This window comes from Manihot esculenta, chromosome 16 (assembly GCF_001659605.2).
Source record: "Manihot esculenta cultivar AM560-2 chromosome 16, M.esculenta_v8, whole genome shotgun sequence".
Taxonomy (NCBI): Eukaryota; Viridiplantae; Streptophyta; class Magnoliopsida; order Malpighiales; family Euphorbiaceae; genus Manihot; species Manihot esculenta.
Genome location: NC_035176.2, coordinates 5,738,689 through 5,882,867, shown reverse-complemented (window position 1 = coordinate 5,882,867; position 144,179 = coordinate 5,738,689). Strand labels below are relative to the sequence as shown.

The 144,179-nt window shown below is 37.6% G+C and overlaps 8 protein-coding genes, 1 long non-coding RNA gene and 2 other non-coding genes across 19 annotated transcripts in view; 4 read left to right on the top strand and 7 right to left on the bottom strand.

The window, feature by feature from the left end:
- LOC110603088 (SAP-like protein BP-73) overlaps positions 1 to 1,832 on the top strand; it is a 2,144-nt gene extending 312 nt beyond the window's left edge. Inside the window, exons 2-3 of the mRNA XM_021740763.2 lie at positions 839 to 1,171; positions 1,288 to 1,832. Of these exons, the coding sequence (XP_021596455.1) occupies positions 839 to 1,171; positions 1,288 to 1,613 (659 nt within the window). The 3' untranslated portion in view covers positions 1,614 to 1,832. The remainder of the gene's footprint in view (positions 1 to 838; positions 1,172 to 1,287) is intronic.
- A 678-nt stretch (positions 1,833 to 2,510) lies between these two features.
- On the bottom strand, positions 2,511 to 7,925 carry LOC110602921. Its single transcript, XR_002486066.2, has 3 exons — positions 7,585 to 7,925; positions 7,416 to 7,503; positions 2,511 to 3,595 (listed from the first exon to the last, which is right to left on the bottom strand). It is a non-coding gene; the product is annotated as an uncharacterized LOC110602921 (long non-coding RNA).
- Positions 7,926 to 46,377: 38,452 nt separating this feature from the next.
- Positions 46,378 to 48,368, bottom strand: LOC110602994 (60S ribosomal protein L11). Its single transcript, XM_021740630.2, has 5 exons — positions 48,242 to 48,368; positions 48,039 to 48,146; positions 47,879 to 47,921; positions 47,586 to 47,781; positions 46,378 to 46,711 (listed from the first exon to the last, which is right to left on the bottom strand). Exons 1-5 carry the CDS (start codon positions 48,242 to 48,244, stop codon positions 46,513 to 46,515), a joined length of 549 nt encoding a protein of 182 aa, XP_021596322.1. The 5' UTR covers positions 48,245 to 48,368; the 3' UTR covers positions 46,378 to 46,512.
- A 54-nt stretch (positions 48,369 to 48,422) lies between these two features.
- TRNAE-CUC lies at positions 48,423 to 48,495 on the bottom strand. Its single transcript has one exon. It is a non-coding gene; the product is annotated as a tRNA-Glu (tRNA).
- A 618-nt stretch (positions 48,496 to 49,113) lies between these two features.
- On the bottom strand, positions 49,114 to 52,372 carry LOC110603391. Its single transcript, XM_021741104.2, has 2 exons — positions 50,647 to 52,372; positions 49,114 to 49,761 (listed from the first exon to the last, which is right to left on the bottom strand). The coding sequence occupies exons 1-2, from the start codon at positions 51,552 to 51,554 to the stop codon at positions 49,542 to 49,544; spliced, it is 1,128 nt and encodes a 375-aa protein (XP_021596796.1). The 5' UTR covers positions 51,555 to 52,372; the 3' UTR covers positions 49,114 to 49,541.
- Positions 52,373 to 55,068: 2,696 nt separating this feature from the next.
- LOC110604070 (probable LRR receptor-like serine/threonine-protein kinase At5g45780) lies at positions 55,069 to 59,130 on the bottom strand. Its single transcript, XM_021742141.2, has 11 exons — positions 58,815 to 59,130; positions 58,563 to 58,695; positions 58,399 to 58,470; positions 58,075 to 58,218; positions 57,900 to 57,971; positions 57,759 to 57,818; positions 57,193 to 57,266; positions 56,965 to 57,111; positions 56,531 to 56,869; positions 55,720 to 56,111; positions 55,069 to 55,558 (listed from the first exon to the last, which is right to left on the bottom strand). The coding sequence occupies exons 1-11, from the start codon at positions 58,906 to 58,908 to the stop codon at positions 55,241 to 55,243; spliced, it is 1,845 nt and encodes a 614-aa protein (XP_021597833.1). The 5' UTR covers positions 58,909 to 59,130; the 3' UTR covers positions 55,069 to 55,240.
- Positions 59,131 to 66,768: 7,638 nt separating this feature from the next.
- On the top strand, positions 66,769 to 72,312 carry LOC110604069 (O-fucosyltransferase 8). Of its 5 annotated transcripts, none has more exons than XM_043951883.1 (12): positions 66,772 to 66,931; positions 67,140 to 67,828; positions 68,427 to 68,516; positions 68,605 to 68,704; positions 68,849 to 68,919; positions 69,316 to 69,404; positions 69,917 to 70,037; positions 70,127 to 70,270; positions 70,678 to 71,012; positions 71,089 to 71,329; positions 71,430 to 71,707; positions 72,177 to 72,312. In XM_043951883.1, exons 2-12 carry the CDS (start codon positions 67,457 to 67,459, stop codon positions 72,205 to 72,207), a joined length of 1,872 nt encoding a protein of 623 aa, XP_043807818.1. In that variant the 5' UTR covers positions 66,772 to 66,931; positions 67,140 to 67,456; the 3' UTR covers positions 72,208 to 72,312. The 5 variants fall into 5 exon arrangements, with proteins under 5 accessions (XP_021597830.1, XP_043807819.1, XP_043807818.1 ...); XM_021742137.2 differs by having other exon boundaries at positions 68,418 to 68,516; XM_021742138.2 differs by having other exon boundaries at positions 66,769 to 67,828; positions 68,418 to 68,516.
- LOC110604071 (nucleobase-ascorbate transporter 2) lies at positions 71,968 to 75,635 on the bottom strand. The gene is made up of 13 exons (XM_021742142.2): positions 75,186 to 75,635; positions 74,979 to 75,076; positions 74,682 to 74,858; positions 74,198 to 74,298; positions 74,040 to 74,115; positions 73,864 to 73,923; positions 73,590 to 73,774; positions 73,399 to 73,495; positions 73,173 to 73,318; positions 72,997 to 73,088; positions 72,835 to 72,912; positions 72,569 to 72,729; positions 71,968 to 72,394 (listed from the first exon to the last, which is right to left on the bottom strand). Exons 1-13 carry the CDS (start codon positions 75,274 to 75,276, stop codon positions 72,182 to 72,184), a joined length of 1,575 nt encoding a protein of 524 aa, XP_021597834.1. The 5' UTR covers positions 75,277 to 75,635; the 3' UTR covers positions 71,968 to 72,181.
- A 4,220-nt stretch (positions 75,636 to 79,855) lies between these two features.
- Positions 79,856 to 79,936, top strand: TRNAL-AAG. The gene has a single exon. It is a non-coding gene; the product is annotated as a tRNA-Leu (tRNA).
- A 1,319-nt stretch (positions 79,937 to 81,255) lies between these two features.
- LOC110604081 (SAP30-binding protein) lies at positions 81,256 to 86,794 on the bottom strand. Of its 4 annotated transcripts, none has more exons than XM_021742158.2 (8): positions 86,097 to 86,792; positions 85,966 to 86,002; positions 85,076 to 85,317; positions 84,457 to 84,658; positions 82,828 to 82,959; positions 82,608 to 82,699; positions 82,223 to 82,341; positions 81,256 to 81,648 (listed from the first exon to the last, which is right to left on the bottom strand). In XM_021742158.2, the coding sequence occupies exons 1-8, from the start codon at positions 86,526 to 86,528 to the stop codon at positions 81,582 to 81,584; spliced, it is 1,323 nt and encodes a 440-aa protein (XP_021597850.1). In that variant the 5' UTR covers positions 86,529 to 86,792; the 3' UTR covers positions 81,256 to 81,581. The 4 variants fall into 4 exon arrangements, with proteins under 4 accessions (XP_021597850.1, XP_021597851.1, XP_043808016.1 ...); XM_021742159.2 differs by having other exon boundaries at positions 85,076 to 85,314; positions 86,097 to 86,791; XM_043952081.1 differs by lacking the exon at positions 82,828 to 82,959 and having other exon boundaries at positions 86,097 to 86,794.
- Positions 86,795 to 141,913: 55,119 nt separating this feature from the next.
- Positions 141,914 to 144,179, top strand: part of LOC110603819 (CBL-interacting serine/threonine-protein kinase 12) — a 6,699-nt gene continuing 4,433 nt past the window's right edge. Inside the window, exons 1-2 of one of the 2 annotated variants that reach the window (XM_021741746.2) lie at positions 141,914 to 143,622; positions 143,729 to 143,947. In XM_021741746.2, the coding sequence (XP_021597438.1) occupies positions 142,107 to 143,606 (1,500 nt within the window). In that variant the 5' untranslated portion in view covers positions 141,914 to 142,106 and the 3' untranslated portion in view covers positions 143,607 to 143,622; positions 143,729 to 143,947. Of the gene's footprint in view, positions 143,623 to 143,728; positions 143,948 to 144,179 lie in introns of those variants that run through there. The other variant, XM_021741747.2, reaches the window with a different exon arrangement.

The following is a 144,179-nucleotide window of genomic DNA, read 5'->3' as shown; positions in this document are numbered from 1 at the left end:
TGAAAATTGGAATTTCTCTCTCTCTTTTCATCATATATCTCCTTTTTATGTATAGTAAATTTGCTCTGTTATACATGGAATTCTTCAGCAAATGTGTAGTTGTTCTTGTTGTGAGGCACCATTTAGTTGAGATTTACCCAAGCTTGTTGCAAATCTTGATTTTTCTCTCAAGGAAATGTGATTTAGAGTGATATGCAGCTCTCACAGGCATATTTTTGAGATTTCCAATGGAACTGAAGTGTTTTAGTGAACCTATGAATCCCCACCACCAGACTTTAGATCTGCAGTTGACTTACAATCATTGCATCAGATTTTGATAGCCCTGTTGAATTATCCATGAAATTGCTTAGAAGAAGTCAGTTGTTGAACTTTAAGTGATGCAGTTAATAGAGTTTTATCTTCAACATTAATGATTATGTTTGAATTTGTCCTTAATGATTGTCAAAATAATATGCTGCATAAATGCTACTATGTCAATGATAATGGCATTTCCCAAATTTTTATTGTTCATTCTGCATTTGTAAACTTTCAGATTGTGTCTGACATTTGGAAGAAGTTGAGAGTCCACCATTTCCCTTTTATGAGTGAATAAAGGATGAAATAGCTGTCATCTAAGAGTTTATTGGATTACAGATCATTGGTTTTGCTCCACTATTTTTGTGTGGAAGTTATATTTTTCAATTTTTAGATTTTTATCTGCTCAATTTCTCATTTCATATACTTATAATGAATATTGTAAGTCGTTGCATTGATGTGAGGATGCTATTTATGGATATTGTGAACTTCAACTGAGAGCTCAACTTTTGATGCAGCTTGTTAAATTTGGCTGAGATTGCAGATGGACCAATAGCTTTTGCTTCACAAAAGGATAAGATTCAATTAAGTGTTTCAAACACCAAATCTAATGGAAGTAGAAGCGGCAGACCACCCCGGAAAAGTTCTGCATCAAGAAGATCAAAAGATGATGAGAGTGAAAAATCTCAATCCTTTGATAGCAAACTTCCCATGTCCCCAAAACAAGAAGAGATAATTTCCCTATTCAGAAGGATACAGTCTTCAATCTCAAAGGGAGAGAACCAAAGGACTAAGAGTACCAAGCCGAGTAATCCCAACTCGTCTCCAACTGAATCAATTTTGGAAATTCTTCATCAATCAAAGAAGCCGATAAAAGGTAATCTAGACAGACTATGCTTCTTCCAGCTGCAGATAATTTCTTAATATTGATTTTACAAGCAATTCAAGGAGGAATCTTCTTCATACCATGGCTTATCTCTCCTTGTTTTGCAGATGGAACTGGAAGAAGAGGAGATAAGGCATTGACTCGGAAGCGTGGGGTGAAGAAGGATGATAAGATACAAGATGATACACAACTGCCAGTGGCAAACTTCAACTTAACTCGTCCGCCCTCTAATTTTGTTAAGAGATCTCCAATACCATCTCCATCAATCCCAAGAGGAAATGCTATTGAGACTACAGACAATAACAAGATGTTGATGTTGCCAAAAATAGAGGAAATGAAACTTTCGGAGTTGAAGGAACTAGCAAAGTCAAGAGGACTTAAAGGTTACTCTAAGTTGAAGAAGGGTGAGCTTTTGGAATTGTTAAGATCCTAAAAGCCACAAGAAAAATAAAAGAACATAAACAAACTAGCAGCTGGAAGTTAATGGGTTGCAGAAGCAACAAAGTGGTGTTTGAATTATTATTCTTTTTTTTAACCTTTTCATTGGATTGCATCTCCATTTTTGTTACAGATGTTGTCTTGTTTCCACTTTGTTTCTTGATTTCAGTTCCATTGAATTCCTTTTTGGATCCTTTGTGTTAGGTGGTATTGGAATAACATAATTCTACATGGTGTTGGTGTGCAATGGATTTGGAAATACTAAAAAATAATAAACTTAGGCATGTATTTCAAAATTATATTGTGCTATGCTTTTAATGAATTTGCTAAATTGTTCTTATTAAATTATTTAGATTAAATTCTGGTGGAATTGATTAAATAGAAGCCTACTAATTGAAAAATCTTTGTTTCCTCCCCATCTGGCCTTTCCCCATTCTCTCTTCCCCTTCCCCTCCCTCCTTTTCCCACCCCCTCTCTCTCCGTTCAATTCCTCCGTTTACAAGCTTGCCATTTTTTTTTTTTCAACTTGTAACTGCAATTACAAGCAAGAAGTACCCTTTTGGCCAAGGAAAGGGACATGATAGCTTAGGCCATGTTAGTCAATATTTATAATAGCCGATAGTGGTTTTAGTGGCAGATAATTGTTAGTGATTTTAGTGGCAGATAATTGTTCAGATAATAATTGATCAAACGTAATGGTTAATTAAACATTATAAAAAAAAATAGTTTTTCACTATTCATTTTCTTAATTTCTAAATATTAGTATTTTGAATAAAATTAAAATATTAAATATTAATTTCAAAATTATTGTACAATAAAACTTTAAAAGTTCACTTTTAATTGATTTACTGAGATAACATAATTGCCACATCAGCCTTCTATAATCCCAATTAAGACCTAATTCTGTTAAATGAAAAAATAACAAATAATATACTGATTTTTTAATCTCCAATAGACAATATACAGGCAAGTGCCTACGTGTAACTTGTTACCAAAATGTTTCATGGAGCTTTACAAATGGGTTTCATTATTCACCACCAAGCATTGAATTGCAAGAATAATGCAAGTAGTCCTAAAGTTCTCACCGATGACCACACGTATATATATATATATATATATATAAATTGAGATTTGATGAGATCACCAAATACAGACACCTAGACTGTAGTCTGATTCAATGAGTATATCAATGAACTTTGCATGATTTTATGGAGAGTGAATATCTTAGATTCTTCACATAAGTCCCTCAATGCCCGATTTTAAGAGAAAAAGGTGGAGCCTGCAAAATAAGAAAAAGTGATCAAGGGTTTACTGGATATATTCCAGTAGAAACCTTCCGATGTTCAAGTCAGATCTAGAACTTTTAAAATGATGCAATAATGGAAAGAGATGCAAAGAGAAATAAAAATAAAGTAGTCAAGAGAAAAGAGAGATGATATATCTGAGGGTATGTGCGAGGGTGTGAGAGAGAGATAGAGTTTGCCCTCTTTTGGGTTATATCAGTGGTATATATACCTCTGATTATTCTGACCCCTTATGTCATATCCTATCGGACTGGACGGAGATGTTCTCTTGCAAGTGTGTCAGGCGCTCATTAATAATAGGCGGTTGGCTAATAAATATGAGTTACTAGTCCATACCCTGTTTATAATGAGTGTCACATCAGTCTTTTTTTTTTTTTGCACGCGCATTTAAGACCTCGGAGATATACCAAGGGGACGACCAATACATAAGAAGCCGATATCCTACTCTAGTCTCATTAGGTCATACTTGGCTCATCTGATTTATATCGCGGTGAGTTCCTCTGGTCACTCAGATCGATAGTGTTTATATTTAACTCTCGTTTATGGCACAAGCTTTGAAGAGGTCTGCTGTCACGATCCAACTTCGTGGACCGAACCGACACTATGACTTGGGCCGGCATAAGGCGCCCAAAGCTCGTAGTAAGTCTCCAATTACATCAACTCAAAATTTAACCTAAAAAAAAAGTCAAAAAATTAAGAAATTAAACGGACAAAGTTCCACTATAAACTGAACATGCCAATGGGGAGAAAACTCACTCCACCTACATAGGAATAAAACTCAACAATTTGGGGAGTTCAGCTCACCCTCACAATCCACAACATTCTCAAATAATCAAAATAATAATAGTAATATCATAGGGAGCTCAGCTCTCCAAGAGAAATCCAATATCACAAGAAAATATTAGTTGAAATAAGATTTCTAAAACCTAGAGATACTCTCAATAGTCACTACGGAATTTTAAAGTTAAAATTTCAAATATCAAATATAATAAAAATGTAGATAGCTCTACGAGAAAGAATTTGCAGGTCGACTCTCAAAAAAATACACTTGTCATCTGAAAAAAAAAAGTTGAACAAAGATAAGCGTTCTACTCAATGAGTATGGACATTAATTATAATCATAAACTCTATAACTATCTAATACTAATACAATCGTATTGATTGAAATGCATCAATCAAATAGTCACATAATTTTCGTACAAGAGAATAAATTGGAGCTACTCACGTGCTCATCTAAAAATAAATATTAGGAGTTGACCCAATATCTTGACTCTCTCAATCCAATACGTTGACTTAAACTATTCTGCAGGAGTCAGCGAAATATAGCACCATACTTACCCCGCCTATGTAACGACCCGGAAATCAGACCGCTACCGGCGCTAGGATCCAGATCGGCTTAAGGCCGCCGGGACCCGTAGCAAGCCTGACATGTAACCTGTAAACCTGTTTAATCCCATACATGATCAACAATTAAACATAAAAATTTAAAACTTTTCTTTCATACATTCTATCAATCACCAAACTCAACTTGTGCATGCACTGAACATATACATAATCATAAACTTGACCCCTCTGTGGGATCTCATCAAAACCCCCAATGGGTGGCATAACAAGAGTTGAGTTGGCTAAATATGGACATCAATAACATTAAGATCATGTTTCAAAAAGGGATTACATTATACTATGGTCAAGCACACTTCTAACCTCAATATCCTTACGTTACATATCTATACATCATTATACAATCTGTCATGTCCACATTCTAACTATTACATACATATGACTTCATTACTCTTCTTGACCTCTTTGTCTAACCCGTACCTGCAAACCTGGGGAATTTGGGAGAGGGGTGAGCTACTAGAGCCCAGTGAGCAGAATCATAAAGCATTTAAAACACATGATAACATGAAATGCATCACATCACAACTGATCATATCAAGGATGAACTTGTCACCAATTAGCCCTCTACATAATCCAATCATGCCAGGGGCGTAGTGCAGGCCACACCTGGTCTTTCTCTTATACATAACATAACATAACATACATAATCCATGATGCCGGGGGCGTAGTGCAGGCCACATCCGGTCTTTCTCTTACATAGTGCCAGGGGCGTAGTGCAGGCCACATCTGGACTTCCATATCATATCATCATGTCATAACATATGAGGGCTAACGGATCATTCAACATTCATCCACATCAACAACATATTATGCAATGCAACATATTCGTGATTTCTAATGCATACAACCTAAAATATCACATGGCATCCGTGATGCATGAACATGCTCAAAACTGATTTGTTTATTTAAAAGCATAAGAGTCATTCCACTCACCTCAGGCTAGCTCTGACACTGACTGAAGCAGCTGACTCACTGCTGAGGTCCTCGGTTCCTCGGGTCCGAACCTACACAGGTGAACTCAAATGAGGGACCAACATACTATAACATAACTCTAAAACATCCCCCAAAAACCCCCTAAAACATCTCAAAACATCCATGCAAAACATGCAAAGAAAGGCTGGACAGGGCACTTTCGGCGGCAGGTTCGGCGGCCGAAAGTCCCTCCAGAGTCAAAAGTCAGGCAGGTTCGGCGGCACCTTCGGCGGCCGCAACTCCCAGACAGAGGCGAAACTCATGCATGTTCAGCGGCACTTTCGGCGGCCAAAACTCCCAGACAGAGACGAAAGTCTCCTTTCGGGGGCAAGCTTCGGCAGCCGAAGGCTGCCTCCACAAGAGGGTTCGGCTGCCGAAAGTCCCTTCGGCTGCCGAACCTGGTTTCTCCCAAAGGGCAGAAACTTGGTTCAAACATGCACAAATGCCTCCAAACTCAAACCAACATGCATCTAGCTCAACCAAAACATGCATACAAGCTCCTAGGGGTCTCAAACTACCTTAAACCCCAACTACAACACATCAAACACACATTACAAGCCACATTGTTCATGAACATACATTTATACCCATAAACATAACTATAACCTAAACATGCATTCTACCCCCATGAACTTCATGAAACTTACTTAAAACATAATGTAGGCTAGAGATCGACTCTTACCTCTTGAAGATCGAGAGTAGAGGCGACCAAACTTGGAGTTGGGAGAGATTTGAGTTCTTGAACCTCAAAACTCCAAAACTTTGCTCAAAAGCTCAAATCTTCAAAACAAAGTTAAAACAAATGAAAAACTTGAAAGATCTAGAGGAAAAACATCAAAGATCGGTGAGGGGCGGCGAAAAGCTCACCTTGGCCGAAAATGGGGAAAAGCTCGCCCGTTTTCGGCTAAGGGACCCTTTTATAGTGGCTGTCCAGGCCACGTTCGGGGGCCGAATGTGCCTCCGCATGCATGCCATGTTCGGCGGCCGAACTTGAGGTTCGGCGGCCGAACCTGGACTTCCCTCACTTATGCCTTCGGGGGCCTAAGGCTCACCTGAAATGCATGCATGTTCGGCGGCCGAACTTTGAGTTTCGGCGGCCGAACCTGAGCTTTCCTCCAAGGTTGTTTTTATGCAAAAACTCATTCTCTTTTTACTTAAAATCATCATAAGCATTAAAACATTTCATGAAAACATGGTTTTTACCCATCTAGAGGTCTCCGACATCCGAGATTCCACCGGACGGTAGGAATTCCGATACCGGAGTCTAGCCGGGTATTACAGCCTATTCATATCCTTGGGAGTTAGCAAGATAATGCTTCGTACCTACTCCGAGAATCCATATCCATCCATTTATGTACAAATATATAAAAGCTCAAACTTATCCCCAAGGCAGCACAACACAAAAAAAATACTAATAATAATAATAATACAAAGAGTAGAAAATGCTCCTAATATATCAATTAAGTATATAATATAAGTGATGCATGAGCATGTTAGATAAATATAAATATTATTGAATTTATAAAAATAATTAATATCCAACTCATAAAATTAGGTGACTCGTTATCTAACGGTCTTGCTGGAAAGAAGATGGTTGATTCAGATTACCTATATAAAGCCATCACAAGATTATCAAAGACAGACTACAAGTAAATAAATAAAGTGACAAAGACATTCTAAGTTTATGATGAAATTTCGGTAAAGTTTTCCCTATATCTAGGATTTAACCTCCCTACAAATAAAGTCAATTCGTCCATCTCTACAAACACAATGGCCTTAGACCTGCAATACAAAAATATATTATTATCTAGTAGTTACCAAAACTATCCAATTATTGCGTCTTATAAACTTTTGCTCACGTGCTTTAATATTTCTATAGTTCGATAAAATACTAAAAGCCCTTTGAAAGCTCTACCAATATTCTCTAGAGTTCTCAATAATGATACATTGTTATAACAATTGATTTTACTCGATTATATCTTACCTAAGATATTTAATAATGTATCAACCTAAACATTGACATTATGGTAAGATGATAATTTTAAGTTTGGACTCATCAAACCCAATTCATCAATGCGTCCAGGACGTCTGAAAATAGTGGAAAGGACTATAATATTGACCTCTTTTGGAGGTCAGTTCCAGAGCAAACACGTTTGGACTAAAATTGCAATCTCGAGCGCCGAAAGAATTCCTCCAAAACGAAGGTACCTATATGAAATTCATAACACCACAAATAAGAATATAATTTTATTTTATGAAAAGCGCGACTTTGAAGGCCTAAAAACTCACCATTAAGTTTTTGGGTCTCTAAATTTTTTGATGTCGAAAAATTATGAGATTGGTGTCTACACGAAGCTCTCAACGAGTATAACATGTTAGTGGCTTCAGATTTTCAATAGGATGTCTGGTATGGGATAAATCTTAGAGAGAAGGTTAAAGGGTCAAAAACTTTGGATATTTGATTCGTGCAAACTGAGTGATGATAGCAGAAAATCTTGGTATCTATGTGAAGCTCGTAAGGAGAAGAATTTAAAGAGACCAATCTTGCTTGAAATGGTGGTTGGGAGAGGGAGAAATCGAAGAGAGAGAGAAATGGGTAAAAGAGAAGAAAGGGAAAGAAAAGAAGAAAAAAAAAGAAAAATGAAGAAGTGTAGCATGCAGAGGAAAAGGGCTGGGATCGGTTCAATTCAATTGATTCAATCTGATCGGTTCGATTTAATTGATCCTATCTTTTTTTTTTATTTCAAAATTTTAGTTCTGGTATTTTAGCTTTATCCTAGTACCGTAAATAAATTTTAAAAAATCCGCAAAAATTTGTGGAAGTCTAAAAAAATTTTTAGAACATTAAAATAATTTAAAAACTTTAAAATTTTTACCAATAATAAAATAAAATAAGTAAAGAAAATTCGAGTTGTTATATTTGTCCGTCCATTCAGGGCTTTGGTAAGATCAGGGGGTGTTGGTGGTATGATCCTCATATCCCATAGGTTGGGCTTTCTACTGCCCAATCGGACCATATGGTAAGTCTCACATGACCCTTCTGAATTTTATATACACATGTGATTCTAATGGCCATGTTATTTACATATCATCAGATGCCCTTTCGCTTCTCCGAGGGTTATTTATGACGGCTGAAAGAGTAAATTTAATCTTATGAGCCGTTACAGACGATTTTTGATGCATTTCCCTCCAATAACACGCCTTCATTGTCATCGGTTCTCGAACAGATGCCATTAAATGAAGGTAATGATTATCGTGGGGTTTTTGAAGAATCGCCACCCAAGATCTTTTTAGGAAATTTGAATTTTTAATTATTCGACCTATAAAAGCCTTCTCATGTATGCTTTAGTATACTTTGGCATTTTGAAATTTGTCTTTCTGCTTTAAACTCTCTCCTTCTTTCATTTTATTTATAATTGGGATTCTCTACTATAGGTATGTCTCTTTCTGCCATGACTCCTATTGAGTTTCTTCTAGTCGAGAGACTTCCTTCTAATGTTACCTCTAACAACCTTCGTCGGGCTCCTTGTTCTACCGAGCGGATCACACTTTTTTCTTCTCCTCCTCCTACTGGCCTTAAGGATACTCAAATCGGGAAGAAGTTAGTTTTCTTCCTGAAATAATTTGAGTACGAACTGTCTTTTCCTCCTTCCAATTTTTTCATTGGGGTTTTTAGATTTTATAAGGTCTCTCCTAGGATGCTAACTCTTAATCCTATCTTGTTCATGAGAGCCTTTGAGGCAGTGTGTTGGGGTTGGGGCTTCAGGCCATCTGTTAACCTTTTTAGGTCTTTCTTTAGGATCACCAAATCCAATAATGGGTTTTAGAGTTTCAGTGGTCGGATGAGTCTATCTCTTTTTGTTGGTCATAAAGACTCCATCTGTCACTGGATAGAAGTTTCGCCATCATCCGTTTAAGTGGAGAGAAGGAGTGGGGTTTTAATACTGGTTGGATGGATGTTGATCCCCCTTGTTATGCTTTTCCTCATTTGTTAGAGTGGAAGCAGCTCTACTTTGCTCGACTAGCCTCTCTTCCATTCAAATATGATGTTGTCAAGTGTCTCGAGCTCCCTTCTAGGAGTGATTGTTGTGCTGCTGGTACTTATTGCTTTGATTTTTATGTTTCTAGTTCTCTTTTTCTTGGTTAAAACTTAGTTTTGTGTTCTTGCAGCTTCTACCATTCCCACGGGAGAGACTTTAGTGCTTAGGAATTTCACCTTGTCCAAGGATTTTATCAAGCAGGCAGTCGAGCAATTCACTCATCGGAAGACCATGGAGGTCATTCACGAGGTGCTGGGACCTAACCCTCATCGGAAGGAAGACATGCTTCCTTTGCTGATTGTGGGACCGCATTCTGAGGGGGTCGCTAAGGAGGGAGCTACTGGGTCTGTGGACGAAAGAGGTGCCCTAGAGACTGCTCAAGGCAACCCTTATAATTCTGTTGGGACCCCTACTGTCTATGTGCTCCCATCTGATGGCTCCTCGAAGGAGGAGGAGGAAGGGGCAGGAAAAACTCATGGGCCTTATCTCAGAGATTTGACCTTTCCCCTCAAAAGAAAAAGAAAAGGTTAGTCAAGGAAAGTCAGCTGCATGAGCCTTAAGGCGAGGAGGTCACCTTGAGTGATCACAAGAGAGGTGCTCTTAATGCAATAAGGGGAGGCAATAAGGGCTTGTCTGCTAGTGTAAGAATAAAGCTGCCTCAAGCTATTGTTCCTCACAAGTTGGGTGTCGTGTATACCCTAAATCAGGAGTAAACCCCTAATTCTATTGCGGAGTTTCTCCATAATCATATTTTTTAGTCTTCTCCTAATATCTCTGATTTCTCCATAATCATATTTTTTAGTCTTCTCCTGATATCTCCGACCCTCGACTCATGGGGACCTTTTGCCATCTGGTCAAGTCTAGTGCTCAATTAGAGGCCAACAACTCAAAGTCGGTGGAAGAGCTTTTTGCTGACTCCAAAAGGCAAGTCTCATGGTACCTTCTTTATTTGCCTGTTTTCTTAACCTCTACTTTCATTATCGTGCTAACTTTCTGTTTATATTTGCATGTCCTCAGTGCCCTTGTCGAGTTGGAAGAGAAGATGAGGGGTGCTCAGGAGATTGCTCATGCTGAAGTTGAGAGGGTTAGACAAGAGGAAGATGCTCGTGTTGCTGCCTTGTTGAAAGGGGAACATGAGGCTGAGGTGAGGAGGTTGAATGAGTTACTTGAGTAGAGTCGCCTTCAGAATGACCGGGGGTGCTCAGGAGATTGTTCATGTTGAAGTTGAGAGGGTTAGACAAGAGGAAGTTGCTCGTGTTGCTGCCTTGTTGAAAGGGGAACATGAGGCTGAGGTGAGGAGGTTGAATGATTTACTTGAGTAAAGCCGCCTTCAGAATGACCGGGGTGCTCATCTGGAGAGCCAATTGGCCAAAGAGCAGTCTGAGGCGATAGATTGGTTGTCCCAAGTTCTAGCTGATACGGAGCTGAAAATTGAGGGCTTGCTCTCACGGACGACCCATCTTGAGGGTGAGCTTGTGAAGATATCCGAAGGTTTAAAATAGACTCATCATCACTTGAAAAAGTCTCGAGAGGATGCTCGCACTAGTGAGGCTATGAAGAATCAGTATAAGCTGGAGGTGACTGAGCTCTCTACTCATTGTAAAGAGTATGAGGTAGCCATTGTAACGACTCGAAAATCGGACCGCTACCGGCGCTAGGATCCAGGTGGGCTTAAGGCCGCCGGGACCCGTAGCAAGCCTAACATGCTTCCTGAAAATCTGATTAATCCCATACATGATCAACAACATACATAAAATTTAAAACTTTTCTTTCGTATACATCAACCAAACTCAACCTGTGCATATACATAAACATAACATTGATCCCTCAGTGGGATCTCATCAGTGTCTCCAATGGGTGACATAACATATCCTGAGTTGGTTTACATAAACATCATAAAAATCTCTAAGATCATGTATTAAAAGGGATAACAACAATCTATGGTCAAGCACACCTCTAACATCCATATACACCCTCTCATTACATATCCATATTGATTAAGACATTACAATTACAATTTGATCATGTCCATTGCTAGCTATTACATAACCAAGACTTCTTTACTCTATCCGGACTCCTGCTCTATACTGTACCTGCAAGCCTGGGGGTAAAGGGAGAGGGGTGAGCTAAAAGCCCAGTGAGTAGAACTATAAAACATATTAACACTATGCTTCAATGAAATGCATCATAACACAGACAATTCACATAAGGGTTGGGTGAACTTGTCACCAATTAGTCCAAGCTAACTCTGTGCCAGGCCATAGTATGGGGTCCTGGTCTTCCTGTCATAACATACATTACTTACCATTGCCCCAGGGCCTCCTCTGGGCTCCTGGTCTTCGAGTTCCATAACCGTGCCAGGCCGTAGAATAGGGTCCTGGTCTTTCCTTACTCTGTGCCAGGCCGTAGAATGGGGTCCTGGTCTTCCTGTCATGGACTAATTGGGTCATCCAATATTCACCCACATCAACAACAATCGATGCAATGCGGCATATTCGTGAAAACTAATGCAATCATCCTATTGCATAATCATGATGCATGAAACATGATAAAACATTTAATTTCTCAATTTAAAAGATTAAGTTTAGTTCCACTCACCTCTGGCTGACTCTGACAACACCGAAGCAGCTGAACTCACTGCTGGGGTCCCCGGTTCCTCGGGTCCGAACCTACACAGGTGGACTCAAATGAGGGACCAAACATACCTGAACATAACTATAAACTACTCCCCAAAGACCCCCCTAAAACATCATGAAACAACCATAGAAAAACATGCAAAGGAGGCCTGGACAGGGCACTTTCGGTGGCAGGTTCGGCGGCCGAAAGTCCCTCCAGAGCCGAAAGTCAGGCAGGTTTGGCGGCACCTTCGGCGGCCGAAACTCCCAGACAGAGACGAAACTCATGCATGTTCGGCGGCACTTTCGGCGGCCGAAACTGCCAGACAGAGACGAAAGTCTCCTTTCGAGGGCAAGCTTCGGCAGCCGAAAGGCTGCCTCCCTAGCCATGTTCGGCGGCCGAAAGTCCTTCGGCTGCCGAACCTGGTTTCTGCAAAAGGGCAGAAACTTGGCTCCTTTTGCACATTTCGCCTCCAAACCTTCCAAACATGCATCAAACCTATTCTACAACACACAAACACAAGCATACATGTTCCTAGGGGCCTCAAACCATCATAAACCCCATCTACAACACATCAAGCATCCACATTGATCATGAACATATATTTATACCCATAAACATAACCATAACCTAAACATGCATTCTAACCCATAGATCTACTGAAAACTTACTTAAAACATGCAATGAGCTTAAGATCGGCTCTTACCTCTTGAAGACCGAGAGAGAGACGACCTAAACTCGAAGTTGGGAGAGATTGGGTTCTTGAACCTCCAAGCTCCAAAACTTTGCTCAAAAGCTCAAATCTTCAAAACAAAGTTAAAACAAATGAAAATCTTGAAAGATCTAGAGGAAAAACATCAAAGATTGGTGAGGGACGGTGGAGAGCTCACCTTGGCAGAAAATGGGGAAAAAGCTCGCCCGTTTTCGGCTAAGGGACCCTTTTATAGTGGCTGGCCAGGCCACGCTCGGGGGCCGAATGTGCCTCCGCATGCATGCCATGTTCGGCGGCCGAACTTGAGGTTCGGTGGCCGAACCTGGACTTCCCTCACTTATGCCCTTCGGGGGCCTAAAGCACTCCCGAAGTGCATGCATGTTCGACGGCCGAACTTGGGGTTCGGCGGCCGAACCTGAGTTTTCCTCCAATGCTATTTTCATGCAAAAACTCATTTTCTTTCATGCTCAAAACATAAAATACGTTAAAACATTTTATAAAAACATGGTTCTTACCCTTCTAGAGGCCTCCGACATTCAAAATTCCATCGGACGGTAGGAATCCCGATACCGGAGTCTAGCCGGGTATTACATTCTCCCCCCCTTAAGAACATTCGTCCCCGAATGTTCCTCAACTAGCATATGCAAGCCATACAACATAACATACACATAAAACCCATAAGAAACTAACCTTAGAAAAGATAAGGGTACTGCTGGAGCATGGACTCCCGTGTCTCCCAGGTGCATTCCTCCATATTGTGGTGGTTCCACAGGACTTTCACCATCGGGATTTTCTTGTTTCTTAGCTTCCTGATTTGAGTGTCTAGAATCCGTACCGGCTGCTCAACATAGGTGAGATCCTCTTGGATCTCCACATCAGGCTCACTAAGAACCTTGCCCGGATCTGACACGAACTTTCTCAACATAGAAACATGGAAAACCAGATGGATTCTCTCCATTGAAGCAGGTAAATCCAGCTTGTACGATACATTCCCAATCTTTTGCAAGACTTCAAAGGGTCTGATGTACCGCGGAGCCAGCTTACCTTTCTTCCCAAATCGAACCACTCCTTTCATTGGAGACACCTTGAGCAATACCAGATCCCCCTCCTGGAATTCTACTTGCCTTCTGCGGATGTCTGCATAACTCTTCTGTCTGCTTGCAGCCTTCTTGATTCTTTCTCTGATTAAGGGTACCACCCTGCTGGTGATCTCTACTAACTCAGGCCCTGCCAAGGCCTTTTCTCCAACTTCTTCCCAGCAAACAGGTGACCTGCACTTCCTTCCATATAAAGCTTCATATGGAGCCATCCCGATGCTAGCATGATGGCTGTTATTGTAGGCAAACTCCACCAAAGGTAGATGCTGCCTCCAAGAACCGCCAAAGTCCAGCACACACATTCTTAGCATATCTTCTATGGTCTGGATGGTCCTCTCTGACAGTCCGTCTGTCTGTGGATGGAAGGCAGTGCTAAAATCCAACCTGGTACCCATGGCATCCTGCAGACTCCGCCAAAACCTGGAGGTGAACTGGGGTCCTCTATCTGACACTATAGAAACAGGAACCCCATGCAGTCTGACTATCTCATCAACATACACCTGCGCCAACTTGTCCACAGAATAGCCACTCCTGACAGGGATGAAGTGAGCAGATTTGGTGAGTCTGTCCACAATCACCCATATGGAGTCTAATCTGTTGGACGTCGCCGGTAACCCCACTACGAAGTCCATAGCTATATTCTCCCATTTCCATTCTGGAATAGGTAGCGGGTTAAGCATTCCAGCCGGCTTCTGATGTTCCAGCTTCACCCTCTGACATACTTCGCAGGCTGACACAAACTGTGCCACTTCTCTCTTCATAGCTGGTCACCAATAAACCTTTTTCAGATCTTGATACATCTTGGTGGCTCCAGGGTGAATGCTGTATCTTGCATTATGAGCCTCTCTCATAATGTCTCCTTTTAGCCCTATGTCATCTGGTACACATAAACGACTCCCATAGCGGAGGATCCCCTTGTTGTCGAATCTGAACTCGCTGTCTTTGCCTGACTGAAAAGTCCTAGCAATCTTCACTAACTCTGGGTCCTCATGCTGTTTCTGAGCCACTTGCTCCAGAAACACAGGTGTCACTCTCATCTGGGCCACTAAAGCACCTGTACCAGACAACTCCAACTGTAGACCTTCTTCAATGAGCTTGTAAAACTCCTTCACCACTGGTCTCCTCTCTGCCGTGATGTGGGATAGACTGCCTAGTGACTTCCGGCTTAGGGCGTCTGCCACGACATTCGCCTTACTCGGATGATACTGAATCTTGCAATCATAGTCACTCAGCAGCTCTACTCATCTCCTCTGTCTCAAGTTCAAATCTCTTTGACTCAGGATGTACTGCAGGCTTTTATGATCTGTAAAGATCTCACATTTTACCCCATAGAGGTAGTGCCTCCACATCTTGAGTGCAAAGATTACTGCTGCCATCTCAAGGTCATGTGTGGGGTAATTCAACTCATGCTTCTTTAGCTGCCTAGAAGCATAAGCAATCACCCTCTCATTCTACATTAGTACACAACCCAGTCCCACACGGGACGCATCACAAAAGACTGTAAAGTCTGCATCACTAGATGGCAGAGCTAACACTGGTGCTGAAGTCAACCTCTTCTTAAGCTCTTCAAAACTCTCTTCGCACTGGTCGGTCCACACAAACTTCTGATTCTTCCTGGTTAACCTGCTCAGAGGAGCTGCAATTTTTGACAAGTCCTGAACGAACCTCCTGTAGTAACCTGCCAAACCCAAGAAACTTCTAATCTCTGTCACTGAAGTGGGTCTAGGCCAGTTAGCCACAGCTTCTACCTTCTTGGGGTCTACCTCTATACCATTTTCTGACACCACATGCCCCAAGAATGAAATGCTATGTAATACCCGGCTAGACTCCGGTATCGGGATTCCTACCGTCCGGTGGAATCTCGGATGTCGGAAGCCTCTAGTAGGGTAGAAACATGTTTTCATAAAATGTTTTAAGGTATTTCATGGTTTTAAGTATGAAAATTTAATGAGTTTTTGCATGAAAAGTCTTTGGAGAAAAACCTAGGTTCGGCCGCCGAAAGTCAAGTTCGGCCGCCGAACATGCATGCGTTTTGGAGGCACGTTAGGCCCCCGAAAGCATGAGTGAGGGAAGTCCAGGTTCGACCGCCGAAAGTCAAGTTCGGCCGCCGAACATGGCATGCATGCGGAGGCACTTTCGGCCCCCAAACGTGGCCTGGCCAGCCACCTATAAAAGGGTCACTTAGCCGGAATGGGCGAGCTTTCTCCCATTTTCGGCCATAGCTAGCTTCCGACCTCCCTCTCCCCAGATCTTGTGATCTTTCTCCAAATCTCCTCCATTTTTCTTGAGTTTTCACCTCTCATTGCAAGTTTTGAGCATTTAAGACAAGTTTTGGAGCTTTGGGAACTCAGGAGCTCATTTGCTTGGATCTCCGAGTTTAGGTCGTCTCTCTCTCGATCTTCAAGAGGTAAGAGCCGATCTTAAGCTCATTGTATGTTTTAAGTAAGTTTTAAGTTGTTTTATGGGGTAGAATGGCATGTATAGAGTTGTATGAGTTTTTAAGCAAATGTTATGTTTTTGAACAATGTGGCATGTTTGAAGTGTTGTAATTGGGGTATTTGATAGTTTGAGACCCCTAGGTGTGATTTATGATGAGTATGCATGTTTTAGAACAAGTTTATGCATGATTGGTTAGTTTTGGAGGCATAAATGCATTAGGGAGCCGAGTTTCTGCCCTTTGGCAGAAACCAGGTTCGGCAGCCGAAGGAGCTTTCGGCCGCCGAACATGGCTGGGGAGGCAGGCCTTTCGGCTGCCGAAGTTGCCCCCGAAAAGAGACTTTTGTCTCTGTCTGGGACTTTCGGCCGCCGAAGGTGCCGCCGAACATGCATGAGTTTCACCTCTGTCTGGGAGTTTCGGCCGCCGAAGGTGCCGCCGAACCTGCCTGACTTTCGGCTCTGGAGGGACTTTCGGCCGCCGAATCTGCCGCCGAAAGTGCCCTGTCCAGCCATTTCTTGCATGTTTTTATGTAATTGTTTCATGATGTTTTAGGGGGCTTTTGGGGAGGATATTAGAGTTATGTTTATGTATGTTTGGTCCCTCATTGGAGTCCACCTGTGTAGGTTCGGACCCGAGGAACCGAGGACCCCAGCAGTGAGCCAGCTGCTACGGAGTTTGTCAGAGCTAGCCAGAGGTGAGTGGAATAAACCTTAAGTTTTAAAATAAATGAAATATGAATTTTGAGCATGATCCATGCATCATGAATGCCATGAGATATAGTAGGTTGTTTGCATTAGTATCCACGAATATGTTGCATTGCATTTATGATGTTGATGTGGATTGGCTATTGGATGATCCTTTAATCCTCATATGATATGATGATGTTACGGCATGATATGGTATGGAAGTCCAGGTTGTACCCATTCTACGTCCCTGGCACGATGTAAGAGAAAGTCCAGGTTGTACCCATTCTACGTCCCTGGCACATTGGTATGTTATGATATGTTATGATAAGAGAAAGACCGGTTGTACCCATTCTACGTCCCGGCACAGTTGGACTATGTAGAGGACTATTGGTGACAATACCATCCGAGATGTGATTAGTTGTGATGTGTTGCATTACATAATGGCATGAGATTTTAAATATTGTTTTCCACTATTCTGCTCACTGGGCTTTGTAGCTCACCCCTCTCCCCTAACCCCAGATGTGCAGGTACAGGGTAGACCAGGAGGTTAGCCAGAGTTCTGAAGTATGTTTATGTAATAGTTAGATTGTGGACATGACAATTGTACTAATGTAATGTTAGAGATAACAGTATGTTATGTAATGAGGTATATTGAGGTTATAGATGTGCTTGACCCTATGAGTATTGTAATCCCTTGTTGATGCATGATCTTAGATATTTGATAATACAGATGTTAGCCAACTCAACACATGTCTATCGCCCATTGGGGCATTGATGAGATCCCACTGAGGGGTCAAGTTTATGATTATGTTTTAGTGCATGCACAGGTTGAGTTTGGTGTATAAGGAATGAATGTAAGGAAAGTTTTAATTTTTATGCATGTTGTTGATCATGTATGGGATTATACAGGTTTACAGGTTATGTGTCAGGCTTGCTACGGGTCCCGGCGGCCTTAAGCCGATCTGGATCCTAGCGCCGGTAGCGGTCCGATTTTCGGATCGTTACAGAATGGTATCAGAGCCCTAGGTTCATAGGATCGGACCTAGAGTGTCGGGCTCATAGATGTTATAGAAGGTCAAGCACAATAGGAAAGATCATGTCCACTAGGATAGGATGTGGAGTCCTGTCTTGTTTGATGATGTGAAATGCCATGATTCTATACATGTGCATTGATGCTATGATATGAATGTGATGTATGTGATGATGGTTCATGTGTGCCCGCATGAACCATATGATGCTAATGCTTGCTTGATGTGTACTATTTTTCAGAAAACAGGATGAGAGGAACTCGTCGATCTGCACGATTGACTGGAGTGCCACCTGAGGATGAGGGCACGAGCGCCTGTCCTCCTACATTGCCTAGGGCAATGTCTTGTAGAGACAACAGAGAAAGAGTGTCAAGGGACCCTAGAAGGTCTTTTGATGCTAGCAGAAGAGGGACAGATAGAGGAGGAAGTTCCTCAGATGTGAGGGAGGTTATGGAAGAGGAGTAGAGGAGGGATGGGAACCTGGATGTGAGCATGGAGGAAGAAGGGACAGGGGAATCTCAGGGAGGCGTTCAGGCCTCGGGGTTTGGTTTTCCACCCCATTATCCACCCTTCCCACAAGGTTCAGGGTATCCGATGGGAGGTACATCGGATTACTCCAGTTTTAACCCCTACCCTACCTACATGCCTTATCCACCTTTCTATCCACCTTACACACAGTACCTAGCTTATCCACCCTCACCCTTCTATCCTAACCCGGCAAACCCCACCTCGGGGAATGCTGCACCTCCACCTTCACCACCTACGGAACCAGCAGCCCCAGTTACTCAACCTCCTAGACCTAGCTCGGCTGATGGGAGCAAGGTAAAGATGACAGATTACCTCAAGCTAGATGCTCCCAAATACAAGTCGGGGGATGACCCCTTTGAGTATCTGAGAGTAGTAAAGACAATAACTGATGAGCTAGGGGCAAATGACAGCAGGGCCATTCAGATGGCAGGGTTCACTTTAAAGTGCAAGAAGGCACGGGAATGGTTCAAGTGTTATGTGGACCCGAGACTAGACGATATGACATGGGAAGAATTTGCCAATGAGTTCGCTGGATGGACTTTTCCAGACAGTTCCAGAGAACTGAAGATGATTGAGTTTGAGCAACTGAGGCAGTCAGAGCACATGGGTGTAGAGGAGTTCACGGATAAATTCTTAGAGCTATTGCCTTTTTCAGGGCAAGCTCTGGATACAGATACGAAGAAAGCCAAGAGGTATGTTATGAAGCTGCATTCTAGGTACTCCTCGTTGATTCAGTCAGCTGAGAGAGAAAGTTTCCACACTGTGGTGGATATGGCTCGAAGAATGGAAGCAAGTGCTATAGTTGAGGGGTCAATGAAGCAGTCAGTGACCCAGTCTTCAGGGGTGAAGACCCCAAGCAGAGGAGGGCCAGGTCTCTCTTCTCAGAGCTCAGGTAAGAAGAGGTGGGATAACACCACCAGGAAGTCGAAGAAGAATAAGTTTTGGAACAAGTTGAAATCCGGTCTGGGATTTGGCGGTGGCTCGAGCTCAGGCTCAGATGGTACAGAATGCCAGAGATGTGGGAGACCGCACAGGGGAGTGTGTCGAGCTGGGACTAATACATGTTTCAGATGTGGACAGGAGGGACACATAGCTCGGGAGTGTCCTAGAGCGCCTTTTATGGGCCAGCCCCAGCAGACAGCTTCTGGTAGTGTGGCACAGCCAGCAGTTCCAGCCATAACTCAGGGCAGTGGCAGAGGTAGAGGGAGAGGGACAGCCTCTTCTTCTGGTTCCCGAGGTGAAGGTCCATCAGCTCCAGCCAGGATCTTCACCATGACTCAGCAGGAGGCTAACATATCCAACACCGTGGTGTCAGGTAATCTCGTCATTGGGTGTTCTGATGTGTATGCATTAATGGACCCGGGTGCATCTCATTCATTTATTGCTCCGAGAGCCGTTGAGAGGTTGGGTCTGATAGTCTCTGGGTTAGAGTGTCCCCTATGGGTCAGTGGACCCAAGTGTGACCCGTCAGTGGCAGTGTCAGTCTGCCAGTACAGTCCAGTTTTTGTTGAGGGAAGATGCCTCTCCGCCGACCTTGTGGTTCTAGATTTGACAGACTTTGACGTCATTCTAGGGATGGATTGGCTATCTACCCATGGTGCTACCTTGGACTGCAGGGACAAGGTAGTCAAGTTCAGAGATCAGGACGGGTCAGAGGTCGTCTTCAGAGGAGACAAGAGGGGCACGCCTAGAGGTCTGATATCAGCTCTTCAGGCTCGTAGGTTGCTTAGGAAGGGATGTCAGGGGTACTTAGCTCATGTGAGAGAGCTAGACAGTCAGGTCAGGGAGCCGGCCTCGGTGCCAGTTGTCAGAGAGTTTCAGGATGTTTTTCCGGATGAGCTTCCAGGTTTACCACCTGCTAGGGAGATAGAGTTCGAGATAGAGTTGGTGTCTGGAGCTAGACCGATCTCTATCCCTCCCTACAGGATGGCCCCAGCCGAGTTAAAGGAGTTGAAAGAACAATTGCAAGAGTTGGTAGGAAAGGGCTTCATCCGACCGAGCACTTCACCTTGGGGTGCACCAGTTTTATTCGTAAGAAAGAAGGATGGATCCCTTAGACTTTGTATCGACTACAGACAGTTGAACAAAGTCACTACCAAGAATAAGTACCCATTGCCAAGGATCGATGATCTATTCGACCAGCTAGCAGGAGCGGGTTGTTTCTCCAAAATAGATCTGAGATCGGGGTACCATCAGCTGAGGATCAGGGAAGAAGATGTGCCAAAGACAGCTTTCAGGACCAGATATGGGCATTTTGAGTTCCTTGTAATGCCGTTCGGGTTAACAAACGCCCCTGCAGCATTCATGGATCTCATGAACAGAGTGTTTAGCCAGTACCTGGATCACTTCGTTATTGTCTTCATAGATGATATTTTGGTGTATTCCAGGAATGCAGAGGAGCATGCCCATCATCTGCGGTTGGTCTTGCAGACCTTGAGGGAACATGGCTTGTATGCCAAGTTCTCTAAATGTGAGTTCTGGCTGAGGAGCATTTCGTTCTTGGGGCATGTAGTGTCAGAGAATGGGATAGAGGTGGACCCCAAGAAGACCGAAACTGTGGCTAACTGGCCTAGACCCACTTCAGTGACAGAGATTAGAAGTTTCTTGGGTTTGGCAGGTTACTACAGGAGGTTCATTCAGGACTTCTCGAAAATAGCAGCTCCTCTGACCAGACTAACCAGGAAGAATCAGAAATTTCTGTGGACCGACCAGTGCGAAGAGAGTTTTGAAGAGCTTAAGAAGAGGTTGACTTCAGCACCAGTTTTAGCTCTGCCATCTAGTGATGAGGACTTTACGGTCTTTTGTGATGCATCCCGTGTGGGACTAGGTTGTGTACTAATACAGAAAGAGAGGGTGATCGCTTATGCTTCTAGGCAGCTGAAGAAGCACGAGTTGAATTACCCCACACATGACCTGGAGATGGCAGCAGTAATCTTTGCACTCAAGATGTGGAGGCACTACCTCTATGGGGTAAAATGTGAGATCTTCACAGATCATAAAAGCCTGCAGTACATCCTGAGTCAAAGAGATCTGAATTTGAGACAGAGGAGATGGGTGGAGCTGCTGAGTGACTATGATTGCAAGATTCAGTATCATCCGGGTAAGGCGAATGTCGTGGCAGACGCCCTAAGCCGGAAGTCACTAGGCAGTTTATCCCACATATCGGCAGAGAGGAGGCCAGTGGTGAAGGAGTTCTACAAGCTTATTGAGGAAGGTCTACAGATGGAGTTGTCTGGTACAGGTGCCTTGGTGGCCCAGATGAGAGTAGCACCCGTGTTTCTGGAGCAGGTGGCTCAGAAACAGCATGAGGACCCGGAGTTAGTGAAGATTGCCAGGACTGTTCAGTAAGGCAATGATAGTGAGTTCAGATTCGACAGCAAGGGGATCCTCCGCTATGGGAGTAGACTATGTGTACCAGATGACCTAAGGCTAAAAGGAGACATTATGAGAGAGGCTCATAATGCAAGATACAGCGTTCACCCCGGGGCCACCAAGATGTATCAAGATCTAAAGAAGGTTTATTGGTGGCCAGCTATGAAGAAAGAAGTGGCACAGTTCGTGTCAGCCTGCGAAGTGTGTCAGAGGGTGAAGCTGGAACATCAGAAGCCGGCTGGAATGCTTAACCCGCTACCTATTCCAGAATGGAAATGGGAAAATATATCTATGGACTTCGTAGTGGGGTTACCGGCGGCGTCCAACAGAGTGGACTCCATATGGGTGATTGTGGACAGACTCACCAAATCTGCTCACTTCATTCCTGTCAGGAGTGGCTACTCTGTGGACAAGTTGGCGCAGGTATATGTGGATGAGATCGTCAGGCTGCATGGGGTTCCTGTTTCGATAGTGTCTGATAGAGGGCCCCAGTTCACCTCCAGGTTTTGGCGGAGTCTGCAGAATGCCATGGGTACTAGGTTGGATTTCAGTACTGCCTTCCACCCCCAGACTGATGGACAGTCAGAAAGGACCATCCAGACTATCGAAGATATGCTCAGAATGTGTGTGCTGGACTTTGGCGGTTCTTGGAGGAAGCATCTACCTTTGGTGGAGTTTGCCTACAACAACAGCCATCATGCTAGCATCGGGATGGCTCCATATGAAGCTTTGTACGGAAGGAAGTGCAGATCACCTGTTTGCTGGGAGGAAGTTGGAGAAAAGGCCTTGGCAGGGCCTGAGCTAGTAGAGATCACCAGCAGGGTGGTACCCATAATCAGAGAGAGAATCAAGACTGCTGCCAGCAGACAGAAGAGCTATGCAGACGTCCGCAGGAGACAGTTAGAGTTTCAGGAGGGGGATCTGGTATTGCTCAAGGTGTCTCCAATGAAGGGAGTGGTTCGCTTTGGGAAGAAAGGTAAACTAGCCCCACGATACATCGGACCCTTTGAAATCTTGCAAAAGATTGGGAATGTGTCGTACAAGCTGGATTTACCTGCTTCAATGGAAAGAATCCATCCGGTTTTCCATGTTTCAATGTTGAGGAAGTTTGTGTCAGATCCGAGCAAGGTTCTTAGTGAGCCTGATGTGGAGGTCCAAGAGGATCTCACCTATGTTGAACAGCCAGTACGGATCCTAGACACCCAGATCAGAAAGTTAAGGAACAAGGAAATCCCGATGGTGAAAGTCCTGTGGAACCACCACAATTTGGAGGAATGCACTTGGGAGACACGGGAGTCTATGCTCCAGCAGTACCCTCATCTCTTTTAAGGTTAGATCTCTTTGTGTTCATGTGCTATGTATGTATGTTATGTTTTATGCCATGCTATGTGTGTTAGTTGAGGTACATTCGGGGACGAATGTTCTTAAGGGGGGGAGAATGTAATACCCGGCTAGACTACGGTATCGGAATTCCTACCGTCCGGTGGAATCTCGGATGTCGGAAGCCTCTAGTAGGGTAGAAACATGTTTTCATAAAATGTTTTAAGGTATTTCATGGTTTTAAGTATGAAAATTTAATGAGTTTTTGCATGAAAAGTCTTTGGAGGAAAACCCAGGTTCGGCCGCCGAAAGTCAAGTTCGGCCGCCGAACATGCATGCGTTTTGGAGGCACGTTAGGCCCCCGAAAGCATGAGTGAGGGAAGTCCAGGTTCGGCCGCCGAAAGTCAAGTTCGGCCGCCGAAAGTCAAGTTCGGCCGCCGAACATGGCATGCATGCGGAGGCACTTTCGGCCCCCGAACGTGGCCTGGCCAGCCACCTATAAAAGGGTCACTTAGCCGAAATGGGCGAGCTTTCTCCCATTTTCGGCCATAGCTAGCTTCCGACCTCCCTCTCCCCAGATCTTGTGTTCTTTCTCCAAATCTCCTCCATTTTTCTTGAGTTTTCACCTCTCATTGCAAGTTTTGAGCATTTAAGACAAGTTTTGGAGATTTGGGAACTCAGGAGCTCATTTGCTTGGATCTCCGAGTTTAGGTCGTCTCTCTCTCGATCTTCAAGAGGTAAGAGCCGATCTTAAGCTCATTGTATGTTTTAAGTAAGTTTTAAGTTGTTTTATGGGGTAGAATGGCATGTATAGGGTTGTATGAGTTTTTAAGCAAATGTTATGTTTTTGAATAATGTGGCATGTTTGAAGTGTTGTAGTTGAAGTATTTGATAGTTTGAGACCCCTAGGTGTGATGTATGATGAGTATGCATGTTTTAGAACAAGTTTATGCATGATTGGTTAGTTTTGGAGGCATAAATGCATTAGGGAGCCGAGTTTCTGCCCTTTGGCAGAAACCAGGTTCGGCAGCCGAAGGAGCTTTCGGCCGTCGAACATGGCTGGGGAGGCAGGCCTTTCGGCTGCCGAAGTTGCCCCCGAAAAGAGACTTTTGTCTCTGTCTGGGACTTTCGGCCGCCGAAGGTGCCGCCGAACATGCATGAGTTTCGCCTCTGTCTGGGAGTTTCGGTCGCCGAAGGTGCCGCCGAACCTGCCTGACTTTCGGCTCTGGAGGGACTTTCGGCCGCCGAATCTGCCGCCGAAAGTGCCCTGTCCAGCCATTTCTTGCATGTTTTTATGTAATTGTTTCATGATGTTTTAGGGGGCTTTTGGGGAGGATATTAGAGTTATGTTTATGTATGTTTGGTCCCTCATTGGAGTCCACCTGTGTAGGTTCGAACCCGAGGAACCGAGGACCCCAGCAGTGAGCCAGCTGCTACGGAGTTTGTCAGAGCTAGCCAGAGGTGAGTGGAATAAACCTTAAGTTTTAAAATAAATGAAATATGAATTTTGAGCATGATCCATGCATCATGAATGCCATGAGATATAGTAGGTTGTTTGCATTAGTATCCACGAATATGTTGCATTGCATTTATGATGTTGATGTGGATTGGCTATTGGATGATCCTTTAGTCCTCATATGATATGATGATGTTATGGCATGATATGGTATGGAAGTCCAGGTTGTACCCATTCTACGTCCCTGGCACGATGTAAGAGAAAGTCCAGGTTGTACCCATTCTACGTCCCTGGCACATTGGTATGTTATGATATGTTATGATAAGAGAAAGACCGGTTGTACCCATTCTACGTCCCGGCATAGTTGGACTATGTAGAGGACTATTGGTGACAATACCATCCGAGATGTGATTAGTTGTGATGTGTTGCATTACATAATGGCATGAGATTTTAAATATTGTTTTCTACTATTCTGCTCACTGGGCTTTGTAGCTCACCCCTCTCCCCTAACCCCAGATGTGCAGGTACAGGGTAGACCAGGAGGTTAGCCAGAGTTCTGAAGTATGTTTATGTAATAGTTAGATTGTGGACATGACAATTGTACTAATGTAATGTTAGAGATAACAGTATGTTATGTAATGACGTATATTGAGGTTATAGATGTCCTTGACCCTATGAGTATTGTAATCCCTTGTTGATGCATGATCTTAGATATTTGATAATATAGATGTTAGCCAACTCAACACATGTCTATCGCCCATTGGGGCATTGATGAGATCCCACTGAGGGGTCAAGTTTATGATTATGTTTTAGTGCATGCACAGGTTGAGTTTGGTGTATGAGGAATGAATGTAAGGAAAGTTTTAATTTTTATGCATATTGTTGATCATGTATGGGATTATACAGTTTACAGGTTATGTGTCAGGCTTGCTACGGGTCCCGGCGGCCTTAAGCCGATCTGGATCCTAGCACCGGTAGCGGTCCGATTTTCGGGTCGTTACATCCTCAGCCAGAACTCACACTTGGAGAACTTGGCATACAAGCCATGTTCCCTCAAGGTCTGTAGAACTATCCTCAGATGATGGGCATGCTCCTCTGCATTCCCTGAATACACTAAGATATCATCTATGAAGACAATAACGAAGTGATCCAGGTACTGACTAAACACTCTGTTCATGAGGTCCATGAATGCTGCAGGGGCGTTGGTTAACCCGAACGGCATCACAAGGAACTCAAAATGCCCATATCTAGTCCTGAAAGCTGTCTTTGGCACATCTTCTTCTCTGTTTCTCAGCTGATGGTACCCCGATCTCAGTTCTATTTTGGAGAAACAACCCGCTTCTGCTAGCTGGTCGAATAGATCGTCGATCCTTGGCAATGGGTACTTGTTCTTGGTAGTGACTTTATTCAACTGCCTGTAGTCGATACAAAGTCTAAGGGATCCATCCTTCTTTCTGACAAACAAGACTGGAGCACCCCAGGGTGAGGTACTCGGTCGGATGAAGCCCTTGTCTACCAGTTCCTGTAACTGCTCCTTCAACTCTTTCAATTCTGCTGGCGCCATCCTGTAGGGAGGGATAGAGATCGGTGGGGTTCCAGGCATCAGTTCTATCTCGAACTCTATCTCTCTAGCAGGTGGTAAACCTGGTAGCTCGTCTGGGAACACATCTAAGAACTCTCTAACCACTGGCACCGAGGCGGGCTCTCTGACCTGATTGCTAAGCTCTCTCACATGAGCCAAATACCCCTGACATCCCCTCCTAAGCAACCTGCGAGCCTGAAGAGCTGATATCAGACCTCTAGGTGTACCCCTCCTGTCTCCTCTGAAGACAACCTCAGACCCATCCTGACCTCTGAACCTGACTATCTTGTCCCTGCAGTCCAAGGTAGCACCATGGGTAGATAACCAGTCCATCCCTAGAATGACGTCAAAATCTGTCAAATCTAGAACCACTAGGTCGGCGGACAGACATCTTCCCTCAACAAACACAGGACTACACTGGCAGACTGACTCTGCCACTGATGGATCACACTTGGGTCCACTGACCCAGAGAGGACACTCTAACCCAGAAGTCATCAGACCCAACCTCCCCACGGCTCTCGGGGCAATAAAAGAATGAGATGCACCAGGGTCCATCAAGGCATACACATCTGAACAACCAATGACTAAGTTACCTGCCACCACGGTGTTAGATGCATCTGCCTCCTGCTGTGTCATTGTGAAGATCCGTGCTGGAGCCGATGGACCTTCACCTCTGAAACCCGCTGAAGAAGAGGCTGCCCCTCTCCCTCTGCCTCTGCCACTGGCCTGAGTCATGGCTGGAGCTGCTGGCTGCGCTACACTGCCTGAAGCTGTCTGCTGGGACTGAGCCATCGGGACTGCTCTTGGACATTCTCGAGCCATATGCCCCTCCTGACCACATCTAAAACAGGCGTTCGTCCCAAACCGACATACTCCCTTGTGTGGCCTACCATACCTCGCACAAACTGTATTATCTGCACCAGAGCTTGAGCCACTCCCAAATCCCAGACTAGACTTGACTTTGCTCCAAAACTTATTCTTCTTACCCTTGGCTTTACTCCATCTCTTACTGCCTGAAGCTGCTGCACTCAGGGTAGAGGGATCTAATCTTCCCCCACCCGGAGTTTTAGGACCAGAAGACTGTGCCACTGTCTGCTTAACTGTCCCCTGAATGATGGCACTGGCCTCCATTTTCCTGGCCATATCTACTATGGCATGAAAGCTCTCCCTGTCCACGGACTGAATCAAGGAGGAATACCTGGAATGAAGTTTCATGACATACCTCCTTGACTTCTTCGAATCTGTATCCAGACTCTGCCCAGCAAAAGGCAACAGCTCCAAGAATCTGTCGGTGTACTCCTCTACACTCATATCATCTGTCTGCCTCAGCTGCTCAAACTCTATCATCTTCAGCTCCCTTGAACTATCGGGAAAAGCCCATCCTGCAAACTCGTTTGCAAACTCTTCCCAAGACATGCTGTCCACTCTCGGGTTCACATAATTCTTGAACCACTCTCGTGCCTTCTTGCACTTAAGCGTGAACCCGGCCATCTGAATGGCTCTACTGTCATCCGCCCCTAACTCCTCTGTAATAGTCTTGACCCTCTCGAGATACACAAACGGGTCATCACCGGACTCAAACTAGGGAGCACCCAGTTCATGTATTCAGTCATCTTGACCTTGCTCCCACTGGTTGAGCTAGGTCTCGAAGGTTGAGTAACTGAGGCTGCTGGTTCTGTAGGTGGTGGAGGTGGTGCAACATTTTCTGAGGTAGGATTTGCTGGATTTGGATAGTAAGGTTGTAACGACCCGAAAATCCGGACCGCTACCGGCGCTAGGATCCAGATCGGCATAAGGCCGCCGGGACCCGTAGCAAGCCTACTATGCATCCTGTACAGCTGGTATAATCCCAAACATGATCAAACATAACCATAAAACATTTAAAACTTTACCTTTAATCAGTTCGACCTGTGTATGCACTATGACTGAACTCATAGAACCCCTAGGGTCAGCATACCCTATGTCAAACTCTGTCCAACACATACATCGACATGAAATAAAACTCATGTATAAAGGGATTAACCAACTCGGGCCAAGCACAATACTATAACTCTGAACATATAACATAATATCATGTTACAACATAACTCGTTTACATCCTTTCATAACTTTACATTACATCATGTCCACTACTATTCTATTACATAAACATGACCATGGACGTAACCTGCTGATCTCCTGACTATCTCTGACCCTGCAAACCTGGGGTTAGGGGAGAGGGGTGAGCTAAAAAGCCCAGTGAGCAGAAACCATAAAAGAAAACAGTTCATTTTAACATATGCTATCATGGAATGCGTCACATCACAAATATATCACTTCAAGGATGAATCTGTCACCAATAGCCCTCTACACATCAATCTCGTACCATAACAAGTCAACAACACTCTATGCCAGGGGCGATACGGCCACGCCTGGACTTCACATACTCTATGCCAGGGGCGATACGGCCACACCTGGACCTCTCATGCTCTATGCCAGGGGCGATACGGCCACACCTAGACTTCTCATCTCATATCATATTGTACATGCCATATCATATCATTTCATATCATGTCATAACATACTGAGGGCTAGAGGATTATCCAGTATCCATCCACATCCTTATCATCGTATTATGCAATGCACCATATTCGTGAATTCTAATGCAAACAACCTACTGCGTAACATGGTATTCATGATGCATGAACATGCTTGAACATGCTAAAAACATTTGATTTAAAACATAAGGGTTAGTTCCACTCACCTCTGGCTAGCTCTGGACTAAATCTGAAGCAGCTAACACTGCTAAGCACCTCGGTTCCTCGGGTCCGATCCTACATAGATGGACTCCAGTGAGGTGCCAAACATACTCTAAACAATACAATAACAACTCCCCGAAAAACCCCCTAAACATCCTCAAAACAAACATAGAAAACACCCATGAAAAGGGCTGGACAGGGCACTTTCGGCGGCACCTTCGGCGGCCGAAAGTCCCAGACAGAGACGAAAGTCAGACAGGTTCGGCGGCACCTTCGGCGGCCGAACCCTCTCTCCAGAGACGAAAGTCAGGCACTTTCGGCGGCCGAACATTACCTTCGGTGGCCGAAAGTCTGCTTTCAAGCCAAAACTCAACTTTCGGGGGCAAGGTTAGGCGGCCAATCCCTACATCCTCAGGCAGGTTCGGCGGCCGAAACCATCTTCGGCGGCCGAAACCATCTTCGGCGGCCGAACCTGAGTTCATCCAGAACTCAGCCTTTGTGCATTTCAAGCCTCCCAAACCTTCCATACACCCCAAAACAAGCACTCAACTTCTCAAACACATCCATACATCATTAACCATGCACAATGGAGCTTAAACAAGCTTAAACTCCCAAAAACAACATTTAAAGCATACATAGATAGCTTATGACCCACATAGGCCAAAACCATCAAAACAATCCAAACCTCACATACTCTTTCCCAATCATGCATACTCTCTCCCATATGTTCAAGGGGCTTGAAAACTAACTTAAACCCCAACACAAACATCACAAGAACATACATTGGGCATAAAACCCACATAAACCCTAACATGCATATCTACCCATACTCAACCATCAAAACCTCTTAAAACTCGCTTAAAGCTTCATGGAACGTAAAGAAAAGCATAGATCCACACTTACCTCTTGAAGATCGAGGGTTTGTGCGAGCTCTAACTTGGAGATGGGAGGAAACTACTCCTTGGGTCTCCAAGCTCCCAAAACTTTGATCTAAGCTTGAAAACTCCTCAAAACAACCATGGAACTCATAAAAATATGAAGGAGATGAAGAGAAAACATGAAAATGACCAAAGGAGGACATGAACACACCTGAGCTCGAGAATGGGGAGAAATCTCGTCCATTTTCGGTCTGAGGGGCTTTTATAGGTGGCCAGCCAAACCTCCTTCGGCGGCCTAACGTGCATGCGAAACACCCCCATGTTCGGCGGCCGAACCTGGTTTGTTCAAACATAGCTTTCGGAGGCCAAAAGCACTTCCGAAACCCTCCCATGTTCGGCGGCCGAACTTGACTTTCGGCAGCCGAACCTGGCAAAAAACCTCCTTGGTCTTTTCTTTCAAAACTCAAATCTTTTCATTTAAAACCATGAAATCACTAAAAATCATTTTAGAAATCACATTTTTACCCCTCTAGAAGACTCTGGCATCATCAAAATTCCATATTCCAACGGAGATTCCGCCGGAAGGTAGGGATTTCGATGCCGGAATCTAGTCGGGTATTACATTCTTCCCCCCTTTAAGAACATTCGTCCTCGAATGTTCAAACAAACAAACAGGCAACTCAAAGCATAGCATCTAACATACTTAAGCAAGCAAAACCTAAAAACCTCTCTTCTAAAAGAGAGACATGGTCATTGCTGGAGTATAAACTCTCGGTCTCCCTGGTGCACTTTTCATCTTAAGGTGATTCTAAGGGGCTTTCACCATCGGGATTTCCTTGTTTCCACACTTTCTAACTTGTGTGTCCGCGGTCCGTACTAGCTGCTCAACATAGGTGAGATTCTCTACGGTCTCCACCTCTGATTCCTTTAAGAACTTCACTCGGATCCGACACGAACTCATATACCGTGGAAACATGGAAAAACGAATGGATCTCTTCCATACAAGTGGGTAAATCTAACTCGTAGGATACATTCCCAAATCCTTTGCAGGATTTCAAAGGGTCCAATGTATTTGAGAGTAAATTTACCTTTTTGCCCGTAACGAATCACCCTCTCTTTAGCAGACACCTCTAGCAAACCTCGACTTCCTCGAGAACCTCAACACGCTTCCGCTGCGCACTCTGACAAAACTCTTCTTCTCTTCTGAAACTCTACATGCCTCTTGCGGACGACTTCATACTCTTCTGCTGACTCACAGCAGTTCTGATTCTTCTCATCTTCTGACCCTTGGCCTTCTTGTTACTGTACTAAGGGATGGGATAAGCTGTGAAGTGGTTTCCGGTTGAGGGCATCTATCAAAAATATCTGCCTCAGCCGAATGATGCTAAACCTTGAAGTCATAACCACTACGCAGTTTTTACCCATCTCTTATACCTCATGCCCTTCTCCCTTGACTCAAGATGTATTGTGAGCCCTTTCGATCCGTAAGGATCTGTCATCATACCTTATACAGGTATCACCTCCACATCTTGAGTGCAAGTATTACCATTGCCATCTCTGGATCGTGTGTAAGATGATTCAACTCATGCTTCTTCAGCTACCTAGAAGCATAAGCAATCATCCTGCCACTTTACATTAATACACAACCTAGTCCCACACGGGACGCATCACAGGACACTGTGAAATCTCCATCACTGGCGGACAGAGCTACCACTGGTGCTGACATTAACCTTTCCTTTGGCTTTTCAAAGCCCTCTTCAATCTGAGTAGACCACACAACCCTCTGGTTCTTCTTGATCCATCTGGCCATAGGAGCGGCAACTATAGAGAAGTTCTAGATGAACCTCCATTAGGTAACCTGCCCAACCCAAAAGTTCTTAATCTTTGTCATTACCATGGGCCTGGGCTAGTCGGCTACAACTTCAACTTTCTCAGGTCTACTTCACTTTTCTTTCTCCGACACACATGACCCAAGAAGGATATGCTCCTCGACCAGAACTCACATTGGAGAACTAGGCATCCAAGCCATGTTCTCTCAAGATCTGCAATCCTAATATCAGATGATGGGCATACTCTTCTATATTTCTGGAATTCGCCGAGATACCGTCAATGAAGACAATAACGGAGTGATCCAGAAATCGACTAAAACTCTGCTTATAAGGTCCATGAATGATGTAGGGGCGTTCATTAACCCGAACGACATTCCTAGGAACTCATAGTGCCCATATCTGGTTCTAAACACTGCTCTCTATACATCTTCTTCCTTGATCTTAACTGATGGTACCTGGACTTCAGATCTATCTTGGAAAGGCAACCAGCTCCTGCTAGCTGATTTCAACTAGATCGTCGATCCACGGTAACAACTACTTGTTCTGGGTAGTGACTTTGTTCAACGACTTGTAGTCGATACAAAGTCCTAGGGATCCATCCTTCATCCTCATAACAACACTGGAACACCCCAAGGTGAAGTGCTCAGTCAGATGGGAACCCTTAACTACCAACTCTTACAACTGATCCTTACAACTCTTTAACCTTTGTTGATACCATCCTGTGGGGAGGAATAGAGATTGGTCCAATTCCATGCATTACTTCTATTTTGAACTCTATCTCCTTGACAAGGGATAGTCCTGGGAACTCGTCTGGGGAAACATCTAAAACTTTCTAACAATGGGCACTGAGGCGGGCTCCCTGACCTGACTGCTATACTCTCTCTGAAGAGCTAGAACCCCTGACAACTTTTCCTGAACAACCTACGAGCCTATAGGGTTGATACTGAACCTCTAGGTATCCCTATTCTGTCCCCTCTAAGGACTACCTCTGATCCATCCTGACCTCTGAACCTGACTACCTTGTCTCTGCAGACTAGGTAGTACCACTAGTAGAAGAACCAATCCAACCCTAGAATGACGTCAAACAGTCAAATCTAGAACCGTTAGGTCAGCTGGAAGGCATCTACTCACAACACATACTCTGACTATACCGGCAGACTGACTCTGCCACAGATGGATCACACTTGGGTGCACTGACCCCAAGGGGATACTCTAACCCATAAGCTATCAACCCAACCTCACAAGGGCTCACAAGCAAACAAAGAAAAGAGAAACATCAGGGTTCATAAAAGCATACACATCGAACATAAAAGAGTGAGATTACCTGTCACCATCATGTCCGATGTGTTAGCTTCTTGCTGCGTCATGGAGAAGATCCGAGCTGGAACTGATGGACCTTCACCACGGGAACCTGCTGAAGAAGGGGCTGTCCCCCTGTCTCCGCCTCTACCACTGCCCTGAAGCATGACTGGAGCTGATGGCTGTGCCATACTGCCTGGAGTTGTCTGATGGGACGGTGTCATAAAAGCTGCCTTAGGGCACTCTCGAGCTATGTGCCCCTCCTGGCCGCATCTGTAACATGCTGTAGTCCCAAACCGACAGACTCCCTTGTGCGGCCTACCGCACCTCGTACACTCTGCAACCTCTGTGCCTGAGCTCGAGCCACCTCCTAATCCCATACCAGACTTTATCCGATTCCAGAACTTGTTCTTCTTTGATTTCCTGAGACCTCTGTCTCCCTTCTTACTTTTTGTGACAGCCTCGCTCAGAGGGGAGAGGTTAACATCACTTGTCCCCGGGAGTTTGGAACCCGAAGACTGTGCCACGTACTGTTTAACTGTTCCTTGGATAATGGCACTAGCCTCCATTCTCCGTGCCATATCCACTATAGCATGGAAGCTCTCCCTTTCTGCTGATTGAACCAACGAGGAATACCTGGAGTGAAGCTTCATAACATATCTCCTAGACTTCTTCAGGTCTGTGTCAAGACCTTGTCCTGCAAACGACAATAGCTCCAGGAACCTGTCTGTAAACTCATCTACACTCATCTCTTCTGTCTGCCTTAGCTGCTCAAACTCAATCATCTTCAGTTCTCTGGAACTATCTGGAAAAGCCCATCCTGCAAACTCATTGGCAAACTGCTCCCAGGATAAGCTCTCCAACCTTGGGTCCACATAGTTTTTGAACCATTCCCTTGCCTTCTTGCATTTCAATGTGAACCCTGCCATCTGAATGGCTCTACTGTCACTTGCTCCTAGCTCATCTGTTATCATCTTTACCGTTCTGAGGTACTCAAAAGGGTCATCGCCTGCTTCGAACTTGGGGGCATCCAACTTGAGGTAATCCGTCATCTTTACTTTACCCCCAACTGATGAACCAGGTTTGGGTATCCGGACATCATGGACTATTGGTTCTGCTGGTGGAGGAGGAGGTGCAACATCCCCTGGGTTAGGGTTTGCTGGACCTGGGAAAAAGGGTGAGGATGGAAACATGGGGTACTGTGGGTAAAAGGGAGGATAGGGCATAAAGGTGGGATATGGGTTATGGCTAAAGAAATCCGATGTACCTCCCATCGGATACCCTGGCCCTTGCGGGTAGGGTGGACACTGTGGTGGAACAAAACCCGAGGCCTAAGTGCCTCCTTGGGATTCTCCCATATCCTCTACTGACATACTCATGCCCAAACTACTATCTCTTCTCTGGTTATCCTCCTCTGTTTCCATCACATCCGCTGACATACCTTCATGAACTAATCTCCTCCGACCTGCATCAAAAGACCTTCTAGGGTCCCTTGATGTACCTTCTCTGCTTGTCCTACAAGATCTTGCCCTCTGCAGAGCAGGGGAATGGGCATCCATGCCCTCATTCTCTGGCGGAGCTCCAGTCAATCTAGCAGATCGACGAGTTCCTCTCATCTTGACTTCTGAAAGCATAACATAGCACATAAACATAAGCATCATACGGTTCATGTGGAAACACATGAACCTGCATCACATACATATCATAGCATTAATGCACATACTCATCATCATGGTATTTCACATCATCATACAAGACAGGACTCCATATCCTATCCTAGTGGACATGATCTTCCTATTGTGCTTGCCCTACTATAACCTCTATGAGCCCGACACACTATAGGTCCGACCATGTGAACCTAGGGCTCTGATACCATTCTGTAACGACCCGAAAATCCGGACCGCTACCGGCGCTAGGATCCAGATCGGCATAAGGCCGCCGGGACCCGTAGCAAGCCTACTATGCATCTTGTACAGCTGTTATAATCCCAAACATGATCAAACATAACCATAAAACATTTAAAACTTTACCTTTAATCAGTTCGACCTGTGTATGCACTATGACTGAACTCATAGAACCCCTAGGGTCAGCATACCCTATGTCAAACTCTGTCCAACACATACATCGACATGAAATAAAACTCATGTATAAAGGGATTAACCAACTCGGGCCAAGCACAATACTATAACTCTGAACATATAACATAATATCATGTTACAACATAACTCGTTTACATCCTTTCATAACTTTACATTACATCATGTCCACTACTATTCTATTACATAAACATGACCATGGACGTAACCTGCTGATCTCCTGACTATCTCTGACCCTGCAAACCTGGGGTTAGGGGAGAGGGGTGAGCTAAAAAGCCCAGTGAGCAGAAACCATAAAAGAAAACAGTTCATTTTAACATATGCTATCATGGAATGCGTCACATCACAAATATATCACTTCAAGGATGAATCTGTCACCAATAGCCCTCTACACATCAATCTCGTACCATAACAAGTCAACAACACTCTATGTCAGGGGCGATACGGCCACGCCTGGACTTCACATACTCTATGCCAGGGGCGATACGACCACACCTGGACTTCTCATGCTCTATGCCAGGGGCGATACGGCCACACCTGGACTTCTCATCTCATATCATATTGTACATGCCATATCATATCATTTCATATCATGTCATAACATACTGAGGGCTAGAGGATCATCCAGTATCCATCCACATCCTTATCATCGTATTATGCAATGCACCATATTCGTGAATTCTAATGCAAACAACCTACTGCGTAACATGGTATTCATGATTCATGAACATGCTTGAACATGCTAAAAACATTTGATTTAAAACATAAGGGTTAGTTCCACTCACCTCTGGCTAGCTCTGGACTAAATCTGAAGCAGCTAACACTGCTAAGCACCTCGGTTCCTCGGGTCCGATCCTACATAGATGGACTCCAGTGAGGTGCCAAACATACTCTAAACAATACAATAACAACTCCCCGAAAAACCCCCTAAACATCCTCAAAACAAACATAGAAAACACCCATGAAAAGGGCTGGACAGGGCACTTTCGGCGGCACCTTCGGCGGCCGAAAGTCCCAGACAGAGACGAAAGTCAGGCAGGTTCGGCGGCACCTTCGGCGGCCGAACCCTCTCTCCAGAGACGAAAGTCAGGCACTTTCGGCGGCCGAACATTACCTTCGGTGGCCGAAAGTCTGCTTTCAAGCCAAAACTCAACTTTCGGGGGCAAGGTTAGGCGGCCAATCCCTGCATCCTCAGGCAGGTTCGGCGGCCGAACCTGAGTTCATCCAGAACTCAGCCTTTGTGCATTTCAAGCCTCCCAAACCTTCCATACACCCCAAAACAAGCACTCAACTTCTCAAACACATGCATACATCATTAACCATGCACAATGGAGCTTAAACAAGCTTAAACTCCCAAAAACAACATTTAAAGCATACATAGATAGCTTATGACCCACATAGGCCAAAACCATCAAAACAATCCAAACCTCACATACTCTTTCCCAATCATGCATACTCTCTCCCATATGTTCAAGGGGCTTGAAAACTAACTTAAACCCCAACACAAACATCACAAGAACATACATTGGGCATAAAACCCACATAAACCCTAACATGCATATCTACCCATACTCAACCATCAAAACCTCTTAAAACTCGCTTAAAGCTTCATGGAACGTAAAGAAAAGCATAGATCCACACTTACCTCTTGAAGATCGAGGGTTTGTGCGAGCTCTAACTTGGAGATGGGAGGAAACTACTCCTTGGGTCTCCAAGCTCCCAAAACTTTGATCTAAGCTTGAAAACTCCTCAAAACAACCATGGAACTCATAAAAATATGAAGGAGATGAAGAGAAAACATGAAAATGACCAAAGGAGGACATGAACACACCTGAGCTCGAGAATGGGGAGAAATCTCGTCCATTTTCGGTCTGAGGGGCTTTTATAGGTGGCCAGCCAAACCTCCTTCGGCGGCCTAACGTGCATGCGAAACACCCCCATGTTCGGCGGCCGAACTTGAGGTTCGGCGGCCGAACCTGGTTTGTTCAAACATAGCTTTCGGAGGCCAAAAGCACTTCCGAAACCTTCCCATGTTCGACGGCCGAACTTGACTTTCGGCAGCCGAACCTGGCAAAAAACCTCCTTGGTCTTTTCTTTCAAAACTCAAATCTTTTCATTTAAAACCATGAAATCACTAAAAATCATTTTAGAAATCACATTTTTACCCCTCTAGAAGACTCTGGCATCATCAAAATTCCATATTCCAACGGAGATTCCGCCGGAAGGTAGGGATTCCGATGCCGGAATCTAGCCGGGTATTACAAAGGTGGGGGTGGATACATTGGGTATTGTGAATATGGTGGGTAGTATGGTGGGTATGGCATCTGTGTGGGATAAGGGGTGAAGCTAGGGTAATCCGATGTACCTCCCATCGAATACCCGGGATGTTGTAAGAAGTGTGGGTAGTGGGGTGGCTGAACAAATCCCGAGGCCTGAGTGCCTCCTTGGGACTCTCCCATACCTTCTTCTGACATGCTAACTCCCAAACTGCCATCCCTTCTTTGCTCTACATCCATATCATCCCCCATGTCCTCAGACGCTCCTCCCTGAACTGTTCCTCTAACTGATCTGCTCCTACCCAGATCCAGAGACCTTCTAGGGTCTCTTACTGCTCTTTCTCTGCTAGACCTACTAGACATTGCCCTAGGCAATGCTGGAAGACGGGCGCTCGTGCCCTCATCCTCAGGTGGTACTCCAGTCAATCTTGCTGATCGACGAGTTCCTCTCATCCTGTTTTCTGAAAAACAGTACACAGCACAAGCAAACATTAGCATCATATGGTTCATGTGGGCACACATGAACCCGCATCACATACATCACATATTATAGCACATCATTAATGCACATGCATATTATCATGGCATTTCACATCATCATACAAGACAGGACTCCACATCCTATCCTAGTGGACATGATCTTCCTATTGTGCTTGACCTTCTATAATCTCTATGAGCCCGACACTCTAGGTCTGACCATATGTACCTAGGGCTCTGATACCACTCTGTAACGACTCGAAAATCGGACCGCTACCGGCGCTAGGATCCAGGTCGGCTTAAGGCCGCCGGGACCCGTAGCAAGCCTAACATGCTTCCTGAAAACCTGATTAATCCCATACATGATCAACAACATACATAAAATTTAAAACTTTTCTTTCGTATACATCAACCAAACTCAACATGTGCATATACATAAACATAACATTGATCCCTCAGTGGGATCTCATCAGTGTCTCCAATGGGTGACATAACATATGCTGAGTTGGTTTACATAAACATCATAAAAATCTCTAAGATCATGTATTAAAAGGGATAACAACAATCTATGGTCAAGCACACCTCTAACATCCATATACACCCTCTCATTACATATCCATACTGATTAAGACATTACAATTACAATTTGATCATGTCCATTGCTAGCTATTACATAACCAAGACTTCTTTACTCTATCCGGACTCCTGCTCTATACTGTACCTGCAAGCCTGGGGGTAAAGGGAGAGGGGTGAGCTAAAAGCCCAGTGAGTAGAACTATAAAACATATTAACACTATGCTTCAATGAAATGCATCATAACACAGACAATTCACATAAGGGTTGGGTGAACTTGTCACCAATTAGTCCAAGCTAACTCTGTGCCAGGCCGTAGCATGGGGTCCTGGTCTTCCTGTCATAACATACATTACTTACCATTGCCCCAGGGCCTCCTCTGGGCTCCTGGTCTTCGAGTTCCATAACCGTGCCAGGCCGTAGAATGGGGTCCTGGTCTTTCCTTACTCTGTGCCAGGCCGTAGAATGGGGTCCTGGTCTTCCTGTCATGGACTAATTGGGTCATCCAATATTCACCCACATCAACAACAATCGATGCAATGCGGCATATTCGTGAAAACTAATGCAATCATCATATTGCATAATCATGATGCATGAAACATGATAAAACATTTAATTTCTCAATTTAAAAGATTAAGTTTAGTTCCACTCACCTCTGGCTGACTCTAACAACACCGAAGCAGCTGAACTCACTGCTGGGGTCCCCGGTTCCTCGGGTCCGAACCTACACAGGTAGACTCAAATGAGGGACCAAACATACCTGAACATAACTATAAACTACTCCCCAAAAACCCCCCCTAAAACATCATGAAACAACCATAGAAAAACATGCAAAGGAGGCCTGGACAGGGCACTTTCGGCGGCAGGTTCGGCGGCCGAAAGTCCCTCCAGAGCCGAAAGTCAGGCAGGTTTGGCGGCACCTTCGGCGGCCGAAACTCCCAGACAGAGACGAAACTCATGCATGTTCGGCGGCACTTTCGGCAGCTGAAACTGCCAGACAGAGATGAAAGTCTCCTTTCGGGGGCAAGCTTCGGCAGCCGAAAGGCTACCTCCCCAGCCATGTTTGGCGGCCGAAAGTCCTTCGGCTGCCAAACCTGGTTTCTGCAAAAGGGTAGAAACTTGGCTCCTTTTGCACATTTCGCCTCCAAACCTTCCAAACATGCATCAAACCTATTCTACAACATACAAACACAAGCATACATGTTCCTAGGGGCCTCAAACCATCATAAACCCCATCTACAACACATCAAGCATCCACATTGATCATGAACATACATTTATACCCATAAACATAACCATAACCTAAACATGCATTCTAACCCATAGATCTACTGAAAACTTACTTAAAACATGCAATGAGCTTAAGATCGGCTCTTACCTCTTGAAGACCGAGAGAGAGACGACCTAAACTCGAAGTTGGGAGAGATTGGGTTTTTGAACCTCCAAGCTCCAAAATTTTGCTCAAAAGCTCAAATCTTCAAAACAAAGTTAAAACAAATGAAAATCTTGAAAGATCTAGAGGAAAAACATCAAAGATTGGTGAGGGACGGCGGAGAGCTCATCTTGGCTGAAAATGGGGAAAAAGCTCGCCCGTTTTCGGCTAAGGGACCCTTTTATAGTGGCTGGCCAGGCCACGTTCGGGGGCCGAATGTGCCTCCGCATGCATGCCATGTTCGGCGGCCGAACTTGAGATTCGGCGGCCGAACCTGGACTTCCCTCACTTATGCCCTTCGGGGGCCTAAAGCACTCCCGAAGTGCATGCATGTTCGGCGGCCGAACTTGGGGTTCGGCGGCCGAACCTGAGTTTTCCTCCAATGCTATTTTCATGCAAAAACTCATTTTCTTTCATGCTCAAAACATAAAATACGTTAAAACATTTTATAAAAACATGGTTCTTACCCTTCTAGAGGCCTCCGACATTCAAAATTCCACCGGACGGTAGGAATCCCGATACCGGAGTCTAGCCGGGTATTACAGCCATAGTGGATATGAATAAAAAGACCGAAGGCATCGTGAGGACCATGTATCAAAAATATATGCAGTCTGATGAGCACAAGTCCAAAATTCTCAACTCTATCATGCGTTTTTATGCTAGTAGCTATAATTTAAGGCTAAAGGCTGATAGTGATGAGCCAAATAAGCCTCTTAATACTCTTCGACTAGCTGAGTGTGATTCTGATGGTGAGGACATGCAATATGGCCTGATGACTTGCCAATTGAGAAGCCTGCTAAGACTCCTACCTCGAGGACCTCTATCTCCAACACTCCGTCTCCTTTTCTCTAGGTGCTCTAGAGAAATATAGTGATCCAGCTAGTCAGATGATTGTTATCCCTCTAGAAGCCGTAGATGCCCAAGTTTCTCCTCAGAGAGATGTTATTATTGCAGACCCGACTGTCGAGGCTGCTCATACTACTCTTGTCATCTCCAGGGTTGAGCCTGACCTGGCTGGTGAACTTACTTCCTCTGAGGAAGTTCAAGAGTAATTTTTTATTTTTAAATATATAGCAGGCTTGTTTTTGCATTGCCCTTATTAGTATATAGTTTTTTGTAACACATATCTTTTTATTAATGAAATTGCTTTTGTTTTTTTATTGCTATTCAATGTTAATATTCACTTTTTGCCTTTCTATTGGACTTTGGTTTCTTATTGAGCATACTCAGCCATGTCATTTATATGAGATCTTAATATCTCATTAGGTCGGCAAGTCATTTATGACTTATTTTAGCCCTGACGATGTGTCGGGATGACGATACTTAAGATTTATGTAAACAAAAAGAGTAACAGACCAACTATTTGATAAAGGTCATAGTAAAAACTATCGCAAGTTGATGTAGGGGATCTTTGATATGTTTTTTTTTTCTTTTTTTAATTTTGAAATGTCGTGATATACTTCACTTTTTCTTTTCGTGTTATCACTTCGTACTTCTTTTATAAATGACCATTTACCTTTTCAGGACCTGAATTGTTTTCCCGAGCTTTTTAGCTCATTTATCATCTTTGGGGTTCTTTAGCCCTGAGTATTTTCTCGAGCATTTTAGGTTTTTACCAGGCTCTTTAGCCCTGATTTTTCGTTCGAACTCTTTAGCTATTTGTATTATTCTGGGCTTTTTAGCCTTAATTTTTCGTCCGAGCTCTTTGGCTCTCTGTATTCTTCCGGGCTCTTTAACCCTGATTCTTCTTCCGAGCTCTTTGGCTCTCTGTATTCTTCTGGACTCTTTAGCCAGCTCTTAGGCTCCTTGTGGTCTTCCAGACTCTTTAGCCTTGATTCTTCGTCCGAGCACTTTTGTTTTTTACCGTTTTCTAGGCTCTTTGCCCTGGGTCCTCATCTGAGCTCTTAAGCTCTTAGGCGTCTTTCAAGCTTTTAGTCCTGAGTCTTTATTCGAGTACTTTTGCTCCTTGTCATCTTTCGGGTTCTTAGCCTTGAGTCTCAGTCTGAGCACTTTGGCTCTTAGGCATCTTCCGAGCTCTTAGCCTTGGGTCTTCATCCGAGCACTTTTGCTCTGTTATCTTCTGGGCTCTTAGCCTTGGGTTTCCATCCGAGCACTTTGGCTCTTAGGCATCTTTTGGGCTCTTAGCCCTGGGTCTTCATTCGAGCACTTTTGCTCCGTTATCTTTCGGGCTCTTAACCATGGGCTTTCATCCAAGCACTTCAACTTTTAGGCATCTTACGGGCTCTTAGCCCTAGATCTTCATCTTATCACTTTTGCTCTTCCATCTTTCAGGCTCTTAGTCTTGGGTCTTCGTTCGAGAACTTTGGCTCTTAGGCAAACTTCGAGTGTTCAACCTTGTAGCCCTACTGGCGATTTTGAGTATTCAGGCTCGTGGCCTTACTGGCGATTCCAAGGATTCAGGCTCGTGGCCTTACTGGTGATTCTAAGGATTCAGGCTCCTGGCCTTACTGGCAATTCTAGGAATTCAGCCTCATGGCTTTACTGGCGATTTTGGGGATTCAGGATTGTGGCCTTATTGGCGATTCTGGACTTATTAGCCTTGCTCTTGCTTTTAAAGTTTATCTGCAAAATGAAAACTTGCACAATATATATGCAACGAGAATGCATATTGTGAATTCAATAATATTTATCAATAAATAATATGTCGTATAAGACGTTTAGCTTCATATTTCAAATGATTATAAATATTAAATTTAACTAATAATATACGATTCAAATAGTCCAATAAATAATATTTTGTATGTATGAATTTCTTCAAAAATTTTCAATTCATAATGTAGTTTTTTTAAATATATAAATCCCTTTTTCTCAGGAGTGTTCATGTTGGTTTTCACTAACAATAAAAATTTTATGCTAAGCTAAAATACTATAATGCTTGTGTTTGTGTAGGCATAGAAAAATTTCATTAAAGGTTAACTTACATAACTAGCCATGATAACAAAATATCTTGATCTAGAGAGGTAACTGTACAGCTTAGTTAAATTGCATATGCCACTTTTCTCCTATGATTGGTTGGTTGTCTTTGTGTTGTGCTCCTTTTCACATCCACATCTTCTTCTATCGGGCTTTCACTGTGTGGCTGTTAGATTTGGTCGGTGGTTCCCTAGTCTTTTCACCATCTCTCTTCCTTTTGATCTCCCCTGTTACTTTTTTAGCCTTTCTTAGTTTGCTATGCAGATCTCAATGAGTTTTGTTTGAAAACTCTGCGTCAGAATAGTATCCTTCTTTCCCACAGATGCCGCCAGTTAATGAACTGAGATCTGGTAGGGTCATTAGATACGGACACCTAAACTATGGTTTGATTCAATGGGTAGATCAATGGACTGTCCATGATTTTATGGGGAGTGAATGCCTTTGATTCTTCACATAAGTCCTTTAATGCCTGATTTTGAGAGAAAAAGGGGAGAGCCTGCAAAATAAGGAAAAGTGGTCAGGAGCCTATTAGGAATGTCCCGGTGGAGACTTTCCGACATTCACGTCAGATCTAGAACTTTTAGAGTGATGCATTAATAGAAAGATATGCAAAAAGAAATAAAAATAGAGTAGTCAAGAGAAAGAGAAAGCTCCAGTGAGAAAAGAGAGATGATGCATCAGAGGGTATGTGCGAGGGTATAAGAGAGAGAGAGAGATAGCGTCTACCCACTTTTGGGTTAGATCAGTGGTATATATACCCATGATCGTTCTGACGCCCCTTGTGTCATGTCTTATCGGACTGGACGGAGATATTCTCTTGCAGGTGTGTTAGGGCGGCTCATTAATGATGGGCGGTTGGCCAATAAATGTGAGTCGGCTAGTCCATACCCTGTCTATCATGGGTGTCACGTCAGTCTATTTTTCTGCATGGACATTTATGACCTTAATAATGTACCAAGGGGATGACCAGTGTGTAGGAGGGCAGCATCCTACCCTAATCTCATTAGGTCGTGCTTGACTCATTTGATCTGTATCGCGGTGGGGTTCCCTTGGTCACAAAGGTTGGTAGTATATGTATTTAACTTCTATTTATGGCACCAGTTTTGAAGAGGTCTGCTCGTCCATTCTGGAGTTTAGTAAAGTCAGGGGTGTTGGTGGTCTGATCGTCATACTCTATAAGTCAGGTTTTCTACTACTCAGTCGAACCAGATGGTAAGGCTCACATGATCCTTCTGAATCCTATATACACATGTCCTAATGCTAACGAGCCCTATCAATATATGGTTAGAGATACTTATCTAAATTTACAAGAAAAGAATTCAAATATTTTTTATAAAATTATTCAATAATGCAACCTCTTTAAAATAAAAAATTTTCAATTAAAAAAGTGAATAAAAAAATTATTAGAAAAAAAAAATCAATTGAATTAAATTTTTGTAAAATTCTTATACCAAATGAAAAGTTACTATATAAATTTTAAATAATTTATAAGTGTAACTTATAAATATTAAGCGTTGAAAATCAATTTTCATAAGTTAAAACTAAACACTCTTTGATAATATATATAAATTTTAAATAATTTATAAGTGTAACTTATAAATATTAAGGATTGAAAATCAATTTTCATAAGTTAAACTAAACACTCCTTGATAATAGACTTGCATGCTAAGACGTTTATCTTGCTCTCTCCAACTTTACAAAGAGATAATTTTCTCTTTTTGTTGATTAGTTTTCTATGCTCAAAGCCTTCCATCTGTATCAAGAGAGGGTATCCATTTATGGGCTACTAGGTTTGGTTGTTGTGTGTTTTTTTATCTCTGCATGTTCAAGTTATCCAATATTGACACTTCACCGATGGAACGTCGAAGGCAATAGGTGGTGACTTACAGTGCTGAGTCTCGAACAGTGCATTAAGAGGTGCCACACCCGACTCTCGCTAATATCTTCGTCTGGAGCAATCTTTCTTGATTCGGGTGTTGGGGCTATGGTGACCAAGATGTGAGTTTTCCTTCTCGGTTATGCAAGGTTTTAGTGTTTTTCAACCAAATCTAAGCTTGCATGCAACACTTTCTTGCTGAGCTTTATTTTGAGCCTTTGGTTATCTCCTATGGTCGTTAGTAGTTTTTTATAGTTAATTTTTTGCTATTACAGGGATTTTTATTAAAAAGGTGTAAAATATATATACATATTTATGGAGAGGAGGGAGATAAAATATTTATGAAATAGGGGTGAGGAAGGAGAGAGAAGGTGACCTGCCACGTTTGTAAAACACGATAAACTTTTTTTAAAAACATATATTACTAACAGGCTGTCACAAAAATATATTTTTATTATAATACATATAATATAACATTAATTATATTTTTTATTCCCATCAGTTATAATTCTATCAATGCAATACAAAACCCAAAACATAGAAACCATGAAAATTAAAATTAAGCAAGAGAGGAGAGAGATGACCATATTTTTACCTAATGATTTTCAAATATAAATTTTTTCATTTTCTAATTTGATCTGATATATTTGTTTGTAGAGTTATTTATTCTATCCAATCTATTCATTTGTAGAACTATTTATTCGATCGCAAATATTTTTAGAACACCTCTATCAAAAGGATGAATAATCTATTTTAAAAAAATTTATTATACATGCGAGTAACAAGCTGTTATAATTAATATTAAAATCGTTCTGAATTAAATAAATTGTGCAGAGAAAGTAGATATATAAGAAAAAGACTATTCATACAAAATGATATAGAACTATCCAAATACTAACAAATCACAATATTTAAGTATTTGGTCTTGACTTAACAATTGAATAAGATTCTAAATTTAGTGAGAAAGAGTGTATGATTTGAAATTTGAAATTTCACATTAACAAGTATTTAAAAATATATATTAAATAATTATAAACTACTAAATAACTTAATTTAATTATTTTAAATTAAATAAAAAAAAATTAAAAAGTTATTTAAATATAAAAAATAAATTGAAAAGACTGTTACTGTCATCCTCCTGGGTTGTTGAGAATTCAGCACTGGGCTCTCAAAATCGAGGTTAGAAGAGAGTCGATGATGGGGGGAGAAATGGCAAAGAGAGAATCGTAAGAAGAGGCTTGACTTTCGGAGAAATACTGACAATGCCATGTGGCAAAGGCATAAAATCAATTTCTTAATTATTAATATAACATATATATTTATATTATAATATATTATATTAATTTGATAATATTCTTTATAACATATTTTTAAAATAAAAACATATTTTATTATTTTTAAAATACTAAAATTAAATAATTTTTCTTGTCAAAAAAAATTAAATAGTTGATAAACAGTTATATCAACTGTTATGAATATATTATGAAAAATAATTAATTTTTTTATTATAAAAGTTATATTATATTATTATATTATGATAATAATTTAAAAAATAATAAAAAGTTAAAAGACAAGCAGACTTCCGCTAACTCTTTTTTTTCAAATTTCTACAGCACTAGGTCACATTCCCTCTCCTCTCCAATCTTATTCCATAAATATTTCTTTTTATTATTTTTTTCTATAGAAAGCCCCTACCAAGATTGACAACTTTTGTTCACAATTGTACTTATTTGGATAAACAAAATTGCATTCATAATTTTAGCGTATGATCTAACATGTAAATAATAAAGCACCCACAGCTAAAACAGTGAAACAGAATTAGTATTCCAGATACTACCAATTCAAAATTCTTCTCAACAAAAGTTACAACTCCAAAAAGCATAAATTTATCCTGCCAAAACATTACTTGCAAAACATTAATTTAACCAAACACTTCTAAGCTCCAATATTTTGGGACTTGTTAAGGATGACACCTTCATATTTCACCTGAAACCACTTCATGGCATCCTCTTTTGTCACCCTATGCTGAATTCCAACCCGTGACTTGCATCTTCGGCGACGACCAACACGGTAACCTGGGCGCTCAAGGACAACAAAGAAATCCATACCATAAATACCAGTTGATGGATCATACCTGTCAAGGAGTTCCAAAGTAATTGATATCAGTTTTATAGCAATAAGTTCAAATAACATAACCAAATCACATCATCAAACAAACATCCTGGACATTGAAATTAAAATTACAAGGTCACTATCAATAGTTTATTACAATTATCAAGTAGAAAGGCCACAAAATGGAGACTTCACAGAGAACCAAACAACACGGCAGGGCACGCAGTCCATATACAATTATGAATATGGAAAAGCACACCTAACTAGAAAATAATTTATTTGAACAAGGAATGCTCAACCCCATGTTTGGAATCAAGAAGTTTGTAGGAATACAATTAAATCTTCATTTTTTTGCCTAATATCATGTTTGAAACAAAAGAAAACAATTATTTTCAAAAGAAATAAAATGTATGCATGATTGTGTAGGATTATTTAAATTCTTTTAATGCAAATAATATATTCAAAATGAAGCATAAAAGAGAGCCTATCCTGAACATAAATTACAAAGATGCTAGTTCACAGAACATATTGTCCATAGTTTCACCTTCAGTAGTCGCCAAAGAAAATCTAAGAGCACAATGCACATTTCCTGTCATAAGCTACAAAATGTTTAAGGTGCCAATCCATAAAAGGAATTAAAAAAAAAAAACCTAAGCAGCTAAATCAACATTAATACTTCCTGAAACTATCTTACTTACCAAGTTCACAAATTGGTTCCAGCTAAGGGCAACCATGTTGAAAACGTATACAGTATCAAAGCCTATTCATATGACTACATCAAACATATTCAACCTGGGATTGATTGTACAATAAATTTACAACCAGACGAAGTATTTTCAATTCCAATTTCTAATTACAACAGATACTTGTAACATAATTAACCATATAAAACTCACTTGATGCCCAGATCAATGTGCTCCTGGATACCAAATCCAAAACAACCAGTGTCACTGAAGTTCCTTCTTAAAAGCTCGTATTCCTTCACCTTCAGCCCGCTCTCAAGCAACTGCATAGCCTTGTCTCCTCTCACAGTCACATAACAAGCAATCTTTTCATTACGCCTGATTCCAAAAGATCTAACGGTATACCTAGCTGCTCAATGTCATTATGAACAAGATACAAATCAAATTAACGTTTACAAAAATAAAATATAAAGGAAATTAAGAAAAAGCAGTCATTAATAGCATACCCTTAGAGAAGACTGGGGTCTGACCGCTAAGTTGCTCAAGCACCTAAAACCAAATAAATAATTTTAGATCAGCAGCGAGGAGGCAAGTAATTTCATTTTTCTATGTTACAAAAGGAAAAAAGCAAAGAGAAACGTAAGAAATGGAAAATAAAAGGAAAACCTTGGCGGCACGGGTGAGACGATCACCGCTTTCGCCAACGGAGATGTTGAGTACGAGCTTCTGAACCTTTATCTCGCGCATAGGATTTGAGAGCTTCTTCTCCGAAGCCTAATTTAACAACCGAATACACAGTCAGTAAAACACACAGACAAATACATTACATACACGAAACAAGAGATTAGAAGCAGAAGAAGGAAGACGACCATTGTGGAAGGCGAGGTTCGACACGGAGCGGAAGAGAGGCTGTGAAAACGTCTGAAAATACCGAGGGATTTGCTTTATAAGCGAATTAGCGAGGAAGAGAGGACTAGGGTTTTTCAGATTGATGAAATGACAGTAATACCCTTACAGAAGCGAGCAAAAACAAAATGTGCAAAAATTATTTTCCGTTGCCGGGAATCGAACCCGGGTCTTTCGGGTGAGAGCCGAATATCCTAACCGACTAGACTACAACGGAATCATGAATAAATTTCAACTTATATCTAAGTTCATGATTGTGTGTTTAAAATTTTTAACTATTTTTAGGAAGACAAATGGGTTCTAACTTGTACCGCAGCCAATTTTTCATTTTCAAACCAGTATTAACGCACCAGATTCCATGTCAACTCGTCAAACGTGCATGGACTAAAACAGTACTAAAATGAGTTACATTTTGGGAAGCCCTCATGCTGATATGAATTCAGCTTTGTAATGCATAATATTGCAGTCGAAAAAAAAAAAACTACAAACTCTTCCCAACTCTTTTAGCAATTTGGCTTAATGGGGTTTGATGCACCTGGCAAAAGTTAGCTAGTAGCCTATTACTTAGCAATCACTACATTAACGTTAAACACAGTTTCCCCACAGCCAATTTCAAGGCTAAGTTTACAACAATTCTGCAAGACTAGATTATTGAGCTCAAGGATGCAAGGGCCCGAGAAATATTCAAAATATCACCAGCAAATAGCAATTGTCCTGGCTCAGATCAACACCATTGCTCTCACCCAACTGAAGCTTTTGAGCAAATTTTGCAAAATGGTCAATAAACTTACCACTAAGCTGATGATAAGGAGATAGAAGCAATTAAAACGGAAGAAGCAAGCAAACGAATCTTTCATTATAAATAATTGTATGCAAAATGTGTATATACTTGTATATCAGCCAATTTGGTGATGTGTGTGTATGGTGGGGACTCTCCAAATAATATTTTTCCTATCATTTAGACAGAACCAAACAGAAAAAAGAAATGAAAGAAAACAGAAATTCCCCCTCAATGTTAAGACTGCTGCCTCAAGCCTCCATACAAGGTGAGAGCAACTATACAATCAGAAAGCAAAGCAGTAATGCCCTTCAATTTATGGAACTCTGTTGTTGAGGTTGCAACTTTAACTACTTGAAATCACACCAAATGTCTTGGCAGGGCATTGTAGAGCACAACCAACATTAACCAAATCACATGGTGCAAGGTCTAGACAAGCACGCGTGACGCAAGAGAAGAACTTTAAGCTCTGTTTGTGATCCTAGTTAAAACATGTTTACCCGGAAAAACCATGGGAGTACGAAAGCTATTACTAGGCATGCCATCAGGAAGTTACAAAAGGGCTGTCCCCGCCAACATCCTCCACCTCTCTCCGATGAAGTACTACTGCTACCAATAGATCTCCTTTGATTCCATTGTTCCATAAATCTGTTGTCCCCAACACCTGTGATATTCTTTGCTGTCTCCCCGCAAATTTCACACACTCTGCATGAACAAAAGTTTAAATAAGAATACATCCGAGTGATATTGCGAGTTTATGTCCAGTTTCAAAATCTATTGTAAAGGTATTTTGAGTATATGAAATTAATCTGCATAGCAGGAATTTGCTGATTCACTTTTGATAATCTGATAGATTTCAATCAATGCAACCAAAAGTGAGGCAAATAGGAGGCTGCTGATGGCCTGATCAGAATAGTGAAATGCATTATTGCAATCAGAAAGTGAAGCTGTTGTTACAAGTAAAAAGAAAATTGTAATACCAACAAAAGATCAATTCAAAGATGTTAAGAGATTCACTCATTTGCTTATGGACACCCAGAAATTGAACACAGATTTGTCTAAAAACATCATGCTAGCAATGCAAGTTCACAACATTCTGTAATTTGGACTCACCACAGAATATATGTGCTATAAACAAACAAAGAATAACAGGAACAGCCTTCCTTTGCCCTTTGTTTTTCTCCTTTTTTTTTTTGATATATACCATCGTACTAATTCAGATTCGTGCCGAACAAACCCGCTAAGGGGTCAAAGTGCGATTCAAACTCGTGACCTTTTGTTAAGGTAGAAATGACCTGACCTTTATTATTATCTATTAGATAATATAAAAAGGAAAAAGAGAAAAGGAATGGATGTTACTCAAGCATCCATATTACTAATCTAAAGCAATTACTTGAAATCATGAGACTAGCAACTAAGTGAATAAGATCAAGACAAACAGCATAATGGCATAAACTTTTTGAGTAGCAAGCAACAAGCTTTCTATGATAAAAATCTTAATCCATACTAATCTATACATATGCAGACACAACAAACAGAAAACATAGAACCACAAATCAAGACAAGGTTATTGTCAGAACTTTACTTTACCTGTTTCCTTTCAGCTTAAACCAGGCCTCAGCACAATAAACATGAGCAATGCCGAGGTCATCTTTGCACCCACAACCAAGCTGAATTAGATCCATGGAAGATGTGGTTGCAGTAGTTTCTGCCAACCCCTCAGAACTCAGGTGACAAATCCGACAAACCATTTCTCCATCCCAATCCTTAACACCTCCGCCGCTGCCGCCTCCAACGCCACATTTCATATCAATCACACAAGATTGTTTCTCCCCTTTGGATATCTTTGTCTTTGAGTTACCCACCATTACCTTACTTGGCCCCAACTCACTGCCTTTGACTTCCAATTGCTCATTTCCTCCTCTATTAGCTGCATTGTCTTCTGAATTTACTATTATCACTGTCTCAAGCACTACCCCATTAACTGAAATACTGGAATTCTGATGACTCTCTTGCTCAACTCTATCCAACGCCTCACCTTTTTCTCGTCTGATACATGCTTCCTGATCTCCTACCTGAATTGCTCTACCATTTAAACCCAATTCATCAATTTTTACTGGTAAATCGTTGTTTTCTCTGCTAATACTCACAATCTCTCCTGAATTTATCACAATCATTCTCTCAAGGACAACCTCATTAACTAAATTATTTGAGTTCTCGCTGGTTCCTTCATCTAATGACTCACCAATTCCTTTCCCATTGCCTGCATCCTTATCGCCCATTCTCTTAGCTAACTCCAGCCCATTTATATTCACGTGAAAATCCCGACTTTCTTCCCTACCATTCACTGTGTCTCCTGGATTTAGAACAACTTGATTCTCCAACACAACCCCATTATCCGAATTGCTCGAATCTCCACTTGAGTTTCCACTTGTTCCTCGATTAAGGTGACCCAAACTTCTAACAATTGCTTTATTCTCATGGGTATCTTGATCCATAATCCTTCTCAATACAATCTCCAAAACCTCCAGAAAGAATTTCTATGCAAATAGTAGCCAGCTTCAATCGAAACCCAACATCATCTTCATCTCTTGGAGCAAAAGGCCATTAATAAAACAAATCCCATCACCCCAAAAATCTCCTAACAAACTATTACACTTAATGCTCATAAAGCCAAAAGTATTCAAAACAAATGAACAAACATCTATCAAACAATGCTAAAAACTGATAATTAAGCGATAAAAGAGATTGCTTTGAAGAGAAAAATAAAAACCCAGATGATTCCTACTCCTTTTGGATAACTTCAACTCCACCCAAAAGCCTCCCTAGTTCTAAAGTAAACTTTCAAAATTGGACATATAACAGAAGAGGAAACAGAGAGAGATCAATCGGTCTTAATGGAGTTGTTTGCTATTCATAGCCACAGGTAACAGGTAATGGAAGAGAGAAAGCATTTAGGTGGATAAAAACAAGGAGGATGAAGAGGTGGAGTGGGTACTGAGAATGAAATAATTACAATCAGTTAGCCATAATTAGTAGGATTTGTACAGTAGTAGTAATTTGCATAAATATTTTATTGCGTGTGAATGTGCAAGAGTAAACGCTGATCCAATAATTATGGCTGCCTTCTTACAGAAAAAAAAAAATGGCGTCTTGTGAATGGATAATAATAATAATAAAGGACAGACAAGAACAGAACTTGAGACAGCAATGGTGTGGTAGTCTGGTGCAGGTGGTGGAAGAAGTTGGTGTGTTAAGTTTTGACTCTTTTACAATTTTACTACAATTTAGTATTCTTAGATTTCTTGTAGGCTGAGTCTACAAATTCTTTACTTTACTTGTCCCAGTTTTCTTTTGAGGTATATGAGAAGTGTGAAAAAAGAATAAATAAATAAATAAATAAAAAGGAAACATAATTGGGTGTCTTTTTTGGGCAGCATGTGCTTCTTCACTGAGCACATGAAACCAAAGTACTCAATTCCCACCTTTTACACCAAAAAAAATGCACAAACAAAAGGTGGGTCTTGATAGAAACTTAGCACTCACATATTAAACATTTGCAGAATCTTTGTCAAAATTTACATAATTGAACTTCCCCCTTTCCCCCTTTTGATTATAAAAAAAATGAAAAAAAAAATAGAAAAACACACTTCCCCCTTCAATTTCTTTTGGGGATAAATTCACCTTAAAATATCTAATACATAGTCCTAATCTTATAGGGTTTTTAGGAATGTAAAAGAATATCTTATATGATCAGGTACGTAGTCCTAATCTTATAGGGTTTTTAGGAATGTAAAAGAATATTTTATATTATCCAGATCAGTCATATTAAGTTATTTGATTCAACTAAATATATTAAATTTTAGAGAGTAATTTATTGTGTCTTGTAATTATAAATAACTCGCCCTTAACTTTAAAATTATAACAGTCTAAAGTGCTGCTAAATGGAAGGATATTATCAAGACCCATGAATGATAAATTCTCTTAAATTGAATTGCAATTAAACTTGGCCCAATCTTCTTTTAACTAAAAGAATTGAGCCGAATACAAAAATCATAATACAAAAATTATAAAATTCTTTGATTGATTCTTTCCAAAGAAACGATCTGTTTTATTTAACTGATGGTGATAACAAACAATTAATTATAATAAATTTATTATAAAAAATGTAAAAATGTAATAAATACTAAAAAAAAATACTAAATAATAAATACAATCCGACATCAGACCATTAAATTATGAAGTCACTAAAATTTAATACATAGTCTAATCTTATAGGGTTTTTAGGAATGTAAAAAAATATTCTAAGGGGATAAATTCACCTTAGAATATTTAATACATAGTCTAATCTTATAGGGTTTTTAGGAATGTAAAAGAATATCTAGTATTACCCTTATCAGCCATATTAAGTTATTTGATTCAACTAAATATATTAAATTTTAGAGCGTAATTTATTATGTCTTATAATTATAAATAACTCGCCCTTAATTTTAAAGTTATGACATTCTAAAATACTGCTAAATGGAAGGATCTTATGAACGCCCATAAATAATAAATTCTCTTAATTGAATTGCTGTTAAACTCAGATTCAATCTTTTTTTTACTAAAAGGATTGAGCCGAATACAAAGATCCTAATACAAAAAATATGAAATTTTTTTATTGGTTCTTTTCAAAGAAACGATTTGTTTTATTTGACTGATAGGGATAACAAACCATTAATTATAATAAATTTATTATAAGAAATATAAAATTATAATAAATACTAAAAGAAATACTAAATAATAAATACAATCCAACAGCATACCATTAAATTATAAAATCACTAAAATTTATAGTCTTAAAGTATATATAATTAAAACAATATCTAATCGTATTTAATAAAACTATATAAATAAACAATATAAAAATATCGATAAAAAAAATCTCATTTGGATTTGATTTATATTAAGTAGCACGAATAACGTATTATATGTTTGAGACGTTCCATTTAGATAGTGCTAAATATAATAATTAATAGCGTATTCAGATTCTCAAAAATTGTCAATTGCACATATAATTATTAAGAAAATCAATAATGTTTTTACTTCGTCTTAAATATTAACTTAATAACTTAGTGTCTAACTGATCTAAATTGTATTATTGTATTTCTTAATCACATTGGGAAGTATGGTTCAATTGGTTGATCTTTTAACGAAGATATATTCATCTCAATATGAACGTTAAGAGCAGTTGAGAAATCCATGGAATTTGGTTTGATGTATTTTATAGTTGTTTTATTTTTTTTCTAAGGCAATTAAGTCTAAACCTCTGTTTGGATACACAGAAAGTAGGGGAAGAAAAAAAAAAAAAAGGAAAGTAAAAATGGAAAATAATGTTTACTTTTCTTATTTATTGTCTCCACCAGTCTAGGGAGAAAATGAAACAAACTTATTTTTTGTAATAGTCCTTTATCCCCATTAAGAAAAAAAAGCAAACAGAGTGAAATGGATCTACTTTCAAAAGGACCCATAGGAATAATTTCCAAGATCATGAAAAGGAGATTGTTGCCTGTGAAGTTTCTGTCAAAATGATACGGTCTCATATCAGCATCACCAAATAGTTCTCAACACTTCCATTACTACTCACGTTTTGCAGCTCAATCCACTTAAAATATTCTGATCCATCACATAATTGCAGTCTGGAAATTTTCTCTTTCCTTTTTTTTCTTCTTATATTCCCTAATCATAAGCATTATAATATTCAAAATTGCAAAAATAATATCATTTTTAGTACAATTGTAATAGTTGTATACATCACTCCACATTCTATTTGTATAATTAACACACATAATTGAAGTAGCAAAGGAAACAGCCACAACATTATTGGCAAGTTATATAATTTTTAAATAATTAAATAATAATATTATCAATTTAATCATCATAATTAAATAATATTAATAATTTAATGAAAGAGTTCTCTTAGGAAAATGACTAAAGAGTTGCACGATGAAGTTTCAGAGTCGAATATCAAGCTGCTTCAACTGGGGGAGCTATCATTCAACAATCCCAATCACGATTTTAACATACATGATTTTAGTTTTTACACATTTAGCTTCATCTATATAATTTATAATTACTTTAATCAGAGCAAGAAAAATGTTATAGAGAATTCATTTACAGTTGAATTTAGAGACTGATGACTCGTTTACCGCGGTCCAGAAAGCTCCATTGCTTCAATGATGAATGAAGATTCTTCATGGATATCACTGTAATCTCTTGAGAAACTGCAAACTCTTGCCTCATGAGTATAGGATACACCTTGTGATTCTTCTATTCCTGATTGTCCAACAAGGCCTTCTAAGACCTTTAAGACTTCAGACATTTTTGGACGCAGGTTCGGATGCGACTGAGTACACTGCATAGCCAATTCCGCTGCCTTTTCCAGCTCTACTGCATCAAAACATCCCTTCAGATCCCTATCGACTAGAACTTCCAACCTCTTCTCCTCATGCAAGGTCCTAACCTGCATACCCGAATCTGAGTAACATAGGTTCTCATAGCAAGTAGCTAAATTGTATTCGCTCCACAGAGATCAATCATACTAATGGAAAGATATCATACTACAATAAGTATGACATTACTATAAACTTCTAAACTGTGAGTCCAAGCCTAGAAATTACTTACCCAATCAAGAATCATTCCTTTCTGAATTTGACCATTTCTGGCATCTAAAGCTTTTTGCCCTGTTATGAGTTCCAAAAGTAGTATACCAAATCCAAAGACATCTGTTTTTTCAGAGGACTGCCCGGTTGAAAGATACTCAGGTGCAATGTGGCCTACAGTACCCCTCACTGCAGTAGTGACATGTGAATCTCTTTGATCTAATAGCTTAGCAAGACCAAAATCTCCAACTACAGCTTCAAAACTTTCATCAAGTAAGATGTTTGCCGCTTTCACATCCCTGTGAATTATTTTTGGATTACACTGTTCATGCAAGTATAGAAGTCCGCGTGCAGTGCCAAGGGCAATGTGAATTCGTCTACTCCAATCCAATGATGGTTTTTCTCGACAAGTCTCTGTCATAGGAAATCCAGTCAATGAGGATGTGGCCTAAAACACCTATATTTTGAGTTCTGATTTCATTAATATATGGAAAGAGGGAAATGAAGCAATGAATTGCGAAGTGCGACATTATAAAAGTCCAAGCATGAACTGAAATTGTTCATTTGTCCAGTTGTTAATGATGTTCAATACTGGATTATCAAGATGACTATTTTTAAAGAAAAGGTAATGTAGAAATGCTTGAAACAAGAGTAGAAAAAAGATTTAGAGTAATTTTCTAGTCGAATAAATCTACTTCTTACTATTACTAATTAATTGAACTTTACACCTATTCAAAAGTTCATTGATGTATATTATAATGACAAATAACCTTATTTGCACTGAAATAAACAGATGGAGAGAGAAGGAGAGAGAGAGAGAGAGAGAGAAAAACCCCTCAAGCGGTCAGCAACACTGCCATTTGGCATGTATGGATACACAAGCAACCTCTCCTCGGATGTCATACAGAAGCCATACAAACGTAAGAGATTTCGATGCAATGCCAAGCCAATCATTTCAACTTCAGTTTGGAACTGCATTTCTCCGGTATAATTTGGATCTTTCAGCCTCTTAACTGCTATCATTGTCTTATTTGGAAGACATCCCTTGTAAACCACACCAAACCCACCTTGACCTAAGATGTTTGTAGAGTTGAAGTTGCCTGTAGCAAGTTGTAGTTCCCGAAATGAGAACCTCTTTAAATGACCAACGTGAAATTCATAACCTTGCTGCACTGCAAATTGAAATTTTCTCAGTTTCTCATAATATTTTCTGCCATCTATATGCTTGAAGTTGACCAAACTAGAAGGAAATGAGTTTAGAAATTACCATAAGATGTTAAAAGTACGTGAGATCTGTACCAATGCACCCAACAAGCAAGCACAATTACAGAAATCACAAATGTGAAACTGACACCTATAGCAACAGAAAGCACCCTCCAATGGTGATTGCTGGCTTTCTGAGATGAAACTGTCTCTGCAGTAGTACATTTATTCATAGTCTCATTGTCAAGGGAAAATTTTACGTAAACATTTGAAACAGATTAGTTACACTTACCATTTCCTGGCTTTGGGCCTTCCACACAAATTTGTGTAGGTAAGGAAGAACAAAGAAATCTATTCCCTACTATACTGCAATAAAAACACACACTCCTTTAAATAGATGATGAGAGAACAATCAAGAGAAATTTTATGTGTTCAAAAACTCCTGAAAATAGAAATAAGTATAATAATAATAATTATTCTCAACTACAGATAGACATGAAATGGGCTTGAAAGTTCCGAGCTACCAATGAAACAATTTCTCATAGTTAAATAATATTTTACTTCATGAATAGAGATTTTCTTAACATAAAAATGAGGAACGAACTTGGTAGAAGGATGATAGATTGCTCTTAGACTAAACCTCCAAATGAAGATCATAAGGTTGCATCAACATCAAATCAAAATTCAAGACGAATTGTAGAACAATAGAACTTATATTTACAAGGTAATACTACTGCCAGAATAATTTGAGCTTCATATACTCAATCAATTAGCAGAAGGTGCCAGTGAATTCCCTGAAAATTAGGTATTTTAGTATCAACTGAATGATTATAGATAGCATAGAAAATGCAAACTCACCTGTAGCCTTTTACAAGTAATTTTGGGATGGGACCACTGAGATTGTTAAAAGATAAGTCTCTGCATTATATTGGTAACATTAAATTAAAGCAGCTTCCAAAACCCAAACGACAAAAATAGCTGATATGTGATGGAACATACAGAAACAGAAGTCCATTAAGATCAGCAACAAGTTTAGGAATCTGTCCCGATAGCTTGTTTCTACTGAGCCTCCTGAAAAACTTCGCATGTTATGGTTTATGCATAATTGTTCAGAAGAAAAGGCAATGCTGGAACCAAAATGAATGTCCAAATACAAAGATGAAGCCACACTCACAAGTAACTTAGACGGGTCAGAAAACCCAAAGAGCTTGGAATATCTCCAGCAAACTGGTTACCTGAGAGGTCCAAAGTCTCAAGCTCTGAAAGCTTTCCTATCTCTACAGGGATGGAACCAGTTAACTGATTGTTCTGCAATTGCCTGCAAGTAAATACCAACAAGGATGCAACAGAAACAAACTCAAATCTCCACAAACTAGAAATTAATTCAAAAAATTAGCATATGAAAGAGAACTCTTTAAGTCCATAAAGAAAAGAAAGGAAACAAATATGGGAAGCGATCAAGTCAAGTAGAAATGCATACAAAGAGAGAGCCACTTACATAGTTCTCAAGTGACTCAAATTCCCAATACTGGGTGATAGAGTCCCTGATAATCCTTTGCTTGCCATTTCACTACCAAGAACAACAACAATACCCCACACAAAAAATTAATGCAGAAACAGAAAACAAAGAAGGAGAATCAAACAAGAACTTGTTCTACTCACAGTGAAATGACAAAGCCTTCAGTGGAGCAGCCAATCATGTTCCAAGTGCAAGGATCAACGGAGTTTATATCCCAACCTTCCATTACTCGGAACTCATCTACTATGTCTCTCTTCACCGCCATCAATGCCGTCACTGATTTTCACATAACAAAAACCAAACCAGAACCCAACAACTTTAACAAACATGAACTGCAAATTGCCAAACAGGCTGTTACTATTATTCCATTAATTTGGGTGTTCGAAAGTTGTCACCTTCATAGTTAACACCTTTGGGAGAGAGCAGAAGACCATCAGAGGCTAAAGTAACATCCACCCAAATCAACAAGAAGCAAAACAGAATGGCCATTGCAAATTTACACCTTCCAATGAGAACTGAAAACAAAAATAGCAGAGGTTTTTACTGGGGTTTAGGACTGCCCAAAATCTATATTGTCTGTCAGGTCAGGACATTAATTAGAAGAAGCAGCAGTGATGGCTGTAACCCAGCAACTGGTTAGACTTTCTCGTGAGTCACTTGACCGGCAGACTGCCATTTTTGGAATCTTTCCTTTGCCTCGAGACGAGGTTCTTGAAATTGCGCAGATTAATGCAATATAATAATAATGTTTATTCTATTTATTATAATGTATGGTCATTTTTATTAAGAGAATGTATTTTTTATTTTTATTTTTATTTTTATTAAAGTTTATTCTATTTATTATTTTTCTTAACCTGTGTAAAAAACTTTAAATAACAGATAAAAAATAATAATAAATTTATTGATATATCATTTTATTACTAAATTATTATTAAAATTAATAAATTTAATTTTTTTAGTAGATATTAAATAGAGATATATTAAAAAATCAATAAAAATTCTTAAATTTTAAAACAATAATAATTTACGGTATAGTTTTCAAAATTTAACAAAACTCTCTAGTTAATTTATAATTTTTTAATAATAAATAATTTAATTTTTAAATTTTTATATTATTAATAAAATAATCTTTGAATTTTATATACTATTAGTTAATTATTAATTAAAAAGTTAAGTTAAAATAAAAAGACTAAATTATTGTAAATATTAAAATTATAATAATTAAATTATTAAAATTAAAATATTTAAATTATTATAAAAAATAAAATTCGAATAACTAAATTGTTATAACAGTATAATTTAATAAAATTATTTTATTAACATAATAAAATTTTAGATTTTAAATTATTTCTTATTAGATTAGTAGAGATTAAGTTATGAATTTTATTAAATCTCATAGTGCATTATAAATTGCACTTTAGAATATTCATTAATTTATCTCTATTTTAAATCTATTAATTAAAATATTTTTATATTTTATAAAATTAAACTATTTAATCTTTCTGTAAAACAAATATTAGTTAATTTAATTTAATAGCCAGATGAATTGATTAATGTAAATATTTAAAATTAAAATGGCTAAATAATTAATTAAAATTATAGAGATTAAATAATATAAATATTTAAAATAATTAATTATTTTTGTTTAATATAAAAAGTGAAAATTTGAATTTTATAAAATTGAGATATTTTAATTGTGTAATTTTAAAATATTGAAAAATTAATGAATTTTCTAAAATTTTATATATTTGTTACTAATTTCCCATCAATATCTTAAAAAAAGAAAGTTAACTATATTAATTTTAGTTTTTAATATATATTATACTCTCATTCAAATTTCTCCCTTGTTTTACAAAATTCATTTTCAATTCGGAGAGGAGGAGATGATGAATTGGAAATATAGAATGGTAAGCAAGAAGCGTGATGATCCATGAAGACAAGACCCACAAGGTTTGAGTTTTTAAAAGATTAATGTCCACAGAAAATATTTTATTAATTAAAAATTAAGTTATTTTAAATAAAATATTTTTTTAGGAGAGAAAATATTGTTAGGATAACAGTCGATTTAATTCTTTAAATAAATTAAAATTTTTATTTTTAATTTTTGTTAAAATTAAATTAATTTTAATTAAAAATTTATTTAAATTAAACCGATATAATTCAATTAAGTTCATTGATTTAAATTTTTTAATATACTTTTTAATTTTTATAATATTAAAATTTAATTAAAATATTTTAATTTTAATTATTATTTAATTTCTATATTATAAAACGTGATATGTTATTATTATTATTATTAATTGATTTAATTTTTTTATTAAAATAAAATTAAATTAAAATAATCGAAAATTTTAAAATTAAAAATTGAATCGAAATAAAAAAATAATTAAATACTAATTACCCTTAGTTATTTTTTGCACTTTAAAAATTTTATCAAAACTTCTATATATATATAAATTTATTAAATATATTTTATTTTTTAAATTAAAATTTAATAATAAAAAATAAATTATCTTATTAGAATATATTTTTCAATTAGAAGTTATTTTCAGAAATAGATGGAGTCTTTTGTTTTAAGGAAAATACTTGTTTTAAAAAATATTTTATATATTTTTAATATTTTGAGCACTCCAATTAAATTAATTAACTAAATATTAATAATACTATAATTCTCTAATTAATTTCTTAAATATTGTGATTATTTTTTATAAAATGGTCAAATCTCCTATTCTAATCTAATTAATATTATTGTAATATCTAATTTTTTATTTATTTTTAAAATCATTCAAATATTTACAAAACAGTACTAAAAAATATTAATATTAAAAATTAAATAATAATTTAAGTAAAGAAAATTAGCATAAATAAATTAAAAATAATTCACAATTTAAACTACATCAAATCTATTATTAAAAGAATTTAGATGCTTACAGTTCAAAAATCACGAGCGAATTTAATTAAAAAATTATTCAAAATTATATTAAAATAATTTTAACAAATAAATCAAAAGTATAAAAATAAAAGTAAAACTCTAAATATTTTTTGGTTACTCTACTGTCCAGAGGTAGGAGAAAGGTGAGTAAAAGATTGATCAAGAGGTCGATAAAAAAAATCTCGACACATGAAAAAGGGACCTTAGGTATATGTATTCTAAGAGTTCCTCCCAATTACGTCCCCAATCTCATTAAATATTCTATTTATAAGGCCCAGGCTTAGGTCCATAAAAAAAACAAAACAAAACAAAAAAAAAAACAAAAAAAAAAATAGAGGAGAGAGCATTAAAGCTCTGGTTTTGGGAATGTCCCGAAACATTCTCGAAATCCATCCGTCTCCCTCCTCAGAATCTAAAGTATGGTATGACACCATTACCTATGGCACAAGTTGGACCAAGCAGTGTGACACTAGTTGGGTAGGAAAATAACACTAATTAAATAGAACACAGCTATTAATGAAAGCATATCCGAAATATGGCTTTGGACTTGAAGGCCATTCTTACATGATGGATTCAACTAACTATTTTTTTACCAAGGTATCTCCTTATTTATACTTTGAAAATATTTTGGTTCATAATGAATTAGGTTTGGTGAACCGGACACTATAGACCCACTTACTTGTCCCTTAAAAATATCTTGACTCATGATGAATAATGTCTTAAGTATTTTTCTAGAAAATTCTTAAATGTAACTGGTCAATCAAATATATAAAGATATTAAAGCGAGTTCTATCTATTTTCTCATGGAGAAATCCACTTGTTTATATCTGAAAATATATTAATCTATAGTAAACAAAGCCCAAATAAATATTTTCCCGTTCATGAAAAATTTTCAAGTGAACTCAGTCTACTGTGGACTCAATAAATATTGAAGTGGGTTTCATTTATTTTTTAATATAGGGACCACTTATTTGTGGCTTGAAAAATGTCTTGGTTCATGGTGATTTAAGACTGAGAAAATTTTCTCGTCCATAGAAAATTCTCACGTGTACTCGGTTCACCATAAAAAATTCTTATGCGTATTCGGTCTACTATTGATACAAGAGACATTAAAGTAGGTTTCATCTATTTTTTCATGGAGAGACCCACTTGTTTATTTCTTGAAAATATCTTAATCTATAGTGAACCGAGTCCAAGTAAATATTTTCACTTGTTTGTGCCTTGAAAATGTCTTGATCCATAATAGATCAGGTTTAGATAAGTATTTCTCTATTCATGAAAAATTCTTGAATAAACACAATCTACTATAGAACCAATAGACATTGAAGTAAGAACCCTTTATTTTTTTATGGAGGGACCCACTTATCTATCTATTGGAAAGGTCTTGCTTCGTAGTGAACCGGGTCTAAGTAAGTATTTTTATGTTTATGAAAAATTCTTAGATGTACTCAGTCCATTACGGATATAAGAGACATTAAAATGAGTTATATCTATTTTTTTATGGAGAGACCTAATTGTTTATGTTTTGAAAATATTTTAATCTATAGTGGACATTCACTTATTTTGGCCCTTGAATGTCTTAGTCCATGATGGTTCTAGTCTAGGCAAGTATTACCTGTTCATAGAAAATTCGTATGTGAACCCGTCCACTATGGATTCAATAGACATTAATCTTTTTTTTTTCATAGAGGGACCCATTTATTTGTTCCTTAAAAATTACTTAGTTCATGGTGAACTGGGTCTAGGTAAATATCTCTGTTTATGAAAAATTCTTAGGTGCACTCGGTCTACCATGAATAGAAGAAATATTAAAGTGGATTCTATTTATTTTTTCATGGACAGACCCACTTGTTTATGCCTTCAAAATATCTTAATTTGTAGTAGACTGAACTCAAATAAATATTCAATTATTTGTATTTTGAAAATGTCTTAATCCATGACGGGTCCAGATAAGTATTTTCCTATTCATTAAAAATTTTTAGGTGAATTCGGTCTACTATGACCCAATAGACATTAAACTAGGTGCCATTAATTTTTTTCATAGAGTAACTCACTTATTTGTCCCTTGAAAATGTTTTGGTTCAAGGTGAACCAGATCTAAGTATTTTCTCATTCATTGAAAATTCTTAGGTGAATCAGAACTACTGTGGACCCAATAGACATTAAACTAGGTGCCATTAATTTTTTTCATGGAGTGACTCACTTATTTGTCTCTTGAAAATGTTTTGGTTCATGGTGAACCAGATCCAAGTATTTCCCCATTGAAAATTCTTAGGTGAATCAGGTTTATTATGGACCCAATAGACATTGAAGTAGATCTTTTTTTTTTTTTTATGGAAGGAATAAAAGATATTAAAATAGATTCTATCTATTTTTTCATGGAGTGATCCACTTGTTTATACCTGAAAATATCTTAATCAATGTATAAATATTTTCATTTATTTGTGCCTTTTTAAATATTTTGGTCCTTTGCTTTCAAAAAAATATATTTTGGTCCTAATTACGTAACATTTATTATCTACAATATTTTGGTCCTTTTTAAATATTTTTATCCAATTGAATCCTAATATTTTAATTTAATGTAATTAAGTTTGATGTTAATAATTAAATCTTGTTTTCCAAATAAATTATTATTATTAATTTAATATTCAAAAATAAATAATTATTAGTTTACATAACATTTATTATCTACAATATATGTTAAAATATAGAAAATAATATTTTTAAATTTTTTAAATTTTATATTAATAAAAATCAAAATGAAAATGTATGTGTGATATGTTAATTATATTTTAGGAAAAATTACTTTTTAGTCTCTGAGGTTTAACATAATTAACACTTCTATCCCTCTAATTTGGCGACCCAACACTTAAGTCCCTCACTTTCTTTTTTGTCTAAATTCGTAGTCTTTCTGTCCAAAATAGCCGTTTGAAACACGTGAATTGATAAAATTAACCCTCACTAAAAATTCCGCTATTTCAAAATCGCAAAACCCAAACCCAAATGCCTCTTCTTCTTCTTCTTCCTACCCTTTCTGCAACTTCTTCTTCTTCTTCTTCTTCTTCTTCTTTCTTCTTCTTCTTCTTCTTCTTTTTCTTCATACCCTTTCTGCAACTTCTTCTTCTTCTTCTACTTTCTTCTTCTTCTTCTTCCTACCCTTTCTGCAACTTCTTCTTCTTTCTTCTTATTCTTCTTCTTCTTTCTTCTTATTCTTCTTCCTACCATTTCTATAACTTCTTCTTCTTCTTCTTTCTTCCTACCCTTTCTGCAACTTCTTCTTCTTCTTCTTCTTCTTTCTTCTTCTTCTTCTTCTTCTTCTTTCTTCTTCTTCTTCTTCCTACCCTTTCTGCAACTTCTTCTTCTTCTTCTTCTTCTTTCTTCTTCTTCTTTTTCTTCTTCTTCTTCCTACCCTTTCTGCAACTTCTTCTTCTTTCTTCTTCTTCTTCTTCTTCCTACCCTTTCTGCAACTTCTTCTTCTTCTTCTTTTTCTTTCTTCTTCTTCTTCTTCTTCTTCTTTCTTCTTCTTCTTCTTCCTACCCTTTCTGTAACTTATTCTTCTTCTTCTTCTTCTTCCTACCCTTTCTGCAACTTCTTCTTCTTCTTCTTCTTCTTCTTTTTCTTCTTCTTCTTCTTCCTGGATAAAAGTAATTGGAGAAAATATGAAAGAGAAAAAAAAATAGGAATTTCACATTGAGAGAGGTATTTTTGGAGAAAATTATCACCTCTTACCTTTGACTCTTTGACCAAACGGTTTAAATGAACGGAGGGACTACGAATTTGGACGGGAGAGAAAGTGAGGGAATTAAGTGTTGGGTCGCCAAAATAGAGAGACAGAAGTGTTAATTACGTTAAACTTTAGGGACTAAAAAGTAATTTTCCCTATATTTTAATATAAATAAATAAAAATTAATCATTAAAGTTTATCTTATAAAAATTCAAATAGATTAAATTGAAATATAAAATTCAAATTAGTATTCCGTGAAACTAATGTTAATTTATATGTTTTGAACTCAAAATATGTTTTTTTTAATACCAGTTTGCATGTATAAAATATTCAAAAAATTATATTTAAATATAAATAAAATTAAAATTAACATAATAGTAAAAAAATTATAAAATAAAAAAATCTAAAATTTATGATAATTTATATTTATATCTAAAATTTTAATTTTGATGATAATACTAAATTTTTTTAATTTGTCATAATTATTGTGAAAGGATTAAATTGAATTAATGATAGTTTATAATATAATTCTTAAAATTTTATATTTTTAATGAAACATATAGTGCTTTAATATAAATTTAATATTGAAATTAAATATATTTTATATTTATTATATGTAATATTAAATATATTATATTCAATAAATATTTACTACAAATAAATTTTTATTTTAAAAACTACCACATATAAATAATATATATAAAATATTTCATTAAATGTTTATACTCAATATTATAAATCATAGACATATTTTTAATATTTAAAGAACTTTACATTCAATCAATAATCATTTCTTCTATAATCAAACTCCAACAGCACAATCTCTCAGATTTACTTAAATACATTTACCACCAGACTAAATTCAATAGCAACTTAATAAATCTCTCAGATTTACTCAAATGTAATCAGACTAAATTCAATAGTAACTTAATAAATATCTCATATTTACTCAAATGTATCTACCATCAGACTAAGCCTGTGAATACTTTATTATAAGTGTTAGTTTTAAAAACTTTGAGACCTATTTAGCCGGACTTTTAAAATTGGATGTATTTGGCCTTCACAGAAAAGTACAAGGACTAATTTGGACTTATCTCCAAATAAAAATAATTAGATCTCCTCTTTTATTTGTTTCAACAGTTCTTCATGATGTAAAAGTCATGGTGGATTATATCTCCTCGTCTATTTGTTTCAAAGGCAACGTTAAGCATTCTCAAATCTTAGTCAGATAATGGCATTGGGATACAGAATTTTGAAGATGAGAGCTAATATCCAGACAAAGACAAGGACAATTTCTCTCTGAAGGAATGATGTTAGTAGTGAGAGGTGCAATGATTTTGGTAGTAAGTTTAGGTGCCATGCTTCTGTGGTTGCATTTGAAGAAGCCCTATTTTTGGAATCTATCTACCCAACATTTTTACAAGGTATTTCAAAGATTTCAACTTTTTCACCTGCATTACATTTTCTGCATGAAATTGATTCAACTTTTCTTTATTCATGCATCACTCATCATTCAAGTTTGATTGAAAACGATCCGTAGTTTGTTATTTATTTCTGGGCCGATCTGAATGAACCCAACAACTAACCAGCCCACGTTGCACACAACATTAATCTTCCATCTCAACAGTTTCCCATTGTTGTTTGGTTTGAAGGACCCGCCAGATTCATCAAATGGGCAATTTTGGACCTGTTTTTTCTATTGTTTCTTCTTCTTCTTCCTCCTCTTCCTCATTTTTTCTTCTCTGCACGAGAACTTGAATTTAATGGAAATGTTGAAAGCTCCAAAGACATGCTTTGTAGTCTTTGTGGGGTTTGGTGGCAAGTAATTGTTGATAACATGTATCTTGGTTTACAAGGTTAGTGTTGCTGAGTTTGTAAAATATGTCTTCCATTTCACTCATCTCTATTTATAGAAGTCACTTTCACATACTTCTCATCTTCACCTTAAATTCTTGCTTTGATGTTCTTGTTTTATCAGTAAAATTTCTTATTCTTGAGTTCAATGTGAGCCACCAAACCTGGCGTTTTCTTATTTGATCTAACGGGTTGGTGGGTCGTTGTTAGGAGAGAGACAGAGACAGAGAACCAATACCTACATAAAAATGGAGGCTGATGCAGGTTTTTCTTGTAATTGTCGTTTTAAAAGTAATCTTTTCTTTCTAGAGTTTCTTGTATTTTCAGTTTGAAAGTTGGTTTTCTACTTTTATATAGATATTAAATATTGTTAATGCAGCCCACAAGAGTTTCTTATAGTTATTGCTTGAGAAGTGGCTTTCTTTTATTTAATGAATTATTGGCCAAAAATCCAAAATTCTGTTGTATTTAAGGTTTTACCAATTTTGGTTTACTTCCAGCTTCATTGAGAGAGAGAGAATGGAATAATGGGGAAGCAAGGATCCCCTAGAAGTCCCCGTCCTGAATTGTCAATTGGGACAAAAGATTATCAAATTAGAAGCTTGGAAAGTTTGCCATCAAGTGATCCTTCCATTGGAAGGAGATATTCTGGAGTTGATAACAACTGGAAAACCAAAGTTGTATTGCTTGATGGTTTGAAGGACGAGTATGGGAAACTCGGTTCCAAGGGAGTTTATGTTGGGAAAAGGCATATATGGTTTCGTAAACACGTTAGATCAATTGCTTTTATGTTTGCATTGATGGGGTTTCTTTTCTTGCTTGATTCTTTCATGGTATCAATTTTTGATTCAATAAATGTTCAAAATGATTCAACTTCGAGCAATTCAAGTGGGCTTAAGGTATGGTATATTCTTTTATATTAGAAGCGCGAGTTCTTTCCATTTTTTAGGTTGTATTCAATATAAGTTGAACTTTTGCTTTGAAACTTCAGTGTTGGAAACCAGAACTTAAGAGTTGAATCAATCTTTTAGTGCTTTAGATGATTACAGCTATTGCATTTGGATTAGCCCAATTTCTATCATTCACAGTTTACAGTTTGTGGTGCATCTCCTTTGGACGCCAAATCTGCATGTTCAAACTCTTGAACTCCAGCTAAGAAAATTTCTATCTACTAGGGAATGTTTCAATTCAACGTAATTCAAAATAAATTTTCATTTTTCCTTTTTGTAAGGAAATTTCTTTACTAAATGAATTTTCTGCATATAAGTGGACTACATCTTTTTCTTTCTGTATTAGTTAAGTGAGTATGTTACAGAAGGCACCATTTACTTGAATGTTCCTTTTAGCTCTATGCAAGTGATATAGCATGTTGAATGTCAGATTTCTGTTTCTTTTAGCAACAAATACATAAATTTTCATCATTATCATTTAGACATTGAGGCAAAAGTGCAGGACAAGACAATTAACGAATGTAATTTGTATTGCAAGTATGCAAAGGAGGATAAGACTGCTTACATTAAAGAAGAAAAACCCCCTGTCCAGATGTACGGTCGACTCCTGAACTTGGCTTATGCTGCCCTTGCGGAGGTTTATTTTAAAATTTCTATATTTAATCATTACGATTAGATGCTTGTTGCATTCAAGGGCATATATCTGAAATTTTATTCTACTTTAGAAAGAGTTCAAGCAAGAAAAATCAAATTTCTGGGAGGAACCACACCAGAAGGCATCTCTATGGAAACCTTGTGCAGATAAAAAGGATTCTGAAAGATTAGGTAACTGACTTTTCAAGCCCTGTTTGACTCAGAAACAATATTAACTAGCATTTTTTACTCTATGGTAGCTTATATTAACAGTATAAGTCTCTGAAATGACAAGCAGCAGTATTATTAACCGGTTAAATTATTGTGTTGAGACAGGAAAACCTGATAAAAGCAATGGCTATTTGATGGTCAGTGCAAATGGTGGTCTTAATCAACAGAGAGTCGCTGTAAGTATTGAAACTCACCTCCCTTATACTTGATCCAAAGATTTTGTTCTGATTGTTAAGAGACTGCTTGTTGGAAATTTTATGACAGAATGCCACGTACATAGGATAATGCATTAGCCGTTCCTTTCCTGATTCCTGAGCTCTTATTCTTTCTTGTAAACCAGCAGATAATTGTGCTTTCTGTAGTTATTATGCTTACACAATAACAAGCATTTTAAGCTTATTTATTTTGTAATGTTCCCCTCAGGAAAGTCAAAATTTGGCCACTATAACAATATTAAGGCATTTGACGTTCTGAACTTTATCTAATTTCAGTTAATGTAGTGTTTGTTCCTTTACAGATGAGAGTTTTTAATGTAGCTTTATAATTCAGCAATACAATCATTTTGCCTGCAGATATGCAATGCTGTTGCCTTGGCATCCTTGCTTAATGCAACTCTTGTTCTTCCCAGATTTCTTTACAGCAATGTATGGAAGGATCCCAGGTCTGATTTCATGTCTGCCATTAATTATATAAATGGTCTCTTTTTCTTTTATCTGCTTTCTCTGTTTTATCTGAATTTATCTGTGCTTGTTGGCAGATTATCTCAGAGTGTTTGAAATGTAACTGTTTTTCATTTCGGGGTATTTTTACCAAAAATGATATGCATCAGTTCCCACTACTTTCTTTTGGAAAAGAATTAAATCCCATTGTTTTGTAATGAATTTTCTAACTTAAAGTAAGGAGAATTAAGAACTACATTGTTATAAGCTCACATGCAAGTGAAAACCATTCTTGAAACAAACACATGCCTGATTTATTTGTTTTAGCTGTGAATTAGGAAGCCATCATTTTGTGACTTATCTTCAGCACTTTCAATGGACATCCTCAGCGCATCACATATATCTTTTTTTTTCTTGCGTGTTGAAGCTGTAACGACTAATAACCTTAGTAATGAGCTTGATATGGGAGTTAACTATTATTTTCAGAACATTTACTTAATTTAATGAAATGCAGCCAATTTGGAGATATCTACCAAGAGGAGTATTTTATGAAGATCATGAAGGATGATGTAAACATCATAAAGGAGCTTCCTTCTCACATGAAATCCTTGGATATTGAATCAATTGGTAGCCTAGTATGTTTGGTTTCTGTTATACTGTTATTAACAGTGCCACTAGGGACATCTATTTCAATTTCATCATCTTCTTATCTTTCTTTTATCAGATTACTGATGCTGATATAGTGAAGGAGGCAAAGCCTAGTGATTACCTAGAAAAAGTACTTCCTCTTCTCTTGCGTAATGGAGTCGTTCACTTTCTTGGATTTGGAAATCGACTCGGCTTTGATCCAGTGCCTTCTCAACTTCAGGTAAAAAAATTTCTACGAAGGTTCAAGAATTGCATACACTTATTGGGGCTACAAATATTTAATGTTAACACCTTGCCGCCAAATGTCTTTCATGTATTGTTATTCTTCCAAGATATTCCTATCTCCCATATATCGGGTGAGGGGTTTCTTCAAACTGCATCCATCAAAATTAAATGCAGAAACTGTCCTCTTAATACCTTGAAAACAGTGAAAGAGATGGTCCAAATAACATAAGCCCCTCTATGATAAAAGCAAGTTCTCTGTCCCTTCTTTTCTTCTGGAGGATGTAGCAGAGTTACAGCTTTTAATGAATTATATTAGCAAAAGAAGGATGAACATTCCTTTCTACAAAAAAAAGAAAAGGATGAGCATTCATCTATATTCTGATGTCATGACATATTTTGCAGAGACTGAGGTGCAAATGTAACTTTCATGCATTAAAGTTTGTGCCAAAAATTCAACAAGTTGGTTCACTTTTGATCAGAAGAATAAGGAAGTATGATGCTTCACAGAGTATGCTAGACAAGCAATTGCTTGGAGAATTTATGCCCAGCAGTGCCTCGAAAATGAATGATCCAACAAGAGGGCCATCTAGGTATCTTGCTTTACACTTAAGGTTTGAAGTGGACATGATTGCATATTCCTTGTGCGAATTTGGAGGAGGAGAAGATGAGAAAAGAGAACTTAAAGCCTACAGAGAAAGCCATTTCCCTCTGCTCATTGAACGGTTGAAGAAGTCCAAGTATGGTTCACTCAGCCTTCCTTTTTTTATATGCTCCCTAATTTGACTCATACTTTCGTGTTATTGATGCTCACAGGCCTATCTCTCCATCAGAATTAAGAAAGTTAGGAAGATGTCCACTAACACCAGAAGAAGCTGCCCTTGTTCTTGCTGGTCTTGGGTTTAAACGTGGAACTTACATATATCTTGCTGGGTCCCATATGTATGGTGGAGAATCTAGAATGTATCCTTTAACCAGCCTCTATCCTAATTTAGTCACAAAGGAGACTCTCCTCACGGACAGTGAACTTGCACCTTTTAGGAATTTCTCTTCACAGGTAAATTATTACGATTAGCTTTTTGGTATGTATTTGCAGTCAATTTTCCAACTTTTTGTTGGACATGTTTTAACTTCTTGGATAATTGCTTTGGATGCAGATGGCAGCATTGGACTTTATTGCTTGTGCAACTTCTGATGTCTTTGCGATGACTGATTCTGGGAGTCAACTATCATCCCTAGTGTCTGGTTTCCGGACTTACTATGGGGGCAGACGTGCCCCAAACTTGAGGCCTAACAAGAAGAGGCTAGCAGCAATTTTGTCAGAGAATAGTACCATAGGATGGAATAGTTTTGAAGATAGAGTAAGAAAGATGATTGAAGAAGGTCAACGGGTTCGTGCAAGGAGTTTTGGTCGAAGCATTTATCGACAACCAAGGTGCCCTGAATGCATGTGTAAATCATAGCATGTCCCCATTTATACATGTCCTCCTTTCTTTAACTGTTTTAAATTCATTCATTTGTTCAATTGAGTTCAATGATCTTATTCCTTCTCATTTGTTGCGTCTTCAATTGAATAAAACTATAACACTGTAATTTAGTCCAATTATGCAATGAATACTTTGCAGGCCTTTCTTTTATCTCCTCTTCCTAGATCACTTGTTTCTAGAATATATTTATATTTTTCTTCGAGCAGGGTAGAATAAAAAAGGAATATAATAACCCGAACTGCCAGAGTCATGTACATAAAATTAATGAAAAGAGGGAAAGAGAAAGCAGAGGTACCCATTTTCTCTGCACGAAAAACATTTTGATCTTTACACTCTTCTCCATTGCAGCTGCAATCACCATAACATCCTTATCTGGAAATGATGTTTTTCCTCTAACATTTTTCTTTGGTGATGAAGCCACTTCATGATGGAGGGAAGAAACGATTAAGGTTAAAAGGAAGGGTGTAGAACTCCTCATTCCTGCTGTCTCCATTAAACGACCGGAATCTTACCCACCATGTCATTCCTCTATCTCTAGCACTATCCTTGTAGTCAAGTGTGTTGTCCAAGAAAACGGCAACAATCAGAGCAACCGTCGGGGACGAGAAGAAGATGGTATTGAGAAAATCATTGAACTGCACATCAAAGAAACAAATGGTAAGATGATTGACTGTAGTTTCCCCGTAGGTTCAACTTCGAAAAATAAGACATTCTCCGGTCATGTTAGGTTGTTTACTTATTCCAGATTATAGGATATGAATGCAGCAACTATAAAAACAGCTTTTTGAACAGGGAAACGTGAAAATTACCCATCCAGCTCTTGTATGAGCAGGACCGTGAAAGGCCTTTGCTGTGTATGCTCTGAAGTATTCCGGGACAGACAAACCGAGAAAGAGTGCGACACCGGTGATGAAAAGATTTCTCATTGAGTTCATGTTTGTGAATTGCAAAAATGACAACCCCACCGAAGCTGTCATAACATAGCAACAAGGGAAAAATCAGATACAAATAGAAAGATTACTGCTCTTAGATAGATAAGGACAAGGGATATTCTTAAAGAGAAATGCATACTCACCAACAAGACCAAACAAAACACAATACACTGCAGCAAATATGGGGAAGGGTATTGATGCAAATAACGCCCCAAATTTTCCTACCAAAATTGTGAAAAAAGGTCAAGGCGATTCTATGACTTAGAATGAAAGAATCGGACTAAATGATCAACTGTATCACTCACCTAGCATTGAGAAAAATATCATAAAACCAGCTGAGATTTGGATAACCCTGCGGCTGCCAACACGTGTACTTCCAAGCAGCCCCACATTTTCCCTGTTATTTTTCTCAAGTTTCAATCCAGTTGTAATGAACAGGAGAACTTCCAAGAATGAAAATTTTACATCTCAAAATGCTTACACTGAGACTGTTGATCCACTCAATGTTCCAAACATTCCATCCAGTAAAATTCCTATGCCCTGCCAGCCAATACCACGGCTGAGCACATGAGCTGGAGGTGGTGTTGCACTTGCTAGACGTGATGCAGCCTTGTATGCTCCAGTGGACTGCAGCATGAGACCTTAAATTTAGTTGTAATTTCATGAACCCTACTGAATAAGATTGATTATCAGGTTTATATGAGTACCTCAATAAGTGAGACTATTACAGCAGCCATCATTCCAAAACAGTGACCAGCATCAAAAGTAGGAGCACCCCACTGTAGAGGATATGGAATCTTTATCCTATAATGAGGAATATGAAAATATTTTAGTCTTTTATGAGGTTACATCCACAAGATAATTATAGATATTCAAGCAAAAGATTTGAGTTACCAACCATGGAGCAGAAGAAATGAGATAAGCCTTGTCGGTCCGACAATTAACTTGAGTAAGCTCTGGACGATGTTTGTATGCACCACTGGCTGTCAAGAGATGTGCATATGCCCATATCACTGTGATGCATATAAGGAGAGCAAACCTCTCAAGTATTGGTAGCTGTCTTGTCTGAAAGTTCTTTAAATACTGTTCACAGCAGACAAAAGAAAAGGAATGAACAGAGTTCTTTATAGTCCGTAATTGCTGATGACATGCAAAGGAATTAGAAGTAATACCTGGGAGAAGGCTATGAACAGGATGAGCATGGGAATGCCAATCTCTACGCACCGGCCGACCTGATGCCATTCACAAAGCAAGATGCACATTGCAGATAGTGAATTTGCCATTTTTGAGAACAATGAAGAACTTAAAACAATTGTATTGAAAGTTGTTTAGTGGTTGCTGTAGATACCAAAGGGAAGCCTCTATCAAACAGACCAAAACCCACTAATGAGATGACTGGAACCATTCCAAGTGGACTAAAAAACCTGAAATTAATCCACAAACTGTGAAATATAAATCCATTTCTTCCATTATGTGACTGAAATTTCAGTTGAGACAGAGCTGTACCTGGAACAAATGGCCCACAACTGACTGTAACCCAAAATTATCTGTATGCTTGATGACACTATTAGAGCACCTTGGACTGCTCTCATGGTGTTGAGAAATCTCTACACATACATATGATAAAACCATTAATACCTCTTGCATTAAACATTAACAAATTAATCATGTTCCTCCAACCTTTCTGAAATGCATTTACTAATTGGCCCTGACTAGGATTCAAACTAGAGACTTCACAATCCCATAGACGACTATAGTAACGATGAGCTAAAGCCAATTGGTAATTGGATAGTTAGGATAGATAAGGTCTATATTGCATCTAATAATGCAAAGATGCTGCATCTAATTAGGCAAGTGGGTCAGAAGTAGATTTGACTAACAACAACTCTCAATGTCTCACAAATGGAATCCAACTTTAAGGAAAATAAAGCAAATATGGTAATGGAATTTGCAAGAATGAAGGGCCCAAGAAAAAGAAAAATAGACTAACCACGTGATCATCCTGAATGCTCATCAAAGAAGGGTCATGAATAATTGATATGATAGGGACCATAAATGCATAAGAGCCTCCAATCACAGTTGGTAATCGAGTCCCAAACAGTGTTTGAAGAAGCGTATTGATTCCCTCCACAAAAAGCAGAGTCTGTACCACTCTCACTTTATCACCCTGAGCAAATCAAGATTAGCCCAAAGCACCATTGTTACAATTTGCTACAGCCAAATGAAAAGAGAAAGGAGCAAAGAGTAAGTAATTGGATATCAATGAACAAGACAAAAAGGAACTCACATGATCACCACCCATTAAAGGAACAAGAAATGAAGGGATCATAACAGCAGTTCCTAATGCCAAAATGTAATGCTGGAAACCCAGAGCTATAGCTTCTCCTGCTCTCACACACACAAGAATTCAAAAAGAAATAGATTTGATTACATATATACAAAAAAGTTGGAACTTTAACTAAAAAGAGGCAGGAAAGAAGAGAAATGAGCATACCCCAAGATGGGTTAGAGTCAATACAGTACTCTAAACCTTGAAGTTGATCCATTGGTGGGTGACTTATCTCTTCTGGTTTTGGAGCTGCCATAGCCTTTGCCTTCTTCAAAACTCTTGTTAAAGCCTCTAAACTCTAAAGGGTATCAACTAAATGAATCAAAGAATAAACAGAAACAAGAGAAAGTGAAAGAGCGAGGAGAGGAACACAGGTCACAGATACACAGAGAGAGAGAGAGAGATCCTCTCAGAGTCTTTGCTCAGTGTAAGCAAAACCAAAGCAATCAGATTGTGTGAATGTGAAAGAGAGAAAAAGCTCAAAAGGTTAAATAAAGAGAGGGAAGAAGAAAGTAGAAAAAGAGAGAAAATCAGGGAAAAAAAATAGGCAGTTGCCACCCACTGAGCTTGGCTTTGTGCAGCGTAATTATCTTGCTATTATGTCTATGTGCTTTGCTCTGCTTAGCTTTTTGATTTGCAAAATATTTGTATAAAGTTTCCGTTAACTTTTGAATAATTCCCAAATTGCCCTTTAAGGAACTTCCAAGCTGCAGGTTACCGTTGCTTACTGCCTCCACTGTTCCCATAATAAATTTATCCAACCCTACTTCTTTAATAGTTTACAGATTTTATTACCATAAAATAAAATAAAATAACCCTTAAATAACAAAAGAGTAAAATAAAAGAAGTTCTTTTTTTAACTCTTGAAAATATTAAGAAAAACTTATTAGGAGAAAACTTAATAGTAAATTTTTTAATTTTAAAAAATATATTAAAATATTTTTAAAATTTTAAAATCTTTTAATTAGTTATTTTATTAATTTTAACAATTAATTATTTTACTATTTAATTCTATAATAAAATTTATTAATTAATTTTTGAGTTAATAGTAAAAAAATTTATACTTTTAATTTTATTAAAATTACACCTTATAATTTTTTTACTCATTAAAATTTAACATTTTAAAATTAATTTAATTGTACTAGACTATTATTTATACCGTTAAAAATTAATGGTAATTATTACTTTCTTGCCACGTTAATGTTGGATAAAATTCATAATAATTTAAAAGTTTAGAGTAAAATTTTAATAAAACTAACGTATAAGATTTTTTTATAATTATTTATTTTATTATTTTTTTTAAAAATTTATTCTAAATTTTAATATAATTTAAAAAAATAATGGATTAATATTATACCGAAAAGTTAAAAGAATAATTTTAAAAAATTACTTTATTATTTTTAATATTAAAAAAATATCTTAAAAAATTATTTTATTATTTTTAATATTTTTAAATTGAATCATATTAAATATTATTTTAACTTATTTTTTAATATTTTATAACTAATATATTTAATAAGCTTATTTTCTTAAATGATAGTTTTAAAAATAATAGTAAATAGTAATCATATTAAACAGATTTGTGAAAAATAGATTGATAATAATTTTAATCAAAATAAAATTAAGATAAATTATTATTATTATCGATAAAAATTAAAAAATTAAATAATAATAATAGTAATTTTTAAATATATTAAATAGTGAAAAAGAGTAATTGATAATTTTATAAGTTTTGATAATTTTATAAGTTTTCAATTATATAAATAACGGTAAGATGTATTTATTTTTATATTAAAAAATAAAATTTAATTAATAAAAAATAAAAATATAAAGTGAAATTATAATAAAAATAAATTATAATATTTTTTTGATAATTAATTCTAAACTGATATAATATAATAATATGGCATTGTCATGATAAGTGATGTCCCAATTTTATTAATTTTTTATTAATTTTTTAATAGTATAAATAGAGTATAATTAAAATAATTTTAAAATTTAAATTTTAATCGGTTAAAAAAAATACATCATGCCATTGTAACAAAGTAACAAAATAAAAAATACAGATTATTTTGCCATTAACTTTTAATTTTTTTAATTTTGAATGTATTTTAAATTTGTTTATAATATTTAATAACGAATGGATAAATTTATATATTTTTAAAATTTTAAATATAAATATTAAATAATAATTTTTAAAAAAACTATGAATATTTATTTTTCTCTCAATTTTCTGTGAAAAATAAATTTTTATATAATTTATATATCTCACTAAATAAAAAGTGTGCTATCATTCGGTCGATTCAATTTAAAATCGAATAAAACTGAATAAATTAAAAATTAAAATTTTAATATTTATAAAAATGGAATCGAATCGATTTTAGATAGAAATCAAATTGAAATCAAACTGAATTCAAACAATTTGATTCAATTCAATTGAATTTGATTTGATGGTTTAAATTTTTTAATAAATTTTATATTTCTTACATTTTATTTTTAATATTTTAATTTTTAATTAAAAAATTTTAATATTAATTATGGTCTAATATCTCAATATTATTAAAAAAAATATATTATTATTATTAACCAATTTAGTTTAATTTTTTTAATTTTTTCTGATTAAAATTAAATCGAATTAAAATAATTAAATTTTTTAAAGTTAAAAATCAAATCGAACTGAAATGAATAAAAAATAAACTAAAAATCATATCACAGTTTGATTTTTTAAAAAAATAAATAAATAAATAAAAATATAACTTAATATTGATGTGAATTTGAATTTTATTATGTGCTGAATTTTGACCAATTTACAACACACCAATTTGTATGAAATTGTTTATCACAGTAATGCTTGACTTCAAATATTAAACCCTAATTTCCTTTTTTTTTTTCTTTTTGTTTGGTATTAATTATGATTAAGTAGGCATCATTACTACTGTGCTTATCTCATTTTAATACACTCTTCATTTTAATCCATGAACCCTAGACCAAGCTCCTCTGGTAAATTTTCCTTTTATTATTTTTGTTATTTTGTTAATAAAAAAATTAGGGAAAAATAAAAAAAATATTTTAATGATTCTACTAATGATTTGCTCTTGTTCATTACTGGTCTGCATATATTGCAAAAAGTTAAGAAAATTGGTAAGGTTGCGCTGCTCTCCTTCTCTGCCAACAAACTCCGGTAGCCATGCCGGTTAAACATTAAAATCTCCAACAGCAAAGTCCAAGACCATACAAGACATATTAAAGTAGCGATCCGCCTACTCCAGGTGAAGGGAAGGTAGCCGCCCTCCGTACAGTAGGAATAAAAGTAGGGATTCGGTCTAATATCTGAAATTTAAAAATAATATAGAATTTTTGTGTGAGAAAACTTAATTTGAATACATCGTGTTTTTCTCTTGTATTTATTTTTTTTTTATTCTGAGGTATAATCGCCACTATATTATATTACCGCTCGTTATCACTGTCACATAGTACCATACAAATGTATTTATCTGAGACGACCATTTAATTTTCTTCTAGCGTCTATCCTGATAGAGTCGTGGCATATCTTGGATTCCTCTCTAATGAACTGGACCTCTCAATGAATTTGGTCTATTTCAATCGCGAATAGAATGGTTTTTGATGGGTTAGCTTACCTAATAAAATTTAATGGATTTTGAATCTATCTTCGTTTTTAAAGTTCGATTTTAATTTAGGCCCAACTACAAATTTTTTAAAAGTAAAATTATATAGAAATAAAGTACATGAGTGCATTATATAGTTTGCGAGGAAGATATATGGAATGAAAGAGAGAGAAGAACGGAAGAAAGCAGAGTCGGCCCCAACGAATCTCCAACGTTTCTATTTCAATGATTTTTACCTTAGAAATCCGAGCTCTCACTCTGCACATTTGGCTTATAAATTTACGCTTTTCTGTTATGCCATTAGCAGCAGCAGCTGCTTCCGCCGATGATGGTCAATTTGAAAATTATAATGATAAAATTTTGTCAAATTAAATTTGTTTTACTATTTTGATTTTATTTTAATTTTTCATTAAAATTTAATTCAAACCATTTTAAACTGAAACTGTTTTAACTGAAAACTAAATTCAAATTAAAAATTTTCATGTATTTTATATATTTTTTTATAATTTTAATTGTAAACACATATTATAATTCTTAATTATATGTATATTATGATTCTACAATTACAAATTATATAATTTTTAGATGATGGAAAGACAAAAGAGGATAAGCAACCCTAAACAGAGCATGCCACTGCTTCAAGGTAAATGAATGCTAACCAATCTCTTTCCAAGACGATCTCACTAGCATTACCTCTGAGTGAAGGCAACTGCTTCTTGCGATGCACTTACTCCCATTACGAGAATGAAAAAAGTCCCAACTCTTCAATCAATTCGAGTCTTCTAGCTAAGGCACGAGGGGTTGGTTGAAAAAGATATGCGCTTACTAAGCATTCAGCGTAGAGCTATAGTAGTAAGCTGTGCATGGCCTTTAGAATGTGGCCGGAAGAAAAACCGGCTTACTTATTTTATTATTTAATTTTAATTTTAAAAATAAAATTTATTAACAAATTTCTATATGGAATTCTTAATAAAGATTTTAATATACAGAAAAATAACTTTTTTTATTAAAAAATAATTTTTATTGATTAAATTTTCTTTATATTTTAAACGTTAAAAAATATAAAAAAATATTTTACTGAATTTTTTTTTTTAAGCCAATACTAAAAAGTAAAATACATGCATACAGTTTTTTTTTAATTAATTATTATTAATACATTTTCATGAGAAAGCATATTTGTTAGTTATCTGACAATTTAAAGACAACGAGGTTGAGATGGCCGAGTTGGTCTAAGGCGCCAGATTAAGGTTCTGGTCCGAAAGGGCGTGGGTTCAAATCCCACTCTCAACACATCTGCTTTTGATTTATTTTTCTTTTTGCCTTCTTGCATCACGAGCAGGAAACAAAAAGTTGAAAAGTGAATCGATTTGATTAAGTTCATCCATTGTAACCATTCAAAATTTTTCGTTTGTTGGTAGAATAATAGATTTCAGTCCAGGGATTTTTTTTTTCTTAGCCAGAGGATTTCAGTCCAGTTAATATTCCAAGACTAGGTATCAAGACCTCCCATATTTGATTCCAAACCGTTGCCAGCGCAGACCCATCAATGATTTGAAGCCCATGATTTATCCTAGTCGATCTGGTTCCGATCCCATGTAATTGAATCATGTTTCACTTTCGCAGACAATCTGAAAGTAGTGCACTCTTGTGTTACAATGGCAACCCGTTTGATGGAGATGTCAACAACACAGTCTGTAAATCAAAATCGTAGTATCACCAAACTATGGAACATAATCATGGGATAATGCAAAAGGAAAAGTTGTGTAATAAAAAAGAGTGGAGGGCAATAATAATTATGTGGAGTGGTTTCAGTTTCAGACCTTCAATTGATGCTGAGGGTAATAATAAAAAGGAACGAATAAAAGATTGCCATCTCATATCTGACGTAGAGACGTAGAGTGTGCATGAGTAAGATTTATATAAAATTAATGACTTATTTATCTCTAAGTCCAGTATGTGTTTTAACTCTGAAAAAATATATATATAATGGGGAAGAGACCATCTAAAAGTGGAGAATATTTTATGGAGAAGATACATGAAAAAGGGTTCGTGCCTCCTTTTCAAATTATTTAACAAAGGTATCCCTTTCGGCTGCAACCTTGAATTGGGCACGTAAAGCTCTCCATTTTCATCTTTCACGTGAGATCCAGGGGTTCATTCTTTGCTTCTATTTCTTATACCCAATTCAAAAGGATCACTTTTCTGATCGCTTTGTATTTATTAGGACATAGTCAAGCTAGGCCTAACCTTGGAAAAAATTATAGAGGAAGTCAGCTGTTGGTCAAGGGAATCTCTAAATCACACTATAAAGTACTGGCCTTGCACAATCAGTTCAGCTCAAAAGTGTTATTTTTTTTTAATTATGATTTAGACTCAATCAAATTGCTGATTTCAATCTGATTGGATTCATATTCAAGAGAAAAAAGATGATAACTGCCCGGATGATTTCGGGTTTGATCCACTTTCATTTCGAAGCCTGGGTCAATGGAACAAACAAAGCTGGATAGCAACACACCATCACAACATCTACAAGGCATAAGCATTTACAAATATCAAGCAAAAATATAACTTGGGTAAAAATGTTACTGCATTCAAGAATTAAGAATGGGTAAGGATTTAAGATAAATTGCATCATTACTGCTATAATATAAGCTCTTGAGCTGCATGATCTGATCCAATCTTCCATTAGAAACAACCCACTGAAAAAATTATGTTAATCTGAAATTTGAGCTCATCACATATGTGCATAAGAAGACATACAACACGTGATGGTCGCTATATATTACATTGAACCTCAATTAGCTGTAAAGACAGTTGACTATGATTTTCATTCATAAAAATTAGTTAAAATTAAAAAATATATTTATATGAAGCAAGGTTGCTTTTCCTTCTAATACGTGTCTTAGTTTTCCTGCCAAGAATTACAATGAACAGTTCAAGATCTTCTCTCCAACTTCTTTTCACTAGATCTTTTTTCTTCCGCTTCTCGCCGTTTCTGCTGCCTGCAATTGAAGCGTTTAATGATCTTAATATCAACGATTTTATTTAACCAAAAGATAAGTTCATAATTTAAATAATACTTCGCCATCCCATATTCTAACATCCTTAAATCACACCAAATCTATAGAGGCTCAATCTAGATACTCTAAAAACATATGCAATTAACAATCTCCACATTGAGGTCTCCTATGAGGCTGCCATGCAAGCAATCATTTTAGAACTCTTAGTTACAAGTTAACCAACTAAATATATCGCATTCACAAATCTTTTTGAATGCTGGTCAGCTCAATTCATTGGAGTTACTGTAACAGAAATCATAACTTATCCAGAACAGATTAAGGGTTTCCAGGGCATAAGATTTCTCACATTACAAAGATTGGGGAGAGTAAGATATCAATAATAAATTAAAAGGAAAAAAAATTCAAACGGCACCAACAAGAATGATATGTATAATTGCCCAACATCCATGCATGTCAAAAGCAAAAGGGATCAAGGGAGTTAAACAAGCAACCAAAGGTGCATACTTCATAGATAGAGGAACAAGAACAATTAGTCGAAAGGGTCAACAGAACTTACACGAAAGCTGTGTATCCAGCGCCAACATTAGCAGCAGATAAAAGAGCTGCATGGGCTGCCACAGTGGCTAAAGAATCCTGTCCACCAGTCGGTAGAAGATTTCTTCCATCACCATCTACCTGAAATAAACAGAAAACTCAAAATGGTGATTCATCAATGCCAAAAGTATCTCAATGAATAAGCCACCCCACCCCCCCCAAAAGGTCCAACAAAAAAGTGCCATATCGAAAATTAGAGAAAGTAAGAGAAAAAATTCCATGGAAGTAACTTTTCTTCATTGGTGATTTGTCCTACAACACATCAAGGTCAAAACTGTAGTTTTTAAAATCCCCCCCCCCCAAAAAAAAAACCGAGTTTCTATATGCTGTATGCGGAGACACTAAACCTTATCCCATTTTGTCTTCTTGTTTTGTCTACCATCTCGAGCAACAGCATCGGCTGTGGTTGATGTGGAATGCAAAGCACTGGAAGCACCAGCTGAAACAGCAAATGTGGTTCAATATAAGAGCACTATTAGAAAATAAAATATTGAAACATGAGAAATAAAATATCCAGTTATAAAGTTAACGTCATCCACCACATTCACAGAAGCTGGTGTTTTGGACCTGGAATAGGCAGGGGAAACTTTGGTGCGCCCACAACCTGTCCAGGCTGAGTTCCTCCTGAAATAAATTCAACCTTAGGACTCTTCTTCAACTCTTGCTCCTTCCTCTCTTTTTCACGTCTCATATCAGCTTCTGCTTCACAAACATAAATGTTACTAGCAAGAAGTGCATATGAGAAAACATGCAACAAGTATAAAGCATCAAAGATACTTTGAAGATGCAGCAGTCAATGTGTAAAGCAAAGATTTTATAATATGAACCAAACCCAGAAACCTAGAATTAATAAGGTTCTTATGTTTAAATACCGAAATTAAAGTACAAGGAGGAAGGTCTGTAGAAGTTAAATGAACCCAGGTTGAACAAAGTTTATTTAGCACTTGTACCCATGTCCAAGCAAAATATGGAAGAAAATAGATCAAAGCCACTTAGCCCAGACTAACAAATATAACATAGAGTATGGAAAGAAAATTCATCAATCCTAAGAAGTATTAGGTTGCCAACAATGCAAATGTTTTTTGTTATATATTCCTATCACAATTCATATTTCTGCATGCAAATCTTGATGTTTGGAGAACTGGACAAGATAAATATATCCCAAGTATTATGAAACCATGCAAAAATTAACAGCTGGGAAAACTTTTAAGGCTTCATATGTAAGCATTATAGACAAGCAGGCAACCTTAACCAATTTGATTTCCACAAGCATACTGTCAAAGAAACAGCTACATGATTTATACATGGCACACAGCCCTACTATCAGAATCTGCAAAAACTGCTATGCGATAAGAGCATGTTGGGTCCTATTTACATGTGGAAAACAACTTTATCATTAATTTTCCATTTACTAAGGAAACTCAAATTTTCATTTTTTGACGGAAAACAAGGAAAAAATATGGGACAATTTACCTAACAATAATAGAAAACAAACTTCCAACTCAAAAAGTAAAAAAAAAAAAAAACCCTCCATCAAACAAAGATAGGCTTTGGAATAAATAAATTTTACTTTTTCAATAGATGTTAAATGAAAGCATATTAGGAAGCTAATAAATAAATTACTACTGCAAAAAAAAGGCCTATAATTTAAGACAGATAAGAAAAGGAAGCAGGTCTATCTTTATGGAACAAAGGAAGTATATCATTATAAAATATATCTTGAAACTTATTTAATCGTATAATTTTTTTTCATCATTATAAAGCAGGTCTATCTTTAGCCATGGAAGTTATAATATAACTCAGTTATCGAAAAGCCATAACTTTCCATTTAGTTATACAAGGATACAATAGAAAACAACTTAAAATTGTTTTCTAAATCATAGATAATTTTTTTTAAAAATTGCACATTTGAACTCAAAAATCTGTTTTCTAGTATTTTTCTTTAGAAAACTACACTAGCTTTCCACAAGTGAACAAACCCTTGACATTTGGTTCAGCTTGCAGGTAGCTTTCATCACTATCCAGAATAATAAAGCCAGATAGCTAAAGGAATATTCTAAGAGCCTAGACTATATTTATGACTACAAAAGCATAGCCCAATTCAGCTAACTGCAAAAACTTTGACCAAATCACAATATCAAATTGGAGGAAAGTATAGAGGGTGGAGGAGAGGTTGCAGAAGGAATTGTTAATAACCTATTTCATCAAAGAAGTCGCTTTTGTCATATCCATGAGGGTCAAATACATCTTTACTGAAGCAAGACCCAATCTGATCAATATCTTGATACCTCACTGCATGCAGCAAGAAGTCAGGATTACGATAATCCTTTCTATTGCGAACTTCTGCATTGAAGCTTCTCCCAACCTTCTTCAAAGCAAGAAATTTGTCTATTTTCCTCTGCAATTGACATAAACATGAAGAGGAAAACATACATCAGAGCACATAAATAGTGCAAATTGATGACAATGGCATTTTCATACATATGAAGAATCCAGCCACATTTTACATGAAGAATCCAGCCACATTTTACATGAAGAAAACATAGCTTAATTGCATTCAGCCACATAGCAGTCAATATCAACTTTTCTTTTGTCAAACAACTAGAGCACATAAGCAAATTTCAAAATTCAAGTAACACTGCATTGCTCAACCAAGGCAGTTTCTAAGACCAGACATAGCAACAGCTGTACAGAAACACAACCCATTAACTACTTTGGAAACAAAGAAGCTACAGTGAGGAGGGTTTATCAAAATGCCAAAGCCAGCACAGTCCTCAGAGACTCTGATATATGACCCAAGAAAAAAGGAACTTACCTGCAGTTCCTCTGGGCACTTCTCTTTTGGTGGTGGAGGAAGAAATTTATCCAATGAACCAGCATCTTCTGCAGGAACATTAGTTGTGCCTTCATTTTCTGCAGCTTCTGATAGAATAACAGCATTATTCATTTCATCAGGTTGTGATGTTTCTAAAAGTTCTGATGATTGAGGAGTTGCTTGAGCACTAGGTGTTAAAACTTGAACAGTTCCTGCAGGCGTTATTTCTTGGCTAGCACCTGCTGCATAAAATAGAAAGTTGCTATAAGAAAATAAGGGTCTCATTACTATTACTGCAATATACTATTAAGCCCTAAAAAGCCTCAGTTGCCTCTCCTTTATTCCTTTTTCCTTTTAATTGCACAATATTGATCCTCACAGCAAGCAAAATTCATTTACACAAGTTCTTGATATTGGTCATTCTATTGAAGACCGTTAAAAAATACCAATCCAAAGTTTCTCTAAACATGCACTAAGACAAGGAAAGAATAAACCCCATCCCCACACCACAGGAAAATTGTCAAATGTCAAAAAATTGTAAGCTTAGTTAGTACATTTACTCACGATTCCCTTCAGAGAAAATAAGCATATTTACATGGTAATTGATCGGAAAGACACTTCATCACCATGGCACCCTGAGTTCACTTACCATCTTGCCTGACTCCAGCCACCAAAGAATTGAAAATAAAACTATCAATCTAGAAAAGCAAAAATTTAGATTACCTACGGGTGAAATCATCCTAGACAAACATGAGAAAAACAAGATAATAGACATTGGAAAATTATACCATCAATGCACTTATGTGAAGCTTATTTAATTTAATAAGCTTTTAATCGTTGACATTATTACATTAGGAAAATGCCACTGTATAGGTCGGAATGATACGTACCGTTAGCTGTTAGAAGCTCCTCAACAAATTCCCCTTCCTGCAATCAGTCGGCGAATAAACAAATATTAATCAGTAGAGAAATAACTAACTTTAAAAAAAAAATCCTTCGCAAGGGCAAGGCCGTATCGTACTTCGGGCTCAGGAGACATAGCAACTTCATCATGACCATAGTCCACAATGGTAAGCCTCCCTCTTCCACTTCTTTTCACCTCCAAGTTAACTAGTCGTTGCTGCTGTTGCTGCAGAGATGATGAGAACGAAACCTGAGGCTGCTGCGGCGTCAAAGGCCGCAATAAACCGTCTTTAGGCGTCGAATTCAGACTGAGAACAGACGACGAAGAATCATTAGGAAATTCATCAATAACCATTGTGTCATTCAGTGAATCAGGCCCCTGCTCGTTTGATTCTCTATAGTCGTTCTGAGGTTCCAACAGCTCGTCTTCTTGTTTTTGCTGCTGCTCTTCTCGTTGCTGGTCATCGAGATCTTCCATATCTTCATCGTCTTCATCGTTGTACATGGAGAGTAAAGCGATTCCTTCCGACTGTTTCTTCCTCGACGCCATGAAATTGAAAATTTAGGGTTAGGGCTTCTGATTTCAAGCACCCAGAATCGAATATTGGCGAATAAAACTAGGATTACAAACGACGTCTTCTAGTTGTTGATGGGTTTATCAAATTGGGATTTTTCCGTAGAGAGTGATTTACAAACACAGAAAGCAAAAGCCGCGAATGGCTCAGTTGGGTTTAAATATCGATTTGGTCTTAAAACTTCACTAAACTACTTATGGAACCACCTTTTCAGGCACTATTATCATCGCTTTCAAACTACTCTGAAAGAGAAATTCTATGGATACTTGGTTTGGTTAGATTCCTTTCTTAAAATTTGTATATAATAAAAAGATAAAATAAATAACTAAAATTTAAGGTTTAATCATAATTATACTAAAAATTTTCAATTTTATATAATAAAATAGATATAAATTTAATTAAATCACTATATTTTTATTTAAAAGTTAAATGAGTCTAATTTAAAATTTTAACCTAATTAAATGTGTAAATTTAATTGATTAAAAATAAAGTTGCATATTTTTATCTTTAACTGATTAGTTACCATTATAATAAATGTAAATGATATGATTTTATCATTTAAAATTAAAAATTTTAATTATAATCATATACAAAACCATACTTTTACCGATGCTTTTTTGCAAATTGAATAAAAAAAATTTTAAAATTTTGGATTATAATACCAAAATTAAAAGTTTATAATTAAAATATAAAAACCGTGTAAAGGTTAAGATTTGTAATGCTATTATTAAATTAATAGTCTTAATTTAATGGTTGATAAAATTATCCTTATATTTAGGGTGTGCATTCTGTTCAAATTAAAAAAATCGATCGAATTAAATTAATTTTGATTCGTTTTGATTTTTAATTTTAAAATTTTTAATTATTTCAATTTAATTAGATTTTAATCGAAAAAAATCAAAGCGAACGTATTAATAATAATAATATATTATTTTTAATAATATTGAGACATTAGATCATATTAAAATTAAAATATTCTAATTAAATTTTAAAATATTAAAAATAAAGTGTAAAAAATATATTAAAAATTTAAACCGAACCGAATCAAATTGAATTGAATCAGACCGATTCAATTTGATTTGATTTGTGATCAAAATCGATTAGGTTCAATTTTCATAAATATAAAAATTTCGATTTTTAATTTATTTAATTCAATTTAATTTTGAACTGAATCAACCGAACACTCCCCAATTTATATCAACACATTTACAGTAGCCTTATTAAATTATATAAAGGTAAAAACTCAATAGCTTTACCAAATTATATAGAAAAAGGTGAAAACCAACTCACATGACTATCAGCTCTCCAACTTTTACATTTAATATTTATATTTAAATTTATATATTTTTTAAAAAATTAATCTAATAGTTATAAAGCACATTTTCATAGAAATTAAATTTGTATTAAATTTTCATAGAAGATAAATTTTCCATGGTGACTTAATGGTGAGCAAATTTGATGATTTAAATCAAATATACAAATAAATATTGACATATTTTATAAAATGTTGGTGGAATAGGATGAAAAACTTATATTTTATCCATTGTAGGAATACTCGAGAAAAACAAATTAAAGAATTTTGAATTACTCCAAAACTGTTACAATAGAAAACAATATAGATGTTTATTGAATAAACATTATTGTTGGCTTATTCTCTAAAAAAGAAGTATATGCTTATTGACTAATGAATGAAGTAATTAAAGTCTAGCCCATATTAAAAGTCAGCTCAAAGAATTGAAGAGGGTCCACTTATTCTGGTAGAAAAATAACTCATTTATTTGTTTATTAAAACAACATTGTGACATAAGCAAAACTTAATTATTGCAGCACAATGTTTAATACCCATGTAGATGGATTTTGGGCAAGAAGTTCCATCTTATGTAATAGAGATCGAAACTACAAAGTCTCTAGAATTTTTGTAAATAAGTTAGCCAGTTAAAGTTGAGAAGGAATGTGCAGAGCAAGATAAAACCTCGATTGAATTACTCGCGAACCACATGATAACCAATATCGATATTTTTGGTGCAATCATGGAAAGTGAGATTCCTTGCAATGTGTTGTGCTGCCTTATTATCACAATGAAGATGAATGGGCAAAGGAGGGTGAACATGAAATGTGTGAAGAATATTATGGATCTATTGGAACTCACAAACTGTGGTAGTCATGCTTTGATATTTATCTTCAGTACTAGATTTGCTAACAATGTTCTTTTTTTTTTATCTTCCAAAATATGAGAAAGGATCCCAAAAAATGCAAAAATTAGTAGGAGAATGAAGAGTGGAGGTATACGAAGCCCAATCAACATCATATAAGGCTTTGACTTAGGTATCGTTATTTCAAGGAAAAAACAAACCTTTCTCTAGATATCCTTCAAGTGTTTGAGAATATGCAAAGTTTCTTACTAGTGTGGTAGTCTAGGATTTTGTATGTACCGACTAAGTTGTTGTGTGCCATATGTTATATTAGGTCTAGTCACATACAATAGCTTGCCTACTAGTCTTCTTTATTGATTAAATTCCTGTAATAATTTATCTTCTTCTAAAATAAGCTTTAACCTTATAGGAAAAGAAAAATATATTGCTTTAACATTAGTGAATCTGGTGTCTTCTAGGATATCCAAGATATATTTTTGTTGATTAAGAAATAAGCCTTTTGTGGATCTTGCAATCTCAACTCCTAGGAAGTATTTTATATACCCTAGATTCTTAATGCAAAATTGATTATGCAAGAATTGCTTAACTTGTATGATAACTTCTTTACTCTCTCCAGTTATCAAGACATCATCCATATACACTATTAGGAAAAAAAGAAACCTACATTAGATCCTTTAGTGAACAAGCAATTATTACATATTGATTGAGTGAACCTATAGGACTGCAAGATAGCTGTGAATTATTTATTCCACTGCACACTTGCTTGTTTCAGGCCATACAGACTCTTGACTATTTTGCATATTAATCCATTATGGGCTTTACTATAACTTAGAAGGTAGTCATGCATACATCTTTTTTAATGTGCCCATGGAGATATGCATTATTTATTTCTAATTAGTGAATTGATCGATTATAGGATGCAACAATGGCTAAGACACCATCTTAGCTACTGGTGAAAAAATGCCATGGAAATTAATACCTGGTAGTTAATTGTACTTTTTAGTCATTAATCTAGATTTTGTTTGTTAATACTTTCGTTAGGTTTATACTTATGAACTCATTTTGAAGTTATGGATTTCTTGCATTTCAATAGTTGAGTTGGGTACCATGTATGATTATTTTCCAAAATCTCTAGCTCATCTTGCATTGCACTACACCAATTACTATCATCTTTTGTCTATTGATAGGATTTATGCTTCTTGATTATAGAGACATGAGCCACAAAATTATTGTATGTGCTATAGAAAATAGGCATTGTTTGAACATAAATAATAAGAGGTAAGAAATTATGATTTGGACTATTAACCTTAGTATGATTATTGGATACTATTACCATAAAATTCGTTAATCATTTAAGCTTAGTAATAGTCATGGTACTTCTTCTTATTGATACTATAATAGTTAAAGGTTATGTGGTTTGGATGCTTAGTAAGGGAATGGGATCTATGGGTGGAGTTACTATATATTCATCTTGGGTGTTTTAACTGTATGATATTTGATCAGTGAAAATTTCAAAGGTAGTTATAGGAATAGGTAAGGATGACTCAACATGTTTTCTGGGGTAAGAAATGAGAGAAGAAAAATATTGTTCATGAAAAAAATCTCTAAATATGAAAGTTCTTTTCTCATTGACATTAAAAACATTTTAAGTTTTTAAATTATCACATAGTCAATAAAAGTACACTTTGAAGCCAATAAAAATACACATAACAAATTATCAAATTATCCAGTTAAAAAGAAAATTATGAGAAACAGAGATATAGTGTTCCTAGAAAACCAAACCATTAAAGATGTTGAGAAGGATGAAAAACCAAAGTCTATCAATGAGATTCCCATTAACCTTAACACAAAGCCTCCTATAGTACCACATGGTGACAAGGGAGATAAGCAAGAAGATGATGGTGAACCTATTCAGAATGATGTTGAAGTAATTCCTACAAATGAACTGCCTTAATTAAGAAGATCTACAAGTGGCAGAATACATTTCCAGAGATATTCTCCTAATGAATATAACTTATTGACTCAAGGGGGAGAACCAGAAGACTACTAAAAGGCAATAGAAGATGGTAAAAAGAATGAGTAGTTGAAAGTCATGGAAGATGAGATGAAGTCCTTGCATGAGAACCACACTTATGACTCAGTGAAACTGCCTCAAGGTAAGAAAGCATTGAAGAACAAGTGAGTGTCCAGGTTGAAGACTGAATAAAGCAGCTTATAGCCAAGGTACAAGACGAGACTGGTTGTGAAGGGATTCAGTCAGAAGAAAGGTGTTGACTTTGAAGAGATTTTCTCACTAGTAGTCAAGATGTCTTCTATCAGAGTTGTACTTGGATTAGCAGCTAGCTTGATTTTAGAGGTCAACAACTTGATGTGAATATAATTTTCCTCCGTGGTGACTTAGAGGAGAAAATTTATATGGAACAACCAGAAGGATTTAGAATCAAAGGCAAAGAGCACTTAGTGTGCAAATAGAAAAAGAGCTTGTATGGCCTCAAACAAGCTCCCAAACAAATGTACAAGAAGTTTGACTCCTTCGTGGAGAATCACGGGTATGAGAAAACTACTTCTAATCATTGTGTATTTGTAAAAAAGTTTGCAAATGACAACTTTCTTATTCTCTTGTTATATGTGGATGATATGTTGATTGTGAATCATGATACTGAGAAGATTAATGGCTTGAAAATTGAGCTTGGCAAGTCCTTTGCTATGAAGAATTTGGGACCGGCAAAACAAAATCTTAGAATGAAGATTTCTAGGAACATAAAAAATAGAAAGTTGTGGTTATCTCAAGAGAAGTACATTGAGAAATTTCTCAGCAGATTCAACATGAGCAATTCAAAACCAGTTTGCTCTCCACTTATAGGTTATTTCAAGTTAAGTTCTAGTCAATACCTTTCAAGTGAGAAAGATAAAGAAGAGATGAAGAATGTACCTTATGCATCCGCAGTTGGTAGTTTGATGTACGCCATGGTATGCACAAGGCCAAATATTGCTCATATTGTTGGTGTGGTTAGTTGGTTTCTCTCAAATTTGGGTAAAGAATACTAGAATGCTATGAAGTGGATTATTAGGTATCTTAAAGGCACTTCTAGAGTTTGCTTATGCTTTGGTGATGGTAAACCTGTGTTAGATGGTTACACAAATGCAGACATGGGTTCGATGTTGATTCTCGCAAATCAACTTCTGGATACTTGATGACCTTTACAGAGAGCAGTAGTGTCTTGGCAATCAAAACTACAGAAATGTGTTGCATTATCTTCCATTGAGGCATAATACATTTCTATTACAGAAGATAGTAAAGAACTCTTGTGGATGCAGAAGTTCTTACAAGACTTGGGCATTAAACAAGAGAATTATGTCTTATTTTGTGACAATCAGAGCGCTATTCATTTTAGCAAGAGTTCGACCTTTCACTCAAGGTCCAAGCATATTGATGTGAGATATTATTGGATACGAGATGCGCTGGAGATGAAGTTATTTTAGTTGGAAAAGATTCACATTGATGACAACGACTTTGATATGATAACTAATGCATTGCATATGGAGGAGCTTTTTGTTTGCAAGAAGATAGCAGGGATAGCTAGTCTCCCCACTTTAATGTGCCGGGAGAGATTTGTTGGCAATGTGACTCATTCAAGTAGGGCCCACACTTCATTAAACAAAAAAAAAGGAAAAATAAGAAATATAAAGGAGTGCAGTGTGTGCGTGTGGTATAAATAGGTAAGTAAGACAAATTAAAAAGAGATATACTGGGGTTAGTGTAAAAAATAGAAGAGAAAGAGAAGACTGGATTGCAATTTTGAAATCTTGATCGGACGGTCGATCCTCACCAGATCTTGATGAAATTTCAGTATATTGCTCTGTTCACCTAGTTCTACAAAGTGAATAGTTTTGATTTTCAGTTTGGTTCTCTGTATTAGTTAGATCTACACCCTTAATTCTTTTTACTTATTGTGTGAAATTCACCTATTGCGTGAGGAGTTATTTTATGTTAGCAAAAAAAGTTGTCTTTGATAATTGTTGTGAGTCTCTAATTGAACTAAAGAGAATTATTTGTGTATCCATTAATTTATTAGTAGAAGATTTAACTCGACTCGATCCCGTGGTTTTTTCCTTCACATCGGAGGGTTTTCCACGTAAATTTAATATTTTTATGGTTGATTGCTTTTACACTTGATAAATTATTGTTATTTGTGTTGTCTATTTGATTTACATAGAGAAAAAAATATTGATGCAGATTTTGAATTGTTTCTGCCGTGTCTGAATTTTTTTTTTTCAATAAATTTTTTCTTTATAAAAGTTAAACTAGATTGTTCATATTATTTATTGTTTAAAATTGAAAAGCAAAATAGATTTATATAAATTATCTTATTTTATATAAAACGTATAAATTTTTATGTAATATAATCAGAGACTTTTAATTGATATTGTTCTAAAATAACTTTTTTATCTTATTTAAAATAATTTATTAGTTATATTTTTTATTTAATATTAATATATCAATTATCAATATAAAAGAATCATCTCAAGTTATTTTAATAGATTTATTTTGAAAAAATTAGAATATTTAAATAATAATATTTTAAAAAGTTATATAAAAATTATATACAGATAGTAATAGACAAAATAAATAATTTTAATTAGTAATATGATAAAATATATATATATAAAACTACAAAATTTGTTATACAAAAAATATTTTTTACTTTTAAAAAAATTATTGATATTTATTTTATTTTTAAGAAAAAATATTAACAATAATGTTTATTGTTGCAATTAAAATTATACATTTTTTGAAGAAAATCTATATTATTACTAATAGTGTAGTGAAATTATTTTATACTTAAATATATTAATATTTATGAAAATTTTAATTTAATATTAACACAATATATTATTGTTAAATAAGATAAAATTATCATATATAAAAAAAACTTTATATTATAATTTTACACTATTTAAATATGTGAATATATTTATTAAGAGTAATAAAATAACAAGTACATATAGTTTAAATATTTTTATATTTTATTTTATTTTGAGTTAATTTTATAATAATTAAATTTTAATATCAATATTTTCATTTTAAAAATATTTTAATTGTAATTATCCATGTGAAATCCCCATATATATTAAAAGTATAAAAAATATCATAATTACACGTACAAAATAAATACAATATCAAATATAATATTAATTTATATATGAATATTATTATTTAATTATTTAAATAACTTGTTATTTTCAATATAAATTAATAACAATAATAATATAATTTTTAAATTTTTATTTAATAAATAGATAAAAAAAATTAACAATAATAATAATTGATCAAGCATAATTTAGCCACATTTTTATCATAATTATTATTGTTTATTTACACATTTTTTAGTTTAATTTATGATTTTTATCTTGTTTTTACAGAAAAGGAAGAAATTGGAAAATGGGAGAAAAAGTGCAGAAAAATTACAAAAGGATGATTTGCCCAGTGATTTGCCCAAGATCACCAGAAAATCTGCTCCAATCACTGCCCAGATCAAGTTAAAGCAGAAACCCAGAGGCAACAGACAGCAGTGATTTGCCCAGCGATTTGTCCAAGAAACTCGAAGATCACTGCCCAAATCACTCGCAGAAGACAGAGAGAACTGACTGGCAGAAACGTGATCAGGTCTGTGATTTGCCCAATCACTTGAAGAAACTGGTCAAATCACCGGGCAAATCACTTTGACAGCAGAAAATACAGCAGAGCGGGAAATTGTTCAGGAAACCGAATTTCAAGTTTTCAGAAGTCCAAATCCAACTCAATCACTACCAAAACAATTCCAAGAGCCACGAAAGAGTTTCTCACCTAAGGAATTCCAGTTGCAATTAAATTCAACATCAAAAGAGGAATCACAAGCCAAATTAAAAAGGGATTTCAAAACCCTAGAAGGATGGAACTCTTCAGCTATAAAAAGGGCAGCCTCCAAACCAGCAAAGGATCATCTTCTGATCAGCAACTCAACTCGCCAGAAACTCTCCAGCATCTTCCTTTTTCTTTTCTTTTCATCTTTTTGTGTATTTAGTCCACCATGAGTGGCTAAACTCTTTCTTTTCTAGTTGAAGTTGGTGAATTTCAGATTTTGTGATGAATTGGGAGATTTAAATCTCCATTGTTAAACTTCTATTTATTTTCAATATTTATGCAATTTGAGCTTTCCATAAATATTACTTTGCTTTTAGAATCAATAAGGGCCCATTGCTTTTAAATTGCTTAAGTAATATTGTTTGAATGGTTTAGGTCCGTAATTGCTTAGGTTGTTCAAATACACATTTAATCAAATTGCATAATCTAAACTTGACCACGCGGTTGGCAAGGATAGAATTAGGTTTCTCTAAGTCTTAATGCAGTTAACAGTTGTTCGATGCTATAATGCCCCAAGGACGTTCCTTGGCAACTTGTTAACTAGTGTTTGATTAGCGAACGTTTCCTAATCAAACTAGAACTAAGGAGGAATTTGGATTGTGAGAAGCGTCTTCCACATCCAAAACTAATTTATTGGAATAAATAGGAGTGTTAAAGAATCAATGATCAATTCTAAACAATCTGAAATAGATCCATACTTCAACTAGAAGCTTTTCTCTTATTGATTTACTCATCTTTAAATTATTTGCTTGCTATTGTTAATTAGCTTTAGTACATCTTCAACACAAAACCCCCCTCTTTTATTTACTTGTTATTTACTTGACCTAGTCATTATTAGGAAAATCATTGGTGTCAATTCCCTGTGGTTCGACCCTATTGCCACTATCTACAAGTTTATTGTTGATTGTTTAATAGGTTTATTTTTGACGGCTTCGACAACCGCTTATCAATAATATAACTGCATTTTATAATGACAATTTAAAATTTTATTTAATAAAATTTTTGTTTTTTAAGTTTTTATAAATTCATTAATTGTATAATTAAATTATAAATATTATTTAAAAAATTAAAATTTTACTATTAAAGATAATAAATATATAAAAATACATTGCACGTGCCTAAAAAAAATTTAGCATTACAAAATTGATGGATTTTCGTTTAATAATATTTTAAAAATTAAATATTATACTTAATGTGCACTCCAAGGCTTAGCTTGGTGGAAAGTGCATCTGTAGTTTTGAAAGGTCTAAGGTTCGATTCCCCAACCCCTATTTCAAAAAAAAAAATATTATACTTAATGTTAGTATTTCAAAATTAATTATTTGATTCGATTTAAAATCAAATTGAATCGAATAAATTAAAAATTAAAATTTTAGTATTTATAAAAATTAAATCGAATTGATTTTAGTTAAAAATTAAATCGAACTAAACCGATCTGATTTGATTCGATTCGATTTGATCGGTTTGAATTTTTAATAAATTTTTTATTTTTTACGTATTTTAAAATTTAATTGAAATATTTTAATTTTAATATGATTTAATTTTATATTATTAAAAATAATATATTATTATCACTAATCGATTTAATTTAGTTTTTTTTAATTTTTTTCTGATCAAAATTAAACCGAATAAAAATAACTGAAATTTTTTAGATCTAGATTGATTTTAGAATCGGTAAAAACAGAGAATCAAGGGTTTAAGATTTAGTTAGAGGTGAATTGAAATTTAATCGGTATATTATAAAATAATAATAATAAGATTAATAACAATTAATATTTTTATATCTTTTTATAAATAATTAGTAAAAAAATTATACTTAAAATTTTAAATTTTAAATATTTTAGAAAATAATTTTAGACTTTAAATAAAATATATACTTTAAATTAAAATTTTATAATAATAAATAAAAATAAAAATTTTTGTATTTATATAAATAATGAATTTTTATGTACTTTGTAATCTAAAAATAAAAAATTAAAGCAAATTAATAATTTAATTTAACTAATAAAATAAATTATTAATAACATTAATTATTTAAATGGCAAACAGCCTTAACATGATAATGTGATGGTAAATACATCTAAATAAATTTGAGAGATCTTAAATTTTACTCTCGATTTTCATTTCAAAAATTATAAATTCTTACTTTTTCATTTATGGATTAGTTAATTGATAATTATTTTACATTAATGTAATTTAATAAAGCACTTTTATAATATATATTCTAAGTAAACATTTGTTATAAAAGAATTAGTAAATTAAGGAAGTTTATTGGGTGTGCAGGCGTTATAAATTTAATTCTTATTTAGAATATTTTTTTAATTAAAACAGAATGATTTAATTCAAAAAATTAAAATCAAACCATCCAGTTTGATCAAAACTCGATTGATTTACACCGAGTTGAGTTCTAGTACGTATCAAAGTTAAAAGTTTAAACTGAATTAGATCAATCTAATTCTAATAAGTATACTTTTTTCAAGTAGGTTTTTTCTAATCCAACTGTGCAATTCAGATCTAGTGGTGCATGCATTGATTTTCGTTTTTTCTCCTTAGCCTAAATCATGCTCCTTCGGCCGGTATGCTCACCCTCTTCTCTTTAGTTTTTCTTTAAGTCTTTAGCTGTTAGTGTTTAAGTTACTTTAGTAGTGCCAATATTTGGAAGGGAGAGAACTATAGATAGGGCTGAGCCGTATTCAGTTCAAATAAAAAAAATTGACCAAATCGAATCGATTTGAATATTTGATTTGATTTTTTATATATTTCGGTTCGGTTTGATTTTTAATTTTAAAAATTTCGATTATTTCGGTTCGGTTCGATTTTGATAAAAAAAAACTAAAAAAACCGAACCGAACCGATTAGTGATAATAATATATATTTTTAATAATATAGAGAAATTAAATTATATTAAAATTAAAATATTTTAATTAAATTTTAAAATATTAAAAATAAAGTGTAAAAAATAAAAAAATTATTAAAAATCAAAATCGATCAAACCGAACCGAATCAGACCGATTCGGTTCGATTTGATTTTCATAAACACTAAAATTTCAATTTTTGATTTATTCGATTGACAATGCTCACCCCTAACTATAGGTGGCTGCATAGATAGTCCTTTCCTTTTAAGAGATGAGATTGGCATCAATTTCTTCTTTTATGTACACTTTAAGTTACTTTAGTAGTACCAAATATTTGGAAGGGAGAAAACATATATAGGCTGCATGGATGGTCCTTTCCTTTCGAGAGACGAGATTAGCCTCAATTTCTTTTTTTATATACACATTAGTTTGTAGATGATAGCCGATGAAATTATCATTATTGGAGATCTTTTTAAATTATCAGAGATTTTTTATTTTAAACTGTTTGAATTTATTAGGAGAGGTGACCTATATTTTCTCTTCGATTTGAATTGACATCAAATTTTACTGTTTTTGAATTGTAGAGTTTTAATAGACGACTTTTATTTATAAATTTGCCTTATTTATCCATTTAACCTTGTTTGCACTGTTATATAGGCTCTTATGTAGTAGGCCTTGGGCCTAATTTATCAATGAATGAATTTCTATATTTGAGCAAAAAAAAATCATCATTAAGCTTGCAAGTACCAATTAAAGATATGATTCACTAGCCATTCCTCCACTGCAAACTAATTCACAAGTCTGGTCATTAAATAATTAATGTTTACCTAACAATTGCTTGCTAATTTTATCTAGAATGATTCATGTTCTAGCAACATCGACTCATTCTGAGTCAGGTCAAGGAGTTTGAATTCATGTCCCTTCTTCTCATATAGTTTCTTTGATCAAATTAATGATATTTCTCTATTTTTCAAAAAAAAAATACTAATATTAAAATTTATATTTAAATATTTCATTCGATAATTATTAAATTCATTTTGTTATGAACTTGAGCTCCCTACATGCTTATCCTTTACTTGTTTCAACAATATAAAGTCAAGGTTCATCCAGCGATGGATATTTTTTCTTTTTATCTCAGTTTCTGTACTTCTTCTAGAATATTCTTATTGAATTCTTTATAAAAAAATTACTATTTTTTAATATTTTTAATTTTTATAAAGAAAATATTTTATCGTAGAAAAAAACTATTTTTCACTGAATTTGGTGTTGGGCATTCCCAAGAAAGTTGGAACGTAATTTTCTCCCAGACAGAAAATGCCATACCTAAACAAACAATGAGTCAATGCATTAAATGAATTGCATAAGCATTTTGGGATAAGAATGAAGATGATGATGATCATAAAATTCATCAAGCTCAAGCTGCCATTTGTCTTTAATTAAAAATTAATTCATGAACCAGGTGATGTTCAGTAGTCGTCACCATTTGCTTATCCAATTTTCTCTTTAAAATAACTTGGTGGATAAGAGTCGATCCACATAAATAAAATTATTTAAATAAATTTTTATTATATTATAAAAATTAAATAATAAAAGGCTTAATATTCTTATTAATAAATTTTTTAATATTTTAAAAATATTTTAAATAATAAATTTCACTATATTTAAAAAACTAAATAGCCTCTATATACTTAACCATTGAATCAAGCCAGTTTTCCCAATTTTGAATAGTCAGAAGTAGGGGTGAGCATTCGGTCGGTTCGGTTCAAAACCGAACCGAACTGAATAAACCGAAAACCGAAATTTTAGTTTTTATGAAAACCGAACCGAACCGATTTTGGTCAGAAACCGAATCGAACCGAACCGGTCTGATTCGGTTCGATTCGGTTCGGTTTGATCGGTTTCGATTTTTAATATTTTTTTAATTTTTTAAACTTTATTTTTAGTATTTTAAAATTTAATTAAAATATTTTAATTTTAATATAATTTAATTTCTCTATATTATTGAAAAAAACATATTATTATTCCTAATCGGTTCGGTTCGGTTTTTTCGGTTTTTTTCTGATCAAAATCGAACCGAACCGAAATAACTAAAATTTCTGAAATTTAAAACCGAACCGAACCGAAATATATAAAAAACCGAACTAAATTTTCAAATCGATTCGATTCGATCGGTTTTTTCGATTTGAACCGAATTCTGCTCAGCCCTAGTCAGAAGTTGTTGAGGTTTTGGATCATCAAGGACTATTTGCAATATTACAAGCATGCCTGCTTATGTCAATCATTTAATTGCCTACAAATTATCCACGTGGATATTAATTTTTTTATATTTTCCATACTAATATTTCGAATATATTCTCAATATTTATACTTTATTTGTCATACTTTAATTGGTATATAAAATAATGTTATGTTTGGTATTGCCATAATCCAATACAACACAAACAGATTTTCTATGAAAGTATTTTAAAAGATAATTTCATTTTTAATCACTCAATATTAATAATTAATTAATATTAAAATAAAAATTTTTATTTCCATTTCAAGAAAATTTTGTATTATTTATAAAAAATTAATAAAAATTTTAATTATTTAATTATTTATATTTAATGTGGTTAAAATTAAATTAAATCGAATGTGATTGATTAATCTACAAAAGAGAAAGAGCAAAGTGATTAACGTTTATGTATGACTATTTCAATATTCAAATCAGTAAATTATTAAAATGGACGAATATAATAAATTATTTTAAAGTTAAAATATGTGAGTAAAAATATCTATTAATTAATATTAATATTAATTAATTTTTATTTATATTTTATAATTAAAATTTATTATTATATAGTTATTTGTCTAAAAAATTTTAAATTGTTTCAATAATTAACCTCCTAATTAGAGGTAATTATATATTTTTTATTCTCTTAGTTTGTAAAAATATATATATTTAATTTTTTTTTTGAAATGGATATATATTTAAAATTTTTAAATTTAAATTTAAATTTAAAAAATCAAATTAGATATAAAATATATTATATACTGAATATAAATTTAATAAAAAGTTTATTAGAAATAAGTTTATATTATTAACAAAATCACAATCAATTAAATAAACGTAAATAATGTAAAAATGGAGAGAATAAGTAGAAAGATCGATAATCTAAAAACTTGTTATAACATGTTAAAATAATTTTTTTAACAATTTAAAATTAAGTGATTCTATTAAAATAAATAAGTAAATTATTATAAGTTATTGAATTTTTATAAAATTAATTAATTTATCTCTTGAATTATTACTATTTATTTTATATAATTTTAATTATATATATTATCTAATTTTATAATTATAAATATTAAATTATTCAATTTATTTAACTAAAATTAAAATAAGTCAATTAATAATTTTTTTTTAAAATAAATTAACTGATTTAACATTTTATAAAATAAAAAATATTTTAATTGAATAATTTTAAAATGGTAATAAATTAGTGAATTTTTAAAAAACAAATTAGAGATTTTAATAATTTTTAAAATGAATTAGAAAATTGAGTGACGTGAAAAATTACCGAAATTTTAAGGTATGAAAAATATATAATTTACAGCCTTTTTATCCTCGAAAATATATAATTTACAGCTCAGGAACGCGAAGTTGAGCTGTTGCCACCCGTACCGGAAATGGCGTGAAGGCTGGCATCACCACATCCCCACAACAACCGACTAAAATTCCACGTAATCTTCTGTATGCTCGCCCTAGTCTTTGGAGTTGAATCCTGCCTGGGTTTACATTCAGTCTTTCAGATTAAAAAGCAAAACAATATCAACGGTTGATAAGCTTATGCTTAGGTGTATGCGAATTGGGATTGGCCCACGTGTTAATTGACGAGGACACATGAGCACGCCAAATACTTCAAAAATGTTATCCTCCTTACCTCTCATCTTAAATGTCTTTTAAGTTTTTCACCGAAATTTTAAAAAATAGTCTCATTCTTTTAATGGATCGACTAAAATGCTTTTGTAGTAAACATAATAATAATAATATTATTATGTTTATTATTATTATTATTGATGATCTGAAATCCAATAGAATAGGGTTTTAAAAGGATTTTTGTATTGAAGAATAAAAAGCTTCCTATCTCTCTAGAGGGGTGTCCCTTTTATCATTTTCTTCCTGCTTGCTGGTGACGTATAACGGCTCTCTCATGATTGGACCACGCGTCTCTGCCATACAGATATGGGCGTACGAGGATATCGATGCCTGCTCCATGCGTAACGGCCTCTGATTCTCCCCCGTGCGTACACTCGAGCGGATCTGCCAGGCTGTATGACGAGTCTCGTTCTGGATTCTGGGCTGGGCTGAGGGTTGGGCCGGACGCTGAACCCAGGAAGAGAAGGAATCCGTGGGGAGGTTATACGGGCTGGACCGATCTCGATGAGGAAGAATCTAGTGGAGTCCGGCCTCAGGGATCTGGTGATCCGGGCCTGTTTTACTTGAGAGGGCGTGCGGACCTTCCTTTCATGGGCCGTGGCCGTAATCCAGGCCCAGGATTGGGGGTAGGGAAATCCAGCGGTCATCAATTGCCCCTTCACCTTCTTGGCAGTTATTGCTCTAACTGCCGAGGGGGTGAATATCGAGAACCATTATGACCGCGCCTGTTCGTGTGTAGCTGCCTTCATAACTCCCTTTCATCTTTTTGTCACTCCTCATTTCTTGAATCCTATCTGCCTTTTTCCCTTTCTGGTCTTTCCTTACCTCTCGTATACTCTGCTCTTTTTACTTTCCTGTCATTATCGCCTGGACATGCCTTTTTTTTCCTTTTCCATGAACATCTTTTAAAGATCCTGACATCATGGGCTCAAAGTCTAGAGTTACTTTACTTTGTGCTAAGACTTCAGATTTTGAGTATATATCAGCGTCAACTCCTCTTCACTCTTAGGCCCTTTGTCGGAGAAAGGGGGTCTTTCTTTCCAGCCCTCTGTCTATTTCCTTCTTCCAGCGAGATTCTCCTGTTTTTTCTTCAAAGGACCTATTTGACGCCTTCTTCAAACGGATTGAGGTGAGCCTGGGGCTTCATTGCTTTGTTGCCCCAGAGGTTTGCTCTAATCTTGCTTTCATTATCTTGACAAAAGATTATCCTGACTTATCTCTGTTTGGAACTTTTTGCAGTACCTGAGATAAAGATGGGTCAGTCCAAACCTCTTGAAAATCTGAAATTACCTCGAGGGAGTCTGAAGGTTGCTTCAGCGGTCCTCCTAGTAGGGCGGTTGATGGGTAGGGTCATTTGGCAGGTCGTTGAAACTGTTTTACCTAGATCGTCTGGCTGGCCTCCTCCTCTGGTTGTTGTTCAAGCTCCAAAGAGGCTATGGGCTGTTGAGAGGTCTGCTTTGACTTTACCTTCCTTCGAGAAGGAAATTTCCCCGATGCCCCTGTTGTCTGCTTTTGATATAAATGGAGGTGGCGAAAATGATCAATTTATTGTCCCCTTTGGTGTGGAATACCTGTATTATGAGAGGCTGAGATCTGCTGCACTCAGTCAAGCTTCCGTCGATGCCTTCGAATATATGCTCTGTGATCTTCTTGAAGCCGTAACTCGAAGACTTATGTTTTTCATGCGTGATATATGAACAGCATATAATATCTGAGCTTGTTCGTATGTACCGTGAATCACACTTGGGCAACCGAATGTTTGCCTATAGGGGAACAGTGAGAAATACTTGTGGGAATCAACTTATTCAGTTCCCCTATAATAACGAAGCAGAACTCGGCCGGCCTACACGGCTCGTTTTCCGTATCCGAGAGTTCCTCTGTATCGAAAACTAGGATAGTGTGATAGGTGATAGTGATGTAAACATAGATGATGTACCTGGTCATGTAAATCCTCTGAGGATAGCTTTTTATTCTGTAATGTGGGTATTCGTAACGTGTTGTAATGAAACTTTCGTTTTTTCGTTCATATTCGAACTGTTCCTTCTTTATTATGAATGAGATGTTGAGACTGTTTTCTTCGTGGTTTTCTCTGAGAAGTCTACGATATTGTTTTTTCCTTCTTGCCTTTTAATTGATCCGACCTAGAATCCATTTAGCCAGTCTGAGTTTTCAGTTTACTCTTTCCGAGCTGTACCAACCGACCTGCGAGCTCGCTTTCGGTTTACTTTATCCAAGCGAGACTAACCGACCTGCGAGCTCTGCTTTTAATCAAGGGGTTGAGCTTCTGACCCATAACTTTCAATTTACTTTTTTCGAGCTGGACTAACCGACCTGTGAGCTTTGTTTTTAATCAATGGGTTGAGCTTCTGACCCATAATTTTGTAGGATTCTGAGGCGTCTTCATCGCTTCGTTCTGGGCTCCTGGCCTTTGCTTAATGATGATCCTTCTTAGGTGATAGGCTGGTCTGACCTTTATCATGCTTCCCCCTGTTTGTCTCCTTGGGTCTTTCTATAACTTACTCGTTTTCCTTAGTTTTTACTACCTGAGCGGTGATGATGTGCATTTTGCGTGTCAGGTCGTCCTGAGCGAGAGATTCAATTGGAGCTCGGTCTCAAGGTTTTGACAATTTGGGTTTATCTTATATAGATAGCATGTGGGCCTTCGGCTGATGGGCTATTGTCGTGGGCCTGGCCCTTTGTAGGGGTGGAGAAGCCCAGCGGTCATCTCCTTGCCCCTTTACCTTCTCGCCGGTTATTATCTAACCGTTGAGAGGGTAAACTTCGAGAGCAATTAATGATCGCGCCGCTCCAAGACAAAACTGCTCAGAACAACGTTTCATCTCATTATTGCCTTTCACTTCGAATTCTCCCTGTCTTCTGAAGAAACTCGCTCTCTTCTGCTCTTTGTTTTCCTGCAACTTCTTCTGCTTTTTCCACCCTATTGCGTTTTCAGGTACGCTTCTTTGTTCTTCCATGGAGGGTCCAAAGCTCCCGGATGTCGCTAATCTTAGGTCGCATATCACTTCTTCTACCATAAATAAACATATTTCTCGGAGGTATTTAGATACTCCGCTTTATCTTATTCGAGCTCCTTTCCAAAATGAAAGGATAGTTCTTCCAAACCCTCCCCCCTGGTTTGATGGATCCCCAGAGGGGGCGTTGTATAGTCTTTTTCCTCAAACAGAGAGATTTCGGTCTACCTTTCCCTTTTACTCCTTTTTTTGTCGAGGTTTTCTGATACTTCGGAGTAACCCCTCGGATGTTATCCCCAAATTCTATTCTGTTCATGAGTTGTTTCGAATCCATCTGCCGAAGCTGGGGTTTCACACCCACGGCCTGTCTGTTCGTCACTTTCTTCAGTCTCGTTAGGGTAGTTCAGAATTTCTATTATTTTTCCCCCCGTAGTGGGTTGTCTCTTTTCACGGGTTACAAGGATTCCATAAAGGGATGGGTTGAGAATTTCCTTGTGGCGGAGCTGAAATTAGAATCCGCCTTATCATGGGAAGTGGATCTAAGTTGGGAGGATGTTCCTCCGGGCTGCAATGACCTGCCCCGATTGAGCCTTATTGAGCAGGTGGGGTTGCTTCGACTGACTTCTGTTGAGAGGAAGTATGACGTCGATAAGTGTATGTTCGTGTCTAATCTTAGGGATATCCGGGACACGGGTATAGTGCCTCGTCCAGCGATTCTGTTTCTTCTTTGTAAATGATATTATAAAATGCGCTAATCCTTTATAGTTTCTTGTTTTTGCAGCTTCTGACGTTAAAATGGAAGAGATCAAGCATCCGAAGAACTTAGTCCTGTCTCGGGATAATATGCATGCAATTTTCGATGCCCTTCGGGCTGGGCGTTCGGTGCCTGAGGTCGCTGCAGAGGTGGCTCAAGTTGCTTCTTCCAAGAAAGTTAGCCGACCTCCTACCAAGGCTTCCTCTCGAGATCCTAAGCTGAGCTCTCGAGGCTCTAAGTCATTTCGGCCGTCTAGTCGTGGCAAGTCGGCCTTGACTATTAAGCCTACTGAAGAGCCTAAGTCTGCTCAAGCTTCTTCAGAGGGTGTGAAGGAAGTTTCTTTAGCCATTGTGGAGCAGACCGAGGTCGTTGAACAAACACAGTTGGGTCTTGCTCATTCTTCTGAAGAGGTGTCAGGGGGAAAATTTAAGTCCCCCATTACCGAGGATGAGAAGGCCCCTGGGAAGGGAAAAGAGATCGTCCTTGTGGAGGGTGACGTCTTGGAGGCGCCTGCCAGGGATGCCCCTGCCCCTGTGGGGGTCAGGTCTGAGTCTGGAGACCCCGTAGGGAAAACCGGGGACAAGCGTCCAGCGCCTCATGGAACATCTGCCCCTCCTCCTGCCCAGAAGAAGCCTAGGGCTTCCAAAGGATCTTCTCCTGCCCTTCCTCCTATTGGGAAAGGAAAAAATGTTCCTGTTGTACCTCTGTTGTCTTCTACTGACAACGACACTCTGAACGTAGCGGACATCACCTCTCAATCTCCGGCCAATGCCGTCACCAAATTTCTTAGAGAACGGATGTTCGGCGAAGCTACAGAGGCTTCGGATCCACGCCTGCTTGCCCTTACTGGTTTTTTAGCCAGTTCTACCAAGGAGCAAGCGTCCTTCCGATCCCGATCTCGTGAAGAGCTCGGGAATACAATCAGGGAGATGCTTTTGATGGTAAATTATTTTTCTCTCTCTTTTGGTCTTCTTTATTTCTTTCTTTTGATGGTTGTTCTCCCCTACTAGGTGACGGGTCTTTTTATGGAGGTGGACGCTCGCGAGCACTCCGTCCGGGAGTCCGTGGATCGCCGGATTGAAGAGGCGCGCCTGGAGGAGAATATATCTGCCACCAATGACGCCAGAGGCAATCTTCTAGCTGCCCGGGAACATTCCCAGTCCCTCCAGGTGGAGTTGCACTCTGCGTTGGAGGCCCTTAAAAAAGCTGAAGGCAGAGCAGCTGAGGCAGCAGAGCACACCAAATCCCTGGAAGCAGAGTTGTCTCGTACTCACAGGGTTCTCAAGGAGTCTGATGAGAGGACAGCTGAGGTGGAAGTTCATTGTGTGGAAGTTTTAAAGCAGCTGTCCTCTATGACTCTTCAGGAAAGAGATGAGGCTGTAAGTCAGAGGAATGAAATCCAGTGCCAATATGAAGCCTTAAAGGCTGATTCTGAAGGACTTCAAGTTCGCCTGAATGAGGTGAATGCTCAGAAGGAGAGGGCCCTAGCTCGGGTGGAAGTCCTTGAGCAGGAGCTGAGCACGAGCTCTGAACGTATCAGAGTCCTGGCTTCATCGGCGGAGGAGTCCCAACTTTGCCATCAACAGCTTAACCATGAAGTCAGGACTTTGGAACGTAAATGTTCAGCCCTGCTCGAGGTGGTGAAACATGCTGAAGGCAAGGTCCTGCTAGAACGTGAGAGGTGTCTAGCGGAATATCAGGAGTCGGAGGAGCTGAAAAGAAAGATTGAGCAGGCCTGTGAAGCTTACCTTCAAGACTACAAGGATTCCCCTGAGCTGAAGGCATTCATAGCTGAGGCCTGTGAATCACATTTTGATGAATATAAAGCCTCTGCAGACATGAAATCTGCTGTTCTTCAGAAAGCCTTCCGCATGTACGTAACCGACTACAATCGCGGCATAAGGGAAGCTAGACATGCTCCTGATACTCCTCTGGAAAAGCTTCGTATGGCCGAAGTGGACTCTGATGGCGAGCCGGTGTTGTATGGAGAAGATGATTTTCCTATGCCTAGAGGGGACTGTCGCGTTGGAGGCCCGTCGGCTGTATCTTCTGAAGAAGAATCCGAGCTGGATGGGGAGGACATGGGAGCCCTTGAGTCTGAAGGAGGCGACCCCGAATCTGAAGGGGAGGACCTCAATCCAGGGTTGGAGATTGCCCCTGTTGTTGATATGGAGAAATCTGACCCAAAGGATACCGGGCTTCCTTCAGATACGATTGTAAATAAAAATAGTGTAGGCGAGGATGTTCTTACAAATGTAAGTCCTTTAAGGACTATCTTTCCTTCAACCTCGTCCGATAAGTAGATTGTAACAGCCCTGTATTCTTAATGAAATTTTAATTTCTTTTTACTTGAACTATTTTTCGCTTTATAATTTATCTCTCCTTCTTGTAACTGTAATGCTTATATTGTATAAGTTTTTTTCGAACTGAACTAGCCTTTAGTTATGAGCTCGGCTCTCAGCTAATTGTCTGAGCTTATGAGAAGTCCGATCACATACCTTTGAATGGTACTTAACTGGGCTTCCTTTTTAGCTCTGACTTGTCAGGAAATGAAGCTGAGGTCCTTTCTTCCCAAGTTGCCCCTTTGCCTCCTCAACCTTTCATTACATGAATGTTGAGGGGGTAAATCCTTAGACTCAGTATATGTTTGTGTGGGCGTTTTTTTTTTTTTTTTATCCGAGCTGAGAGCTCGGCTCTTCACTCTTTACTTAGGCTTTTACACCTATGGCCTGTGATGCTTCTCGTACCCCTGGGTGTCTTCCAGGCTATTTGCTGTCTAGACCTCTTTATAAGCTGAGCCAGCTTAGCGTCAGCAATCACTTTTTACGTTCAGTGCCTTTTGGCTATAGTGCTCCGAGCTCCTTCGGGAGATCGGAGTTTGGCCTTTCTTTGATGCCTTTGGACTCATCTTTTTGTGAGGTCGGAACTGTATTTTTATGAATTGTCCCTGCATATGATATGGGGAATTTTTGCTTAAGGATGGCCTTAAGGCCTTCATCAGCTATTTTTGCTTTGTTTTCCCGGGAGTTCTTAGGGGATCCCGGTCTTCTTTTGTTTTTCCGGGATGACCTCGGGGCCTCGCTGGTTGTTTGTGTTCCAAGAGATCTTACGAGATCCTGGCTATTTTTGTTCCGGGGTGACCTCGGGGCCCCGCCGGCTGTTTGTGCTCCAGGAGATCTCACGAGATCCTGGTCGTTTTTGTTCCGGGGTGACCTCGGGGCTCCGCCGGCTGTTTGTGCTCCAGGAGATCTCAATAGATCCTGGTCGTTTTTGTTCCGGGGTGACCTCGGGGCCCCGCCGGCTGTTTGTGCTTCGGAGATCTCACGAGATCCTGGTCGTTTTTTGTTCCTGGGTGACCTCGGGGCCCGCCGGCTATTTTTGCTCCAGGAGATCTTATGGGATTAGGGATGTAAACGGGTAGGGTACCCGCAAAAATTAAACTACCCGAACCCGAACCCGATTTATATTAGTAATATCCGAATCCGTTCCGAACCCGATTAAAAATTAATTTAAATTATCTGAATCCGTCCCAAACCCGATTATTATTATCCGAATAAAATCCGAACCCGTTTAATCTTATATATTTTAATTAATAATTTATATAAAAAATATTTTATATTAATAATTTTCATTTAAAAAATTTAATATTTCTAAAGAATATTTAAATTTAAATTTTTAAATAAAAATATATAAAAAAAATTTATAAATATTATTGTAAAATATATTTTTTATATTAAATTAATTATTTATATAAACGGGTTCGGGTAGTGGGTACCCTGTACATAAAACCCGAATCTGATCTGAACCCGCAACGGATATTATTTTTAAAATCCGAACCCGTTCCAAACCCGATTATAACTACCCAAATCCGTTCTATTAGGGTTCGGTCGGATCGGGTATCCGAAAATACCCGATCCGTTGCTGTAACGACCCGGAAATCCGACCCGTTACCGGCGCTAGGATCCAGATCGGCTTAAGGCCGCCGGGACCCGTAGCAAGCCTACATACCTCCTGTAAACCTGTGGAATCCCATACATAACAACATATACATGATCTGTAAAAATTTTTCTTTTCTCTTATCCAAGCAAAACCTGTGCATGCACAAAATCATACATAAACCCCACACTGGAGTCCTCATCAAATACTCCAATGGGGTATCATCATCATACATATCAGCTTGGATAATCATGGTCATTAACATCATTACTCATTAAACATTCTGTACATAATGGGGATTCACACACCTCTAGGTCAAGCACTACTATAATCCTCAATACATCATCAAATCATTCATTACATTACATGGTCATAAATATTCATTACATCATGTTCATGTCCACTACTATCTATTACATCATACAAGACTTAACTTCACTCTAGCCGACTTCCCGATCTATCCTGTACCTGCAACTCTGGGGATAAAGGGAGTGGGGTGAGCTACTAGAGCCCAGTGAGCAGAATAATAAAACATCAATTTAAATCATGCTTTCATGTATGCGCCATAACACAATCCTTTCACAACAAGGATGAACTTGTCACCATTTAGCCCCTATCTTTCTTACTTATACATGCCGGGGGCGTAGAGCCGTAGCAGGCACACCCGGACTACCATAATCAATCATAGTGCCAGGGGCGTAGAGCCGTAGCAGGCACACCTGGACTCACATAGGTTATCATGACATAAAAGGGCTAATGGATCATTCAACATTCATCCACATCAACAACAAAGTATGCAATGCAACATATTCGTGAATTCTAATGCAATCAACCTAATATATCTCATGGCATTCGTGATGCGTGAATCATGCTAAATCATTTCATTAATCTGCTTTAAAACTTATAGTTTATTCCACTCACCTCTGGCTAGCTCTGAAGAGACTCTGAAGCAGCTGGCTCACTGCTGGGGGTCTCGGTTCCTCGGGTCCGAACCTACACAGGTGGACTCAAATGAGGGACCAAACATACCTGAATATGACTCTAAAATACTCCCCAAAAACCCCCTAAACATCCTGAAAACATCACATGAAAACATGCAAGAAATGGCTGAACAGGGCACTTTCGGCGGCAGGTTCGGCGGCCGAAAGTCCCTGTGCAGCCGAAAGTCATGCAGGTTCGGCGGCACTTTCGGCGGCCGAACCTCCCAGACAGAGACGAAACTTGAGTTTCGGGGGCAGGCTTCGGCAGCCGAAACTGCCTCCACAAGGGGGTTCGGCGGCCGAAAGTCACTTCGGCGGCCGAACCTGAGTTTCTGCCGAAGGGCAGAAACTTGGTTCCCTTGTATCCACAGCCTCCAAAATGCCTCAAAACATGCATAAACTTGTTTCTACACATGCATACACATCATACATCACACCTAGGGGTCTCAAACTATAATATACCCCAACTACAACACTTCAAACAACACATTTCCAACATACATTGTTCAAATCACAACATAAACCCATAAACCTAACAACAAGCCTAAACATGCATTCTACCCCATCAACTTGCTTAAAACTTTCATAAAACATAAAAGAAGCATAGATCGAAGCTTACCTCTTGAAGATCGAGAGGAAGAACGACCCTAGCTCGGAAAATGGAGGGATTTAGCTCCAAGACTTCCAAGCTCCAAACTTGCTTAAAAACACTCAAAAACCTTTGTGGAACCTTAAAACTCAAAGAAAATGGTGGGGATTGAAGGAAAAACACGAGATTTGGGAGAGGGAGGTCGGAAGCTTGCTGCGGCTGAAAATGGGAGAAAACTCTCTCATTTCGGCTAAGTGCCCCTTTCATAGGTGGCTGGCCAGGCCACGTTCGGGGGCCGAAAGTGCTTCCGCATGCATGCAAGGTTCGGCGGCCGAACTTGGAGTTCGGCGGCCGAACCTGCATTTCCCTCACTCAAAACTTTCGGGCGCCTAAAGTCCCTCCGAAAGCATGCATGTTCGGCGGCCGAACTTGACTTTCGGCGGCCGAACCTGGGTTTTCCTCCAAAGACTTTTCATGTAAAAACTCATTTAATTTCTTACTTAAAAACATGAAATACATGAAAACATTTCATAAATTCATAGTTTTACCCTTCTAGAGGTTTCCGACATCCGAGGTCCCACCGGACGGTAGGGATTCCGATACCGGAGTCTAGCCGGGTATTACAGTTGCCATCCCTATTGTAACGACCCGGAAACCGGTACCCCTCAGTAACGGTCCGAACCATCACTGGCACTAGGATCCAGATCGGCTTAAGGCCGCCGGGACCCGTAGCAAGCCGACTATACTCTCTGTGAACCTGATAAATCCCAAACATGATACAAATAGACTCAACAATCCTGTAAAACTCTGTAGGCTTAACTGCTGCTACTCAGATATGTCAATCTGAAATGGCCCTCAGGGCCTATACCAGGGACTACTATCTGCTGTGGATCAAGGGATTGAAACCCTTTTACTCTGTAACACAATCCACTGGTATCACATCAAAGCCATACATTAAGCCTAACTCACACATTTCTCATCAAGAAACGTAAAACAGGATTCATGTACAGGGGATTAAGCAAACATCACACAATAGCAAAAACACTAGGGAAAGCACAAGTCTATCCGTATATGACAGTACAAATCTATACATTACATGACCGTTAATCTTTTAAGTACAAATTACATCATGTCCACTACACTATTACAGCATACATTCACGCACAACTTTCCTCTGTACTCTTGCTGACTTTGATTTCCCATAGCTATCTCAGGACCTGCAAAACTGGGGTTAAGGGAGTGGGATGAGCTCTAGAGCCCAGTGAGGAGGAACAATAAAACAATTCATTAATTACATGTTCGCATGAAATGCATCACAGCACAATCATATCAGCTCAAAGATGAACTTGTCACCAGTAGCCCTCAACTACATGTTAGAATACCAACAGTGCCAAGGAGACAATGTCATCACCTGGTCTTCCACTTATCTCTCTGATATCATAGCATGACTAACTGTGCCAAGGAGACGAGGTCTCACCTGGTCTACACTTCACTCTGATTTGACAGCCCAGCTGTCTCACTCATAGTACCAGGAGCGACCTGGACTATCCAGGGGCGACCTGGTATGGCTATCTCATGCCATAACTCTGTATCTGCTCTCTGTCAAGGGCTAAGGATCATCCAACATTCATCCACAGGAACAACAACATATGCAATGCATCATATTCGTGAAGTCTAATGCACACAACCTAATATATAACATGGCAGTTGATGATGTATGGATCATGCTAGAATCATGTCATTTCTTAAGATAAATATTCAGTTTAGTTCCACTCACCTGTAGCCACTGCTTGGCTAACTCTGGGCTACCTCTAACTCTGACACAGCTACGACGACTGCTAAACACCTCGGTTCCTCGGGTCCAATCCTACAATGGAGGACACAAATGAGGCACCAAACATACTCTATACAACTGATAAAACAATTCCCAAAAACCCCTCTAGAACACCTCAAAACATGCATGCAAAACAAGCAAAGGAAGGCTGGACAGGGCACCTTCGGCAGCACCTTCGGCGGCCGAATGTCTCCTCCAGAGACGAAAGTCAGGCATGTTCGGCGGCCTAACTTGGACTTTCGGGGGCCGAACCTGAGTTTAGCCAGAACTCAGTTTCGTGCACAAGGACGCCTGCCAGTCCCTCCATCACCTGTTCAGACCTCAATACATGCATTTAACTCTTCTAAAACATGCATAAACACTTTAACAAACATAAAGGAGCATCAAACAACGTAAACGCCAACAAAACAACGAACACATCACATAATCATGCTTTTACCAAGAACACAGCAAAACTAAACTCTAACACCTAAACCTGCAACTCTCCCCTTAACCTCTTTGTTACCACCATCAACCACCATAAAACAAGTATAAAGACGACCTCCTGAAACTAGAAGAGGAACAACTTGACCTCAGCAAATCCCCTTCACAAGCTTCAACCACCAAAACCTCTCTTTTCTCTCAAAACCTTCAAAACCTTTTGCAAACAAGCAACCCTCTGCATGAGCTGATTAAAAGCTTGCAGATGAGTCAAGGGAGACGTGGCCTCACCGCTGGTCATGATCTGGAGGTGAACACCTGGCCAAACCACGGATTGAGGAGCATGCACAACTAACCGACCACCTCAGCTTCGGCTGCCGAAACTGCATGCTAAACCATGCAACGTTCGGGGGCCGAACATAACCTTCGGGGGCCGAACATTGGGCACTTTCGGCGGCCGAACGTAACCTTCGGGGGCCGAACATGACAAAAACTCCTTTGGCCAATTCTCCACAAAACTCAACTCATTTCCTACGCTAACCCTTCCAACGTCCTAAAAATATTTAACAACTCTTTCTAATACCTTACTAGAAGTCTCTGACATCCCCGAATTCCACCGGACGGTAGGAATTCCGATGTCTGACTTAGCCGGGTATTACATTCTTCCCCCCTTTAAAAACATTCGTCCTCGAATGTTTACAATAACAATAACATAGATGCAAATAAGCAAGTACGGAAAGCCTACCACCTTTTTACGAAGAGACACAGATACCCCTGGAGTAAAACTCCCGGGTTGGCTATACGTTCTGACTCTGCTGACCCTTAACTGCTTAATCTGTGTCCACACTCTACCTGGATTACTGATCACTCCTGTCTGTACATAATCCACTTGACTCTCTTTTTGCTACCTACTGACTTCCCTTTCACTTTACCTTTTCTCAGTTCTATGCACACTACTCTGGTTACACTCACCTTTGCTTCTCTGTACTCACCCGATCAGAGGAGCAACAGCTCTCAGGAAAGACTAGATGACGTGAGTATAGCTTTCTCTATGGTGACACATCACGAGTCACACAGACATGCCCCGAAACCGAACGCAGATTACAGAACGTGGCCTCTATGCCGTGTTCTCTTATCTACAATACTTAGTAGATACTGGGCATGCTTCTCTATGTTTCTGAACTATTCTACGCTTTTGCTGCGCACTCTGATCCTTGCCCGCCTTTCTTCTTTTTTTCTATCCTGGCTTGTTCTCTTTTGATCCTTTGACCTACACTGGACTATCTCTAGTTCTTTAGCTCTTTAGCTCGTCTCTCTAGGATAAACTGCTAAGCGACTTTTCCCTGAGGGCAGCTAACATCTCATCTGCCTGTCCCAGTAAATCGCTGAGCAGTGTTACCCCTTACCTCTGGTTTATTCATCTAGTACACTGACCTTTCTCTCTTATTCGCAACATCTAGTTCCCACCCACCTCTTAGATCTATGGAGGCTAATCAGTTCCAACTAGCGGTCTCCACCGATCTGTGTGGGAACACCTATCCTTGGTCGTGACCTTGTACAACTGTTCACAGTTGTGACAAAATTTCAAGGTTTCATCCTTCGGTTCTCACAATGATACTGGACCATTCCAGGGTGTGTGGTACTAAGTCGGATAGAAGCCTTCGCTACCAAGTGCACACTGCTTACTATCTCTCTCACTCCGGCCATTATGTTGCTTTCGAACTCTTACCACTTTTTCACTTCTTACATGCTACAGGTACCATTTCACAGGAAGAGATGAAGATAAGTCTAGGCTTCATCCTCACTTGACTTCCCGACTCTATTGGTACTCCTGCTAACGTGGCTGGAATATATCACTCTCTTTCTCTTTTTCTGTCTATGAGTACTGAGGCTGGTTCCCTGACCTGACTGTTATGCGTTCACACAAGAGCAAGAAAACCCCTGACTACCCTCCCAACAAAGTCACGAGCCTGTAGGGCTGATATCACACTTCTGGGAATACTATACTGTCCCCTCCTAAGGACTGCCTCTGATCCATCTGACCTTCTATACTTTCTTACCTTGTCTCTACAGACACAGGTACTACTATGAGTAGCTAGCCAATCCGCCCTAGAATGACATCACACAGTCAACTCTAGAACCATAAGGTCAGCTGGATCGCATCTACTCATAACGAACTATGAACTGCACTGACTGACTGACTCGGCCACATATGGATCACACTCGGGTCTACCAACCCAAAGAGAGCACTCTAAGCCCAGAAGTTATCAAACCCCCCTCTATCAACGGCTCTCAAAACAATAGGGAAAGAAACATCAGGGTCCACGATAACCTACACATCTGAACACCCTCAAGTGCACGTCTCTGACGTCACCGTGTTCGATGTATTAGCCTCCTACTGAGTCAGGAGAAAGATCCAAGCTAAAGCTCTTTCCTTGGGAACCGACCAAAGAAAAGGAGAACTCTCTCCTCCTGCCTCAACCATTGTCCTGTGACATGGCTAGAGCTACAGGCTGAGTTACACTACTAGCAGTCATCTGCTGGGACTGTGCCAATCAGGGCCGCAGTAGGATACTCACATAACATGAGTCCTTCCTGCTCGCATCTATGCATGCCGTAGTCCCATATCAACAGACTACTTTTGTGTACTCTCCACGCCTCACGTATCCAGACCTATCTGAACTAAAGCTCAATCGCCATCTAATCCCAGACTAACTGAAATCTATCTGACCTTTCTTACTTTCCGTTAGTCTACTCTGTTCTTTCTCTGCTTGGTTCTACCTCATTTACTCTTATCTTTGCTTACTTTTCTCTTCCTTACTTTTCTTCTTTTTCTTACTCTTCTAGGTCTTACTCTTTCTTTCTTATTCAGATACGTAAGGTCTCTACTCAGAGAGATCACTCTTTCTAGCTGGATTGATACAATTCACGGCTATAGCTCTCAAGCTCTTCCCTTGCTCACTACCCTTGCACGCTTTAGCTCTGACCCTCTATCTCTATTACACTTTCCTATTTTCACATCAACTGATCTTCTGCTAGTGTCCAGAAACCCATACACACATCAGAACACTCAAAAGTGAGCTTACCTGGCACCACTGTGTTCGGTGTGTCTGTCTCTGGCTGAACCTGGGTGAAAATCCGAGCCGGAACTAACGGACTTCCACTTAAGGAACCTCCTGAAGAAGGGACTACTCCCCTTTCGCTATCTCTGGTTGGCGCTTCTGGTGGAATGATATGGTCTGAGGATGTCTGTGGGAATTGTGCTGACACGATTATAGTGGGACACTCTCGTGCCATGTGCCCCTCCTGTCCGCACCTGAAACATGCTGTTGTCCCAGCCCGACAGACTCCTTTGTGCCTCCTACCACACGTCGCACATCTAGAACTATCCCAACCAGAACTCGAACCCTCGCGAAAACCCATGCCAAACTTTACCCTATGCCAGAACTCTCTTTTCTTTGACCCTTTCAGACCTCTCACTTTCTTTTTATTCTTTGCAGCAGCCTCACCCAAAGGGAAACGATCACTGTTCTCTGGGTCCGTTTCTACACTCATATTTTCTGTCTGCCCTGGCTGCTCACATTCACTCTCTTTACACTCCCTTGACCTATTTGGACAAGCCCATCCTGCAAACTCTGTAGCAAACTGCTCCCAGGATAAGCTTTCTACCCTCGGGTCCACATACTGGGTGAACCATTCCCTTGCCTGCGCACAATTCAATGTGCTCCCTGCCATCTGAATGGCTCTACTCTCACTGGCTCCCAACTCCTCTGTTATCATCTTGACCATTCTAAGATACTCCAAAGGGTCATCACCAGTCTCAAATTTGGGACCATCCAACCTCAAATAGTCTGTCATCTGCACCATACTTTCCCCAGGTGAACTCGGCTTGGGTGTTTGGACACTTGGGGCTACTGGTTCTACTGGTGGTGGAGGAGGTGCAACATTCCCCGGGTTAGGGTGTACTGACCCTGGATAACAAAAGAAAGGTGGAAACATGGTATACTGTGGATATGACGGGTAAAAGGAAGGATAGGGCATAAAGGTAGGATATGGGTTATACCTCGGAAACTCTGATATACCTCTCATCGGGTACTCTGCCCCCCACTGGTAGGGTGGATACTGAGGTGGAACAAACCTCGAGGCCTGAGTGCCTCCTTGGAACTCACCCATATCTCCTCCCAACCTACTCCTGCCAAAACTACCATCTCTACTCTGCTCATCCTCCTCTATTTCTCTCATAAACCCTGACATACCACTCTGGACAACTCCCCTTCTACTCTCATCAACAGACCTTCTAGGGTCCCTTGATGTACCTTCTCTGCTTATACTATCTGATGTTGCCCTTTGCAGAACGGGGAGATGAGCATCCATGTCCTCATCCTCCGGCGGAGCTCCTGTCAATCTAACAGATCGACGAGTTCCTCTCATCCTGCCTCTGAAAAGCACAACATCACACCTATATATCAGGAAATGATCCATGTGAGAATACATGAATCCACAACACATATAAAGAACATATCATTAAACATGCAACTCATCATGGCATTTCACATCAGCATGCAAGACAGGACTCCACATCCTATCCTAGTGGACATGATTTGACCTATTGTGCTTCCCTTCCTATACAAGACAACACCTCTTTCCGATGTGGGATATCTCCACACACCGTACTCTTGAGGCCCTATGCTCTGATACCAATCTGTAACGACCCGGAAACCGGTACCCCTCAGTAACGGTCCGAACCATCACTGGCACTAGGATCCAGATCGGCTTAAGGCCGCCGGGACCCGTAGCAAGCCGACTATACTCTCTGTGAACCTGATAAATCCCAGACATGATACAAATAGACTCAACAATCCTGTAAAACTCTGTAGGCTTAACTGCTGCTACTCAGATATGTCAATCTGAAATGGCCCTCAGGGCCTATACCAGGGACTACTATCTGCTGTGGATCAAGGGATTGAAACCCTTTTACTCTGTAACACAATCCACTGGTATCACATCAAAGCCATACATTAAGCCTAACTCACACATTTCTCATCAAGAAACGTAAAACAGAATTCATGTACAGGGGATTAAGCAAACATCACACAATAGCAAAAACACTAGGGAAAGCACAAGTCTATCCGTATATGACAGTACAAATCTATACATTACATGACCGTTAATCTTTTAAGTACAAATTACATCATGTCCACTACACTATTACAGCATACATTCACGCACAACTTTCCTCTGTACTCTTGCTGACTTTGATTTCCCATAGCTATCTCAGGACCTGCAAAACTGGGGTTAAGGGAGTGGGATGAGCTCTAGAGCCCAGTGAGGAGGAACAATAAAACAATTCATTAATTACATGTTCGCATGAAATGCATCACAGCACAATCATATCAGCTCAAAGATGAACTTGTCACCAGTAGCCCTCAACTACATGTTAGAATACCAACAGTGCCAAGGAGACAATGTCATCACCTGGTCTTCCACTTATCTCTCTGATATCATAGCATGACTAACTGTGCCAAGGAGACGAGGTCTCACCTGGTCTACACTTCACTCTGATTTGACAGCCCAGCTGTCTCACTCATAGTACCAGGAGCGACCTGGACTATCCAGGGGCGACCTGGTATGGCTATCTCATGCCATAACTCTGTATCTGCTCTCTGTCAAGGGCTAAGGATCATCCAACATTCATCCACAGGAACAACAACATATGCAATGCATCATATTCGTGAAGTCTAATGCACACAACCTAATATATAACATGGCAGTTGATGATGTATGGATCATGCTAGAATCATGTCATTTCTTAAGATAAATATTCAGTTTAGTTCCACTCACCTGTAGCCACTGCTTGGCTAACTCTGGGCTACCTCTAAATCTGACACAGCTACGACGACTGCTAAACACCTCGGTTCCTCGGGTCCAATCCTACAATGGAGGACACAAATGAGGCACCAAACATACTCTATACAACTGATAAAACAATTCCCAAAAATCCCTCTAGAACACCTCAAAACATGCATGCAAAACAAGCAAAGGAAGGCTGGACAGGGCACCTTCGGCAGCACCTTCGGCGGCCGAATGTCTCCTCCAGAGACGAAAGTCAGGCATGTTCGGCGGCCTAACTTGGACTTTCGGGGGCCGAACCTGAGTTTAGCCAGAACTCAGTTTCGTGCACAAGGACGCCTGCCAGTCCCTCCATCACCTGTTCAGACCTCAATACATGCATTTAACCCTTCTAAAACATGCATAAACACTTTAACAAACATAAAGGAGCATCAAACAACGTAAACGCCAACAAAACAACGAACACATCACATAATCATGCTTTTACCAAGAACACAGCAAAACTAAACTCTAACACCTAAACCTGCAACTCTCCCCTTAACCTCTTTGTTACCACCATCAACCACCATAAAACAAGTATAAAGACGACCTCCTGAAACTAGAAGAGGAACAACTTGACCTCAGCAAATCCCCTTCACAAGCTTCAACCACCAAAACCTCTCTTTTCTCTCAAAACCTTCAAAACCTTTTGCAAACAAGCAACCCTCTGCATGAGCTGATTAAAAGCTTGCAGATGAGTCAAGGGAGACGTGGCCTCACCGCTGGTCATGATCTGGAGGTGAACACCTGGCCAAACCACGGATTGAGGAGCATGCACAACTAACCGACCACCTCAGCTTCGGCTGCCGAAACTGCATGCTAAACCATGCAACGTTCGGGGGCCGAACATAACCTTCGGGGGCCGAACATTGGGCACTTTCGGCGGCCGAACGTAACCTTCGGGGGCCGAACATGACAAAAACTCCTTTGGCCAATTCTCCACAAAACTCAACTCATTTCCTACGCTAACCCTTCCAACGTCCTAAAAATATTTAACAACTCTTTCTAATACCTTACTAGAAGTCTCTGACATCCCCGAATTCCACCGGACGGTAGGAATTTCGATGTCTGACTTAGCCGGGTATTACATTAACATGTAATTAATGAATTGTTTTATTGTTCCTCCTCACTGGGCTCTAGAGCTCATCCCACTCCCTTAACCCCAGTTTTGCAGGTCCTGAGATAGCTATGGGAAATCAAAGTCAGCAAGAGTACAGAGGAAAGTTGTGCGTGAATGTATGCTGTAATAGTGTAGTGGACATGATGTAATTTGTACTTAAAAGATTAACGGTCATGTAATGTATAGATTTGTACTGTCATATACGGATAGACTTGTGCTTTCCCTAGTGTTTTTGCTATTGTGTGATGTTTGCTTAATCCCCTGTACATGAATCCTGTTTTACGTTTCTTGATGAGAAATGTGTGAGTTAGGCTTAATGTATGGCTTTGATGTGATACCAGTGGATTGTGTTACAGAGTAAAAGGGTTTCAATCCCTTGATCCACAGCAGATAGTAGTCCCTGGTATAGGCCCTGAGGGCCATTTCAGATTGACATATCTGAGTAGCAGCAGTTAAGCCTACAGAGTTTTACAGGATTGTTGAGTCTATTTGTATCATGTCTGGGATTTATCAGGTTCACAGAGAGTATAGTCGACTTGCTACGGGTCCCGGCGGCCTTAAGCCGATCTGGATCCTAGTGCCAGTGATGGTTCGGACCGTTACTGAGGGGTACCGGTTTCCGGGTCGTTACACCTATACGGGATCCTGGTCATTTTGGTATTTCCGGGACGACCTCGGGGCCTCGCCGGCTGTTTGTGCTCCAGGAGATCTCACGAGATCCTAGTCGTTTTTTGTTCCGGAGTGACCTCGGGGCCCCGCCTGCTATTTTTGCTCCAGGAGATCTTACGGGATCCTGGTCATTTTGGTATTTCCGGGACGACCTCGGGGCCTCGCCGGCTGTTTTTTGCTCCAGGAGATCTTACGGGATCCTGGTCATTTTTGTATTTCTGGGATGACCTCGGTGCCTCGCCGGCTGTTTTTTGCTTTGTTTTCCCAGGAGTTCTTAGGGGATCCCGGTCTTCTTTGTATTTCCGGGACGACCTCGGGGCCTTGCCGGTTGTTTGTGCTCTTAATTTGGTTTGTGGTGTCAGGAAATCTAGGGGATCCTGTACACCTACCTTTCTTTTTCATGGAGGAATATTATTCATAAAGATAATCTCATTGTGTAAATAACTTGTTTCCTTCATATTTATGAGAATACAATGTTTTTCTTTACAACTATATCAGGGGAAATACCTCTTTAGGTGTTGAATATTCCAAGCGTGGGGCTCATGGTTCCCTTGCATATCTTCAATCCGGTATACTCCTGGCCGGACTACTTTTGTTACCTTGAACGGGCCCTCCCAGGTCGGTGCTAGCTTACTAGCTGCCGCCCTTTTTCCTGTGGCTTCCAGGTTTCTTAAGGCCAGGTCTCCCACTTTCAAGCTTCTTTCTCTTACCTTTTGGTTGTAGTATCGTGCTGCCCGTTGTTGATAGGCGCCAGTTCGGATTTGAGCTTCTTCCCTGATTTCCTCAAGGGCATCGAGGTTGCTTCTTAGCTTGTCATCGTTAGTGCTCTCACTAGCAAATTGGACTCGATGAGCAGGAATCTGCAACTCAACTGGGACTACGGCCTCTGTACCGTAGGCAAGTGCAAATGGCGTTTCTTTAGTGGGTGCTCTAGGGGTGGTTCGGAGTGCCCACAGGATGCTGTTGAGTTCTTCTGCCCAATTTGTCTTTGCCCCATCTAGTCGCTTTTTTAATCCTTGTAGGATGGCTCTGTTGGTGACCTCTGTTTGGCCGTTAGTTTGAGGATGAGCCACAGAGGAGAATTTATGCCAGATACCCATATTCGTTGTGAAAGCTCTGAAGGTGCTGCAATCAAACTGTCTGCCATTATCTGAAATAAGCACTCTGGGTACACCAAATCTGCAGATGATATGTCCCCACACAAAATCTATCATCTTTCGAGCTGTAATTGTGACAATTGCTTCCGCCTCTGGCCATTTTGAGAAGTACTCTACAGCCACCACTACAAATTTCCACTGCCCCGTAGTCTTGGGGAAAGGTCCCAGGATGTCAATTCCCCATTGCGAGAAAGGCCATGGACTGGATATGCTAGCTTGAGGAGTGGCTGGAGTTTTGATGGCATTAGCAAATCTCTGGCATACGTCGCATCTTCGGACGAACTCTTCTGCTTCTTTTTTAACAGTGGGCCAATAATACCCTTGCCTGAATACTTTATTAACTAATGTCCCTCCTCCCTCGTGGGCTCCACACATGCCTCTATGTATTTCTTCCATCACCTTCGTAGCCTCTTCTGGGCTCACGCATCGGAGCCACGGACTGGACTTTCCTTTTCTGTATAAGGTCCCCCTTATCGCTTGGTAGTTGGCGGCACAAGCTGCTATCTTTTTGGCTTCATCTTTATCCTCGGGGAGTTTACCTTTCTCCAGGTATTCTAAGTAAGGGGTCATCCAAGTCGGGTCCTGTTCTACCTGCAATATTGTGTTAGTTTTATTAAAAGCAGGTATATGGACATGTTGTATGTACACTTCATCGGGAAGCTGTTCCAATTCGTCTTTGGATAATCGGCTAAGCAGATCTGCTTCCTCATTTTCCTCTCGGGGTATTCTTTGAAATCTGATGGTTACTCCTCGATTTGTGAGCTCGGCTTCTAAAGTTTTTACTTTAGCCAGGTAATTCTGCATAATGGGATCTCTAGCCTGATACATCCCTGTTACTTGGTTGATCACCAGCTGAGAGTCGCTGTTTATCTCGAGATCGGTTACTCCCACTTCCAGCGCCACCAACATCCCATTTATCAGGGTTTCATATTCTGCCACATTATTCGAGGCTTTGAACTCTAGACGTAAGGCGTAACATACCTTAAAATCCTCTGGCCCCTTAAGCATTATTCCAGCACCACTGCCCTCAGTGCCTGATGCTCCGTCTACATACAACTTCCAGTTAAATTTTGGATGAGGCTCCCCCTCACGTTCCTTTCCTGCTATCCCTGAGGATGATCCTCTCTGCTCCTCGTTGAATGTGCATTCTGCTATGAAGTCAGCCAAGGCTTGAGATTTTATAGCTGTCCTAGGTCGATACTCTAAGCAGTAAGGGCTGATTTCTACGGACCAAGCCAACATCCGACCTGAAGTTCCGGCCTGCGTAGAATCTTCTTTAAGGGTTGGTCTGTCATCACAACTCCTTGGTGGCCTTCCAAATAAACTTTGAATTTCCGGACTGCTAGCAATAGGGCGTAAGCAATTTTTTCAATGTTCGAATATCTGACCTCGGTATCTCTGAGTACCTTGCTGACGTAAAAAACGGGTTTCTGCTCCCCTTCTTCCACCCTTACTAATACTGCGCTGACTGCTTGTTCTGAGGCTGCCAAGTATATCAGAAGTTCTTTTCCTTTCATAGGACTACTGAGCACGTGGGGCGAGCTGAGATATCCCTTAAGCTCTGCGAAGGCTTTCTGGCAGTCTTCTGTCCATTCAAAGTTTGGCACCTTCCTCAATTTTTTGAAAAATAGTAAGCATTTTTCTGCTGACCTTGACATGAATCGGTTGAGTGCTACTACTCTTCCGGTTAGTCTTTGGACGTCTCTTACACAGGTCGACTCTGGCATTTTCAATATGGCTTCTACCTTCTCTGGGTTAGGCTTGATGCCTTTTGCTGGGTTCAACTTCATTCTGTACTGGTTTAATACCCCGAATACCTCCTTCAAGTCTGCTATGTGCTGCTGGAAATTTGGGCTTTTGACCACCATATCATCTACATAAACTTCTACATTTCTACCAATCTGGTTTTTGAAGATTTTATTCATCAATCTTTGGTAAGTTGCCCCGGCATTCCTCAATCCGAATGGCATAGCTCTGTAGCAATAAGTTCCATCTTCAGTTATAAACGAGGTCTTTTCCTCATCCGACCTTTCCATTGGGATTTGATGATAACCAGACATAGCATCCAAAGAAGACATATAATCGAAACCGGCCGTAGAGTCGACCATTTTATTAATATCAGGAAGTGGATAACAATCTTTAGGGCAGGCCTTATTTAGGTCAGTAAAATCTATGCACATCCTATATTTGCCATTGGCTTTTTTGACTGATACAGGATTTGCTAGCCACTGCGGGTACATAACTTCCCTAATAAAGCCTGCCTCCTCGAGTTTCTGCATCTCCTCCCTGGTGGCCTGCTGCTTCTCTCTTCCTACTACTCTCTTCTTCTGCTTTACTGGCTTGGCTTCGGGGAGTACATTCAGCTTGTGTGTCATTACTTTAGGGTCAATTCCAGGCATGTCGGAGGGCTTCCAGGCGAAACTAGACGCATGACCTCGGATCAGGGCCATGACTTCAGCTTTTTGTTCTTTAGTGAGGCCGGCGTTGAGACTGAAGACCTTTTCTGCCTCTGCTTCTGATAAAGGGAAGATCTCCAGCTCCCTCACCGGTTCTGTCCTGGCCTCTGTTTTCTCATCCCGAACCTCTAGAACTTCCGAGTCAAGAGCTTTTTCAGTGGAGCTCGGTTCTGCTACTGTGGCTAAGTATACTGCTCTTGCCTCTTCCTGACTGCCCCGGACTATTCCCACCCCTTCTTCTGTTGGGAATTTAAGCGTCAAATACCTGATACTGGTGACAGCTTCGAAGTTGAACAGTGCAGGCCTCCCCAGGATCACATTATAGCTCAACAGAAGTTTGACCACTAAGAATACCTCGTGGTGAGTGCGAGTCCTGGGTGCTTCACCTAAGGTGAGAGCCAGCTTCACCTTCCCTTCTACGAGCACTGGTACTCCTCCGATTCCCTTGATTGGTGCCTAGTCTCGGACCAACTGTTCTTCCGAAATTCCCATCTGTTGAAAGACCCGGTATGGTAGCAAGTTGACTTTACTCCCGTCATCCACTAAGACCTTCTTTACTCGATAATTATGAATGACGGCTTCAATGACGAGCGCGTCATCATGGGGCATCTGAATACCCTGAGCATCTTCTGAAGAGAAGGTGATGGTCATAGGAGAGTGGTCAACGATTTGCATGACCTCAGTACTGCTGCTCTCTCCCTCCCGATTTCTCTTCTTCCCTCGGCGGCCCATCCGACCTCCCGTTCCTCCAACAATCATGTTGATGGTCCCACTGGATCCATCGTTCACTGGTCCAGTTCCTGTTATCCTCGGCATTTGAACCGCCGGACTGGATTGAGGCCTTTGTCCCTCTGATTTCTTCACAAAGTTCTTGAGATGCCCCCTCTTTATCAACCTCTCGATCTCTGCTATCAGCTGGAAGCAATTGTTGGTATCGTGGCCATGCGTCCGATGATATTGACAATATTTGTCAGGATTCCGTTGGTCTGCTTCCGACTTCATAGGTTGGGGCCACTGGAGGAACTCCTTATTTTGGACAGCCATGAGCACCTCGGCTCTGGACGCATTTAGTGGAGTCGGCTTCTCAGGGACCCAAGGGGGAGGCAATCTTGGCTCATGGTCCCGTGGAGGGGGAGGCCTTTGATCCCTTCGCTCCCAGGCCTGCTTGTACGGCTCGGGCCTCTTGCCGTGTTTCTTTTCATGTCTCTCCGACCTCCTTTCTTCTGAGGCTTTTTCTTTTCCTGTCATCCCTTTGGCAAATCGGCTTGTTACTAAGGCGTCATCCTGCCTTATATACTTCTCCGCTCTCTTCATCAACTCGGCCAGGGAAGTCGAAGGCTTCCTGCTTAAGGAACCGAAGAACTCGGCAGAGGTCGTTCCCTTTTGCATGGCCTCTACCGCCCTTCCTTCATCGAGCTCGGGAATCTGCAGGGCCTCCGTATTGAAACGAGCGACATACTCTCGGAGTGATTCGCCCCCTCTCTGTCTTACTGTCTCCAAGTAGCTCGTCTTCCTCTCTGCTGGCACCCCGGCTATGAATCGACTGATGAAGCGAGTGGCTAAGTCTCCGAAACTTCTGATACTTCTGGCCTTAAGGCTGTTGAACCACGCCCGCGCTAGTCCCGAGAGTGTCGTTGGAAACACTTTACACATTAAGGCATCTGACAGAGTTTGCAACTCCATGAAGGTCTTATAGTTCATGACGTGCTCCCTCGGGTTGCCAGCTCCGTCATAGGCCGCCATTGATGGCATCATAAACTTCTTAGGGACAGTCTCTTGCTGCACCCACTTTGAGAAAGGGGAAGAAGTAGGCAAAGAGGTTTGGCTTTGGTCTTTCTTACCTAGCTCGGCTAAGAGCTGTTCTCTCAATCTCTTCAACTTTTGGTCCACCTTCTCGTCTTCCGGGCTAGGTTTTTTCTCCAGGTGGTATTCCTCCTCTTCTGCTTCAGTTCCCGTCCACCCGGTTGTTTCGGCTGAATAGTTATCCACCTTCTCATTTTCTATCATCTCTCTCGCCCTCCTCGCATGGATTCGGGCCTCTGGTTCTTCCTCTTCCCCGGCTCTTCTCCCTCTTTCTCCAGTATCGCAGCTGCTGGTTTGAAGACGGTCAGGTACAGGTCGGGGGTCATTGGTCTGAGGTTCCTCTACAACCGGGAGTGTATTTACTGGGGTGCTGAGGCCTCTCTGCTGCATTATCTGCCCCAACCAGTGGGCGGTATTTTGTAACTGGAAAGCCATGTTTTGAAGATCTTGGTTAGACAGGGTAACAGTGGGAGTATTCCTTGCCAAACTTGGCGAGGGATTAAGGGGAACAGGCATTTGGTTGTTGAATGTCGTAGGACTAGAAAAGGAGAATTGTTGCCCCTCTTGGGCAGAGCTTAGGTCATTTGGGACGTTAAGGTTACTCTCCTGGTGATTAGCCATCGTGGATCTCAGTGGGTTTTGTTAAGAGTGAAAACTCCGGTGATGAAAAGATCTCCGTCGTTTCCCACAGACGGCGCCAATTGATGATCTGAGATCCAATAGAATAGGGTTTTACAAGGGTTTTTGTATTGAAGAATAAAAAGCTTCCTATCTCTCTAGAGGGGTGTCCCTTTTATCCTTTTCTTCCTGCTTGCTGGTGACGTATAACGGCTCTCCCATGATTGGACCACGCGTCTCTGCCATACAGATATGGGCGTACGAGGATATCGGCGCCTACTCCATGCGTAACGGCCTCTAATTCTCCCCCGTGCGTACACTCGAGCGGATCTGCCAGGCTGTATGACGAGTCTCGTTCTGGATTCTGGGCTGGGCCGAGGGCTGGGCCGGACGCTGAACCCAGGAAGAGAAGAAATCCGTGGGGAGGTTATACGGGCTGGGCCGATCTCGATGAGGAAGAATCTAGTGGAGTCCGGCCTCAGGGATCTGGTGATCCGGGCCTGTTTTACTTGAGAGGGCGTGCGGGCCTTCCTTTCATGGGCCGTGGCCGTAATTCAGGCCCAAGATTGGGGGTAGGAAAATCTAGCGGTCATCAATTATTATTATTATTATTAATAAATAAATATCAATAAAATTTTTTACCTACTACTATAAAATTGTATTATAAGGCTCTGAACATAGCAAAACAAACTAAAACAGTAACTTAAAGATTGGAAAATTTATAAACCATCCAATTCAAAGGTAAGGCAATTTTCAAATAAAGTTTAACTAAATATATTTGTTTATCAAGAAATTCAATAAAAAATTATCATTTAAAAATAAAACTTTACCTCTAAAATAACTATTGTTGTGATATTTCATATTAAATAAGATCGAGAATAATAAAGAGCGTCATATAGTATTTTAGAATTTATTTTATATTCAATGAACGAGAAACCAACTATTTATGTCAACTTAACACTCTCAAACAAGTCACAAGCCTCACTTATAAAAGGCGAAAGAACACTATACCTTCTTGGTGATACCTTGCATTACTGTGCTTGTACTATTAATGGTGATCACAACAAGTCGTCGATGAAAATTGACTTTTTCATGACACGTTACAATTGAGCTTAATAATACTAAAATGAGTAGTTTCTATTTAGAAATTATGTCTGGTACATGAACGTGGAATGACAAAACTCAATAAAAATACCATTCTATTGTAACTACCAGATATTTGTCAAGATACCATTAGAGTTAACAATACGTCCAGTTCACCTTATCAAATCGAAGATAAGCCGATGATGCTAATCAAGAGCACAATGACCAATTAAATCTGTCACTCATTTAATTTTAATACGGTAATGAACTAGCTTAGCAATTGTAAAGTTACCTTCCTAAAGTAACCATGGATAATCATCACTAATGTTCATATGAGTCCCTATCTTGAGAACCTCTCTACTTACCAAAAGACGTTGTTAGAGTCATGAATAACGTTGCTTACATTTTTCATACAAAACAAAAAAAGGACCGAGGAAAATATAAAGCCTTCAAAATTCTTATCCATAAGCATATGCTTTCATGAAATGCTTTCAAAATTCTTGTCCATAAAAACGGTTCATTAAACATATGCTTTCATGAAATGCATCATATCACAAACAATTCACATCAAGGATGGACTTGTCACCAATAGCCCTCTACATAATCCAATGTGCCCGGCCCACAACGGGAGCTTTTCAGGACTTTCGCTTAACATATCATAACATAACATATCCATCTGTGCCAGGGGCGTAGAATGGGCCTCGACCTGGACTTCCATACCATATCATATCATATTATATCATATCAAGGGCCAATGGGTCATCCCAACATCCATCCACATCAACATCATATTATACAATGCGTCATATTCGTGAATTCTAATGCAATACAACCTATTATATACATGGAATTTATGATGCATGAACATGCTTAAAAGTTTAATTGCTTTGAAATAAAAAGAGTTGTGTTCTACTCACCTCTGGCTGATACTCAACTGACTCTGGAGCAGCTAACTCACTGCTGATCACCTCGGTTCTTCAGGTCCAATCCTACACAGGTGGACTCAAATGAGGGACCAAACATACTCTATAAAGACTCTAAAAATCTCCCAAAAAACCCTCCTAAAACACCATAAAACATGCATGCAAAACAGGTAAGGAAAGGCTGGACAGGGGACTTTCGGCGGCAGGTTCGGCTGCCGAAGGTCCCTACAGATCCGAAAGTCGGGGTCCTTCGGAGGCAGGTTCGGCGGCCGAAGGTCCTCCACAGATCCGAAATTCAGGGACTTTCGTGGGCGGGTTCGGCGGCCGAAACTCCCCTCCAGAGCCGAAAGTGCATGTTTTCGGGGGCAAGTTAGGCGGCCAAAAGGCTGCCTCCCAAGCAGGTTCGGTAGCCGAACCCTTCTTCGGCGGCCGAACTTGGGCTCCCCTGTAATGCCCGGCTAGACTCCGGTATCTGAATCCCTACCGTCCGGTGGGACCACGGATGTCGGAAACCTCTAGAAGGGTAAAACTATGATTTTATGAAATGTTTTCATGTATTTCATGTTTTTAAGTAAGAAATTAAATGAGTTTTTGCATGAATGTAGCTTAAAGGAAAACCCAGGTTCGGCCGCCGAACTTGACTTTCGGCCGCCGAACATGCATGTGATTAGGAGGCACGTTAGGCCCCCGAAAGCATGAGTGAGGGAAGTGCAGGTTCGGCCGCCGAACCTTATATTCGGCCGCCGAACATTGCATGGATACGGAGGCACATTCGGCCCCCGAACGTGGCCTGGCCAGCCACATATAAAAGGGTCCCTTTGGTCCGCACGGGTGAGCTTTTTCTCTCCCATTGTCGGCCAAGGTGAGTCTCCGCCGCTCCTCCCTCAATCTTGAATGTTTCCCCTAGATCTTTCATGGTTTTCACGAATTTTAACTTCCTTTTTGAAGATCTGTGAGCTAAGAGCAAGTTTTGGGTACTTGGAGGTTCAAAGAGCTCAATCTCTCCATCTCCAAGCTAGGATCGCCTTTCCTCTCGTTTCTTCAAGAGGTAAGCTTCGATCTATGCTTCTCTTATGCTTTATGAAAGTTTTATGCAAGTTGATGGGGTAGAATGCATGTTTAAGCTTATTGATGAGTTTATGGGTTTTGATGCTTTGATGAACAATGTATGTTGATGTTTGTGTGTTTGAAGTGTTGTAGTTGGGGTATATTATAGTTTGAGACCCCTAGGTGTGATGTATGATGTGTATGCATGAGTAGAAGCGAGCTTATGCATGTTTTGAGGCATTTTGGAGGCTGTGGACACAAGGGAGCCGAGTTTCTGCCCTTCGACAGAAACTCAGGTTCGGCCGCCGAAGTGACTTTCGGCCGCCGAACCCCCTTGTGGAGGCAGTTTCGGCTGCCGAAGCCTGCCCCCGAAACTCAAGGTTCGTCTCTGTCTGGGAGGTTCGGCCGCCGAAAGTGCCGCCGAACCTGCATGACTTTCGGCTGCACAGGGACTTTCGGCCGCCGAACCTGCCGCCGAAAGTGCCCTGTTCAGCCCTTTCTTGCATGTTTTCATGTGATGTTTTCAGGATGTTTTAGGGGGTTTTTGGGGAGTATTTTAGAGTCATGTTCATGTATGTTTGGTCCCTCATTTGAGTCCACCTGTGTAGGTTCGGACCTGAGGAACCGAGACCCCCAGCAGTGAGCCAGCTGCTTCAGAGTCTCTTCAGAGCTAGCCAGAGGTGAGTGGAATAAACTTTAAGTTTTAAAGCAAATTAATGAAATGTTTTAGCATGATTCACGCATCATGAATGCCATGAGATATATCAGGTTGATTGCATTAGAATTCACGAATATGTTGCATTGCATACTTTGTTGTTGATGTGGATGAATGTCGAATGATCCATTAGCCCTTTTATGTCATGATAGCTTATGTGAGTCCAGGTGTGCCTGCTACGGCTCTACGCCCCTGGCACTATGACTGATTATGGTAGTCCGGGTGTGCCTGCTACGGCTCTACGCCCCCGGCATGTATAAGTAAGGAAGATAGGGGCTAAATGGTGACAAGTTCATCCTTGTTGTGAAATGTTTGTGTTATGGCGCATACATGAAAGCATGATTTAAATTGATGTTTTATTATTCTGCTCACTGGGCTCTAGTAGCTCATCCCACTCCCTTTATCCCCAGAGTTGCAGGTACAGGATAGATCGGGAAGTCGGCTAGAGTGAAGTAAAGTTATGTACGATGTAATAGATAGTAGTGGACATGAATATGATGTAATGAGTATTTATGACTATGTTAATGTAATGAAAGAGTAATGTATAGTTATGTAATGATGAGGATGATTGAGGACTAGTATGTGCTTGACCCTATGTTTATGGTTATCCCCTTGACACATGATCTATAGAAATGTTTTTTATGATGTATTTGATAGTCCAAGCTTATCGAATGATGAAATACCCCATTGGAGCATTTGATGAGGACTCCAGTGGTGGTTATGTTATTAGATGTGCACATGTTCAGGTTAAGCTTGGAAAAAGAAAGAAAAAGTTTACAGTTTTATGTATGTTGTTGATCATGTATGGGATATTACAGGTTACAGGAGGTATGTTTGGCTTGCTACGGGTCCCGGCGGCCTTAAGCCGATCTGGATCCTAGCGCCGGTAATGGGTCGGATTTCCGGGTCGTTACATCCCCAGAAAGGCAGAACCCGACACAAACTCATGCATTTCAGCCCCACAACTCTCAAATCCTATCTCCCAACTTCCCACAGCATACAAACACACTCCAACATGCATAAGGGGTATAAAACTAGCCTAAACCCTAACAAACAACATCATAAACATCACATTTTCATACATTTAACAATAAACCAACATAAACTCTAACATTTTACAACTAGCCTAAATATGCATCAAAACCCTCAACCCCTTCTTAAAACTTATTCAAAACATGAAAAAAGGTATGGATCTACACTTACCTCTTGAAGATCGAGGGTAGGCGTGACCCAAACTTGGAGATTAGGAGAAAGGGTCTCCGGAGGTCTCCAAACTTCAAAACTTCAGTTTTGAGCTTAAAAACTTCAAAACAAGATAAAAGCTTGTCAAAAAACTTGTAAGATTTGAAGAAAATCATAAAATCAACCAAAGGAGGGCGAAATCTCACCTATACCCGAAAATAGAGAGAGAAAATTCGCCCATTTTCGGACAAGGGGCCCTTTATAGGTGGCTGGCCAGACCACCTTCGGAGGCCAAAGGTGCTCTCGCAAGAGAGCCATGTTCGGCGGTAGAACCTGGGCTCTTCCTCCATGGTGTTTTCTTTCAAAATCCAATTTTCTTTCTTCATTAAAACCATAAAAGCATTAAAAACATTTTATGAAAACCTTATTTTACCCTTCTAGAAGGCTCTGACGTTTGAGAAATTCTGGATTCCAACGGAGATTCAGTAGGAAGGTAGGAATTCCGATGCCGGGGTCTAGCCGGGTATTACAAAAACGAAGTCAATAATTTTTGCCTTAGCTTTTGAAGAGTAAAAAAGAGTTCACTAGTAGTTAAAAGCCACCTTAGATAAATCGTCCATCTCTCTAAGGAATCGATTAAGGATCATTGAGAATTTTATAAACAACAAAGTAGAAGGGAATCCTCCACAGATATGTAATAAACTGGGGCTCAAACAGATAAAAAAATAATTTAACACCAGAGAAGAGAATTGCATAAAGGAATGAACCTCTGAATCTCCCAAAGCAGGCGAATAATGCAAAAGGGCTAAATTTTGAAACAGTGAAGCAGTGAAACCTGCATATAAAGGCAACAAACAACCAAATCATAAATAAAACCAAGAGAACTACAAATCCAAAGCATTCTCTCCTTTTTATCGATTGATCTACTAACCCCAAAATAAAATAAAATAAATCAAAGCAAAAGAAAAAAAAAACTATTCGAAGGTGAGGGAAAATCTAATCTTCAAGTAGCGGAGAAGGAAATCCCCTCTGTCCAAATAAGACAAAGAAAAAAACGTTGAGCAATATAGGAAAAAGAGAATGAATATGCATAAATTGGAAACTACATAAAAAAATTCTCTCCAAAAGACTAGGAACTTGTTCGGCAACAATGTTTGGTGATAGTTTTTAGTGTTTAAGTTAAAACTCTAGTTTTTATTATTTATTATTTGGTAACTACAATTTTATAGTAATGTTTGATAGTTAAACTAGTGGATATTGAAAAGTTACTCTCTCTAATATTTAATGGTTGACAACTACTAGTTATATTTTTTTGACACTTATATTCTTTTTTTTATATAAATTTACATATTTATTCATGTTCTTTATTGTCATTTTTATATTTAACAATTAAATCCAATATTTATTTAGGAGATTTACTATTTAGTCCCTAGATATTATCATTATTAACAAGTTAATTCCTCAATTTTGAGAAACTTATTAAAATGTCCTTATATTTTGGGTAATTTACGATTTAGTCCCTGGATATTGCCATTATTAACAAGTCAGTCCCTGTATTTTCAGAAACCTATTAAAACATCCTTATATTTTCTCTCCGTCAACGAAATAGTCCTTCTGTCTATTTTTGCCGTTAAAAATATAGTAAAAGACTAAATTACCCCCAATTATTTTTCTCCTCCTCCTCCTTCCTTTTCTTCTTCATCAATTCTTCTTCCTTTTGCTTCTTCTTCTTCTTCTGCTTCTTCTCCTTTTTCTTCTTCAGCTTCTGTTTTTTCTCCTTCTTCTTCTCCTTTTTCTTCTTTTGCTTCTTTTTCTTCTTTTTCTTCTTTATCTTCTTCTTCTTCTTCTCATTCTTCTCCTTCTTCTTCTTCTTTTTCTTCTTTTTCTTCTTTCTCTCCTTCTTCTTCTTCTTCTCCTTCTTCTTCTTCTTCTTCTTCTCCTTCTTCTTCTTTTTCTTCTTTCTCTTCTTCTTCTTCTTCTTCTTCTTCTTCTTTTTCGGAGTCAGAGGAGGAGGAGGAGGAGGAGGAGGAAGAGGAGGAGGAGGAGGAGGAGGAGGAAGAAGAGGAAAGAAAAGATAGGGACTATTTTGTTGATAAAAAGAAACAATAAGGATGTTTTAATAGATCTGAAAAAAGATAGAGACTATTTCGTTGACAAAAAGAAACAATAAGGACGTTTTAATATATTTCTAAAAATATAGGGAGAGACGATTTCGTTGACAGAAAGAAACGATGAGGAGGGACTATTTCGTTGACTTAAATAAACGATAAGGATGCTTTAATAGATGTGAGAAAAGATAGGGACTATTTCATTGATGGAAAAAAATAATAAGGACGTTTTAATAGATATGAAAAAAGATAAAAATATTTTAATAGATTTTTGAAAATGTAAGGACTAACTTGTTAATAATTACAATATACAAGGACTAAATAAATGGTTTTATTTGAGGGTAAAATTGGATTTTAAAAATTTTCTCTCTCCTCCTTTATCTAATTTTAACGGAAAATAGGACGGAAGGACTATTTCGTTGACGGAAATAAAACATAAATAAAACATAAGGACGTTTTAATAGGTTTTTGAAAATACAGGGACTGACTTATTAATAATGGCAATACCCAGGGACTAAATCGTAAATTATTCTTATATTTTTTCTGTCAACAAAATAGTTATTCTATCTATCTCTGTCGTTAAAAATATAGCAAAAGACCAAATTACTCTCCTCCTCCTCCTCCTCCTCCTTAAAGAAGAAGAAGAAGAAAAAGAAAAAGAACCACCAAGAAAAAGAAGGTGGTTCTTCTTCTTCTTCTTCTTTAAGGAGGAGGAGGAAGAGGAGGAGGTGGTTCTTCTTCTTTAAGAGGAGGAGGAAGAATGACTATTTCGTCGACAGGGAGAAAAGATAAGGACATTTTAATATATTTGAAAAAAGATAAGTACGTTTTAATAGATTTTTTAAAATACAGGGACTAACTTGTTAATAATGGCAATACTCAGAAACTAAATTAGGAGGATTTATTTGAGAGCAAAATTGAGTTTTAAAAATTTTATCTTTTATTTTTCATCTATTTTTAACGAAAAAAATAATAGAAAAACTATTTTATTAACTGAGAAAATAGATAAATATGTTTTAATAGGTTTTTAAAAATACAAAAACTGACTTGTTAATAATAGTAATATTCAGAAACTAAACAGTAAATTTTTTTATTTATTTTAAACCAAATGCATCTACGTTGAATCATTATATAAATAGCTACCGAGACGTTGATTCAAAAATTAAAATCTCTTTTATTTTTAAAATTGAGATTTTAATCAACATATTTATATAGTAATTGATATGTATAAACGCTCTATCCTGTGTCAATATTTTTCTAAAATTATAGTCAAGAAAGCATCATTTATTTAAAAAAATAAGTGTAAATCCATCACTATAATTTTCATTAACGTTCAAATAAGTTTATTTTAAATTTTTAGACAAATAAAACTATAAGTTTATATTTAAGATTAAATACATCTAATATTGTAAGATATTAATTTTCGACAATAAAGTATTATTTTTATAATTTTTAATATTAAAACTTATATGCAAATGAAAAGTATATAAAAATATAAAAATAAGAATAACAGCTAAAAAAAATTGCTGAAAATATAATATTTTAATATATTAAAACGTATTTAGCTTTTAAATCTTCTATTGATATATTTTATAAAAAAAAAGACTTTAAATAAATTTCTACAAAATTATAAAAATTTTTAAGTTAATTTAAAATGAAAAGGAACGATGGATGGAGTTACTTTCTTCTATTCATATATTATATTATTCAGTGACAAGGAACGATAGAGTTATCTTCTTCAAAAAGATTAAAGAGCATTCATAAAAAGGCCATAAGACAGGTTCCTTTAGACCATAATCTGAGTGTTAGTCCCGCTAAATAATACATCTTATGTCAGGCCACAAGACGGAAATCCTCCAGGTATATGACCGGGTGTTAGTCTAGATAAACAAAAGTTTCAATGCCACAAGACTGGTATTCGCTAGGTGAACCACAAGGCAAGAATCCGTCAAACACACGATCTGGTGTTAGTCTCGATAAATAAAAGTTTCAAGGTCATAAGGCGGGAATCCTCCAAGCGAACCACAAGACGGGAATCCGCCAAGTACATGACCGGGTATTCGTCTCGATAAATAAAAGTTTCAACACTACAAGGTGGGAATCCATCAGGTGAGCCACCAGGCGGGAATTCGCCAGTACATATTCGGGTGTTAGTCCCGATCAACTAAAGCATTTTATTCCGAGACCACAAGGCGGAAATCTGCCAGGTGAGCTACAAAGCTGGAATCTACCAAGCACATATCTGGGTGTTAATCCTGATCAAATAAAACATTTTATACTGAGGCCACAAGGCGGAAATCCGCTAAGCACATATCCGAGTGTTAGTCCCGGTTAACTAAAATAATTTATATCAAGGCCTAGGGGTGAGCAGTATTCGGTTCAAACCGAAAAAACCGACCGAACCGAACTGATTTGAAAATTTGATTCGGTTTTTTATACATTTCGGTTCGGTTTGATTTTTAATTTCAGAAATTTCGGTTATTTCGGTTCGGTTCGGTTTTGATCAGAAAAAAACCGAAAAAACCGAACCGAACCGATTAGTGGTAATAATATATTTTTTCAATAAGATAGAGAAATTAAATCATATTAAGATTAAAATATTTTAATTAAATTTTAAAATATTAAAAATAAAGTGTAAAAAATAAAAAAAAATATTAAAAATCAAAACCGATCAAACCGAACCGAATCAAACAGAATCATACTGGTTCGGTTCGATTCAATTTCTGACCAAAATCGATTCGGTTCGGTTTTCATAAATACTAAAATTTCGGTTTTCGATTTATTTGGTTCGGTTCGGTTTTGAACCGAACCGACCGAATGCTCACCCCTACCAAGGCCACAAAGCGAGAATTCACCAGGCACATATTCGGGTATTAGTCCTGATCAACTAAAGCATTTTATGTCGAGACTACAAGGTGGGTATCTGCCAGGCGAGTCACAAGGCGAAAATCTGCCAGGCACACAACCGAGTGTTAGTCCTGATATACTAAAGTTTCAATGCTACAAGGCGAATATTCCCAAAGTCGAGGATCGGGTGTTAAACTCGCAATTTATATTTAATTTGCCATTGATCAGTGAAAATACTAGATGAAAAGTTTCGACTATGGTCGAGTATTGATCCTAATATACTTGGTAAAAAATAAAGTAATCGTTATTTATGACTAGGAGAAGCAACGCGAGCAAGAAGAGCCAATTCAAAAATGCCACGTAAATTATTTAATCCTTATTTGGCTATGGTCTGACTAAGGTTATGATCGAGTATCGAATAGTTATGGGCTGCTCAAGAAATAAGGCAATTATCATTTATGGACAAGAGCAGGTAAAGCGATACGAGTATGGAAGACCAATCTAAACAGGCGATGTACTCCAGATCATAAACACAACTGTCACCTTCGAACTTAAAAAATTGAAGACCAAAGGAGGGACTTCTGATATTGCATAATAATCGCCCAAGATAGGTCATAAACTGTCACCATAAGATAGGACCACATGGTAGGAGTTTGATAAGTGGACATGCGATCCTACTCGTGGAAGGAAAGACTCGGATACCGTAGCACACGATTATTCATTTAGACTCATCCTCCTCTAAAGAAAAGAAGAGGTCGAATCTTCATATAAATTTACCATTAGCAGTCACAATCCAACAGATTCTCATTACGTCGGTAATTTCGGGATCTATGATCAATTAGTCGGTGGAATCCCTTATCAATTAACTAGCATTCGCAGGATTTTTAGGACATGTTGTAATTAATTTCATCTTTTTACAGTATAAAAATTAATGATCACAGAGATAAAATTACGCAATTCTTACATAACTATTCTTCGGTTTAAAATATTACATTACGCTCGCCCTTTTCTTTAACTAACTGACTTGAACGTCGGAATGGTTGCCATCACCTCACATTCTCCTTCTTACAGGTTAAACAATGATCGCACAATTTCATTTCAATCACATCAAAATCCATCAAATCAAATAAATCTATTTTAATTTTTTTTGGGCAAATAAATCCACAATTTTATACTTAAGACTAAGTGCATCCTAATATTATAAGATATTAATTTTTGATAATAAATATTATTTTTATAACTTTTAATATTAAAACTTTATGCTCTTTTTAATAACAATGAAAAGTATATAAAAATAGCAGCTAAAAAAAATTGCTGAAAATATAATATTTTAATATATTAGAATGTATTTAGCTTTAACTCTTCTATTGATATATTTTATATAAAAGGACTTTAAATAAATTCCTATAAAATTATGAAAATTTTTAAGTTAATTTAAAATGAAAAATTTTAAATTAAAAATAATTAAATTTTTTTCTTTTAAAAAAATTATACAAAATTAATTAAATTAAAATTTGCGAACTCATTGATTTTAAATGAAATGCATTATAGTTAAAAGAAAAATAAATAAAATGGAGTTATTTGAATCTGTGGACATTATAACTCTGAATTGGCCGTACATCTGGCACCTGTTTTCTGCGCCGGAGCGAAGAGAAGCGTTGAGATCTCGTCAATCCCAAGAAGAATTATAATTTGTTTTTTCTTTTAAAAGTATTTACAGGTGTAGTACAACTTTTGAATCGCAAAGTCGCATTCTTTTGTCCTCCTTTTCCGCCATTTGAGTCCACACCCTGGACCAATCGTAGCTACTTTTTCTTTTTCTTTCTTTTCTTTTAAATTATTTATTTCGTCAATAAAGTGAAAATGAAAATTTTAAAAAATGCTTTTCAATGTAAGGTTTATTTTTTTTTTTCAACGAAAGTTGTATTAATTTTGATTTTTTTTTCTTTCTTTTTCTACTTTAAGAAATTCTAGTTGTATAATTGGCCAAACTTCACCTCATAACTGCTTTTAGTTTTATGCGTAATTAAATTATATCGAGACTGACTTATTAATAATAATAATATTTAAAAATTAAATAAAAAATTTATTTGGAAGTAAAATTAAATTTAAATTTTTTTTAATATTTTATTTATTTTTAATAAAAAATATGATAAAATAACTATTTTGTTAATAAAAAAAATATTTTAATAAATTTTTAAAAATATAAAAATTAATATATTAATAATAATAATATTTAAAAATTAAATAATAAACTTCCGTTAATTCTGTTTACACATTCTTTGGTTAGGAATGGCATTTTGTTGGGATTTCTTTGTTTCTATGACTTCTTAGCCTTTTTATGGGCACTAGTGGCCAGGCTCCACCCTTCTTTCGGCCATGGCTGTTGGCTCCTTCTCAGTCCTAGGTGCGATCATATGAGTTTAGTGCTTCCATGTATGTTTTTCATGCTGAGGTAGATAGTACAACGCAGCTATGCTCTTTTGTTTAGTTTCTGACCATTTTGTTTCAACTGGACGCTACACAATTGAAGCTGAGCAGACAATAGAAAGGCCTTCAGGAGTCTTCTTCCTGACTGCTGGGTTTCCCAAGGTTTCTAATACACTTTGTTTAAATTATTATTATTGAAATATCATTTTAAATAATATTAATTAAAATTACTTAAAAGTTTTAAAGTTGTCATATTTTATAATAAGTAATTAAAAAATTAAATTATTTTATAAACTATTTTTCAACGATAATTTTAAAATAAATTGTGTTAAATCAATCTAATAAAAATTTTCGATTGTCTTTTTAATCTCGCAGTGAAGAGTTGATTAAATTTCGGCTGTATAGTTCAAGATACTATTAGTACATTTATAATGATTAAAGTAAGCTGTTTTTACAGCTGTATAAAAATTAAGTGTGCTGAAATAATGATTTTTTAAGAGGTGTTGAGCTGAATTAAAGAGTGCGATCGAATTTTACTTCGTTAAATGATTTATCAACTTTTAATTTTTTTATTTAAAATTATAAATTATTTTTATTTAATTATGAAAAAATAAAATATAATTTTATTTTTAAATCTACAGATAATGTGGTTCATATTTTAATATGGGTTCATCCTAAACCAGATCAAGAAAATATCTCTCCTTATCGTATAAAGTTTTTTAATAATTTTTTATCACTTTTGAAATTAATATTATTTCTCTTCATTTCAAAAAAATAAAAGCCGTCAATTCATTCCACTTGATTAGAACAAAACTAATAAGTTGATGCGGATCAGAGTCGGATGAGGCCGACAGCCGACATAAATAAATAGGAAAAAAATAGGGTGTAATTTAATTAATTAATTAAAAAAATCGTATTGTTTTGAAATTTTTTTTTTAAAAATAAATTTATAATTTAGTCCCTAAATATTACCATTATTAATAAGTCAGTCTCTGTATTTTTAAAAATCTATTAAAACATCCTTATATTTTTTTTTCGTCAACGAAATAGTCATTCCGTCATTTTTTCCGTTAAAATTAGATAAAAGAGGTGAGAAAATTTTTAAAATCTAATTTTACTCTCAAATAAAATCTTTTATTTAGTGTCTGAATATTATTATCATTAACAAGTTGGTTCTTATATTTTTAAAAATTTATTAAAATATTTTTATTTTTTTTTATATTTATTAAAACGTTCTTATCGTTTCTTTCCGTTAATGAAATAGTCCTTATCTTTTCTCACATCTATTAAAACGTTCTTATCATTTTTTTTATCAACAAAATAGTTCCTATTTTTTCTTTTCTCCTCCTCCTCGAAGAAGAAGAAGAAGGAGGAGAAGAAGAAAAAGAAGAAGGAGAAGAAGAAGGAGAAGAAGAGGAGGAAGAAAATAATGGAGGGTAATTTAGTCTTTTACTATATTTTTAACGGTAAAAATAGACGGAAAGACTATTTTGTTGACGGAAAGAAAACATAAAAATGTTTTAATAGGTTTCTAAAAATATAGGTTTCTAAAAATTTATTATTTAATTTTTATATTATAAAAAATAATTATAATTTGTCTTAATTTTAAAAAAATATTAAAATCCATTAAAAAAATATATATTAAAATATTTTTAATAATTTTAAAAAATATACTAATTTATGCCTCTATTAATTTTAGTTATTAAATATTATAAAAAAATTAAAATATTTTTAATAAAAAATTTAATCAGTAAATATTTTATAAAATTAAGAAATTAATTAATAAAATTTTTAAAATAGTAAAATATTTAACGATTAAAATTAATAGAGCGACTAATTAATTATTTTTTTAAAATATTAAAAATATTTTAATATATTTTTAAAATTAAAAAACCTTCTATATAATATAGATATTAAATAATAAATTTCTATTAATTTCAAAAGGTGAGCAAGTAAATTTACCTCCTAAAGTTATTCTTCTCTTTGTTAAGTAAATAACTAAAACAATTGTGGGCATTGAATTCTTTTTTCTGATTTTTAATAGTTAAAATTAATTTAAAAAATCAATTATTGTACCTTTCAAATTTTAAAAATATTTAAATTTAATATATTTTAAAAAAAATCTATTGAAAAAAAATCAAAACATTTATCATTTCTCATATTTATATCATAATCTTAAAATTTTAGATAATAAAATTAATTATTTTATATTCATATTAATTTTAACTATTTGTCTTAATTAATTTTAATTAAAAAATTTTAGACAGTATAATTAATCCTTTCATATTTACTCAATTTTAGCAATATGTTTTAATTAATTTTGATTAAAAAATTTTTAATCTATCATGCTAAATAGAATTATTCCTTAAAAGGATTCTTAAATAAAAAAATAAAAAATTTAAATTAATTCATATTTATATTTAAAATTTAAAATTTTAAATAATAAAACTCACATTTTTTTTCAATTTGATTGATTATCTAATAATTTATATTTATCTAATAAATTAAAAAATTATATGTTTATTAATATAAAATTTTAGAAATTATATTATAATTTGATATTAAAATTTTCATATTTAATTTAATCTTTTTAATTATAATCGTAATAAATTGAGAAAAAGTTTAATTATTATATAAAATTTAAAATTTTGAATATAAATTAACGTACATATTTAAAATTTTTAATTTAATAAATCTTTTAAAAAATAATTTTAGATTGCATAACAGGCGTATTATAAATTTTTTATTAAAATTAATTAAAATTAAAATAAATGTGAAATAATTAACTTTATTATTTAATATTATAAAATTAGAATATAAATATAAAAATAATAAATATTTAATTTTTTTATTCAATAGATTTTTTAAAAAATTTTAATATATTTTTAAAAATTGAAGGATTAATTAATAACTTTTCCCAAACTAGAAGGTCTAAATAATAATATTCCCTTTATTCGTTTATTCCAAAGCTTATAGTAACAGTATTTCCCACACCCCAAACAAATTCATATTAGCAGTGTGTTCCTTTGCACTTTCCATCACTCACAGCCTCAAAACACCTCAATCCAAACAAACCAGAAACCACCAAATAAAGCTCTTCATCCAAAATTCAATGCCTTATCATTAGAAAACTAAGAACAAAATCACAATCAAATCAAATCCCATTTAGCGTCTCCCTCAACTCCATCCATGGCAACCAAAATTCACAGCAATTCCAACAGTAACCAGTCTCCTCTGCTCGGTCGGTACGAGATCGGCAAACTTCTCGGCCATGGAACCTTCGCCAAGGTCTACCATGCCCGTAATGTTAAGACCAGCGAGAGCGTTGCCATCAAAGTTATTGACAAAGAGAAGATTCTTAAAGGCGGTCTTATTGCTCATATCAAGCGTGAAATCTCCATTCTCCGCCGTGTTCGCCACCCCAATATTGTTCAGCTTTTTGAGGTCATGGCCACCAAGGCCAAGATCTACTTCGTCATGGAATATGTCCGCGGTGGTGAATTGTTTAATAAGGTCGCTAAGGGAAGGTTAAAAGAGGAGGTGGCTCGGAAATATTTCCAGCAATTGATCTCTGCTGTCGGCTTTTGTCATGCCAGAGGCGTGTTTCATCGAGATCTCAAGCCGGAAAATCTCTTGCTTGATGAGAATGGTGACTTGAAAGTCTCTGATTTCGGCCTTAGTGCGGTCTCCGACCAGATTAGACAAGATGGTCTGTTTCATACTTTTTGTGGGACGCCGGCATACGTTGCGCCAGAAGTTCTGGCGAGAAAAGGGTATGATGCTGCGAAAGTGGATATCTGGTCTTGTGGGGTGATTTTGTTTGTGTTAATGGCTGGTTACTTGCCATTCCATGATCAGAATGTAATGGTCATGTACAAGAAGATCTACAAGGGTGAGTTCAGGTGTCCTAGATGGTTCTCTCCGGAGCTCATTAGACTCCTCTCAAAGCTTCTTGACACAAATCCTGAAACTCGAATCACGATCCCGGAGATAATGGAGAATAAGTGGTTCAAAAGGGGGTTCAAGCATATCAAATTTTACATTGAGGATGATAAAGTTTTCAGTGTTGACGTTGAGGGACAACAGGATGATGCGGGTTCATCCTCTGATCAATCACAGTGTGAATCAGAACCTGAAATGGAAACTCGAAGAAGGATTACTTCATTACCTAGACCTGCAAGTTTGAATGCGTTTGACATTATATCTTTCTCTCCTGGGTTTGATTTATCTGGATTGTTTGAAGAGGGTGGAGAGGGAGCAAGATTTGTTTCAGGGGCTCCTGTATCCAAGATTATATCAAAACTGGAGGAAATTGCTAAAGTTGTGAGCTTTACGGTGAGGACAAAGGATTACAGAGTAAGTTTAGAAGGGTCTAGAGAGGGAATCAAAGGTCCATTAACAATTGCAGCTGAGATATTTGAGTTAACTCCAAAATTAGTGGTGGTGGAGGTTAAGAAGAAAGGAGGAGATAAAGGGGAGTATGAGGAGTTCTGTAACAAGGAATTGAAACCTGGGTTGCAGAAGTTGATGCAGGAGGAATCTGAAACTGCTGATGCTGCTTCTTCACAATTACCTACTGAACCTTTACAATTACCTACTGAACCTTTACAATTACCTACTGAATCTTTACAAATACCCACTGAACCATTACCCATTGACACCACACACTTACCTTCGGATACCGAATAGAGAGAGAAAGAAAAGGGTATGCTTTTCTCTCTCCTCTTGCTAATGTTCTTTGCTAAAGCTTTGTATTATATTTGTTCTTCTTTGGTTTTGATTTTCTTTGCTTTTTCTGTTGTGCTTCTTAGGGTGTTAGCTGCTAATATATTACATATCACTTTCTTGTACCGAGCAAAAGTAGGTTAGATTAAAGAGAATGGAATACACATTTCTGAACGTCCTGGCAATTTTTGGTGGTGACTTGTGTGTTTTATATGTATCATAAATATGGGACTGAAGTTTCCTTTGAGAACTTGTGTGGTATAAATGGATTCTACAACATTTTTATGGATTTTGTTTACAAGTCACACTTGATACTCATGCCTAATTGGTAGAATTTACAGTTCTTCTAAAATTCAGAAAACCAATTATATACAGATATGATTTGTCTAAAATTGGTAAAATTTGCAAGTAAACTCTATATCTAATAAATAAGATACCAAATATCAGAATTGATTCATCTTCAAATAAATTGATTTCATATTTATTTGCAATATATAGCTTTCAATTGCTTTATTTGTCACTTACTGTTAAGATGAT

What these genes read in the sequence shown, in the direction of transcription:
- LOC110602994 (XM_021740630.2), bottom strand. An exon ending in GTCTCACCCGTGCCGCCAAG is followed by an intron (nt 47,922 to 48,038) that starts GTTTTCCTTTTA and finishes ATTTGGTTTTAG; the next exon opens with GTGCTTGAGCAACTTAGCGG. An exon ending in GACCCCAGTCTTCTCTAAGG is followed by an intron (nt 47,782 to 47,878) that starts GTATGCTATTAA and finishes GACATTGAGCAG; the next exon opens with CTAGGTATACCGTTAGATCT.
- LOC110603391 (XM_021741104.2), bottom strand. Translation starts at nt 51,554, where the DNA reads ATGGATCAAGATACCCATGAGAATAAAGCAATTGTTAGAAGTTTGGGT. An exon ending in TTTAAGCTGAAAGGAAACAG is followed by an intron (nt 49,762 to 50,646) that starts GTAAAGTAAAGT and finishes TTGTTCATGCAG; the next exon opens with AGTGTGTGAAATTTGCGGGG.
- LOC110604070 (XM_021742141.2), bottom strand. Translation starts at nt 58,908, where the DNA reads ATGGCCATTCTGTTTTGCTTCTTGTTGATTTGGGTGGATGTTACTTTA. An exon ending in CAAAGGTGTTAACTATGAAG is followed by an intron (nt 58,696 to 58,814) that starts GTGACAACTTTC and finishes TGTGAAAATCAG; the next exon opens with TGACGGCATTGATGGCGGTG. An exon ending in CGTACTTTTAACATCTTATG is followed by an intron (nt 56,870 to 56,964) that starts GTAATTTCTAAA and finishes TTCAATTTGCAG; the next exon opens with TGCAGCAAGGTTATGAATTT.
- LOC110604069 (XM_021742138.2), top strand. Translation starts at nt 67,457, where the DNA reads ATGGGGAAGCAAGGATCCCCTAGAAGTCCCCGTCCTGAATTGTCAATT. An exon ending in GCAATTCAAGTGGGCTTAAG is followed by an intron (nt 67,829 to 68,417) that starts GTATGGTATATT and finishes TTGTATTGCAAG; the next exon opens with TATGCAAAGGAGGATAAGAC. An exon ending in AAAGGATTCTGAAAGATTAG is followed by an intron (nt 68,705 to 68,848) that starts GTAACTGACTTT and finishes GTGTTGAGACAG; the next exon opens with GAAAACCTGATAAAAGCAAT.
- LOC110604071 (XM_021742142.2), bottom strand. Translation starts at nt 75,276, where the DNA reads ATGGCAGCTCCAAAACCAGAAGAGATAAGTCACCCACCAATGGATCAA. An exon ending in TGACTCTAACCCATCTTGGG is followed by an intron (nt 75,077 to 75,185) that starts GTATGCTCATTT and finishes GTGTGAGAGCAG; the next exon opens with GAGAAGCTATAGCTCTGGGT. An exon ending in TAATAGTCTCACTTATTGAG is followed by an intron (nt 73,319 to 73,398) that starts GTACTCATATAA and finishes CTCATGCTGCAG; the next exon opens with TCCACTGGAGCATACAAGGC.
- LOC110604081 (XM_021742158.2), bottom strand. Translation starts at nt 86,528, where the DNA reads ATGGCGTCGAGGAAGAAACAGTCGGAAGGAATCGCTTTACTCTCCATG. An exon ending in GGAGCTTCTAACAGCTAACG is followed by an intron (nt 85,318 to 85,965) that starts GTACGTATCATT and finishes TATTTTATGCAG; the next exon opens with CAGGTGCTAGCCAAGAAATA. An exon ending in AGAAGACAAAATGGGATAAG is followed by an intron (nt 82,342 to 82,607) that starts GTTTAGTGTCTC and finishes TGTTTATTTCAG; the next exon opens with GTAGATGGTGATGGAAGAAA.